The sequence below is a fragment of the Amphiura filiformis genome, chromosome 5 (genome assembly GCF_039555335.1).
Source record: "Amphiura filiformis chromosome 5, Afil_fr2py, whole genome shotgun sequence".
Taxonomy (NCBI): Eukaryota; Metazoa; Echinodermata; class Ophiuroidea; order Amphilepidida; family Amphiuridae; genus Amphiura; species Amphiura filiformis.
In genome coordinates, this window is record NC_092632.1 from 46,704,288 (window position 1) to 46,814,275 (window position 109,988).

A 109,988-nucleotide genomic window follows, 5' to 3' on the forward strand; every position below is an offset into this window, starting at 1 on the left:
CAAAGGCTGCTGCATTGAGTAAAATTCATTTGAAGATACATGGATATCGGTAACCTTGCCAATCTAACATGTCTAATAACATCGTGCTTATCACTAACAAAAATAATTGCAAAAATTAACTTCCTCGTGCGAAGAAGTTAATAAATATAAAAGAAAATTATTTTTTGTTTGTTCCAAAATGAGCTAAATCCAATGGCAGCCATTTTAAAACTTTGCATTTTTACAAATGATGTTGAAAACAGTCAAAAAATATGTTAGATTCACAAACATCCATTGCAATCGTTACATGTCACTAAAACTTTAAAATGTTATAATAAACCAGAAAAATAATATGACACAGGGCAGTTATTGGATCCAGCGCAACTCTTCATATAAAACTTGTAAAACGTTTCATTGGTCGTTCTTATCAGTTTCTGACTTAGCACTTAAGTCGGTTTGTTCTGTGGCCGGCTCTGAGTTGGAACCATGTTTTCCATTTGCTTCTTTTTGGTTCGTGTTTGGTATATATTTCTGATCAGTATCCTCTTCGTGACTATCCATCGTCTCTGATTCTAACACGGTCATTGTCATTCCGTCGATTTTAGTAACCACCGTGTCGTTGTCTTCAGTATAACTTTCACCCGTAAGACGAGTATCATTAGATACTGACGTAGCTCCAGTGGCTGCTGGCTTCTTCATCTGCTTCACCTTGGGTTGAGAAGGTGGTTCAGAGAAGCACCTGGCACAGATGATTTTGCGTACATCTTTCTGACCGTAGCAGAAGAGGATAAATATCAAAACTCCTTGGAAAGAGTTGCAAATACAGAAAAGTAGTTGGAAGGCAAATCGAGCTTCTTCGATAGCAAGGAATCCAAATACCCATGTTATGCCGAGAGGTATGGATACAGCGAACGCGTTCAGTAGGCGCTGGGAAATCTCTTTAACTCCAGTCTTCTGGAAAAATTCCCCGTCACCACCTTCATTCTCACGATTTTCAAGATCGGACTTTTTAACATAGGCTCTAGAACTCAGAAGCTTTCTTGCAACCAAACCAAATGTGATTATGTTGTGTAAGATGACCAGCCCGATGGGAAGTAGAAGTCCGAAAAACAGGCCATAATTAGGTGCTACGAAACAACTGCAAAGATAATTAAATTGTTTAGGATATTTTTATTTTATTTTTATTGTTTATTTGAACGTACGCGTTTTAACTTTACCATAACTGCAACAATTGTAAACTGTTTGCCGGTCTAGAAGACTTAATCTTACAAATTAATACAACCTGTATCATAAACATATCCATGTACTTAAATCGTCTATGTGTGGGTGACCGTAGGTGACGATCTCCCCGGACGATGTCGAGTGGGAAAGGAGATACGGGACATAAACAAGAGGAAAGGCAAGAAATTTGCTGGTACAAACTACTTATTATTACGTATCTACTATTGTGAACGAAAACATGAATGGTACTTACTACAATAAAGGTTTAGCTAGGTATTCGCCTTGTTTTATACCCAGTACCACACCGACTGGTAGCAAACCAACACCTGTCAAATAATGCAAATGTAATGTTTTTTTGGTTTCTAATTTTGAGGAAGGGTAGTAATGAAAGTGAAAGTGAAAGAGGTCAAGATTTAATTATGATAAAATTATAATTTAAAAAAAGAAATCCATGAATGTATGTCATATATTGCTAATAATAATATTAAAATTTGTATATTGTTGTTGACGTATTCGTGTTGGTTGTGTATGCAATCTACTTGATTACAATGCTTATTATCATTGAATCCATATATCATCAATTCTAGAATTCCTTACCCCAAGCAAAAATACCAGCTTTAATTAGAAACTTCCTCCCCACTCTGTCTGATTTAGCCACCAAGGTGATATACATATGGCGAGCCTCAACCCCCATCCACAGTACTGTAGTCAAGACGAAGTAGTGTAGAAGAGCTGCTACAATGATGCACCCTATCTCGGAACCGGTGCTGTCAATGCCGAGCAAGAAGGCAAAGTATAAACCCAGCATTGAGATGCAGAACTGGATGAGGATCTTTCGTTGCAAACTAATGCGAAGTCCCCTGTAAAAGTGATTGAGCAATTGATTTTAGTTATACTAGCTTTGATCAAAGTTTGATCATATAACGGCTATAGAGACAGGATTAGCTGAGTGAATAAAAGATCTACAGAACTTAACAGATTAACAGGTGTTCTTCATATTAAGTGCTATGGTATTTTGAGCTCGAATCTGTCTCAAAAGTAGTATGTTTGTCTCAGTGCGTAACAAGGGTTTGTTTGTGCAGGGTGCGGGTACCGGATGTTGTTTCTGTTTCTTGTCTCAGGCCTCGTTCTGGCTTTGCCACTATTTTAACATTATATTACAATATCTAAAACAAGACAAAAGACATGCCTGCAACAAAGGAATATCATCAAGGTCAAACACAGTCCAACTATTGAGGCAGCACATCCGACTTTGCTAATAACATCCAAAACAAAATTCATAGTCCCTCCTGAGAAATCCTATAGTAAAACAAAATTATGAAGTTGCGTTTACATTTGAGGGTTTACAGGTAACAAATTACCATAAAGATATTGTTGTTTCACTCAAATTCAAGACATGAAAATAGACCCAAAGGATACTTGGTGTTTGGCGCTTTGGTTATTTTCTTATTTTCGTAGCAGAGCGTTATGTAGATTTTCCTATTTTCTTAGTGTGTGAATTGATAAGAAACTCGTCAGTATCAGATACTTCATGGTTAAATGAATTTCTTCCAAATTTATATCGTCTACACTAGCAGTCTTCGTCCATATGAGTACCTTCTGAATAAAAGTGCACACCTGCAATGGCATGTTATTTTTCCTGACTCTAATGATTGAGGAGATGATTAGAAGGTTGTCTACTTATACCACAAGCACTGCAAAGTACGTGCAAAGCTTGTAAGATGGTTGCAATGTCAGGTTATTTTTCCTGATTCTAATAATTGAGGGCTTGTTATAAGGCTGTGTACTTACCACAAGCACTGCAAAGTTTGTAAGATGGTTGCAATGGCATGTTATTTTTCCTGACTCGGCACTCATCAGTTCACATCCGTCTTCTGCCCAATCGCCGATTCCATTACGCTTGCTAAAATCCCAATACACGCATGTGGACGTGTTCAATTGGGCTTCTGTTAAGGTTCCGCTATCCTGTATAAAAAAACAAATTCTCTCTGTTTACCCCAAGGCTCATTGGATTGCTCCGTCAGCTATGTCAGACATGTTTCACCGTTATTCCTATTTTCATTTTTGTGAGAGTATTTTGAGGACAAACATTTTTGGTAAGTATGCTATTTTAATAGTTCATCATTAGTATAGCAAATTAGTGAATGAATCGATCCCGAGATAATACAAGCAAAAGAACCATCATATACAATCCTTGTGGGTCACTTAATATTAGGAAACAATCTGTTGGCCAGTTTTAGCCAATGTGCAATTCATGAACTCCGTGGTCAAAATTTGTACAGGGGTCAATATTCAAAGTTACCCAAATTATTGTTATGAGCAAAAAGGTCGGCTCCTATAAACTTTGACCACGGAATTTAGGGATTGCACAAAAAGCTAACGATGGATAACGTATTTTTCCTAATAGGTCCAAGTGACGACTCACAACGCACAAGGAATGTATGTGCCAATTATGTTGCTTGTATCACCATGTAGTCAATTGTGTGTCCTACGAATTTATTAATCTGCTGTACTACATGACTTGTCTCAATATTATCTGATGATAGTATATTGTCTGTAAAATGAAAACCATTCAGGATTTTTCAGAGGGAGCAATGGGTGTGGGACAAGGCGACATTCAAAGAGGCGAAATTTGACGAGAATCTAGTAAATATCACGGCGGCTTACATTCCAGAGGGGGGGGGGGGGCAAATGTCAATAACAGGGATGGTTGGCCGGACCGTGCCCTCTCTTAGGCTACACCACTGATTTGGGCCACGAACAGACATTCGCATTCAAGTTTTGCCTCACTTACCTGGTTCGGTATAATCTGTATAATAACTGGCTTCGTCAGGTTGAAAACATCTTTCCCAAGCACAACAGCTGAGATTATTGGACCCACAGCCACGGAAGTTTTGCGTTCCAGTGACTGGAAAAGTTTGTTGTCATTGTACGCAATGAAACTTACTTTGGTACCTTTACATGCAAATGAAAATTGGATTTAGTGTATTATTAGGCCTATTCATTTAAAATCTTTAACCCTGGAAAAGATTATGGTTTTCCATAGATATCTTACGAGCCAAGTTGCAAGCATTTGAATGCGTGAAGGTAACATTTTAGGAATGTCCAATCGCGATTAGGAATTTTCAAATCGCGTTGGAAAATTAAGTATGGTGGAATCGAATCTGTTGTCTGCCGAGCAGTATTTTGAGATTGAAAGATTGAAATATATCAATCGGTCGATTTACGAGAGTACTAGTATATGAGGGAAGATGGTGTGTAAGAGGGTACAGGGGTGTGTGCGTGGTTGGGGGTGGGTCTATATAGAGGTTATCCACTGCACTCATGTGTGACTTCTAACAAAAGGCACTGGTTCCCGTAGTATTCCTCATTCAAGCCAATTCAATGCACGACCTCGGAGTTACCTGTATGACTTTGGCGGGCTAATTTGAAACATTCATGGTTGCACGTACAGGTGCTTCTTTTGAAAGTCCTAAACAAGGTATAGCAGTCGCTGATAGGATATGCAGCTTATAGAACACGGATAACCTGTGGGTTGTTGAGATGGTTGGGTGTAGGTTGTAGGGCTTTCTGCTTGGGCGCGCTGGGTCGGTCAGTCGGTTGGCAACGGTTTACGGTATTTTTCACAACAAACCGACCCAGCTACACACTCCCATACACAAGAAATTCACAAATGGCAAATCCTTGAACATTTTAAAGATTTCATGTAAAGAGAGGGTTGCGTCGATCCTCCAGCGTGGAAACCCATAATACTATCTTTTCATCTTGCTTATGTATATGATCTATTTGATATAAAAATATAATTATTATTACTGTCCTTTATGGAAGACGCTCCAGTGAATATTTACCCTGTATAGATCATTGTTGTGGTTTGAGTTACGGGTCAAAAATTACTTTCACAAAACATTGGCCTCGTTCCCATACAAACGTATTCACTTCTATTGACGTCATCTTTTGATACACTTCGTAGTTTCAATTAATATGACATATGTGAAGTTTTGTTATGCTCACCATTGCTATTACCGTTCTCAAACACGTCCTTTGGCAATTGAATAGAACTTCCATCTATTTGCTCGTTTTCCTCCGCATCTGGATCAAAACTCGCTGCATCAGTTTGACTGATTCCAAACCCAATACCACGTGTCTCATTAATAGTCACACCCTCTACAGCAATGTTAGGCTTAAAAGAGCTGAACTGTCCATGCTTCTCTATTGTGTATGATACTTGTTTCTCAACTGATTTTAAGATTTCGGACGATGCGTTTGCAGAATCCTGGTCACCTGATGGTATGTTGGCAGACAGAATAGAGTCGATGGTTTTGATGACACTCTCAGTGACCTTCGTATGGAAAAATATATTTAACGAACATCAAATCATATCAAATCAAATCAAATCAAATCTACTTTATTTCCAACTTCGTAACATGCAGAAAATAGTTTTTAAAAGGTAAAACAATACCGTATTTATACATAATGAGGTTTCATATTTGACACAAAATGAACTAGTTCTTACGTAAGTGCAAGACTGCGTCGAATCTATATACCATTTCTTCCACCTTTAAGTTTAACATTGTTCATTGTATGTTTCTTTGAAAGCGCTGGATAACTTATTAGTGTACCAACAGCTGACAATGTATGAACTTGAAAATTCTTAAAGAACTTTTTTTCAATTGTCGAGGAACTATCAACATGAGGAATTTTCATATATTTGAAAGTTGACTGAGTACACACTTAAAATTACGGGGTCAAACTATCAACCCTTTTAGGTTAAATACCACTAATTATGTATTACACGTGTTTCAATGGGAAAATGCCTAATTTCGGGTGAAATTTTCTCATATTCAGAACTCTCACAGTTCAATGCCACCAATATCAGGTGAAACTATATGATTTAGATGCCAAATGATCAAAAATTCAACATAGGTTGACCTGAGACTTTTCTTGTTTTAACGCACTGAACCGTAAACACATTAAAATGACAGTGCGCCCTCGAAGCTGAAAGTTACAATATGATAAGGCGACTATTTACTAAAAACCGAAGCCGTGCGTATGAATTTTGGTACTATTACATCAAAAATGTCATATTATAAAAGAAAATGTACCATTTTGAAGCATCAAACTCTATTTACACGCATAGGCCTATGTACGTTATTTAGGGCAAGGAAATCACCAACAAAATGTGCATGTGGGTCTAATTAACAAAGTGGCATGTCTATATGATCATCAACATTGATTTTTCATCATCATTATGCTTTCTATATGTATATACAGGCAATCGAAGGTTGTTGAATTTAGAAGCCCTGAAATCACAGAAACCAGCCGTAAACCCAATACTAATGCCACAAGTCCCCCCCCCCCCCTCAACCCGTTACTACCGGTACCTCAACGGGTTCTAATAACATACCTTAGTAGTCGAAGAAGATGCACGTTTTCTTGCCAGGGCAAATACAGTTAAATATTGAGAAATGTAAGCAAAGAATAGCTAGAAAAGTCTCCATGACGAATATCAGATCCATAGAATTCAGTGTTTCTATAGGTTAAATACCACTAATTATGTATTACACGTGTTTCAATGGGAAAATGCCTAATTTCGGGTGAAATTTTCTCATTCAGAACTCTCACAGTTCAATGCCACCAATACCAGGTGAAACTATATGATTTAGATGCCAAATGATCAAAAATTCAACATAGGTTGACCTGAGACTATTCTTGTTTTAACGCACTGAACCGTAAACACATTAAAATGACAGTGCGCCCTCGAAGCTGAAAGTTACAATATGATAAGGCGACTATTTACTAAAACCGAAGCCGTGCGTATGAATTTTGGTACTATTACATCAAAAATGTCATATTATAAAAGAAAATGTACCATTTTGAAGCATCAAACTCTAAAAGGTACTTTTTGGCTATATAACTTGATCAATTTCAGCGATTTTAATGCAGTTTTTTCGAATGCCATGAAAACAAATAGTTCCTCGTCGTATTTCAATGTATCGCCCAGGCCTATTTAGTGGTCTTTAACCTTTACGGGGTCAGTTTATTTAACTAAATCAACTACGGTCGGGGTCATTTTCTGTTGTTTGGCATCATTTTAAATTGACCCTTAAAAGGGTCACATTTAAATGGCCCCAAATATAACCATTTTCTAATCGGGACCCCTGAATGAAGTCATTTCAACCACGTTAGGGGTCATTTTCTAATTGTGACCCCTGAATATAGTCATTTTTTGACACTGAGGGTTATTTTTCAACTGACTATATTAGGGGTCAAATAACTTTTTACCCTAAATATAGACATTTTTAACCATAATTTGGGTCAAATTTTTCACTAGATCACCGGGGTCAAATTTGACCCTTTGGTGCATAGTTGACTTGTAAAGCGGGATCAAAAATGACCCTTTCGGGGTCAAATTTTGACGCTGTAGTTGTGTGTGTATAGTACACCTAAAGCGTGATACTTACATTGGGTGACGGCGAGCGAGCATTAACGATGTTGTTTAAGACTGTCCGTGCATCTGTAATCTTAACATTGTCTGAGGTTGAATTTTCTAGAATCCTTGCAAGTGTGTCTGTAACTTCTTGAACATTATCTTCTGTTACTGGAGTCTTTAAATAACAACAAATTGTGATGATTGGTATTCTACAATATTTGCAATTGCTTACGATCCTCTACAAGTTAATGCAAATTGATAGACAATTCCACAAGGCACAAATATGAAAAATACGCAAGACAAATATGGGTGAAGCATGGATAACTGTGAATTCAATCACAGTAGTCACAAATGCACGTCTCAATTCGAGCTATTTGAATTTTACATAGTTATAATAACATTTTAAAACTTTCAGGACATATACACGCTAATTATGCATGATTTAATATGCTGATTTTGGTATGATTATGGAGGTAAAGTGATAACTCCATGATTAGGTGCTTTTTTCGATCTCCTCTGCCTAAACCAGCTTCACATACTTGTTGGTGTCTGCTTTCACTAGGTCATGAATCTCCTAAATGCGTATCGTTTTAATAAATTATAATTACCTTTGACAAATGTTCTATTCCAGGCCTCTCGTAACTTCCGCAATCTTGGAAACTGATATTATGCCATTGACCTCCCAATGATTCATTATAGAAGCAAATTCTCCTGGCAATTCCGTGTTCTCCTGTTTGAATAAAATAGATATTTATAATAATGAGATCTGCTATTCTACGAAACAATGACAACAATGCATGGATATCGATTGGTATTGGCATTTCTTACCCAGGGCCGGATTTACGCTGGCCCCTGGGCACAGCAAGATGATTTGCAACTTGGCACTTCGAATGGTACAAAATTGAGCAAAAAAAGCGGTCATTGGTCAAATATGGTTGAAATTTTAACAAGTAACCCGTACCTTAACCATAAAGGTCAGGTGTATTACAGCCCATTATGGTTGCAGAAATCTGCAACCATTATAGTTGCCGATTTAGGTGATTCGTTAATGTGTTGTTTTATTGAGGATTTAAAAAATCCCAGTGCTGATATCTGGCGGTTGTTTCTTAATTTGACAAAACTACATGTTGCTTCCTCTTTTCCGTACAGACAAATTGGGAATTACTATACTTCGGCTGCATTTTATCGTGACATAGGTGAAAATTCACACCTTCTTATAGCTCCTTTCATTGACCAAGATTAATATTACTGTATATGCTTCTTATGGTTGTTATTAAATCATCTTGTGAAGTCTGGTTGCTAAACTTCACTTTTACGTAGAAGCTTGTTTTGGCGTCTTTGCCTTATTTTGATGGATATCTTGCTTTTAAAGACAACCAATTTCAAAATTGTGTTAACTGGACCTCATTCAGCATGGGGCAATTTGAATATCGGTTGCTGACTGTCCATCAAGTACACAAGACGCCAAAAAATGTATATATATATGGCCGGCGGCCAGACTTGTGTTTACTTACGGTTTTCCGTGTTCACGGGACACCTTTCAATTGATTCCACTACTATTTCATCATCTGTACTTGTAACCACAGTTTCAGGCCAAGAGACCCGATCTCTGCCAGTGGCAACATTATCCTCATTGATTCTGGGGCAACTTGCTGTTAAATGAAAAGACAAATATGACGTCTGTTTTACAAGCAAAAGTTAAATAGAGTAAATTACTATACCTCATAAATATTTATTAGGTAATCCAGACATCTTATTGGTTAATAACGCCAGCGTCCGAGTACGGTATTTTGACTACTTCCCCGCGCCTGTGCAATTACGCGAACGCGGGGAAGTAGTAAAAACTTCCGCACCCCTACTACCACGCGGTATATCGACCCCGCGCGTCACCGTTCCTTCAGACGTAGCACTATGTTAGACAACGGCAATTCTGCAGATGCGAATTCGTTAAAATGGCGTCTGCTGCAGTTATTTTGCCGAGATTACCGATGGATAATAACTCGCGAATTTGACGTTTTATGAAACAAAATGTTATTTATGGAAAGTTAAAAAGAAAATTTGAATAATGATAGGTCAAAATGTAAATATTGATTGAACAGAAATCCTGCAATAAAATCAGGTAAGCAAAATATTAAGCTTTTACCATGCCGACCGGCACGTTGACATGTGTGTTTTGACTTTTGTTTACGATTTTACCGTGATAGTGAAAATATTTATGAGGTATAGTAAAACAAATACAACATGTTTCATTTCGGGACGCGTCGGGAAGTAGTCAAATCATCCAACACCTCGGGACCAGTAGTTTTGACTACTTCCCCTCAAAACATGTTGTATTTGTATACTATCGAATGATTCTCAAAGGTCATACAGGCATGAAATTGAACAATTGTTCAAATCTTATTTAGAACAAACACATATTCCTCCAGTCGTAAAAAGATTTGAAAAATGTGACTGGACACTACGAATCAGCCGTAACCTCGGCCCCCGGTCAATTTTGTTTTATTTCGTGTTTAGAAATATATATCATAAGCTTTAAAATAGCATATCATTTGACTTCAAACGATATCCAGAAGCGGGGTTGTGGTTTGTTGAACTCTTTTTCGGTTTTATATGAGTCTCTTTTCCACTTTGCTGGTAATAAAGTCATAATTGGCGGTCATTTCAAATCATCCCCGAGTCAACGAGGTACAGGAATGTCCTCTCATTGTTAATTGTTGGTTATACATATACAATGCAATTGTAACGCACCACTTGAACATGATTTAGCCAAAGCAAACAAAGACTAGAGCTATTTAATAATTTTATATGTAGGTTCAATATTATCCTCTTTAGCAATAAGATTATTGATTGGTTTAAACGCTATCAAATGAGAAACATGTCTCGCCTAATTGAGACACCTATGAATACGACATGCGGCACATTTTGTACTGTATCTCAGAATACAATGTGCCGAGTTTACGGCTCATTGGTAGTGTCCACTCAGAAATATATAGTTTAATCTATCTGTAACACACCGGTTTACTTTTAAGCAAAATGCTCAGAGGTCATATTAGCATTACGTGGTTTAAAATTAACATATGCTCAGATTTTCATTAATACAGGGTGTCCCAAAAAAGAGGCCCCTCATTGCGCCCTCTTTTTCTCCTATTTTAGAAAAGTTGATCAAGTATATGTTAGTATGAAAAGAAACCTTTACTCGTTAGCTTTAATAAATCGGCTCATAACTTTTGAAGATATACCCTTTTAAAGAAATGTATCCGTTTTTCACTCTGTCCACGGAGGAGGTTTGGTAACTTCAAAGATTGAAAAGTGCATATACCATGCATGAATATAAAACATTCTCGATGATAACTTTATTTTAGGGAATGTGCTTTACCGGTGGGCTTATGGGCTATGGATTTGGTTAAGTGTCATTAATTTGGGCGAAATTGATGTGGGATGGGACTATACTTGCAATTACTTATGTTTTTCTCGGTTGTTTTATGCTTTTTGTTTTATTATGTTTCTTACTTTCTTATTTTATTTTTTCTTGCTTTCTTTTTATTGACAACGTAAGTCATTTCTCTTTTTGGAAAAAAAGGTAGCCCTGAAAAGGGCTGTTTCGTTTGTCTTTGGTTCTTTTGAAGTGAGTTTACTGTGCTGTTATGCCCTCTACATTTGTACCTGGTTGCCTTCTTGACGAATACAGGTTTCAGCCCTAGTCATCATTGCATCAATTGCGTTGCGTACCAACCTTGTGCGCCGGATACTTGCGAATATAGCAGTAATACGTTTGCAAAGGTCTTGGATTTTTCCACCAATGAAGAAATCAAGTGGTGTGAGGTCTGGTGATCTTGCAGGCCACTCCACAGCATGACCCATCCCAGCCACTCTGTTTGCTATCCGTGGACAGAGTGAAAAACGGGTATTTGTCTTTAAAATGGCATATGTTCAAAAGTTGTGAGCCGATTGAAATAATTGATTTGGTTTATTAATGCTAACAATTATAGGTTTCTTTACATACCACCATATATTTGATCAACTCTTCAGAAATAGGCGAAAAAGAGGGCGCAATGAGGGGCCTCTTTTTTTTTGGGACACCCTGTATATTAAAATGATTAAATTGCTATATATTTGATCAAATAAGTTTTCACTTATAAGTTAGTACAGTTTTAATGGGTATCGTGTCTTTTGCATAACACAACCGATAGGCCTACATGTTCAGAATAGGCTTCATATTGACCCTTTTCCATAGGTTGTTGACTTCGATCGGGTGAGCACTTGTTTGTTCAAGACGTATTAATTGGCTCATAAGTTCAAATCAAATAAGTCGTATGCACATATTTTGTATTTTGTAAGTTTATACAAGGTTATTAACAAACTTAATTTTGCTTTGAAGGAGCTCAAGTAGTAACAAAATATTAATCCTAAGTAAGCAGTTGGACAACCGTATATAAAAACATTTTTATAGATAATATCGAAAGCTACAATGTGATGTATCAAATCTGTGTTCGCTTTAACTAACACATCTTCAACCAAAAATCACATTTTCATCAAATAACTTTATTTTTATAGCCAAGATTTAAGAGTAAAATCATGGGTAATTTCCATATCCTGACACGCAAGATATTCAGAGATGTGACGATGGAGGTAGAAATTTTTGAATGACCCTTGTTGATAATATAACAGAAGAAGTGACACCCATCGAACTCTATTGACCATAAAATATTTTAGACTGCTGAAGACGGGGCACACTATTGTTTTCGAGCATTTTGACATCAGAGTTACTACAATTTACACCACATGCTTCATTAACACATGTATTAATTTGTTCATTCATGTTGTTTTGACATTAAAGCATTCCAGGCAACGGTGCATTTATTTGTGTAGCAAGGTGTTACCAGAACAAAGAAGATTTGGAATACTCCAAAAGTGTACATTTTTCCCAAAAAGGGGGTTTGTTTGGTCTTCTACACGTAAAATTAAGTCTAATTTATGAAAGGACACATCTTTCAATGTCTCTTGATATTTTAAAACATTTTGAAAATGGAACATACCGAGGAAACTGTTCACAGTGAAGAAAGGAGTAAATGGGGCCACAAAAAATGTCAGTTTTAAATTTAGCCTATTAAGAACATCATTAGCTATCATTAATGGTACAAAAACCCTTCCATGCTTTTTCGCCAGCTAATAAGAGCTGGCTATCTAATTCGGAGATCGTCTTTGTTTGCTAAAGAGATTACGGGGTACTAGCATTGGTTTGAATTACTTAGCGGAACTTTTTATGGTGAAAATATATGTAAGACCTGTTATTCGATTTGTAAGAAAAAGAAAGTATGTTTTGCCGTTTCAACGAATGAAAACGAGTGAGAATTTCAAAAGTTATGGTTTGAAGAAAATATAACATTAAAAATTATATGCCACATAATGCCAGGCCTATAATAGTTTCCACAGCATATCAACGAAAGAAAATGATAGTATCCTTGTTATCAGGCGTTCTTAGATTTACATTTGCAGACCTCCTGGAGATCAGCACAGCATGAGATGTGAGTGTATTGATAACATGATTAAATTAAAACCTTTATGGACCTAAAAGTCAAAGTAAAAATATCCTATATCCTGTATCGTTTTATGGATAAAAATGACTCAAAATGTCATTTATGAAATAATTGGTATCTTAAACATCAGTTTTGTCTTTTCAACAGGAAAAATTCAGGGCCTATTTTTGATATGGGTACAATTGATATACATGTAGGCCTATTGAACAATATCAGTCTTTATACATTTTATAATGTGCTATGTATAAATTGCGAATTAATATATAAATTAATATAAAATTAATGTGCATGTATAAGGCAAGTAGGATGGCAGTTTTTAGCCAATTAACTAAAAACTGCAGTGTATTTCTTTATATTAATAATGAGATAAGGGTAGCCTAAAAGGAAGAAAAGACAAAAAGACAGAACAATTTGGAGTAATTAATTAAAGAGTTGACAGGAAGTTATAGGAGTTAGTGTTTGGTTATTCTGTGTGCATGTACTTATCATTGATGGTTTGGCGCAGGCGGCGAATGGCATGATCAAAGTAATACTTTGGCATGATAGAGCCGGCAGCTTGTGAAACCGCCCGGCCGTATGGCATTTTCCAAATACTCGGTTAGTTTTGTGGGGTTCATTATCGAACCCCCATGGTTTTAGCTTGTATTTATATTATTTACATATAGGCCTATTTGTTTGTGAAATTTCAAGCGTTTTAAATTGTCAAAATAATCCCATTCAATTACACGGTTGACGATGAAAATGCAATGCGACCACCACCTGGTTTGGTGCATGATGGATCATTAAAAAGAGTGATCCTAAAAATGCCTTCCACCCAAACTAATTACAAGACCTCTTCTGCATTGAAGCTGGCTTCCCCTTTTAAAGGGAATTTTTATTCATTCAGGGCCATATTTACCATGAACCAATGCTAATGCTAACTAAGACATAGAACGTGGTCATAAATTATTATTATTGAAATTCTTTTGTTGATTACAAATGATAATGTTTTGGATTCTCTGCATTTTCCGGTCAACTTACGACGCAGAGATTTCTTGTCATATCGTATATTATTCGTTTGATGTCTTACGTAAAGGAGGATGGAAGTAACAGATTTCTGGTTCGAGTCCCATTGAAGCCGTGAAAACTTATTTTCTTTACATAATGCGTGATTGCATTCCTAATCTTGAAATTTTGAGCAGCAAGATCGCATGGTGTACCCTTAATGTATCGTTATATGTGTTTGTTTCAGCAATACTTCATGGGATTGGACTCATGATTTCTATCTGAACGAGTCTTCAAATTTGGGCTTCATGTCATCCATTGCGAAATATGCCTGGTTTGTTCGGTGAATTCATGAAATCATGTTGAAACATATTGATGGGGGTGGGGAGGGCTAAGCTAATAACCATCAATAATCTATAGATACCATCCAAAATATACGGGCATGTGCGTTGCCAAGTTGCCAAACCATTTTGACCATTGGCTGTCCCATAGAAACTTATGGTTACGAAAAAATTGGATACTTCTTGATTATTTGACCAGTGATTCTACCTGAAAAGATTTTTTACACTGATATTGGAAAGGAGTATGCTGTGTGTAGGAGCAAACTTGGATCGCTCCCCTGATCGATTATGCTGAAACTGGGTATTCTTTTGACTCGCATCCAACAACCAATAGTAGTAACTTCAAATGACAAATCAGTGCACAAAAGGATACACTTAAGATGAAATGTATCTTGTTTATTATCTGCACTTGCTTTTCTTCTACACATCGAAGTCTTTCATTATGTTAGACAAGGTAAAATATTGTTTCTCTCCTATAGCATCAGCAACTATACACTATCAAATTCCCAAGATGGCAGCCTCCAGTACAAAACATGTGGAGTGCAAAGATTAAGGGCGCACAACACTTAAACAAACATGCCACAGGAGTGCAAAGATCAAGGGCGCACAACACTTAAACAAAACTTTGATTTAGGTAAATGGCATTAACACTGTGATCAATTCAAAAAATGGTTATTATATTACATTATTGTGTTTTATTGATGACAGTCGCATGAGACGACATACCTTTGTGACATTTATCTCCGGTAAATCCGTCTGGACATCTACATCTCTGACCCATTCCTGGTCCCATTCCTTGTCCCATTCCTGGTCCCATTCCTTGTCCTATGCATGTTCCACCATGCATACACATGCAACCTGCAGCTTTAGGGGAAAATATATTGACAACAGAATATACTTTTGTTATTGTATGTTATAGTAATAACTAATATATTATAACAATTTTAATTCTCCTAATCATAACATCAATGATCTCTCCATTACCGGCATAGATGCCTCCCACAAACTTTCAGACCCTTCCTCTCGCCTTACCAAAGAGAGTTTTTGGATCCAGCAACTCCGCTGTCTCACACCCCTTGGGCTTAACATTGAGGAGTAACACCTCTTTCTGATCAATATTTATTGATATATTGATTTGCTTTTTTCTTTCATCATTGTGTAGTAGCTGTAGTAGTTGTGTAAGTTTAAATATTGCAGTCATTTCTGTGATTGCTGTTGTAGAGAGTAGATCAGTTGTAGTATTTACACACTGAAGATGATAGTGAATCGAAAGCTTTGTGGATAACTTTAAACCTGTGGCCTGTTTATTTTGTTGGAACTTCTATATATTTTACTTGTATCTCACACGAGATCCAGGCCCCCTCTCTGGCTTGTTGTTGTTTGCAGTGCATCTGTTGTTTGCCTAATATATTATAACAGTTATATAACTTGCTATATTCAATCGACATCAAGAACCTCATTCTGCACAAGCAAAGAGTAGGAACAGTTTGAAATTGAAATTGAAAATACATGCTTTTTCAAGTACAACCGCAACAAATGCTCGTCCCCCTCCCCATGTTATAATAATTCCCCCCTCCCCGGTCGTTACGTTTCTGCCTAGAGACATTCTCCACAGCAACTTTCGATCTTCTGCTGAAATTTTCGATTCTCGGTTTTGATTTTCCGCTCAGGTGATGTTAATAGCTATGTCATGACTTTGCTGTCCTTCTCGGCATTTTTCTGCCACGGAACAAGCTGTTGCTTATTTCGCTGTGGAAAATTAGCCGTTCCATCTGGGCGCAATATACTTAATAATCACCGCTTTTCAGTGGTTTACCAAGTTTACTGGTTACTATTTTAGTCACGTAGTAGTCTTCCACTCAGTATTGTTTGATACATACGAATAACACAGAACTTGGTTTGAAATTGTGCAAGACAGTAACCAAGTTAGATCACACACAAATTTCGTTTAATAACGACTTTATGTGCAACGGAGAATTTTTGTCAGAACTCTACAAAGATACGACCTGTGTGGCAAACCTTATATCAATTGAGGGGCTTTACCTGAAGCGATATTGTAATACGACATGCCACGATAGTGCTGGTGAGCTTTAGAGGTTGGCGCTGCACGAGGTGGGTAAAGTCTGTTGAATTTGCCGGGTTTTACCAACTACTGCCCTAATTTTTTGTAAACCATGCATCGAAAAGGCTAATTGGATGATATTCATGCCATGTTTAAAGGATCTCTCCGGCAATCACAACAGTATGCCTTATATGATAGAAAAGTAATTATCAAGCACGAATCACGTTTTATTTGAAACAAACTCATATTGACCATAAAAACGAATTAAGGGCAGAGTAATGGGAGAGAACATGGACCTTTTCGAGCTTCATTATTTCTGAATTGTATGTCCAAAGTATATAAAACTATACATTTTTGAAAAGGAAATGAGTCAAGGAATCCCATGGTGATGTCAGATTTGTTCAAAAATCTCAAGTTTTTGAAAAAATCACAAAAATTCACTTTTTTGGCCCAATTTTTTTGTGACAACTTAGAAAAAAATCCGTTCGGAGTAAAAAAATTCAGTTAGCTTTTCATGAAGAAGAGACATGAACTTAGGGAAGGTTTTTTATTTTTTGAAATTCGTCTCTTTTTCGAAATATTGAAAAAAACATGTGAAAAAAGACATTTTGTCACTCTATTAAGCTAAAATTGCACATAATGGTGTATATTTTTGTTTAAAACAAATATTTTGAAAAATGAAAAAACCTTCCCTAGACTTTGATGTACTCCAAAGGATAGTGCAAAAAGTTTACCCTTTGCTTGCATATTTTTCGAGTTATCTTGTCACAAAAATCGCGCAATATTGTCAAAAGTGAACTCAGAGAAATCGACGTTTTAGTAACAAAAATGTCAAAATTATGCACAAAACGTCCTTAAATTTTAAAACGGTAAGACTTTCACACTTGTAAAAGCTGTATCTGGTGCATGGTCTAAATATGCATCTTTTTGCACCAATTAATCTATAATGTCTGATTTCAGTACGCCAAAATTCATAATAATTCAAAATCTAAGTGGCATTTTGACTGCAAATTTTTGTTTTGTTTACACCACATTTGCTGGCGTGAACAACATACCGAATGCGCCTTGACTGCGTTGGACATACGCGCAGAGTTGCGCCGCGTCACGCGCCGCGAATCACGATCGTAATCACAATATTTCGCATTCGCGCATTTCTGACTCATTATTTCCCGCCAATTTACTAAGCTGTCTTGAGCCATGTGACTTTTTAGAGTTGAAAAGAGTGAAATAAATCAAGCAAAAATACGAATAAATATTAGCAAGTTGTATTTTATCAGTTTCAAGTGAAAGAATACATCTTAGTGTTGATAAATATCAAAAAATCTCAAATTCGGTCGTGGACGAATGTGTCTTCCATTACTCTGGCCTTAATACAGCCGTCTCTCAACACGCGATATTCAAAATTGTCCAGTGCAATGACGTCCCAGTAATACAATGAAGGCTGATAACACTTGAGCACAAGTAACCATTACGTCATTGCACTAGACAAATTCGGCACGGGAATTTTGAATATTACGTGTTGAACGCCGGCTGTTTTTATTCGTTTTCATGGTGAATATGAGTTTGTTTTAAATCAAATCATGTGATTCGTGCTTGATAATTATTTTTCTAACATATAAGGTATAATTTTGTTTATTGCCGGAGACATCCTTTAAGCCCTTTGCTAGGCCTGCATACATTATAGCCTATGATGGAATGTTTAACAGACAGCATTAGGCCTACATGCTGCCCTAATCATGAGGCCATCAGCCTTTAGCTTAATTTTTGTATTTGAATTAAATTCAGTGGTGGCGCTATGGGGATCTTATTCAGGTAAGATCAGGCATTCTGTCTTGAAATCCCCCATAGCGTTCTTGCTCCCCCCCCGTTTGCTCCCCACCCTTTTGAGGCAAAAAACCCAATGACCCCCCGAAAACAAATCCTGGTGCCACCACTGAGCTATCTATATATCCGAAAAAATATAGAAATGATAACAATAATAATAATGTTTACATACCAGATTCGCACGTATTGTCCCTGCGACACTTAGCTAGAGGATCTGTGATCGTAGACATCATTGGCATGATAGAACTAGGCATCATTGGCATGTTTGTACTAGGTATATTTGGCATGTCAGTACTAGTCATCATTGGCATGATAGCAGGCATTTCTCCTTAAAGAGGGAAAGAGAGAAGAAAGCTGGTATTTAATATTAATATTTGATATTTTTCGCCGACAAAGATATTTAATATCCAGTTAGATTTTCGTCAATGTACCTGGTATTTGTGAGTGATGCAAATTTGATGGCACTTGTCCCAGATTTTGTTCGGGGGTCGCCAATAAATAATTATACTCATTGACACAAATTTGAAAAATTGTGACGATAATGCGCTAAATTGTACGTTGTATACAAGAGCTCGCTTGGCGCTCGCTTATGACTGGGATCATGAGTGTATGTTAAGTGTATTATTGCAAAGAACTATGATTTCAAGACAGAATGCCTGATCTTACCCGAGTTAGCTTCATCTCTACATTCCTCAATATTCATGAACCAAAAACAATCGTCATCTGTTGGCCCACAGTATTCACATTCATCATATTTTCTAAATCAATGAAAAAGTTCAGTGTAGTATTGCGTCAGTTGCAACAAATACATATATTTTTAATGGTGTGAAACATATGCTATATACATGTACAAGGTTTGTCTGAAAGAACTGTACCGTCAGATTCTTTTTGTTTGCTAATTTGCTTTGTTTATGCCACAACAAAACAAAACGGAATGGTGTGTTATTCCGTGATAAAGCAGCTACCATATGTATATATATTTTTAAATTTTATCTACCCCTCCGTTCTGGAATTATTTCAACCTCACACCTCATTGTATCCAGTCCACGAGTCATCAATGTGCGCTTGATACTTCAGGTACTACTCGCGTTGATATGCTGTGTAGAATCCGGGGACAGGATTCAAAATGAATTGTCCGACGGTACAGTTCTTTCAGAGACATCGTGTACTCTAGCTGAAATATATCTAGGCCAATTTGTTTATGTATTAAAATATTCCCAGAGCTAATGAAAGAAATTACAATTCTACGTAAGAGGGTCTAAAGCTACTCGAATTTGTGTCTAGCGTTGTGTGCTGCTAAATAATTATGTAACATTTCAATATTTTCATCACACAAATTGTCATGAATATAAGTAAAATACGTTCTACACGGCAGAGTAGCTCATTTAAATGTATGACTAGTTTTAGTCCCTTTTGGGAATATAAAAATCTTACAAGCATATTATACATCCTCCGCAAGTTGTGTCTGGTTGGACGCCGGCGTTACACGGCATGTCCACTGCAAAATAAGAATATACAGAAATATTTATGTCTGTGTATAGTTGTATTGCTTTGTAATGTGTACAAAAAAATATAATGGCAATCTTGACACCTAAATTTTATACAGGGGTAACAATTCATAGCTTAAAAAAGTTTCATCCAAATCCAAATTTGGCCGTATTCGTCGAGTCATAAGTTAAGTATAGAGTTTGACGTATTCAATATTTTTAGCTGAAATTGAAAGATAATCAAAATAATTACCTAAACAATAAAAAGTCAAACATGTTTCTAGTGCATATACTTTTGAAGTCACAGACAAAAATATGTCACCAAATTGCCCAAAATTTTATGTGTGAAGTTGTGACAGCAGGCACATGTACCATGTACATGACTGTATGAACCCCCGATTGCCTCCTATTCTTTACTGTAAGAAATCTGTTTTGGATGGTCTTGATTTACGCAAAAATTACTTTTGCGCTTTAAAGCGCTTCGACTTGGTGGAACATAGATTGCACTATGTGATAGTTTATGAATCCATTATGCCAGTACCAACATAAGTCAACATCACTTAGGTTTTGGTCCAAAATATTCAGTGAGTGTTGGTTCTATGTAAAAGCATATAACAATAATATTGGTAATTTAAACTTATGATCTCAACACAAAATTAAGACGTACCTCAAATAATGACCTTCATTATCGTAAAAAGTAAGCACTTATTCCTTTGTCTTACCTGACCTAGAGGATTGACCAGAAACTGGCATCAGTAATGCGTACCAGGTCAACAATATGCAACAGATCCTGAACATCATTTTTTTAAATCCAGGCTCTATCTAGTAAAAGTGAAAAAAAACCATCCAAGAAGTTACTTATTTTTATATCTGATTACACATATATACGAATTTGTTTTATTCAATAATGAACCAATACATTTGGGCCACCAAAGCGGCATTATAAACCATTACATGAATATAATACAAACAACATGATAATGAACATGAAGAATTAATTAACTGACTTTAGTGGGCCTGTTTCGCAGTCTCCAAATGATGTTGTTTCCAATCATGGAACTAACAGAGGCATACTTGGCAACAGCCTTGGTAACACGTTTGGGGAAGACAAGTTTCTTCAATCCACTTCGGAAACGGTGATGAACATGACCGAATTAACAGAATGTTCTTCTTGCCAAAACCAAATATATTTTACTGACCTGACAGTTTCGGTCATCTTGGTTGAAGGCCGTCATAGGAGTGATGGTACTTGATCATTCCTTCTGGTTGATTGGTCACCAACAGAGGGCGCACTAGCGCCCAGAAGTGGATCGTATTCGTGACTGAGAAAATGGGCCCCTCATCTCTGTTCATGGTGTTTGGAGCTCTCTCTCTTATCCACATAAATTCTTTGATGCGGCGAGCCCCCAGTTCACATTTCTTGTCAAGAACTTTTGCGCCGTCCCAATAATATGTTGAACTGCGTGGTCTGCGATTGCTGATTTGGATTGTTCACTTTCCGACTGTTTCCTGGTTTGTCTAGTAAAGATTTCTTTACTTTTTGCTACTTTGTCCGATTCCTTCTTATGTTCACCCAATCTAGTTTCAAAACGACGACCTGTTTCACCCACATAAGTAGTATCACAATTGGCGCAAGGTATTACATACACACAATCGGTCGTACAGAGGGGATCTCTTTTGTCCTTGGGGTGAACGAACAGTTTCCTCAGGGTAGTATGAGTGCGTAGAAATGTTATGCTAAAATTATCAACCTGATTTTCGTTGACAATCTCTAAAATGTCATAGACATACCGTTTCCAGAGCCGCGGTTTACAGTCTAATGGGGCTGTCGCAATGGCTTGTTGTTCTAAATAAAAATTCGGCATATATAAATTCGCGACCACCGGAGACACCGGGCTCCCCATCGCTGCACCAAATCTTTGTAGATTTTCCCTCGAAACAAGAAATAGGTGGTGGTGAGCACAAACCGTAGGAGATCGATAACATCGTCTACCACGAGCAAAGTCCTGTTTTTGAGAGTCTTATCTTGTTGTAATCTGATCTTAATGACATTTAACGATTCATCAATCGGCGTGTTGGTAAACAGCGAGACAACATCGTGAAAATTAAAAATCTCACCCTCCTCTATGATCACTTCCGCTAAGCCCTCGGCTAGATGTTTAGAGTTCTTAACATGATGATCCGTTCCTCCTACTAAAGGCGATAATATGTCGGCTAAAGCTCAAGACGTTTGGTAAGCAATTGACCCTGTGTAACAATTGGCCTCACTTTATTACCTGGTCTGTGAATTTTGGGAGTGTCATAAATTCTAGGAATGTTTTCTGCTGTATGAATACCCTTGAGGGTAGGACTGGGAGAGTTCATATAGATGTTGTTTTTTCTGACGATAAAAACCTCATTTATGGGGTCCCCCAGGGCTCAGTCATCGGCCCCCAGGCTTTTACGTACTACACCCGGAGAGTTGGTCAAATCATTGAGAGTCATCACCTACTCTACCACATTTATGCTGATGACGTTCAGATTTATACGATCTTTGATCCGAATTGTCACGGTGATGCTGCTTGCGCATTATTTAAGTTGAGCCAGTGTGTTAATGATCTCAGGATGCTTGGATTGGCTTGGATGCTCAGAAATAGATTGAAACTCAATCAATCTAAGACTGAGTTTTTTATTGCTTCATCTGCTCACCACTATAAGACCCTGCAATATCTCACCCTTCATCTTGGTAATCAGGAAATTCCATCTTCCCCTAGCATCCGTAACCTGGGTGTTATTTTTGATTACTCCATGACAATGGCCGATCACACTATCAATTTGTCTCGTACCATTAACTGGCAGCTGCGAAATCTCAATCGTATCCGTAAATACTTAGATACCGACACTTGTCATAACATATTTCACTACATATTTCTCAAACCATGCAAATATTACTAAAACCACGCAGAATGGTATTGTACAAATATCTATATTTTGGAGGATCATTTATTTCAAAAGTAATACCAATGCTTATCATTGTCTTTGAATGAAATTGTCATTCTTTCTCAATTTCCAGTATTTCATAACCAAAATTAGGAATTCTGTGCAAATCAAATATCGAGCGCGATGGACACAACCTTTCAATTTCTTCATATTTTATCGATTAACTGAGAAGAAAATTTAAGGGTATTTTTAAGCAACCTTAGACAATCTTACAAATTTTGTTGGTCCTTGACGAATCTCTGAAAGTCCCTTTAAGATGGGTGACCGTTGACATCCTCATATCCCGGTCTCATACCCACTTTACCCTATAATATTTGAGATTTGGGCTCTGAACATGTACATCACTCTCTTTAAAATAATGACTACAAAGACTATGCTTGTTGATTGGCGATTATCTTTATATCTAAATATTAATTACCTTTGTCTTTTTCTTTCTCATGATAACTTAATATGTTAAGCTGACTCGGGCATTTGAACAATTTAATACTCAAATGCAGAAAAGGTCTCACATTGCAATCAAAATGTCTACCAGGTATCGTTTTATTAAGTTCAATATTAGTAATGAACAACACAATAGGTACGTATTATGTACGTAGCTTTGCAACAGGAAGTATTATGATTGGAACTTAACCATACGAACTAATGGGCAAAATCTGTGTACAATCATATACAATTATTCAATGCCGTGTCTAGCTAACCATGGTATTCATTGATATGCAGGTAATGCAGTGAAAAATATTTGATCGTTTTTAACCAAACGATATTTTTAACTACGCAGAATACCAATAAAGTCTTACTTTTCACAAAATGGATCCGAATTTAAACTATAATTGAAACAACTTACCTCGAGCTTCAAATAAAAACATGGACCATCGATTGTGATTAAATATATATACTGGATGAATAATCGACACCAAGATAAAATTACGGAACTTGCTGGAGAAAAACTTACGTGGGTTGATACGTGTTATATCTTTGATCGGTCAATTGTATCCCAACAGGTATAAGTGTTTTCTTAATTTTCAAAGAAAATACCGGTATACTAGTTCCTTTTATCGTTGAATGTGTGAAAAGGGTATCAGAACTTGACATATATAACTCGACTCTTAACAATTCGACTTCCCTGCATATCACTTCGACTAATCAAAAAGAGTGACAGCTTATTGTCTGATAGTGAAGTATTTTTAAATAATCAATTTGTTTATACGTATTATACAAGGTGTCCCATAAAAAGGTTACATGTAGAAAATGAACCACATTTTGTAATGGTACAACAAAACAATGTCATTTTTTCAGATATTATTTATTCATCCTTCTTGTAACTGTTTGCTAAGTTTCAATTCCGTATCTTAAAAGCGACTTAACTTATGAGCGCAAGATGACATGGGTGTTAAGGGTACCTAACCATCAAAATATCGCACAACGAAAATTGACCACAATCACAGTTTTGTTTTCAGACTTTTTCTTTATTACTTTTTATATTTTTCTTATTTTTTTTTGTTGAACTTATTGCACAAAAGAAACATATTGAAAACTTAAATATTGTACACTGAAAATAAATCTTGACTCTTGGTGGTAAACAAATAAAGGAAATAGGTAATGGTTATTTGATAAGAACACGTTTTTGGTGAAAGCAGTTTTGCACGCTGTATCTCCTGTTATCAACATAGTAAAATGAAAAACAATCTTTTGTATAGGGCATGCTTGGATTTTGTTGACTTGAAATCGCTGCTATTTGTTTTTTACATTTCTGACTGAACTCTTGAAATAAAATTGAACAAGTTTTATTCGTTGTTTATTAGAATAAAATACTGTATCTGCCATGCTATGTCTGTGTCTTCTCAAATGCCCCGCCAAATGTACGGTGGCTGTGACGGTGGTATAATGAACATCATGTTGCATTATGTCGCGTAAAGCGCTTGGTCAGGAATGCCTGGAATGCGGGCTTAGTACGTAGATTGTAAGCTTGACATTCACAGGGGTACTAGTAGAGGGTACATAGATTATGTCATAAAAAGGATATTTATATTTGTTAACATTAACTTAGATTATTTTCAAAAATCTACATGTAACCTTTTTTGGGACACCCGGTATTTCTTATTTATACGCAGAAAAGCAAGAAACATCAGAAATTACACACAATTAATGCGCTATATGCGTTTTCTCTGCAGAGAAATGTATTTTTAGGCAAATTGTTAATTAAGATTTCTTGCAAATGAGGTAACCGGAAAATCTTTAAATGAAATTGGCTCTTTCGCTAAAATAGCTAAATGTTGCAATCACAAATGGTTAGAAAAGTTGCCAGAAAACATTTAAATGTCGGGTATATAAAGGGCATAACATGTTTTCATAACATTCAAAAACATTTTGTTAATAACTTCCCGCAAATATGATAACATAAAGTTGTTTAAGTGACAAAATATTTGGCAAAAAATGTTTGCAAACAAATATTTTTACAATAACATTTTTAAAACATTTTAAAAATATTGTCGTTGTGTGTTTTCATACAAAAACGTTTTCTTGACCTTTATATATGACCCGAAATTTAATGTTATTAAAACGTTTTTATCTAAACCAAAACCCAAAATATAACCTGTTTAAAACGTTTTAAAAACGTTTTGTACTTGCTGGGTCATTATGCTTTTTGTGCACACCCTGTATGTAAAGTATTATTTACATTCCGTAATGTACTGCTTTCTTATTATTTAAACTTTGTTCACACTCATAATATACATCCGTTCTAAATTACTACCCTATCCTATCAGAAACTTATATTGCATAAAAACTTACATTGCGTTATTGTATATAATATTAAACAATTTGTTAAATTGTAGAATGGTAGAAATCAATCCGATCGCATAACGAATCCATATTATTGGTGCATTGTGGACTCTTAATTTGCTGGTACAAGATATTTAACCCTAGAACTACGAGGGGTTGTACCACCCCCCCCCCCCAGATTTTTTGTTTTTATCCTTCCCAAAGAAATCTATACGTTTACGCCCAAACGCCCTAAGCTAATCGTAGATCCATCCTTTGCGCTCATATTTGTGATAAATGTTTACCCAACACTTTACCCGGTGGTAGGGCCGGCCGTCAATGACCATAGAGGAGGATTGGTGAGGCCCATCGTTGGTTTCTACTAGTAAAATCAATGATTTTCATTTCACTCTAGTCAAATTATTCCAAGAGCTACTGACTTGTTACTAGTCAGTTAGGTTAAAATGGTCATTTACTTTGATATTGAGGAGAAAATTCGGTGAAAATCGCATTTTTGTAGAATTTTTAGGCGAAAATCAATTTTGCCTATATACTTTTGTACATAGCCAGAATTTTCCAAATATGCATGGACGCCCTCACATTATGGCGTTATAGCGACATTATGTGGGTAATGTTTGTACTTATTTTGGTATCACTGAAAAGAGGAAACCCATAGTTATACATTGGTACCAAATTTAGCGATATGTGACGTTTATAATTCAAAATTAGGGGGTTGCAACAACCCCCCCCCCCTTCGTAGTCCGTGTTACAAAATATGGCTCAGTAGTTGTAGGGTTAAACGAACAATTATCTTAAAATAAGAATGTCACTTACTATAACAAATGTTTGCAAACAAATATTTTACAATTACATTTTTAAAATATTGCCGTAGTGTGTTTTCATATAGAACGTTTTAAAACATTTTCTTGACCTTTATATAACCCGACATTTAATGTTATTGAAACGTTTTTATCTAAACCAAAACCCAAAATATAACCTGTTTAAAACGTTTGTACTTGCTGGGTCATTATGCTTTTTGTGCACACCCTGTATGTAAAGTATTACTTACATTCCGTATGTCCTGCTTTCTTATTATTTAAACTTTGTTCACACTCATAATATACGTCCGTTCTAAATTAGAAGGCATTTCAATTAAAAACCATGACTGTATATTAAATCATCGGCACATCGGCGATCTTTAAACACTGTATGATGATCATTTTACATGTTTTAGGAAATAGTCGATAACGATTGCTAGGAGCTCCTACATTTGGTGTGTTTTGCATTTCAGTTTTACTCTTTGCATGAGCATATTTGTATTATAATCTTGTCATTTATTTTAGAAAAAATGAACATAGATATTCAATACAGCTATCTTATGCTCTTCATACAAGCAATTAATTCGTCGGTCGCAACACATAGTGGCGTACGTGCAGGACAAACGCAAAATAAATTTCCGAGAAAAACGCGTTTGAAGGATATGCTACTAATAACATAGTCAGTACTCCTCCAATATTATCTCTCAGTGGACCGATTACATTTGAAATTGAAGTTAAAGGATTAAACTATTAAACTGTAACTTAAATAAAAAAGGAATAACTTTTACATGATATATCTAGCTCTAAACTTATACGCCACTATGTGAAACGGAAGATTTGGGGATTTCGGCTGATTTTTGAAGCGTAAGTCGCACGTACGCCACTATGTGAAACGGAAGATTTGGAGGTTTCAGCAGGTTTTTGAAGCGTAAGTCGCACGTACGCCACTATGTGAAACGGAAGATTTGGGGTTTTTGGCTGGTTTCTGAAGCGTACGCCACATTATTGACGGATGATGTGCCTAAATGTCATCAAATTCAATTTTCGCCGTTTCACATAATGGCGTATGATGATCGTACGTCAGTTTGTGAAACGGAAGATATTGGATTCATACGGGATTGTTAACATAAGTCAATTAATTTATTAACGTCATTTATTAATTAAATATAGTTGAGCTTTCTAACTTGGTATACTTGAAGAACTTGATATATAAAACCGTTGGGCCAAATTTCATAAAATTGACCAAAATCACCGTACGCCACTATGTGTTGCGACCGACGAATTCTAATTACCTGGTTATCCTTATCTTATCTTATCATGGTACGTCTAGAGTAGACGTTATATTTCAGCTTTACTATATGTAACAAGTTCCATCTGCGTAGTTATCCGTTTCTGACTAAGAACTAACGTCGGTTTGCTCTGTAACCGGGTTTGAGTTAGAACCATGTTTTTCACCCGGACTAGCTGGTTCCTTTTTATCCTTTTTATCCGAAGTGACTTCTTCTTTTTTATTCGAGGTGGCTACTTCCTTTCCATTCGACATAGCTTCTGCCCTTTTATCTGATTTATCCGAAGTGTCCGGTTCTTTTAGATCCATTCCGTTTGGTTCCTGCTTCTGATCGTCTTCGCGACTATCCGTCGTCTCAGATTCTAATACGGTCATTGTCATTCCATCAATTTTAGTAATCAGCGTATCATTGTCTTCAGTATAACTTTCACCCGTAAGGCGAGTATCACTAGATACTGACGTAGCTCCAGTAGCGGCTGGCTTCTTGATATGCTTCACCTTAGGTTGAGAGGGTGTTACAGTAATGCATCTGGCACAGATGATTTTGCGTACATCTTTTTGACCGTAACAGAAGAGAATGAATATCAAAACACCTTGGAAAGAGTTGCAGATACAGAAAAGTAGTTGAAAGGCAAATCGCGCCTCTTCGATAGCAAGGAATCCAAATACCCATGTTATGCCGAAAAGTATGGATACGGCGAACGCGTTCAGCAGGCGCTGAGAAATCTCTTTCACTCCAGACTTCTGGAAAACTTGCCCGTCACCAGCTTCGCTCTCGCGGTTTTCAAGATCGGATTTCATAACATAGGTTCTAGAGCTTAGAAGCTTTCTTGCAACCAAACCGAATGTGATTATGTTGTGTAAGATGACTAGCCCGATAGGAAGTAGAAGACCGAAAAACAGACCGTTATCAGGTGCTATGAAACAACTGCAAATTCAACGAGGACAAATCGGACAAAATAAGCGTAAATAATTATAAAATCATTTACTGTAACTTGTTAATGATAATTTAGCTATAGCTGTTTAATTCATCTATGGTCAGATAGCTGAGTGGCCGTGGGTGACAACAGTAGCGTAGTCAGGGGGGCAGGGGCACAGTGCCCCCCCCCCCGACAAAAAATGAAAGAAAAAGTGCCCCTCTGACAATTAATGAAATAAAATATCTGGAGGGCAAAGGAAAAGAAAAGGGGGCAATGAGCCCCTTTTCCACCAAAATTTACACCGACCATGGGCCAAAATAATGTAAAATACAATATTTTTGCGCGCGCACATTGTCACAATAAACCTTTTTCATAGCGATCATGGGCAAAAATAGGGTAAAATACAAAAATTTTGCTCGCACATCGGCTCAATAAAGCCTTTTAGGAAAAAAGAAGACATGTAGCCTATAGTCTCTCTAAAAACAAAACCAGTATTATGTATTGTATGCAACTTGAATGTTTTTGTCTGTGCCCCGAATTTTAATTTTGCCTGCCCCCCCCCCCCCGACCAAGAAAGCTGGCTACGTCCCTGGGTGACAATGTCGAGTGGGAAAGGCCACACGTGATAGAGAAAAAACCAGAGGAGAGTAAGGAGAGATACATTGTAGTGTATTTATACTAACGGGGATGCAATTTAAAGGTGGTTGCTTTGAGTTAAATAAGTTGCACTAGCGATTTTAACATTAGAAGTATCAAGGTGTTTTAATTTACATTTTTTGCTCAAAACATCTATATGTCAGGCTTACAATTACACTGGGATTATGAATCTCCATTTTTGACAGGATGAAGTGGGGCTGGGCTATAGATCTGGCTACGGTCAAAGTTCCTTATTTTCATAGATTGAGAGCGAGTCTACCGGGCCTATTCTATTTTAATTTACCTGCTATTTACTAATTAAAATATTGGTGATTTAGCTAATGATCCAAAATTAAATTACATTAAATCATGATTTTTGACCATTCCAGATGATGATGTGTATTGTTGCCAAGTTTACGTACATGTAAATCAAACCATGATGACACATGTTTGATGAAACCTGACAGAGGCTCGTTCACTCTTTATTCTGTATAGAATACACGTTATATACAATATTGCCATGATTACTGACTTCAGGATCCATGTCCATCAAGTCCGTGACCAATGACACCATTCAATCGGTCAGCAATGGTAAAGGAAGTTCCCAAGATTTCCAGTTTCAAGAAATACTATGCTATCCTATCTAAATCAATCCGATCGCATAACGAATCCATATTATTGGGACAAAATGGCCTGCATTGTGGACTCCTAATTTGCTGGTACAAGAGATTTAACCCTAAAAAACTACGAAGGGGAGGAGTTGTACCCCCCCCCCCCAAGATTTTTCATCCTTCCGATAAAACGCGTACATTTACGGCCAAACGACCTAAGCTAATCGTAGATCCAGATCCATCCTTTGCGCTTATTTTAGTGATAATTACCCCAGCACCTTACCCGGGGGTAAGACCGACCGTCAAATATGACCATAGAGGGGGGTTGGTGAGGCCCACCATTGGTTTCTACAGTAAAATCAATGATATTCATTTACCTCTAGTCAAATTAGTCCAAGAGTTACTGACTTTTAGTTTTTTTAACTTGTCATTTAGGTTGAAATATTAATTTCCTTTGATATTGAGGAGAAAATTCGGTGAAAATCGCATTTTTGTAGAATTTCTAGCCGAAAATCAATTTTGTCTATAGTTTTGTACTATAATTTCCCAATTTTCCCAAATTTGCCTGGGCGCCCTCACATTATGACGTCATAGCGACATTATGTGGGGAATGTTTGTACTCATTTTAGAAGAGAAAAGAAAACATGTCATGACATGAAAAGAAGAGACCCATACCTATACACTGGTACCAATTTAGCGGTATATGACGTTGTAAAAACCACCCACCCCCTTCGTAGTCCGTGTTACAAAATATGGCTCAGTAGTTCTAGGGTTATATTAAACAATTATTTTAAAAATGAGAATGATTGTCACTTACTATAACAAAGGTTTAGCTATGTAATCGCGTTGTTTTATAGCAAGTACCACACCGACTGGTATCAAACCAATACCTGTCAAATAATCCAAACATAATGTATTTACCACTCGGTTTATCAAAATAACGATTTTGAGGGAGGATAGTGATGAAGGTGAGAGAGGGGAAAGGATATGACAAGGAAAAATCCAAAAAGGAACAAGTGCGTTTGTACGGGTCCTGTTGTGTCGTAAAAGTTATTGTTAATCTGGAATAGCATTAAAAGGCATGAAGTAAAAACCATCAAACTGTGCATTATTATGAATGTTTATGAATTTGTATATTGTATTGTATTCGCGTGGGTTGTGTATACCACGGCCGTTTTTAACGTCCACTTTTATCGAAAACAACGAAAACTGAGGGGGTAATTTATTAGTGCGACGATGATATCGGAACATACCGATACACTATTTCAGCATCGCAAAGAACTACGGGCAACATGGAAATCTAGAATTTATCAAGATTTTAGGCCCCGCAGAAAATGTTGTAACGTGGCTGGTAAAAACAAGCGAAAACTCTTTGCGTATTGTTACGTAACTTACGCATGTGACAAAACCAATATTGGTCTTTCGTAAGAACTTGATGTTGAAATCGGAATATACCGGTATGCTATTTTAGCATTACTACGGAACCCGGTAAAATACTACGGAACCCGTAAATTGCTACGGAACCCGTAAATTGCTACGGAACCCGTAAATTGCTACGGAACCCGTAAATTGCTACGGAAACCGTAAATTGCTACGGAACCCGTAAACTGCTACGGAACCCGTAAACTGCTACGGAACCCGTAAACTGCTACGGAACACGTAAACTGCTACGGAACACGTAAACTGCTACGGAACCCGTAAACTGCTACGGAACCCGTAAACTGCTACGAAACCCGTAAACTGCTACGGAACCCGTAAACTGCTACGGAACCCGTAAACTGCTACGGAACCCGTAAACTGCTACGGAACCCGTAAATTGCTACGGAACCCGTAAACTGCTACGGAACCCGTAAACTGCTACGGAACCCGTAAACTGCTACGGAACCCGTAAACTGCTACGGAACCCGTAAACTGCTACGGAACCCGTAAATTGCTACGGAACCCGTAAATTGCTACGGAACCCGTAAATTGCTACGGAACCCGTAAATTACTACGGAACCCGTAAATTACTACGGAACCCGGTACATAAAATTATATGTAATGTAGAATTTTATCGGAAATTTTGGCCCGTAGAGCATTTAGTTACGTAGCTGGTTGCAACAAGCTAAAACTCATCGCGTAGCGTTACATTTGTAAATCGGACCAAATTGGTTCTTCGGAAGAGTGCGACGATAATATCAGAACATACCGATACATTATTACGGCATCGTAAAGAACTACGGAAGGACAAAATATAAAAAATGGAGAATTTATCGAGATTGGTAAAAACAAGCGAAAAGTCATAGCGTATCGTTACGTATCTCACACGAACCAAATTAATGCTTCGTAAGGGTTTGACAACAAAATCGCAACTCACAATGATTTCAGTCGGCGCACACACACTACATGTTATACTTTTGGGTTTCTATGTAGAGTTTACATTGTTAGATGTACCAGAAATATGACTTCTGATGCTTTACTCAATCTTTACAAATCTCTTATTTTGCCTCACATTGTTTATTGCGTTTGTGTCTGGTCTCCATTTCAAAGGAATCATATTGATAGGTTAGAAAAAATCCAGAGGAAAATCACTCGTACTTTGTTCTACAAAGATTTTCCTGAACTTGATTTTGAAGATCGTCCATCTTATTCTGAGAGGCTTGTAGACCTTAAATTGATTAAGCTTGAGGATGTTTACAAGTGTCAAAGATTAGTCTTTGGATTTAAAATAATCAATGAATTTGGGCCTGCTTCTTTTAGTTCCCTGGTTCAAAGAAGTATTTTGGATAATTCTAGGCTATTGCACCAAACTGCCAAATCTTCTTCTTTCTTTAATTCTATGTTTGTTTCACTTCCACGTCTTTGGAATGGAATTCCATCCGAATTACATCATGTTAACAGCCTTGTCGTATTTAAGTCTGAATGTAAATCGTTTTACTTGAATCTGCTTAAATGATTTTGTGGTGTAACATGTTTTGGCCTATATATTTTTAAATGCCTGTATTTTACATATTTATAATATTGTTTCAAGATTTCATAATGGTTTTATTTTCGAAAATGTTGCTTTTCTCTATTTTATGTACTTTTGATTTTAAATTATTCTTTTATGTGCATGATGAGTGGGCACTTCTGTGTTTGGACTTTTCAGCCCATTCACTCATCCTGAATTTACTTGCTTTTATCATGTGTAAGAAATGTAGAGTGTGTATTAATCTACTGTTATTTTGTTACTTTTGTAGTTTGCAAGTAATTCAAATAAATATTATTACATGTACATGTACTGTACTGTAGTACAGTATAGTGGCTATAGTGTGTGTATTATCAGTACATGTCATATCATTTCTGCAAAGTATATGGACTGTGACACTGTTATGCTCGCACAAATTATTATCATTAGCATCTGTTTTACTTGTAAATAAAGCGAGGATGATTATTAACTGTTTTTATGTTCCAATATTCTGACTAAAATACGCTATACCGTACGGTATGATTCGCATTTTGTGCAGTGAATTTAGTGATGGTGTACGGACATAAGTTGTCTATTATCAAGCATCTAAGGAGTGTGAACGGTAAATCTTGGATAGCATTTTTATCTAAAGCTTCTGGTTTACTTGAAAAAATTAATAAAATATAATTGGGAGTGTTTTTGTGGGTCTATTCTAGTGATCAAAATGGGCTATTTTCAACTTCGAAAGGACATTTCGTCGCCATTATCGGCGACCGATTACATTCGGTAACTATGTAGGGTTGTGCGGTATGGGAATTTTGAGTCAACAGTACCGCTATACTTTTGTGTGCTAATTGGTACCGGTAGTTTAAAATTATAACTCTTTGTATCGCCCAACACCACTTAAACCAAATAAGACTCCTTAAGTCAAAACTGAGGGCGCTCTAGATAAAAGTGGACATCACGCATAGGCGGCGAACGGCCGTGATACATGTGTACTAGTTGATTACAATGTCTAATATCATCAATTTAAGAATTTCTCACCCCAAGCAAAGAAACTGGCTTTAATCAGAAATTTCCTCCCGACTCTGTCTGATTCAGTAACCATGGTGATATACATATGGCGAGCCTCCACCCCCATCCATAGTACTGTAGTCAAGACGAAGTAGTGTAGAAGTGCTGCTACAATGATGCACCCTATCTCAGAATTGGTCCTGTCGATGCCGAGCAAGAAGGCAAAGTATAAACCCAGCATTGAAATGCAGAACTGGATGAGAATCTTACGTTGCAGACTGATGCGAAGTCCTCTGTAAAGGTGATTAAAGAAACTGATTTAGTTAAGATTAGTCAGACTCTTTGTTCGTGCAGGCTTTGGCCTTAATGGGAAGCTTACATAAGTTAAGAGAGAAACACTTTAAACTTTGGTGGGTTTTTTTATGTATTATGTTATTGTTTGTCATTATTTTGTTTTTGTTGTTGTTGTTTTGTAGTTGTTTTGTTTTGTTTTTTAACTGCTAGGTTTTCTGCTAAGCTATATTGTGTGAACAAATTGGTATCAAAATATTACTTTTGTCTCAGTATGTAACAACAAGGGTTTATGGGTCGCGAGAATGTGTGTAATGCGGGTATCTCTCTCTCTCTAGGTGCCATATCCTAAGACGTTGGCGATCATGTCGTGCCACAATTCTCTGTTATAAGCCATCTCCAGAAGCTCTGTCGCTTTATGTTCAGCTCCCCTTTCTTTTAGCCAGTCTTTCAGATTTGATAACCACATCACTCTCTTCCTGCCTCTGCTCCTTGTTCCTTCTATTCTTCCTGTCAATACTAGGTTCTCGAAACCATCCTTTCTGAGGATATGACCAAGGAATTTGAGCTGCTTAACTCTGATTTTAAGTAACAGCTTCCTGTTCACATTTGCTCTACTTAGGACATCGTCATTAGACACTTTATCAGTCCACGGGATCTTCATCATTCTTCTAAGGAACCACATCTCGCAGCTCTCCAATCTTCTTTTAATGTCTGTTGTTATTGACCATGCTTCACTTCCATACATTAATACAGGGACGACATAGCAGTTGAGTACCCGAATTCTAGTCTCTATACTGAGGGCACTGTTTTTTAGGATCTTGTCTAATTTTGAGAACGCAGACTTAGCCAGTGCAATCCTTCTCTTAATCTCCTTAATACATCTGGCATCTTCTGTGATTAGACTGCTAAGGTAGTTGAAGGAGGAAACTTGCTTAATTCTTTGATCTTTCACCTTCAATATGCATGTTGGGCTTTCAGTCTTTGATACCACCATACATTCTGTCTTCTTGCAATTTAACGATAAACCTTTCCTCTCACTTTCCTGAACCACCACATCAAGAAGCCTTTGCAGATCCTCCTCAGACTCAGCTAATAGGACAGTGTCATCTGCATATCTTATGTTCGTGATGTTATGTCCACCTATACTGAGACCATTTTCCTTTTCTAGCTCCCTTAGAATCAGCTCACTGTAATAATTAAAGAGATCTGGTGACATCACACATCCCTGTCTGACTCCTCTCTTAATGCTTGTATATTCACTACAATCTCCATCCACCCTTATGCACGCTGTTTGGTTCCAATAAAGGTTCTGCAACAGTCGTAGACCCTTTCCATGCAGGTCTAGCCTGCCAAGATCTTCAAAAAGCTGATCATGTCTCACCTTGTCAAAGGCTTTTGAGTAGTCAATGAAACACATGAAAACATCCTTCTGCATCTCTACCTCTCTCTCTCTGTTATCATTCTCAAGACATAAATCGCATTCCTGGTACCAGCATCTTCTACAAAGCCGAACTGCTCTTTACCAATCTCAGGTTTTATTCTACTTCTTGCACGCAGTAACAGGATTCTTAGAATTATCTTTGTAACATGGCTCATAAGGCTAATTGTACGGTGTTGTTCACAATCCACAGCGCCAGGTTTCTTGGGAAGAGCAATAAAGAGTGATTTGCTCAGGTCTTCCGGAAATATCCCATCATCATACATTCTGTTGATGACTCCTGCCAGTTTCTCAATTCCATAATCCTCTAATGCTTCAATCATTTCAACAACTATTCCATCTGGCCCAGCAGCCTTATTTCTGCTCATCATTTTTATAGCTGATCGAACCTCTGACTGCAATATCTTTGGACCCTCAATAGAATCGGGAAAGCTTGGCAAACCATCCCTTACATCGTGAAATAACTCCCCAACATATTCAATCCATCTTTTCATTACATCATCTTTCCCTACCAGCATATTACCATTCTTTGCCTTGATGCACCCAGAGCTTGAACAGCCTGATTTCCTGCCTGAGATCTCATTTATCCTCTGGTACACATTCCGATTCTCTCCAAATTGACTCTCAATTTTGGCACATTCACTATTCAGCCAGGTCTCTTTGGCCTCCTTGCAACGTTTCTTTATTTGCCTGTCCAACTCTCTATATTCTTTCGAATCCCTGTCCATGATCTTTTGCCTGTCTCTCATCATTGATAGAATTTCTTCTGTCATCCACTTGCTTTTACTTTCTCTCTTCTTCTTTGGCAGGCATTCCTCTGCTGTTTCAACCAAGATATCCCTCATTGATTCCCATGTCATCTCTTCTCCTTCGTCTGTAAGTTGCTCAAACCTGTTCTCCACTTTGATGGAATACTCCATTCGGATCCCTGGTTTCTTCAGCTGTTCAAAATCTACCTTCTTCGTGATCTTCGCTCTCTTCAACTTTCTCAGCTTACAACGAAGTGTGCATACTACTGGAATATGATCACTTCCGCAGTCTGCCCCTGGATATGTCTTCGCATGTTTCACTGCTCTTCTAAATCTATCATTAATGGTTATGAAATCTATCTGGTTCCTTGTGCGATCCCCAGGGCTCTTCCATGTATATATTCTTGCGGGTATATATAAGGGGTTTTTTTTACTTAGGCTTTGCCACTAATTTTTAATCCAGACTAATAACATGACAACATATATATACTTGCCTGCAACAAAGGAATATCATTAATGTCAAACACAGTCCAACTATTGAGAAGGCACAGCCCACTTTGCTGATGATATCCAAAACGAAATTCAAAGTTCCTGGCTCCGAACCTTGACCTTGCTGACCTGAGAAATCCTACAGTAAAATAAAATGGGGAAACTGTGTTTATGTGGTTTAGATGTTACAGCGGCAAAACATTACCATAAAAACGAAATTTATGTTCCATGACTGTGCTTGATCTAATTGGGACTCTTTCAGTTTGTTACATTAACGCAAAGACCTGAAAGTACAAAGTACACATAGAACCCAATATGATATTGCGCTTTGAGCGCATTGATGGTTGATTTCTTATTTTCTTAACATATGGATTGAATCGAAACTCAGCTCAGATACTTAATGGTTTCTCGTGTTTTTATTGTTTTAGAGCATACTGTATTCTGATAGATACTCTATAAAGTAGAGAAGGCATCAAGTAGAGAAGTACTTACAACAAGCACTGTAAGGTTGTGTACTCACCACAAGTATTGTCAAATTTGTAAGATGGTTGCAATGACAGGTTATTTTTCCTGACTCATATATTATTTGAGTGGTTGGTTAGTGTACGTTCCACAAGAACTGCAAAGTTCGTGACTTTTCCTGACTCTAATAATTGAGTGGTTGGTTACAAGAATGTGCGCTTACAACAAGCACTGCAAAGTTTTTATATAAGATGGTTGCAATGACATGTTATTTTTCCTAAGAGGCTGGTTATAAGGCTGTGTACTTACCACACGCACGGCAAAGTTTGTAAGATGGTTGCGATGACAGGTTATTGCCAAGGACCCCATCAGTGGCGTAGATTTCTTTTTGACATGGGGGTGGGGGTGGTGTTGGAAAAAATTGAAATAGCACCTTTTGGCGACATAATAAATTTATTGTACAAATGCGCGCGAAAATCTTTGGCATATTAAAGCTTAACTGGTGAAACATGATGCAGAGTGGAATAAATTCGCGCGAAGCGCGAAATGGCAAAATACGAGGTTACTTAGGTCAGCAACCCACATACAGGCGTCAACATGGGCATGATGAGGAAGGGATGATTGTATGAAATTCAATCAATCAATCAATCAATCTTATTCATGTTACTTTTCCTGACTCTAATAATTGAGTGTCTGGTTATAGGGCTGTGTACTTACCACAAGCACTGCAAAGTTTGTGAGATGGTTGCAATGGCAGGTTATTTTTCCTGACTCAACACTCATCAGTTCACATCCGTCTTCTGCCCAATCACCGATTCCATTACGCTTGCTAAAATCCCAATACACGCACGTGGATGTGTTCAACACGGCTTCTGGTAAGGCGTCGCTATCCTGTTAAGAAAAAACCGAAATATATTCTCAACGAACATTGGATCGCTCCGTCAACTGTGTCAGTCATGGTTCATCCACAGTTGTTCAATTGCTAATATTAATTGCTAATGTGCTAATATTGTGAGGACAAACTTCTTTTGATAATATTATTAATGCCATCGTGTCTTTCCTTTGCTTTGGTCAAATTTAAAACTATTTCCTGTAAATAAGTGCATGAAAACATTTGCAACAGAATTAAAATTTAATACGAACGAACATATTTTGTTCGAGTTTTACCGGGATATTTGCGGTGTTTTGGGGCTAAAACAGGCAAGATGTAAGGGGCAATAATTGCTCTTTTCCCTTCTATTATAATATTTAATGGGAATTCCCCAATGGTAAAATTTAGGGAAGAAGTCTCCATCCCTCCGCCTATACATGAAAAGCATCTTTACAATAATTGTGCTATTTGTACGAAGAGTCCAGTTAGTGGGCAAGGGGGCAACTTGCAAGGGTTGTCAACATTTGACAAAAACGGGCTAAGGGACAAAAGAAAAAGGCTAAAAATCAAAATCATTGAACAGCATCCCACAGGGGGCAATAGTTGGAAATATATCTTATACAGTTATAGGAAGAAATGCCCCGGCTACTGATGATTGAACTTTCTCGTTTATGTTTTTACATTCTGCATTGCGTCACTTACCTGGCGTGACTGTATAATCTCTACAATAACTGGCATTGTCAAGTTGACAACATCTTTACCAAGGACAACGGCTGAGAGTATTGGACCAACAATCATGGAAGCGTTGAGTTCTTCTATTTTTTGTGACTGGAACAGTTTATTATTGTTGTATCCAATGAAAATTACTTTGGTGCCTGAAATGAAAAATGGCTTTATTGTAATACGGCTATAAAATACTACAAAAGTATCTTTACACATGGAAAAGGCCCAATAATTTTAAAACTAAGCAATAATTGGTTAATGATAGGTTTTCCATATATATCTTAATCTGCACATATTGATACCTTTTTGATTCTGCTACGAAGCAAAGTTACAAGCATTTGAATGGTCGAACGTTGCATTTGAATAACATGCACAAAGAGAAAAGGTTCCAACACAACCTTTATTGAACCAACACGTTTTGTGTCAGTTTTTCTTCTTAATCAATGAAAATGGTAATACCGATTTCATTGTTTTCAGAGGCGGAGTTACAGCTCAGGTTACATCAATGACATTTTTCAACAAGTTTTTGTCGCATACGCTGCTACCTTTGCAGATGTGTTTTCTTTTAATGAACAACAACGACACACCACACAAAAGGAGCCATCATAAACAACTTCGCGGATCAAACGATCATAGAGAGACATTTTGGTTCTCAAGGAGCTCAAATCTCAATACATAGGAGAACTTATGAGACATCCTAAATTGGGAGGTCAGTAAGTGAACAAAGCCCGATACCACCTTGGTAAGTTTTACATTGCATTCTTTGAGGGTGGTGGGGTACAGATATTACTTCTTACTGTTCTACAACCACTATAGAGGTGCGCCAGTTCGGAGTTACGGGTTAAAAGTTACTTCCACAAAACATTGCCATCATTCCTATCACAAACTTACGCTTCCTTTGATATGACTTCCCAGCAAACACAAAATGTTTTTAAAACGTTTTAAAGAACTTATATTTTGGGTTTTGGTTTAGGTAAAAACGTTTTTAATAACATTAAATGTCGGGTTATATAAAGGTCATGAAAACGTTTTGTAAGGTCATGAAAACGTTTTGTATGAAACACACTACAACAATATTTTTATAATGTTTTCAAAATGTTATTGTAAACTATTTTTTGCAAACATTATTTTGCAAAATATTTTGTCAAAACTTAAATAACATTATGTTAAAATATTTGCAGTAGGTTATCAAAATATGTTTTTTAATGTTATGAAAACGTTTTATACCCTTTTTATAACCCGACATTTAACCGTTTTCTGACAACCTTTGTCGAAAACATTTTGTGTTTGCTGGGTATTAAAATAATATGAAATGTGTAAAATTTAGTTTTGCTCACCATTGTTATTTTCGTCCTCGAACGCGTCTTTTGGCAATTGAATTGAACTTCCAACGATTTTCTCGTTTGCCTCCGCATCTGGATCAAAACTCGGATCGCTATTCTCTTCAAATCTATCATCAGTTTGACTAATTCCAAACCCAATACCACGTGTCTCATTAATAGTGACACCTTCTACTGCAATGTTAGGCTTAAAAGAGCTGAACTGTCCATGCTTCTCTATAGTGTATGATACTTGTTTCTCAGTAGATTTTAAAATTTGAGATGATGCGTTTGCAGAATCCTGGTCACCTGATGGTATATTGGCAGACAGAATAGAGTCGATGGTCTTGGTGACACTCTCTGTGACCTTTGTGTAACAAATATATTCGATACATACCAAATCAAATCAGATCAAATCAAATCAAATAAACTTTATTTATTTCCAAAATCACAACGAAAATCCCCGAATAAAGGCGGTTAGAAGAAGACCAAGGAGACCTGAAATACCTCACTCTCTTTGAGGTAAACTGCATGTATATATGAAGGACTTATATTTCGGATCGACTGCAAACAAAGAGCTTATTTTTGAGCATCTTTGTGTATATTGACAGCAACATTCCCCATATCATGATATACCATAATTAAACTGTTGCAAAGTGTATGAAGCATTTTTACTAGCTACAAGATAGAGCTATATAAACCAAAATGTACTGCAACCGTTTCCAATCCACTGTTTGCGGGACTGTTTGATTCTGAAAGATACCAATAATAACATTTATATAGTTAAAACTCGATTGCTTGACTGGGTGAAATGAACTCCTTTTGGTTGAGTGCACCCAGAACGTGTTACTTACATCTGGTGACGGTGACCGGACATTGACGATGTTTTCCAAGACTCTCTGTACATCGTTAATCTTAACATTGTCTGAGGCTGAATGCTCAAAAATCCTTGCTAGCGCTTCTGCAACTTCTTGAACATTATCTGGAGTCACTGGAGTCTTTAAACAAAATGTGTTGTCACTATAAGTGAATAATATTAACATAAATACAGCCAAATTAAAAAGTCGCCACTAGTTCCATCCCCATTTAATCAGAGTCTGATGAGTTTATGGCAAAATAATTTATATAATAATTTTCTATACACTTTCCTTCGAAGGTTGATTCCAAATTTGATATCAAAAGTACGCGTGAGCATAGGAACCGTTGTTTGGAAATTCGTGCAATTTTAAAAATGACATAGGGAGGGCAGGAATTACGTCGCCTGAATAGGCCGGCAAGTTAATCAACATCTAAACATCTACACGCATCTGAGAGGTCTAGTTTCATTGTCATTAAATGTTTACCCATGCATGTAAAAATGCAAATCAAATACCCCGCTATTTTTATTGTGCGCAGGCAAGTGTACAATGATTCCTGTATGGTAGGCAGTAGCGTAGCCAGTGGGGGGGGGGGCAGGGGGCAGAGTGCCCCTGACAAAAAAAAATGAAAGAGAAAATCAGGAGGGCAAAGGAAAAGAAAAGGGCAAGGAGCCCTTTTCTAGCAAAATTCAGGGCCAAAATAGTGTAAAATACAAAATTTTCGCGCTACGCGCGCACATTGTAACAATAAAGCCCTTTTTAGCCGGATAATGGGCGAAAATAGTGTAAAATACCATTTTTGCGCATCATCACAATAAGGCCCTTTTCGGGAAGCTCGAAGACATACAGTCTCTATGTATTGTATGATGCAACTGCAATTTTTTTCGTCTGTGCCCCCAAAATTTTATTTTGCCCCCCCCCCCTGACCAAGAAAGCTGGCTACGCCCCTGATAGTAGGGGTTGCTTCGGGCCACATAATAAGCTGATACCATGTATATGCATTGGCTTTTGCGTGGTCAATTCGTAATTTGTCATTTTAAAAATTGCACGAATTTCCAAACAACTGTTCCTATGCTCACGATGATTAAACCTTTTATATCAAATTTGGTATCAACCTTCGAAGGAAAGTGTATATAAAATTATTATATGAATTATTTTGCCATAAACTCATCAGACTCTGATTAAATGGGGTGGAACTAGTGGCGACTTTTTAATTTGGCTGTGTTTAGTTTATTAACGTAAATTATTGGATCCCACTTGTCGCTTTTTATCTTCTTCTTCTGGAGTGGGTAAATTTTAATGCAACTTTGAACAACCTGACAAAATCAATAATTGTACCTTGTTCCCGATCTTGGTATGATCATGGAGTTGCAACAATACCTCCTTGATCATGACGATGACGTGTTTCCTTCGAGCTGTATGTCAAATTATTTAAAAGTTAGCTAGCCCAAACGAGTTGGGTAACTTATCTGATGGCGGTGTCTGCTTCCACTATGGTGTAAAATGAATGATACCAACCTTTGACAAATGTTCTATTCCTGGTCTCTCTACACTTCCGCACATTATGCCTTCATGGTCATCAGACCATTGACCTCCTGATTCAGTATAGTTGCAAGTTCTTTTGGCAATTCCGTGAGCTCCTGTTTGCATAAGATAAATAGTGAAGAAAATGTGGCAGAATCTCTACATAGAATCTACAATTCTTCAACACAATCTGACAATGCATGAAATTCAAAGTTTTTCTTCATGCCTGTAGAGTCATTTGTCTACAAGTTTGTTCCTTTCACCTCCCTCCACCAGTTCGAAGCATAGGGAATAAAAAAGGGTTGTTCCTTTCACATACCTACATTAAGAGATTGACATTGCCTACTGTAACATTTTGCGGTCTATAAGCCTAAGATGTGACTTGTAAACTAGTTGTAAAACCTCATATCTGCGTCTTCCTTGTAGCTCGTACTATAATCTTTAATCGTGAATGAATGGAATTGAAATATAAACCAAGAAATCGGTAGCCCGAGAACTCTGGGTCTAGTAATATTCTTACTTTTACTTAGGGTCAACAGTATTTTACATTGAAAACAAAACTGGCAGGAAATGCTAGGAACGAGACAATATAAAAGGATGGCATTTTCATGTAAGGTCATTTGTGATTCGCGGATAATCAATGTAAAAGAACACAACACGGCTGCACTCCGTAAGGTTAAGAACGGGCGTAGTTCAGAATCTCGTCATACATCCCTATTGGTGTGGCCCCCTGAATAATCTAATTTGATTATACATTTTGTTTTAGAATTCGAATTTCCATTTCGTGTAATCAGAAAAAAAATCCCATTGTTATACAAAAGACATCATCAGACAAGACTATTATTTGCTTTTCAAATGTGTAGGAATAAATGCAATCGTAAAAAGTTCTGTATGCAGATTATGAAGGGACTCAACATTTGGTCTCAAAAGATGCACTAGGCCTCACATTTTGTTCTTAAAGAGGCACTATGTCACGTTTTGATCTTAAAGGGGCATTCGGTTTTTATTGTTATTTTCTTTTAAATTGTAGCCAAAGGGTTCCGCTTTGCTCATCGAGATCCGTGCCTCTAGTTCCTTTCATTTACATTTCGCCAGGTTTTCTGTTTAAATTTCTGATACATTTCTTCTATGCCATTGGCGCAAAATTATAGATATTTACAATTTTACATGGAACTATGTGCAAAAAGAAAAAGAATACCGTATTACTGCTATTCAATGGGAAAGGATTATTTACACTTTATGTGGCATCTAATTTCTGAAGTAGGTGGTTTGAGCCGCTTTCATATATCCCAAACCGTCGGGCGGTTTCAAACCATCTGTTCTCCATAGAGTGGACGGTTTGGCTCAGCTCCGGCCGCGTGGCTGTTTTTGTATTTCCGTGGTTAATATTTATTTATTAGCAACAAGTTTGTGTTTACTTACTGTTTATTGTGTTCACAGGACACCTTTCAATTGATTCTATTTCTACTGCTGCATCATGTGTAACCATGGTTTCCGGCCAGGAGACTTGATCTCTGCCAAAGGCATCATGTATAACGATACTTGGACAGCTCGCTGTCAATTGAACATAACATTTTATTAAGTGCACTTTATAGTGTAGCAACACTTAAGGTGAGTAGGATGGCAGAAGCCATATGTTTCCAGATTTAGCCAGGTAACCAAAAAACTACAAAGTACTTCTTAATATTAGTACATTGATCTAAGAGTCAAGGAAGCCAGTAATGACATTATATGTCCATAGGTCTTTGCGTTCTTGAGTTAAGGCCAATAAATTATATTAAAAAAATATCATGCTAACACAATGACACCACTCATATCAAGCCTTGGGACCTACTTGTGTTATTTCTCTACTTATGTTATTCCTCCTTAAGTCGCAAGAGAAAATAATAAAGTTTATGACTTAAGTTCGGATAACCAAATTATGCAAAAAGAGTAAAGTAAAAGAAATTTCCCTCTTAAGACCCAAAAAAGACTCCAACGTCCACGCCCCCCCCCCCGCGGAAATATTGAACGGTCCCTTATGCTCCTAAAATTCACTTTTTAATAAATATGTCAAATCTAGTAAAACAAACCCTCAGCACTTAAAATTAAATCCCAGAGGGGTGCAATGCGGGCCCTGTTAGATCCCAACTATAGTATCATTAGACCTGCAATTGCTCAATATCGCGTAATGTATCATTTTCAGACACCAAAAAAGCAAATGATTATCGTTAAAACGTACCTCTTCCAGTAGGTATTTCTGGCAACTCATCGTCAATAAAAGGCGTCAAACAAACAAGATCTTTGCTAGACGTTTCTGCCACAGAAGTAAAGGAATGGGAGTCTCCATAATCAAAGACACACTCATAGGATTGGTTTGATGCTAGATCGGGAAGCTGTGCGACCGTCACATTTATCTATTTTAAATCATTAAAATCCAACTTATTAAGCTTTTATGTGCTTTTTTGCGTTTTTTAGATTATTTGTTTTAGATCATTCGTTTATGATGGTGGATATACAAGGAATTCAACGTCAATTTGAAATATTTTTGAATTTACATTTTGAACTACAATGGCTCAGATAACGGCAAATACCATGAAGTAAAAACACCCTATGAAAAGGATTAGTTGTGTAAGAATAAGTGTTCGAAAAGTGATTCTGAAGGTGTTGATTAATGCTGATTAGTTTGGTGGCGTTATGCTCCTGCGAGGCGTCGTTGGGTTTTATTAATAGGTAAGCATTGTGTGATTTGAATGAAGCGTTTAATACAATAATTAAATATTGTAAGATCGAACGCAGAGTCTTGGAAAGGTATGTGGCATGTTGTTTGCCCGGTTTGGCCACATTAGACATAATGTTGTTCCGTCTACCATGTCTACATGATTAGTCTAATTGCTCAGATCTTGCTTTAAATTCACGTTTGGTACGTCAGGAATTTGCCTTGACTTGGGTGAAAATATACAAGTCGGTCATGTCATTAGTTCAATTTCAAAATTAAGAAATGTTAAGCTTGTGAAACAGATGAGCATACTAACCTCTTGCTGACTGCCATACATGTATGGTGTAACCGAACTAATTGCCAAACACTCTGTTTCATTGTATGGTAACCATCGAGTAGATACATTTGGCATGTCACAGTCACTTTTACGGGTACATCTACAAGAAACGACAACAAAGGAATAAAGCTTATAAAACACTTGAACAAAATTGTAATAATTACTATGCCAGTAATGCACTAACCCAGTAGTGCCCCTACTCCACCTATCCCGGGACACTGGTGGAGATTGTAATCTAGGATTACAATGTTCCCCAACCGTTGGCAGCGGTGGGGGCGTTTTGGAACATTGTGTAATTGTCCGACCCTACAATCCGTGTGATTGGTCATAATAGTAGAAACAACAGGATAGTGGAGCAATGTCCAAAGGTTCGGGTAATATAGGGGGAGTACTTGAATGCAAAATATATTAAGGCGACAAAAACAATCCTGTTTTACCGACCCGACCGACCCAGATTTTGCGTTTTTGGAGAATTTTCATGTAAAATCAGCCGCTTGGGGGCTAAAATTTGTTGATTTTGACTGAAAATTGACATTTTCAAAATATGTTTGCAAAAACACTTTTGGGTCATTTTAGCCTCCAGAAAAAAAACTAATGACATTAAAATAACTCAGTTTCTATGCAAAATTAATTGTTCTTACGTTCTAGTAAGACTACACCATCCGCAATATGGATCACCATCTTCCTCTGTAATACCGATACAGTCTTCACAGGTTGTATAATAAGCGCAGTTTTCAACGCGTAGTTTGAATATCTTATATCAGTACAAAAGAAACACAATAATTTTAATTAAAAGCACACTGGTGATAATACAAATATGATGTACGTACATTATGACAGGAAGGGTAACTTTTTTCTGCAGATTATTTTTAATATAATTTATATACACTGTATATACCTTTTTTATACCATGTATATTATACAATTAAAATTGTGTCATACTGCAAAGGTACACACTGAAATAACAACGTTTGATAAAGGAATTTTTATTGAGACACACTATTTCAAAATGTTTGATGCTACCTTTTGTTCAGTTAGTACCGTCAGATGTTGTTGACCGTCTTTTGTTGTTTGCAGATGATCATCCCTCAGTACAGGGCTACCTAAGCTAAGTGTCTCGTACATCCTGTTGGAGTTGCCACCTCTAAGATGATACTTTTTAGTAAAAGCAAAGGATGCAAATGATATTTAAATCAATTCATATCTAAAAGTTGACATCTTTTGGTAAACACATCTATACGGCGAATAGACACAGAAGACAAGACAAACGCATACATAATCACAACCCCTATCAACACAACCCACCCACCCCACTCACGAATGCACCCCACACCACTAGGTTAGAATTCCACACAAGCAAATCGGTAAGGTTAGGTTTCCTGTACAGTGGGTTTCGTGCATGCAGTTCAAAATTCCCTGGTTATAACACACTATTTTTCAATGCTTTAGGTGTTATTCTATGTAGCATGATGTATTGATCTATCTATGCTATTGCTCATTGGATATGAAACAATTATTGTGACTTATACCACGCAACACTATCATGACTATGTTGGACAACCCCAGGGGGTCACTCCCATTGCGGCCTGGTACACCATACGCGATAATAAAAACGCGTAAAAAGGGTAGTTTATCGTGGGTAGGCACGATACGCGCATATCGTGTTTAGGGTGTCAAAAAACATAAAAAAAAAAAAAAAAGGGTAGCAAAATTGCAATTGCTAATACGCGGAAATGAAATTTAGGGTATGGAATTTGATGCAAGGAATAAAATCCCTGTTTAGGGTGTGAAAACAGGCGCGTGTTACCTGTTTAGGGTATCGTATTATCCAGGGGTTAAATCCTTGTTTAGGGTGCTTTTCAAAAGTTGATTATCGCGGATGGTGTACAGGCCACAATAGGACTGACCCCCCCGGTGGACAACCAATAAAAACAAATTAAGATTAATTTACGTTGATTTTAAAAGGAAGTACCTTCATAAGTTGTCCTGTTGAGGTTCCAATTAAAGCAATGGTGTGTTCCTCTTCAATGGTAGTAATGATTGATGACACAAGCGTGGATGACCATTCTATGATTGCAGTGGATTGTATAGGTTCAGTCAGTTTCCCTCGAGGAAGAGCGTAATCCGCAGCATTGCATTTTTGCTGATCAGCAAATTGCATCGTGTTGTACTGGTTTGGATCTAATGTCTAAAGCAAGGTGAAACACAAAGACGGTCTTTACACGGTTATAATTCAAAACTGTTATCTCATCAAGTTATTCCTCTCATCATAAAGAGCTGTAATTATTCTGGAACCAAATAGTTTTGGTTAATTTATGACTTGGCATTCCTGAGAGTCAAGCAAACAGGTCAAGGGTTAAATTATTGGGTTCAACAGGGCTCAAACCAGAAAAAATGCCGATTTCCTTGCAGTTTTATACAATATTATAATATAAATTAAGTTATACTAAAATAATGAGCAGTCTCTGTTTGTGTGTCAGTGTGTCTATTTATCTGTCCGGCTATGCGTTTTGCCGCACTTCGACATATCGATCTGATATTTAGTAACCTGTACCGGATGTGCGATGTTTAAAAAGAATCGTCGATATGAGAGGAGCATGAAAAGTAAAGAATCAAACATTGGTCATCCTAGGTCAGAGGTCATCTAGGGGTCAAATGTTAAAGAATGTCTGATAGGGCTTAAACTTGGTAAAGATAATCTTCAATATGAGGGGAACATGCCAAAATCAATCCGTTTTCAACCGAGGGCAAAGGTCATAATGGGGGTCAAATGTTTAAGTTTGCCCGATTGGGCTTACACTTTTGGTAAAGAAATCCTCAATATAAGGAGAACATGTCCTAAATTCAATAGTTCTCAAATATGAGAACTTCCTTTTGGCTTATGATGCATGCTATTGTGTATTTTTAAAGCCATCTGATTGTTTCAAATCCCAATTATCTGGTTGAAATAAGAAATATATGTGACCCCTCGGCACAACTGAGCCCGGATGTCGCCAGTGCCACTATTGAGATATGCTCCATCGAACTTAACAAAAAATAATAGGAAACAAAGGATTTATTGACTGTTTTATTGATTTTCACTACTTAAATGTCAAGTACTATAGACATGATATACATCATTTTAAAGCTAATTTCAAGCAGAATATTTTGGTTGAATATCTCAAAAATGATGATTGGCGACTTCGGGGCTCAGTTGTGCTGAGTGGTCACATATGTTAAGTTATCACATGATCAGTTTTAGATTTATGACGAATAAGAGGAGTGAGAACTTTCTTTTTATAGTAAATTTGTGTTTATAGTAAATATCAGAGCATTGACACCCTAGAATGCTAGATAACATCACTGAACAACACAAAATAATAATGTCCTTTAATTTCAAACTCATCCGAAAAAAAACGACGAAAAGCTAACAAAGAATGCTACTTACATTTCTGCAATACCCATTGATGTATGATGTACCATCTCTGTTATTTGCACTCTCTAAACACGCGGCAATCGCCCTCAGGAACTTGAACTCAATGTCGTTTAATCTAAAAATACACAATGCGGATCGACTATCTGCAATGAAGTCTGTTAATTCCACACTTTTGGCAAATAATCCGATGAGTACCTGTTCGTTTGTAGGGAGTCCTAACGAATCGGCAAGATCTGAACCAACTGTTGTGAGGTGAACAGCCTGGATCAAGTTGTAATTTGTACCGTTATATTTGCATTCAATTACAACCTCGGTCTTAGAGTCAAGGTCTGTACTTTCATGGCATACGCGGTGAACTTTTGACAAAACCTTTCGATAGCCGCTACCTCTATCAAAACGTTGATTTGTTACGAAGTATGTGAATCCATTAAAATCAAACACGTCTTTGAAATCAACTTGGAAATTAGTGGCAGCAAGGTTTAATCCATTATCTCTAGGTATACTCAGTAACGACTCTTCGGAAAGTCTTCGCCGACTAAACAATCTGATAGTTCGAACATTTGGATCTGTAGCTCCGACATACAGCATCTCTCGAACCCCATTATTAATGCTCTCAGGTGCAGGTGCAATTGTGTATACTGTGGTAAGGTTGCCTGGTGCTGCCACTTGTTGATCAACTTGCATGGATATCTCTATATCGTTTGGATCTCGGATCTGGCATATCCCTCCGTCATAATTCCCACATGTAATCAGTTTTTCTTTGTCAGTGCCATAATGAAGAGTGAGAAGTTTGTTATGATTAATGCAATCTTCTCTATCTATATCCTCTGGACATTCGACGAAAGTTGATACGGTTTTGATTACATGATAAGAATGATTTAAATCTTATTCGAGACACCCAAGTATACATCTCCTGTCGTATTGTGGATGACGAAATGGTTGAATTTCGGATCACAATTCGAGTCACAATCAGGTGGTACTGAGTATGAAGAGAGTTCATATGCTGATAGTCCGGCGTCTAGACTGAGGGTTGTTTGAAAAATAACGAAAAGAAGATTATTGGAATTGGAATTAAGTTCAGTAGTCATGGTAGTAGTGTTGAAGTCTGGGTTATGAAACGACACGACAGTCAAAAAAATGGAACAGACCGGATAATGAGTGGGTGAATTATGAAAGTGATATCAGTTTCATTAAGTTAATTTAATAAGTTCTGAAAGTTGTCATTAGGTATTTTTAAATGAAAAATTTGGCAAAAAATGACGAAACAGCAATATTAACATAGTTGAGGTCCCATTCAAATACATGTAGCTAAATTCTACTTAGGTAGAGAAATTGCAGATTCATGTAAAATGTCTTATACGGCTTTCGGCTTAACCACTACTGGCTATGTTAGCACATCTATGACACTAAGGTGCTAAAATCTGCATTTTGATATTTATTACAATGCTGCTGATGAGCAAATCACTGATTGGCCCTTTAATTATTGAAACTGAGCAGCAACAAGAAAAGACGGTCAGATAAGTCATGTAAGTAGAATATCTGAATACGGTATTTGTAGAAAGATTCTAAATTTAGTGACTACTTGTGATTAAATGTGGAGGCATTGTCCAATAATAATGTACTTATCAATAAATAATTATGTTATAGTCTGTATACCTTCTTCTTTTTTTTATCTCTAAATGTAATGATGATAAATATATAAAAGTATACATTTTCAGAAAGGAAATGATGCAAAGAATCCAACTAGCATAAGAGATTCCTGCAAAAATTAACAGTCTTTGAGAAAATCTCAAAATTAGATTTTACTTGTACTTTTTACTGAGTCGAGGAAGGTATACGAACTATAGTTAACAGTGTGTTGTATCTTTGCGTGAACTTTGAAGAAGTGAATACGGCTTTCAGGTTGTCTATTGTAATACGAACACCCAAAAATGCATGTATGCTGTTAAATTTAACACAAATAGCAATACATATTTACAGATTTAATTGACAGCATGTACATACCTACAAACAATAAATATATCATAAATGTATCGTGAGGAATCATGTGGAAAACATTGAATTCAAGAATCCACCGCTTATTTCGATTTTGTACTACTAGACAACAAAAAATGGTCCCGATAAAGTCAATTTGGAGCCTGTGAGCGGGAAGACTTTATTCAGTTCCTCTAAACTATGCCAGGTAACGTAACTCAGCATTCCGGGTCAAAATGATTTTACATCCCCCCTCGCCACGACCATTGACCCCTATTGTGTCGCTGCTCTAGTTTTTTTGTGAAATTTGTTATCATACCAAGGCTGCGATCACATAGAAGTATACTGTATACGTATACGGTATTCTCTATACGAAATACGCTCATTCGATCAGGCTGAGTTCACATAGTATACTCCCGTGTGAACTCAGCCTGATCGAATGAGCGTATATCGTATAGCGAATACCGTATACAGTAATAGCTTATGGGTAGACGAGATATTGTTGGTCGAAGCAACCTAAAAATCGATTTTCATTATCTAGATTGATATATTATTGAAAAATAACACCTTCATGTTTTGCAAAAGTTCATTCTACAAATCGTATACTTTGCAAACTTGCTTAATTTATTGTTGTTAATGAGTTATATACGTTTTGTTGTTTCAGCCCTCTTTACAACGTAACTCAAGAACCGCAGCACCTATAAAAGTATATCTGTGATATTTGAATTCTTCTACACGCTCGCTATGAATTGAGCAATGCAGTTTTTGCCAAAGCTCACTACCATTCGTAAGATACTGTGAACTACCAAACCACAACAGTTTAAAATAATTAATAACCTTAAAACTATGCCATACCTTTTATTAGTCTCACATCCAAATGACGTATGATTTGTGTCCACAAACTTAATACCAGTTTCAGTCGAACGAATAGACAAGAGCGTCGTGCTGTGATCTGGAAACAAAGTGATAATCGTGTGCGGTTAACATTGTTAGTCGAAGCAACCAAAAAATTATCTAAATCAATATATTATTGCAAAATAACACTTTGACGTTTTGCAAAAGTTCATTATACAAATCATACACTTTGAAAACTTGCTTGATTTATTGTTGTTAATGAGTTATGTTTTGCAAAAGTGTTCAGCCCTCTTTACAAGATAACTCTAGAACCGTGTGACCTACAAAAGTATATCTGTGATATTTGAATAATTTCAGTCACTATGAAATGATTAATGCAATTTTTTCCAAAGCTCACTACCATTCGCAAGACTATACCAAATCACAACAGTTGAAACTTAGCCTCTCTCTCTCTCTATGCAGTTAGGACGCGGGACTACCAATTCTTTAGAAATGCATAGTCGCGCTAAAAGTCGATCGATACATGTTAAAATCAGCACAATTCAGAGATACACCTTTTTGCTATGAAATTTATTTTCTCGGTCAAATATAAAGCAATATTTTTTTTTCTTCAGTAATGTCAGTTAAAGACATAGTGCTTGGATATACATTTTTTTTTAATCCTGGTGTTAAAATTCAAGCATCATATTTTGTCTTTTATTGTGATATTTTTGATTTTTATAGGCCTTTAGTTCGCCCGTGAGCTTTTTACGGAATTCATTTTTAGCGTCTCAAACTAATATAGTTTGCTAAAGAAAGATATTTCCCACCTCTGTAAAGCACATCGTGTGGGTCTATATATTATAGTTTTGTCAGAATTTCCGTTTTTATTTTACCCTTTTTCCCTTCATCACGAGAACAACCAGCAGAAATAATCGATATTTCAATTGTTGTCAACCAGGTCCCTTTTCCATTGAAAACCAGGATTGCCTGACCAGCGATTTGGTAGCCTAAATCCCCAATTCTGGTAAATGAGGTGAATTTTGGAAATTTGCTCCCGTGATAGCCTGCAATTTCAATTTATAGGGGCTATGGATTCCATGATTATGAAAACCATTTTGTCTGTTTGTTTGTTTGTTTATTTACCTAGGATGAGGTCCTTGGGAAAATCCACTGTCCAAACCTAGAAAAATTCGCGTGTCATTAGAGGGGATTTTAATTTTCTGTCCCTCCTATCTCCAGGTGAATTTTGAATGACCCCCCCCATCGCGGGTTGGCATTTTCATTACACCCTTCAGACTTGCGTTCGGGTTTGTGTAGGCCTATTTGTCATAATTTAGCGCTATAGGACCTACTTTCTAAATGTAGGCTATAGCTATAGCCGTGCTATATAAATATTATAAGGTACCGGTATGTAATATTATGTAGGCCTATGGGGGTGGGGTGGGTACTCAACACATTTTAACCATGACTTACAATGCAAGGCTCATTGTTGCCATAAATGATTTTTCCTTTAGGTCATTATAATAGGTTGTTATAAACTTCCATGTTTAACCTTGTATTGTTTTGGCTGCTTCATTATGACTTTCGGTGGGTTTAAGCAATTTCAAACAAACACAAACAAAAGGCACTATACCCAGTCACCTTTGATGACAATTGAAACACTAGGTAATTTCTTTGCTATATTGAAGTTCTGGCAACACTGTATCCAGGCCGGGCACCCAGAGATATCGATCCACAATGCTAGTATTAGCCTAAGATAACACGCGTGGATTTGAAAATTTTTCAGCTGGTAGTCAAAAATTATGGAATCAAAACGGAAATTCTGACAAAACTATGATATATCGCTCACGGTGATGTGCGTTAGAAAGTTGGGAAAAATCCTTCTTTAGCGAACTATATTACTTTGAAAAGCTAAAAGGTTGATCAAAAAAAGGCTCGCGGGCAGAGTTGAAGCCTATCAAAATCGAAAATCTTACACTAAATGACTGAATTTCACGACTAAGTTTAACACTAAGATTTGAAAAAAAAATACAGTATCAAACATTACAGTTTTTCCTGACATTTACTGAAAAATGAAAATTATTGCTTTTCATTTGGCCGAGAAAAAATTTTTACACTGAAAAGGTGTAACTCAAAATTTTGTTCATTTGAATACCAAATTCGATCGTTTGTATTGCCTTATTAAATGACTGAGTGAGCCTTGCAGAACAATAACAATCGGTAGTCCAGCGTCCTAACTGTATGTGCCCTATATATATATATATAGCTCCATATCCAGTGACGTTGGCGACCATAGAATGCCAATCCATCCTGTTCTTTGCCAGTTTCAACAGTTTGATGTTAATAGTCACACCCATCTAGGCTGCAATTCTTTGAAGATATGTTTGTCGTCTGGCGCCCTCTGACTTTCCTTTCATTAATTTCCCCGTAAGATCTTTTTCAGGGGCAGCATCTGTTGACTACCAGCTCTATGTAATACTATCTCATTCGTGGTGTGACATGTTCAACATGTTCAATTGGTTCCTCATGCCTAAGATAGCTGGCTAGTATGCAACACTAGCATTTGCTCATTTGATAAATTTGTTTTGAACATATTAACTGAGATGTAAAAATGGGTGCAGTCGCACCAGAAACCGGTATCGTTGCGACGGTAAACTATTTGAAACTGGCACCATATTTGTGTTTCCCACCTTGTATTGCGGTAACCTCGAACACGCTGCGGTCAACCATCTGTGTCGGAATCGGAGCCAGAATAGCGCTATTGGTCGCCACTATAAACAGCCGAGATAACGGATAAGTGACATTCCAACCTAATCCCATATGCGTATATCTATAAGGATACCGTATAAATACCGTACATCACTATAAAAACGCTCATGGAGTATCAGTTAATTATAACTGGGATCTTGATCGATTGAGAACAAAAGCTATACAACAAGATATAATATTGCCAACGTCGCGGTATAAGCCGCTAAATTGTTATATTCCTCCGTTGGCTAAACGTTACATTTTCTAAACCCAAATGAGATCATCTGTTGCGGACTGTGAGATCCATTGTTGGTTCGCCACGCCTTTGTGCTTTCAATGCTTGTATATAGGACATCGGCAACACTGTCTGACATAAAGATGGGTTCAAATGAGGTTTTATTGAGAGGTCAAACAGACGTGTACAACACAACACAATATAAGGTTGATTTTTAAGCGGTTTTAATCCACCCAATTGGGCAGTTACAGCACCAGTTTATTGCGGATGGGACCCAGTAATGGCCGAGTGGATTCTGACCATCACTTTGTTCGTTGGATGCGTCTATAGTCAATTATTGTGTGATTTCCTTAGCCAAGAAGCACAAGTGCAGTTAGTACTTGACCACAGACGCAAGTTTGCAGTTTATATTTGTGTGAGTATCTATACGCTTTCCTATGTCTTACCTGGCCAGCATAGACCAGAAACTGACATCAGTAATGCGTACCAGGTCAACAATATGCAACAGATCCTGAACATCATTTTCAGAATTTAGGATCAATCTAGTAAAATTGAGAAAAAAGTCATTAAAGAAGTGAATTACATGTATAACCAAAACATATCTTCAAGCAAACATATCTTCAAACATATCTTCGTGGCTTGCAGATGTGGAAAATATTTAGAAACTATTAATCAAAAATTATCTTTATTATTATTATTATTATTATTATTATTATTATTATTATTATTATTATTATTATTATTATTATTATTATTATTATTATTATTATTATTATTATTATCATCACCATCATCATCATTATTATCATTATCATCATCATTAGCAACCAAATTGAGCCTAAACTGATAAAGGCAAAAGAGTTTGCACATACACTCCTTGTGGGGCACTTATTAAAAGAAGGACAAAATTGACTCAAAATTGGCCGTCAATAAATGATAAATATTAATGTTAACAACGGATCACGTGGTCGCAGGGATATAGTAGGGATAGTATGCCATTGATTGACTGGTAGATTTCCCATTTTAGACGGAAACATTACCATATATGCTAATTAGGGTTAGAGGTTAGGGTTAAGGGTTAAAGTTAGGGTCAGGATTAGGGTTAGGGGTTAGGTTTAGGGGTCGTTTGTCTTTAATGACAGGTAACTCACAAATGGTAAACATCCATGAAAATGTGAAATTTCCAGTTGGTACCTGTTATACATTGTCCATCCCTAATTGAGTTATCAACATTATGTTTCAGGGACGCACCAAGACAAATGTTGCGTCCCTAATATACAAAAACCACATTGTGTTTCCTGTTGTATTATTCATGTATATATTTAGCGGTATCAACATTAATACAGTAGGCATACCTATGTTTTGTTGGAGACAGACTTGTACAATCTGTTCTGAAGTATTTAACAGAAGCTTCCGGGTTCGGCGATAGGTCGTGGCTTGCAGATGTGGAAAATATTTAGAAACTATTCATACTGCAGAGGTGCAAACAAAGAAAAACCCGTGAGCATTTTATAAATTACACCAAAGTTTTGCTCAGATCATATTGATTCAGAAAAAGAGATGTATGGTTCTCGAGTTATAAGCAAAAAGGTCAAAGGTCGCATTTATGCTCCACATTGGTCAAAACGTATAAAACGCTTCAATTTTCATACAAAATAGTCTCTATTTGTAGGAATTGTGATACCAATTCAAATGACTAATAGTTTGAACCATCTACGACGTATCGTTGACCTTTTTGCTTTTAACTCTAGAACTATTATACATGTACGACAATGTATCGCAGGCTTTACTAATTTTATGAAAAATCCAAATATTATCGTCCGTAACCCTATTATCCTAGTCAAATTACACTCCAAGCAAATGTAATATACATGACTGTATAGGACTCGTTCTAATAAGGGATAAAGTGAAGTTTATTATAATGCTAGCAATGTGTGTCCCGTCCAAAACTTTAGAATTTTATATAATCAAACTTGAACATAGGCCTTTATATGAAACATTGAAGAAATAAAAAAGAATTAATATATTTATGGTTGGTCATTGCAGATCATTATCTATATATTAATCATTATAAATTATTTTACTCTATTATATATCATTCCAATATATTAGTTAATACATGCTCATCTGAAATAAAATGTCTACCTGGTATAGTTTTATTACTTCAATATTAGTAATAGGTATTGAACAAAATAAGTACGTATATTTGTATGCAACTTCGCAACAGGAAATATTGTCATTTATTTTAACCATACGAAATAATATGGGTCAAATGTGTTAATGTGATCATATACAATGAGTCAATGCCGTGTCTAGCTAACAGTTGTATTCATTGGTATGCAGTGAAAAATATTATAGTTATAATCATTTCGATCGTTTTAAACCAAACGATATTTTCAACTTTACAGAATGCCAATAATGTCTTGCTTTTTACAACATACGTCGTACAACTGGATTTTAAACTATTATTTAGAAACTTTTAACGAAACGGAAACAACTTACCTCGCTCTCCAAACTTACTCCGTCAAGTGAGACTACGGAACATAAATTGTGACTAAATCAAATCTACGAACTTGCAGGAGTGAAACTTGCGTGGGCGTGATATGTGTAATGTGTTTGATCGGTCCATTGTATTTCCATAGGGCCAATATGTTTTCTTAAATGTCACAGAAATATCGGTTTATCAGTTCCTTTTTTATAGTTGACACCTTTATTTCGTAACCACTTACATGACTAAGGTATAGGACTTTTTTTTTTTTTTTTTTTGGCTATAGCCACTGTTCAGGAGTATTTTATTAAATTCTTACTTGCTCAAGTAGCATTCGATGTGAATTTTGTTACACAGGTGAATGACCGTCTTTTTATGCACCTTTAGGTATGGGGTATGAGCGTTTGGACAGTATTTTTGTGGGCTTATGGAGAGGGCATAATTTACACATGTATAATAGTACCCTATTGCATTCTGAATAAGAAGAATTATGTCCTTCTGATATCAAATAATTTTGATATTTTTGAAATTCGCAATATGATACACATTTTATGGCAAATTATTAAAAATTGATATTACTTTTTAAATCTGATGATATTTACTTAAAGTGTATGTATAATGCAGCTGGGATGAAAAGCCGACGATTAATTCAAAATTTTGACCTTTCGTATTGAAGATATACTTTTTTTTTTCAAACTTTTGTGTGTGTGTGTTTTGGAAAAAAATGTATATCTTCAATATAACAGGTCAAAATTTTCAATTGATCGTCGGCGGATTTTTCTATTTTTTCCCGCGCAATTTACCATTTTCCCCCGCAAATCATTTGTCCCTGCTTATGAGCTCAAGAGCCTGTGTTTTGAATGCATTGCTAACAGCCTCCAATATTGAAGATTCATGTTTATCATTTTAATTCTATTCCACTTTTTTTTTAAACCATTCAAATAGGGTATGGGGTAATTTGAAGATAATAACCTTATCCTGTATTTTTTATGAACGGGAAAAATCCGATGGAAAATTAAGTTATTAGGGCCTATGATGAGGGCATAAATTATTTACACATGTATAATAGTACCCTATTAAATGTACCCTACTAAATTTGATCTGCAGTGATTAATAGGTAAGAAAATATGGAAGCTATTTTATTACTTTATTTATTAATCATAAGTAAAATAACACATAATAATATAAAAGTTATGATTCCACTTTATTCTTTATTTGATCTTATTTTTTATTTGATCATGTCAAGCATTATTAAATCATTATTATGACATTCAACAAAATGATTGAAGAGGAAACACGCAGTCATAATAGGATAGAGCAGGTAAAATTGTGAATTAAGAATTAGAAAGAAGAAGTATATAGTAAATATATACTGTTTTATATTAGCGGTGTGCTATATAATGGTGATGTTTCAGATCCCTTTGGGCTTCAGCTTACTTGAAGATACTCGTGAGCATTTTGACACCTTTTTTAATCCAAATCTGCCAAAAAATTAGGTGCCGGCCCAAAAAATATATTTAGACGTGGTAGCCTGTACGGGGGTCTGTAAATTTTGCATCAAAAATTATTATTCCCTGCCTTATTCTATCGATATTGGTGCTGTGTTATAAGATTCTTGGAAACGGTCATTTTATGTCATTATCATGTTTTGATGGATCCAAGTTGTGATAATATTGGATCCAAAACATAATAATGATAAAATTGATGCTTTACGCCCAATATTTATTGGTCTCGCTATGAGTTGTAAAATATTGGACTCGACTACGTCTCGTCCATTATTTTAAAACTCATAGCTCGACCAATAAATATGGGCTCAACCTATCCAATTTTATATCAAAATTGGGTTATTTTATGACGGTGCTTTCTAATGATTTCATGCTCCAATTCTTATGACACTTTCACAAAATAGAATATTTGGCAATAATAACATATAAAATAACACCAATATAATAGACCAAGGCATATGTTTATGCAGAATGACAATTTTTAGACCCTCACGATTACCTTGTCAAGTTTTTTTTTTTGCCAACACCACGTACTCATTTTTTGCCGATTTCGATGAAAAAAGGGTTTCAAAATGCTTGGGAGTCTCTATAATCCGAAGGTTCTGTAATCCGAAAGTCCTTTAGTCCGAAGGTTCGCTAGTCCGAACACGTGTTCATAGTATTTGTTATTCCGAATTTTAAAAGAGGTTCTCTAAAAAAAAAAAAATTGAAAAGAGGTTCTTTATTCCGACGATTCTTTATTTCGAAGGTTCTATAGTCCGAATTTTAAAACGGTTCTCTAGTCCGAATATGAAAATAGTCTCTATAGTCCGAATTTAAAAAAGCGTTCTATAGTCCGAATATAGAAATAGGCTCTATAGTCCGAATTTTAAAAAGGGTTCTATAGTCCGAATACAGAAAGAGGCTCTATAATCCGAATTCAAAAAAGGGTTCTCTAGTCCGAAATTGCAAAACGGTTCTATGTTCCGAAACGGATACCGTGTTCTTTAGTCCGAATTAGTAAAAAGGTTCTATAGTCCGAATTTTTAAAACATTAACATAACCTCTTTAAATATGTCAGAGCCATAAGAAACCTAATACGTATATACCTAGCAAACACAAAACGTTTTACAAAAAAAACACGTTTTATTGACGGGTTATCCCTGGTTATATAAAGCGTTGTAATAAGTTTTGAAAACTTGATGAAAAACATTCTAATATGATATTTCAGAGTTGAAAAAATGGGTTTTTTTTTCATTTAAAACCTTTTAATTAAAAAGGTTTTCTTTTTCTTTTCCTTTATCATTTATATAACCCGATATTTAAATGCTATTAAAACGTTTGGAATAAAAACAACACTTTTTTACATGTTTATAACGTTTTAAGAAATTTTTTTGGAGTCTGCTCTATTTATATACATTATAGCTAGCTGTTTTCATATACACCAGGCACAAAAAGAAACTCGTCAGTTATATTCATCCTTGCTGTTCAATAACTTGATAATTTTGGATTATTCTGAAATATACATTTTGTTAATTGGACTTTTCTTTCTCATTTGACACCCTGTTCGTGAATATTGAGCAAGAATTGACCAATATATGCTCCATACTCTCAAACCCCAACATGAAAAGTTGCAATTTTAACGATTCAATTGTGCCTGTTACACTATGTGCTTTATTGATTGGCCCGTGGTGCTTGTGTGCAATACAACGATGCGTTCCCATTGAAAATCGTTGAAAATGCAATTTTGGGGGTTTGAGGCTTTGGAGGCGCATATCTTGGTCAATTCTTGTTCGTTTTTCACGAACAGGGTGTCAAATGAGAAAGCAAAGTCCAATTAACAAAATGTATATTTCAGAATAATCCCAAATTATCAAGTTATTGAACAGCAAGGATGAATATAACTGACGAGTTTCTTTTTATGCCTGGTGTAGATGATCATTTTCTGAAATAGTAATTGCTAAAACGAAGGGCTCCTAGATTTGGTATGTTTTACTTTTTGTTTTGCAAAATAAATACAGACGTGCACTAATATACAGTTTACTTATAGCCTACTCTTTATACAAGCAATTAATTATAATATCTAATTACCTACTTATATTTTTATAATATTCTTATTATAGACATTTGGTACGTCTATTTTTCCATATATTTCAGGTTCCTCATTCAGGCCTATTTCAGTCGGCGTCGTTATCTGTTTCGGACTTAGCACTTACGTCGGTTTGCTCTGTAACCGGGTCTGAGTTAAAACCATGTTTTTCATCCGGACTAGCAGGTTCCATTTCATCCGAGGTGACTGCCTCTTTTTGATGCGTGTTAGCTGCTTCTTTTTCTTTCGAGATGGTTTCTCCCTTTTTATCTGATTTTTCTGAAGTGTCTGGTTCTTTTGGACCCGTTCCATTTGGTTCTTTCTTCTCATCATCTTCGCGACTCTCTATCGTCTCTGATTCTAACACGGTCATTGTCATTCCGTCAATTTTAGTAATCACCGTATCGTTGTCTTCAGTATAACTTTCACCCGTAAGACGAGTATCACCAGATACTGACGTAGCTCCAGTGGCTGCAGGCTTCTTGATCTGCTTTACTTTGGGTTGAGAAGGTGGTTCAGAGAAGCACCTGGCAAAGATGATTTTGCGTACATCTTTTTGTGCGTAGCAGAATAGAATGAATATCAAAACTCCTTGGAACGAGTTGCAGATACAGAAAAGTAGTTGGAAGGCAAATCGCGCCTCTTCGATAGCAAGGAATCCAAATACCCATGTGATGCCGAGAAGTATAGATACAGCGAACGCGTTTAGTAGGCGTTGGGAAATCTCTCTCACTCCGGTCTTCTGAAACACTTCCTCATCGTCAGCTTCGCGATTTTCAAGATCGGACTTCATAACATAGGCCCTTGAGCTCAGAAGCTTTCTTGCAACCAAACCGAAGGTGATTATGTTGTGTAAGATGACCAGCCCGATAGGAAGTAGAAGACCAAAAAACAGACCGTAATCCGGTGCTATGAAACAACTGCAAAGATAAAGCACATAAAGATAAAGAATGCAAATACCTTTAAAAAGGATGTGTATTGACGGAATTGCGTGATATACAATAGCTTATCAATATATATATAGAATTTGGGTAAAAGTTGTTTTAGTAAATTATTTATGAATTGACTTTTATGTTCTTACGTTGAATTTTAGGGGAAGTAGAGTACTCGTATATAGTGGAAGCCTACATGCTTGGAACATGAGTTAACTGCTACCCAGAAGACGCTTTTAGATATTTCACCTAAAGACCCGATATAAAAACCCAAACCACTTACTATGAATTTGCACTATAATCGCCTTGTTTTATAGCTAGCACCACAACGACTGGTATCAAACCAGCACCTGTTAACACATCGAAACAAAACATTACCATATTATATGATTTTCTTTTACTTACTATTTCGGAGATATGGTGTATGTGTTTAAGTATCCTGTAAGTATATCTTTAAGTATCGTTAGGCGTCAGAAACAGATTTTTGATCTCTGGATCGACCGGCGATGCTGCTTCGATGCTTGTTATTAATTAATCAGAATTAACGCTAAATTCATATTGGACAATATCACTACAGGCATATATTATTATTTATTAATGATAATAGTAAATTAATAGATTTCATGAATAATAAGGATCGACCAAGCATCGACGGTCGATCAAAAGATCGTAATAATTTGATTCTATTGCCTTAGATTGGTACAAACGTGACGCAGTCAACCTGCATTGTAGGGAAAATACGTGTACGTGCCCGCGCGGATGTGTGGATGTATCAAAGAAATTATACCCAAAGATTCCCGACTCAAATGTGCACTATACGTAACGCTATGGCACATCCGCCATCTTGGTTTGTCGCTCACAGTAAAGTACCTCCGGTATTTGTCGGCACGATCCGAAAAGAAAGATTTTCATCTAGAGCGTCAAAGGTTTGTACATGCACGTTTTAGCACAACGCGTTACACGCTTAAAAAACCATGCACTTTGAATCGAAGTTTGCCGGGCGTATGTCGAACTAATCTGGAGGTACAAGTTGCCTCCATGAGCGACACTCTATCATGGTGGTGTCTGGACTCTTTGAGATGTATACATAGACTGTTAAAAATGATATATCGGTCTGTGATGTAGCCCTATGTGTGTGCTTATAGGTGGGTGTGGAGTGGGTGGGGTGTCGTGTAGGGATGCAATGGGGTGTTGCTTTATCAATTTTAAGACAAAAGAACCTGCACCAGGTCAATATATTTGATTTTCATTATATCTTACCCCAAACAAAAAATCCAGCTTTTAATAAAAACTTCCTTCCCACCCTATCCGAGTCTGTCACCAAAGTAATATACATATGGCGGGCCTCGACTCCCATCCAGAGTACCGTAGTCAAGACAAAGTAGTGCAGAAGTGCTGCTACAATGATGCACCCTATCTCGGAACCGGTGCTGTCAATGCCGAGTAAGAAGGCAAAGTATAAACCCAACATTGAGATGCAGAATTGGATGAGAATCTTACGTTGCAGACTGATGCGAAGTCCTCTGTATTAGTGATTAAGAAACATAATGTTGCTTTCATTAAAGAAATAATTATTTAATAGACCGTAGCAGCTTAAGGTAGTAACTCTCAATGTGTTAATACCAAAGGCTTCTTTTTATAATTATATCTATAATATCCAGTAGACGACGAGAAACCCATGGCGCAGAAGCTACAACGGTACACTGTTTCAAACGTGTGTGAATTCTCGTGTCGTTTATGATCATTCTTGCCTCGAAACTCCTTAGGGCAGAATCGGCACTTGAAATAGCCAAGTCCAGTTTGAATCTTCTCATGGAACTTCTTGTGCTCTTTTCTGGTGAATCACTTTTCGCAGTAATCACATTTATGAGGTTTCTCACCGCCATGGGTCATATCGTGCAAACCCAAACATATTATTATAATACTGAAACAGTAAAACCTTTAAATCTATCTCTATGACTCTCTACAACCTCCATGGTTTCACTAATAATGCTGTCTTTCTTTAGTTTTCTTTGCATTTTATATAGCCTACTTGTTCACAATTACAAATTTGTATTTTAGGGGTCATTGTGTGATTATTGTAAGGGTATAGCGCGAACTCTAATGCGGGAATACTTTCTGTTCATTCACTTCTTTCAAATCAAAATGGATTGTTTTGTAGCAAATGTCTGAATCTTTCATATATCGCTATTACGCGATTGAGAGCAACTTTGGAATAGTAATCGCCACCCAAACCATTATCCTAACCTAACCCTATTCATAGCTATCAATAACCATAACCCTTTAACATAATCCTGATCACTATCCTAATCACTATCCTAAACGACAACATGCTAGGCCTGATCATTGGGTGATGGCAGCTATTCTTAAGTTTTACCCACAAATGTCATACGGGCAAGTTCTTTGATATTTTTTGTCCAAGCATGACAATAGATACTTGCCTACAACACAGAAATATCATCAATGTCAAACACAATCCAAATATTGAGAAAGAACAACCAACTTTGCTTATGATGTCCAAAGCGAAGTTAAAAGTCCCTGGTTCCGAACCTTTACCTTGCAGACCTGAGATATCCTATAGTAAAACAAAATGACAAAAGATGCTTCTAAGTTGACAGGTAAAAGGCAAAACAGTTCGTGGATACCATAATGTTATCTCCAAAACGTTCTTCATTCAAAATCTGTGATGGTACGATGTCGTTCTCATGGTATTCTTTATTGTTGTTTACTTATGTAGTATACATAGAGATGTATCAAAAAGGTACATTGGCTACTACGACATGTATGATATCCCAAAGGGCAAGTTGGTTACATGTAATGGCTGTGCACTTATTATAAGCACCGCAATGGTTGCAATGGCAGGTTATTTTGCCTGACTCTCATAATTGATTGACTGGTAAGAAAGCTGTGTACTTACTACGAGCACTGCAAAGTATGTAAAATTGTTCCAATGGCAGTTTATTTTTCCTAACTCTTATAAATAAGGGACCGCTTAGAAGGCTGTGTACTTACCACAAGGACTGTAAAAGTTTGTAAGATGGTTACAATATCAAGATGTTTATGTTATTTTCCCTGACAATAACAATTGAGGGGCTGGTTAGAAGGTTGTGTACTTACTACAAGCTCTGCAAAGTTTGTAAGATGGTTGCAATGGCAGGTTATTTTCAAATTTCATGACTCTAATAATTGAGGGCTAGTTAGAAGGCTGTGTCAGTACTCACCACAAGTACTGCAAAGTTTTTAAGTTTGGTTAAATGGCAGGGTATTTTCCTAACTCTAGTAAATGAGGGACCGCTTTACTTAGAACGCTGTGTACTTATCACAGCACCGTAAAGGTCGGTAAGATACTTCAGGGACTGGTTTAAATAGAAGGCTGTGTACCTACCACAAGCACTGCAAAGTTTGTGAGATGGTTGCAATGGCATGTTATTTTTCCTGACTTAGCACTCATCAGTTCACATCCGTCTTCTGCCCAATCACCGATTCCATTACGCTTGCTAAAATCCCAATACACGCATTTGGACGTGTTCAGCACGACTTCTGGTAGAGCCTCATTACTCTGGAAACCATAAATATTTGTATTTTTGTTACTGCAATGGGCAATTGGATCATTGGAACATGTCATGTTCAGTCATAGACAGTAAATGATCGTTCCTTCTCTCCTCTTAACATACCTGTGTTGGCGCAATCTCTACAATTACTGGTTTCCTCAAGTTGAGAACCTTTTTTCCAAGGACAACAGCTGATATTATTGGACCCACAACCTTGGAAGCGTTTAGTTCATCCAGTTTTTGTGATTGGAAGAGTTTGTTATCGTTGTATGCAATGCAACTAACTTTAGTTCCTGTTTTGAAAAAACAAACAAAAAGGAGAGCATGTTTTAGGCGAGTTACAATATGGGCGAGTTAGGTAAAGGCGAGTTAAAAGGCGAGTTACCCCCACAGAGTCAGGCTATTTTAGATATTCCCATGGGTAACACTATGAAGTCCCAGTGGCGAGTTACAGTAACACTATGAAGTCCCGGTGGCGAGTTACAGCAACACTATGAAGTCCCAGTAGCGAGTTACAGTAACACTATGAAGTCCCGGTGGCGAGTTACAGCAACACTATGAAGTCCCAGTGGCGAGTTACAGTAACACTATGAAGTCCCGGTGGCGAGTTACAGCAACACTATGAAGTCCCAGTGGCGAGTTACAGTAACACTATGATGAAGTCCCAACAGTGAATTAAAAATGTCACAGTGTATTAAGTACTGGTTTTTTTTAAAGCTGCTAGTCCAAAATCAGCAAAATCAGTTTCCATTTATCATATATTTCTCTCGGGCTTGCAATGATATAGAGGCAGTGCTACTCTCGCCTGTGCATAGGCTGCCCTCTTCTTCTAGTATTTATCCGAAAAAGTTATACAAATAAAAGTCATATAACTTTTTTTAACACTTTAAAAAAAAAAACACAACACAAAGGGGCACAACACATAGTCAGTCAATTGATTGATTATTCAACTATTTTATGTACCATGAAAAATATAAATAAAATGTGATAAACAAGCAACCACTAATATAAAAGAAACCTAATCATATCTCACTACTCTTGAAATAAAAAATCATACAAATACATTTTCATCAACATCAGTGGTGGTCACTGTGCATTCTACTGATACTGAAATCCTTTTGTTTTTACCATCAAAAACTAGTTAGGACATACTGCACACACAGAAAAAAAAATCAAATTGTATATGTGCCAAAGTCAAAGCACATAATGCCTAGGCAAATTCGTATTAATGGTATGTGTAATAACTATTGATTGCAGTATTTAAAATCAAGGCTGATATCTATTTATATGATAAAGTATAATATGGAGCGGACATGAGTCAAAGAATACATTAATGGTATCAATTTGTTTAAATAATCATTTTTTGAATTTTGACCAAAACTGCATTTTTGGTTCAAAATCTTGGACTTTCCGGAAATTCACAACTCGCCACATGGACTTTCCGGAAATTCGCAACTCGCCACATGGACTTTCCGGAAATTCACAACTCGCCGCGTGGACTTTCCGGAAATACACAACTCGCCGCGTGGACTTTCCGGAAATTCACAACTCGCCACATGGACTTTCCGGAAATTCACAACTCGCCGCGTGGACTTTCCGGAAAACACTGCAGGGGTCAGGGGGTAACTCGCCATTTTAACTCGCCGCGTGGACTTTCCGGAAAACACTGCAGGGGGTAACTCGCCATTTTAACTCGCCTTTTTCTAACTCGCCTATTTTTTAACTCGCCAATAACCTGTTCTCAACAAAAAGATATTGTTACTGCGCTATATGCATTTGAGGTGATACAACATCCACAATAGTAGCACCAAAATGTGTATATGTCTGCGTTGCGAAGTGTGCTGGATGTGTATATTATAGGGTGTGGTGTGAGCGGGTGGGTGTGGTTCGTGACTGGTAGTGAAGGCAAGGGGGTGTGTTCATAATGTCTGTGTGTAGTTCGGATGCGTGTGTATTTAATTAATAGAATTAGCCAAGGTATTAAAAGGTTGATCAACCAAGAATTTAATATCAACATAACACCAGTCTAAAACACTGAAATAATAGATCTTTGCGCATATTGAACGATAATAAGTTATCAGTTTCCGTATAAAATACATATTTTACCATTCATGAGAGGAAATACAAAACGCGAGGCAAACACACAAACATGGTTAACAGTTGGTTTAAAATATATACATTATTTCAGTCCTCCACAGGCTACCTAAAAATCGAACGACCTGATCCAAACAATGTCAACTTCTTTGTTTATTGACGTATTCAGTTTACATGGTTTAGGCAACTATTACTTTCCTTTTTTCAGCTGCTGAAAAGTTGTCACATTAACCCAGCAAACACAAAACGTTTTTGACATCATTCGCAAAAGGATATATAAGGATGTTAGAAAACGTTTAAATGTCGGGGTATATAAAGAGTATATAAAGGGTAAAAAAAATTCATAACATTAAAACACATTTATTGCTAACATAATGCAACTAATTTAAAATAATGTTATTTAAGCGTTAAAAAAATGTTTGCAAAAATAGTTTACAATAATATTTTTAAAACATTTTTAAAATATTGTTGTAGTGTGTTTTCATACAAAACGTTTTAAAACATGTTCATGACCTTTAAATGACCCGACATTTAATATTATTAAAACGTTATTACATAAATCAAACCCAAAATATAACTTGTTTAATACGTTTTTAAAACATTTTTGAGTTTGCTGGGTAGTATGTTGCTTACCATTATTTTCTCCGTTTTCAAAGAGTGCATCCTTTGGCAACTGAATAGTAGTACTTCCAATGATTTGGTTCTCTGTGTTCACATCATTTGGATCAAAACTTTGACTGCTATCTTCGTCAAATCCTTCACCGGCTCGACTAATTGTAAATCCGATACCACCTCTAACTTGTGTCTCAATTAGGACGACACTCTCAACAGCAATGTTAGGCTTAACAGAGCTAAAATTCCCATACTTTTTTACAGTGTATTGTACTTGTTTTTCAAGCGAATTTAGGATTACAGATGATGCGTTGGCAGATTCCTTGTCATTTGATGATATGTTGGCAGAGAGAATCGAGTCGACGGTTTTGATGACACCTTGAGTAACCTGTTTTTAATGCAATTGAACGTTTCTGTTTATGTTATGTTAATGAACAAGAACATATTGATGCTTTGGATTAAATTAGTAGAACGATTTTGATTCTGCTGTTGTTTTGCTTCAGGGTTATTTCTTCAAATTTAAATCTTAGTCGTCATAGTAATGACATTAATGGTTCTAAGTTGAACATCGTTTTCATACACCAGAACAATGACGTTAATGGTTCTAAGTTGAACATCGTTTGCATACACCAGAACAATTTTAAATGATACTTACATTTGGAGACGGCGAACCAACATTAACAATGTTAACAAAGACGTGTTGTACATCTGCAATGTTAATTCCCTTTGAGTTCTGAACATAATCTTCAATGGCGTTTGAAAGTGCGTCTGCCACTTCCTCTGCATTATCTTCAGTCACTGGTGTCTTTAAGGATAAAATTCCGTTTATAATATTATTGACGTGCATAATAAATCTTTTTAATAATAGTATAATTTGTATCAAGTTGCTGTAAGGATCACAACCAGGTTAAATAATTACAAGCAAGATATTCAATTACAGGACATATAGGACGCACTCCTAGAAAAAAGGGTTCGACTTAGAACCTAATTTGTCCTGTATACGAAATCCACTCCCATAATTGAACTAGAAAGAACCCCAAAATGGTTCTAAAAGGAACTAAATGAAAATAGTTCAATCAGCTTTGTTGGTTCTATTAGAACCTTTTTATGGGTTTAACAACTTTTTTTGGATCTACAAAGAAATATGTGTTTGTCAAGGTACCAATATTTAAAGGGTTCTCTACAGAACCTTCAAAGCTGATAGAACTTTTTTGGTTCTATTAGAACCATTTTCGGGAAAATGATTTTTTTCTAGAACCATTTTGGGAAAGGGTTCCGTATACAGGTCAAAAATGTTCTTGGTAAACCTTTTTTTCTATGAATGTGTATTTCTTTTCTGTTTCTTGATGGCAACTAGCACGGTCAGAGTAACATTTTTCGAGGAAGTAGCTATTAATGTATATACCGAAAATAGTTTCAACTGAAGTTTAGGAATTAGATATTCTCGTGAACACAATATATAATGTCTCAGAATACAAATCAAAAGTGGCGCATTTTGATCGGTGTTGATCGGAGGCATCCAGTGATAAGTCGACAGCATGAGTTGAGTGCTGGGTCCACCTTCTTGGCATGATTTGATCTTCCCCACACTAGGCAGGCATATTCAGCACTAGAGTAGCATAAGGCCAAGGCTGTTGATCTGAGAGTGTCTGGTCGAGCTCCCCATCTGGATCCAGTGAGCTTGTTCAAAATGTTGTTTCGTGAACAAACTTTGCTCATTGTCTTCTCAATGTGGGTCTTGTATGAGAGTGTGCGGTCGAGAGTGACTTCCAGATAAACGGGTGTTTCACAGTGCTCTAGTGTGGTTCCAGACCAGGTCACGAGAGTGAGAGTTCACGGTTGCGGAGGTGGAAAGCACACACCTGTGTCTTGGATGGGTTGGCACGGAGGCAGTTTTCCTCAAAGTATGGCGTGAGCTCATCCAGGGTTTTGGAGAGTCTCTGTTCCACAACGGTGTGTTGTGCACTGATGCCAAGATCGTCTGCATATGAAGCGTTGGGTGTCTTCACTTCTCGGTTGATCATTGGTGTATATATTGAAAAGGAGAGGTGCGAGAACACTGCCTTGGGGTAGTCCGTTCCTGAGTCTTCGCCACTGGCTCTTCTTGTCTCCAAGCTCAACAAAGAACATCCTGTTGTCAAGCATGCATTCGATGAGCTCCGTCAGGTGGATATCTTTGGTTAGCTCCAGGATTTTGCTGAGGAGACATCTATGATTGACGGTATCGTAGGCTGCTGACAACTCCGGTTACCAATCCTTCCTCAAATCCATCCTCAATGTGCTGGGTAAGGTTGAGAACTTGGCTCGTTGTTGACTTGCCAGGACGGAAACCTGCTTGTTCTGGAATGAGTTGCTCGTCTACCACAGGTAGTGAAGCGAACCAATTAGACGAACGTTGATAACGTGACACATATTTTGGATCACACCACTAAATCAAGTTAATATTCTTTTGTGTGTTAAAAGGTACAAGAGAAATCGTAATTTTCTCATGGTTAAAATGTGGCTTCAAAACACCATTTTGCCAAAGGTTTATACTATATTCTACCCTAGAACCAGCATTGTGCATTGAACATGATGTAAAATTACCTAAGCCTACATCTCAGCGCCTCTATGTTGTGACGTCATTTGTTGCGTGGAACAAAAAAAAACCTTCCTAAAATGTCAGAATTGTAATATTTGTTCATCTTTTTATGCTAAGAAAAACATCCACAGAGCACAACTATCACCAAAATATGGGAACGTCAGCCTTCATTTCAAACTTTTTTCCATTAAAATGCACCAGATGTGGTTAGCGATTGAAAAACTGGTCGTTATTATTTATTCAGTTAGATAGGGTTGGACCTGATTTAGTGGTGTAATCTCATTTGAAGGCGTATGTGTGAATACATTGTTCTGAGACAGGAAACAAATATGTCCGTTCGCACAATCAAATTGTCACAAGAAAATAACAATTCTTTAAGGGATCTGGAATGAGCGTTTTGAGCGTTTCGACAGTATCTTTTGTGGGACATGAGAGCACATCAGACATATCGAATTGCATTCTGAATACAAAGAATGTCTTTCTGATATCAAATAATTTTCATTTTTTGAAATTCACGGTATAATGACAAATTATTAAAATTTGATATTTTTCACATTTTTGATATATAACAGTCATCGAAGTAAATTTTATAAATCTAATGATATATTCTTAAAGTTTATGTAGCTGGGAGGAGAAGCCGACGATCAATTGAAAATTTTGACCTTTCATATTGAAGATATGGATTTTTTTCCCAAAAAGACCTATTTTTTGGTGCTTTTCATCCCACCTACATACACTTTAAGTATAAATCATCAGATTTATAAAGTTTACTTCGAGTACTGTTAAATATCAAAAATATCAATTTTAATCATTTGCCATAAAATATGTATTACATTGCGACTTTCAAAAATTAGTTGATATCAGAAGGACATTCTTCGTATTCAGAATGCAATTCGATATGTCTGATGTACTCTAATGTCCCACAATAAATACTGTCCAAACGTTCATACCCCCATCCCTTAATATAATAGAAAAATATTGTTCAACTAACATTATATAAATCGTCTATTCCTGGTATTTGTAGACCTCCACAATCATTCTCCACTACGTCATCCCATATTCCACCATCGTCCGTGTTTGCATCAAATGTACAATTTCTGGAAAATTGTGCAATATTCCCTGTTTTGCACAAAAGTATGTTACACACTGTTAAAAAGCACCACTACATATTCATGCTATTTGGTTTGTTTTAATTATGATGCAGTAGCCACAGTTTTACAACGTTTTAATAACTTTAAATGTTGACCGGGTTCTTAAAATACCGTAGAATTGAGTCTAGAAGCATATATGCCTTTTAACGAGGGTTTTTTTTTTAACGAAAGATATGAAAGGCCAACACCCTTCTCAAAAACATTGCAATAGATTGGTCTTACAAATATACATGTTTGTACAGCCGCCTTTATCAGTGATATAGTTGTTCAAATAACGTTTTTGTTGAGAGTGTCTGCCTCTTGTCTCTTGTGTCAAAAAAACCTCGTTTAGAGGCATATATATGCTTGTAGACGGAATTTTACGGTATTAGAAAAACATCTATATCAAAAAGATTTAGGCGGACAAGTGGCCATTATAGACGGTTTCTGGGCGGGAGAAATGGTAAATGACTTTATTAAATGAAAGTGTATTTAAAGTAGCATTGGCTTAGATTTTAGATGATACTGCCCTTATTGCTCTTGACAAATATAGTTTAGTATTCTGGACAGTTCATTGGTTGAATACCGTTTATCATTTTTACTATAACCCTCTCCGTGTGATAGTCTTTACCATCATGTGCTCTGCCGTAGTGCGCCTGCGCCAAGCCGTGCGCTGACTCTTGGACTCGCCGATTTAGTTATGGGGTGAACCCCAAAATGTGAAGTATATCACGGCAAAACATGGTGTTATGTTGATGAGAAAAATATATTTCCTACCTTAAATAGTATTTTAGTAATAGAATTTATGCATGAGTGATATAAAACAAATATTGACTGTCTTAAATTCGTGTAATGGTCGAAATATAATCACTCGATGAAAGATGTATTGTTCCATTCCACTCGCCGTTCCGGCTCGTGGCTCCGGCTATTTCGACCATCACACTCATAGACAGTTAATATTTGTATAATGACTATTATTTCATTCAGAGAATTTTTACCATGGTACGCTCGTAGCGCCATCTTTCTAGTATTATTAACACTAATATCTCAATGTTTCCTGGAGAAGCCGGTTGGCAGGAGCGATGGTCTAGAGACCCAAAGATCGCGAGTTCAAATCCTGGTTACGGAAATTATTTTATTACTCATTCCTTGTCTAACTCGGGGAAAATAACTTGTGATCATGATAATCTATTACTTCCTGAAATATACATACTTCCAAAGGTATTGACTGGGCACCTCTCGATTGAATGAGCAACAGTTCCTGCGACGGTTCGAGGCCAGTTTACTGTATTAACTCTGTCCTTTGGGCACATACCTGAGTGATATATCAAAGCAAAAGATTAACATGTGTTTTTTCTTACATATTGCGAAGGACATGATCCATGTATGTATTCTATTTCAGTTGTCTTATATCATGAGAGTATCCAGAGGGTGCGGAGTGCTCACGCAACCTGGTGTTTTAGCAACAACAACAAAACCAACATGCAACACTAATAATAATAATAATAATAATAATAATAATAATAATAATAATAATAATAATAATAATAATAATAATAATAATAATAATAATAATAATAATTCAAAGGTTTACATTCGGGTGATAAATTGCACTTTTTAAACTCATCTGCGACTCGAAAGATACTTTTTGTACCTCGTGTAATATATATGCTTTATATCAACGCCATTTAATATTAGTTATCCTTTTGCTTTTGTTTACAGGCACCCTTCAATTTCGAGCATAGACGTCAAAATAAAATTACAACTTCAAGCGAGTTGACGTTATGACCCAGATCTGCAGAGGTAAGAGACATCTATACTAATAAAATAATGAGCTCTGTGTGTCTGTCTGTCTGTCTGTCTGTCCGGCTATGCGTTTCGCCGATCGGGCTCAAATTTGGTGGGTGGAACCCTTGATACAAAGGGAATATATGCCTGAAATAAAATTGAGGTCAACCGAGGTCAAAGGTCATTACCGAGGGGTCAAATTTCAAATTTTGTCCGATCGGGCTCAAACTTGGTGGGTGCAATCATTGCCACAAGGGGAATATATGCACGAAATATCATTAAGGTCAACGGAGGTCAAAGGTCATTACGGAGGGGTCAAATTTCAAACTTTGTCCGATCGGGCTCAAACTTGGTGGTGGAATACTTGATACGAGGGCAATATATGCACGAAATAAAATTGAGGTCAACCGAGGTCAAAGGTCATTACGGAGGGGGTCAAATTCCAAACTTTGTTCAATCAGGCTGAGGTCATCAAAGGTCATCAAGCGAAGGACATCTATGGTCAGATGTTATATGGGGTCATTGGGAGTCAATCTGTATCGCTATCATGCTGGTGGTCCTCTCACGTACAGCTGGGGTGCCCTCGCAGCTGCAGGTTCTCTAGTTATTTTATACTTTGATGTCAAAATTTGACCCTTCCGTTAATGATGAAGATAATTGCAACAAGATAAATAAGTGGATGCTGCAACATTTTGTTTTTCATTTCAAAACAAATAATTATTTCACTACTGTTTACCTTTCAAACGATATAATATCACGTACATACCTTGCGTTACGTTAATTTGAAACGTACAGTTATCGCTGTTTCCGCTGTCGTCACTCGCACTACAACTCACTTCTCTTAATCCAATTCGAAACTTGGAACCACTTGATCTGCTGCACTTGTACTTAATTCCAGTATCGGAGTTAGCAGTCGCGGTCAATAGCCAAGACACGGCGGCAGTTCCTTGATCCGAATGGACAAACTTCGTAATATTCGGCGGACAGCTCAGGCTTCGTGGCTCATTATCTATTAACATGATTGGTCAAACAATATTTAGAAATTAGCTAGCATGTGTTCATTTTATTTTGCACATAAAGCAGAGATAAACAAAATTATGAAATGTTACACAACATTATGAATTTGACTCGTTTGATTCTTTCTAATAAAGTTACTCTGATGCAAAATACACTTTTGGATATAATATTCTGGCCGAGACACTCAAATATCTTGCCTGTTTTCTTTTCGCCAGCGCATAGGGCGCTGGTACCTAATTCTGAGATGGGGTTTGTGTACACTAAAGATTAGCTAAGATTATAGCCTTCTTCTATTGGTATGAATTATTTTTTTACTTCTCGTGGTGGAAATGTTTTTGATGTCTGCTAATTCGATTTGCAAGGAAAAGAATGTATGTTTTGCCGTTTCAACGAACGAAAACGATTGAGTATTGCCAAAGTTATGTTTGAATTAATTATGACTTAAAAAGTTATCATAGGTTAGGCCTACACATATAAACATAAACTTGTTCAGCAATCAGCATATCAAAAAATGACATGGTCAAAGCGGGGAATGATCACGAGGTCATATCAGTGGACTACTGATAGCATGATGTTTGGTTGCCTGTGAGTGCATAATTGATATGTTGATAACAGATCTAATAATGTTGTGGAATCAAAATCTTCATTATATGGACCACATTGAAGTCAAAGTAATTATCTATCCTATCCTGTATCGTTTTATGGATAAAATTGACTCAAAATGTTATTGATGATATTATTGCTATCTTTAACATCAGTTTTGTCTTTTCAACGGAAAAATCCGATTGAAAATAAAGTTTTTAGGGCTAGCTATAATATTGAACAATATATCCCATATTTTGACATGCACTTATAGAAAATAAATAAATTATTGTCTTACTTTATAAATGATAAATACTGTAAAATGACACATATCTAAAGTGAGGCCAATTTCTATCTTTTTATTTGATTCATAAAATTACATTCAACAAAATGATTGAAGACTGAGAAAACACACAATGCAGACTACAGAATGGAGTAGGTAAGATGCCATGTCCATAGCTTTGCAGGAGTTTCGGACTAACAATCAACACATTCAAAAAATACAGTTTAAAAGTGAAGATTGTAGTGAATGATCAGTCCTTTATCATGTGCTTGCCACTATCTACTTTATAGTAAACTATACATTGCGAAATAATATAAAATTATTTTAAAATAAAATGTGCATGTAAGTTGAGTTAACATAGCGAATTAACTAACAACTGCAGTGTATTTCTTGATTTTTATAATAAGCATGGGTAAATAGCAGTAAAGACAAAAATACAGAACAATTTGGAGTAATGAATTAAAGAGTTGACAGGAGTTATAGGAGTTAATGTGTTTTGCTGTTTCAGTGTGCATGTTCTCACCATTGATGGTTTGGTGAACTGTCATGTAACATGGATGTAAGCGTGATCCTAAAAATGCCTTTCACGGTGACCCAAACTATTTACAAGACCTCTTCTGCATTGACGCTGGCCTTCCCTTTTAAAGGGAATTTTTATTTATAGCATTAGCAAAAGTTAGAGGACATCTCCCATTCACCCGTGTCTGATGAATTGACTACGTAATAATCACACACTCAAGGGTATAGGCCAACTGCCCGTATCCACTCCTTTCGAAAGCCGTATCTTGCTAAACAAATGTATTTAGGCCAAAGTATCACAATTAATATTGATTTAAATAATGTTATCTTAATATTTCATGCAAAATAAATATAAATAAATAAAAAACCCGACTCATGTAGCGAAGTAATTCCACTGTTTCGTTTTCGTCTTAAAATATGTGTCAAAAGAGATTAAGTTTGACCAAAATTTGTGGTATTTTAAGGTATAAAGATATCCAGTTTTATTGGTTTGGAAATTTAAGGTAAGTTGTTATGGTGAACGAAAAAGCTCTTTACCAACCACAGATGCTTTAGCTTCTTCGTATTCTTCTTTTGTCAAATGGCCCCATTTTAATACCAAGCTCATCTAAGATTAGTGTTATTTCTTCTTCTTCATCATCAATGTCAGGAAGACATCCATTAAGGCCTTTGAAGTGATTGTACCAATTGGTGACCCTTTCACTTTGCGTGTTTCCTTTCAACTGACCTGTACTGCATGCCTTTCTACCAGTGATGTCGTTGATTAGTTTCCAACTTTCACCATGTTTGGAGTTGACATATGCTCTTACAACCTCTTGCAACTTGCCATTTAGATCTGCCTCGATAACTTTGTTGTACGCAACGTCAAAGTTTTTCTTCGCCTTCTTGTATCCTCTCTTTTATACATACATACATACATACAAAATATTTTTATAACGCGCTTCTTACAGAGCGAAAAAAAAAAAAAAAACAAAAATAAAACAAAAAATATCAACATTCTGGATACAAATGACACTTAAGCATTTTTTGAAAGAGTGAAGTGATGAAGCCTCCCTGATGTTACGTGGGAGGCTGTTCCACAATGAAGGTGCCGCAACACAAAACGATTTGTCACCGATGCATTTTTTACCAACACGAGCTCTTAGTAATGTGGTGTCTTTGGAAGATCTTGTCCTACAACCAGTTGAAGGTATTTCTCTATGAGAGAGTAAAACACATAAATATTGGGGGCATTACCTTGTAAACATTTATAGACATACATGCAAATCTTGAACTTGATTCTATCACGGATAGGCAACCAATGGAGGTTATGCATTAGAGGCGATGGGCTTTCACGTCTACCAACTGAGTGAATCAGCTTGACAGCTTTATGCTGAAGTGATTGCAAGCGGTCAAGATCTCTAGCATTCGCACCATAGAGCAAGGCATTTCCATAGTCTAGCCGTGATAGAATCAGAGCTCGAACTACACTATGTTTGGTTTCTTTGTCCAGATATCTACTGATACGTCTTACGTTACGCAAATGAAAATTTAGTGAAGATATTAAACTGTTGATGTGTGGAGTCATGGACATATGCTTATCAAAAACAATTCCAAGATTGCGGACTGTATCTGAAGGAACAATGATGTTATTATCGACTTTGAGTGTCACTGGTGGTATTTTGTTCAGACTCTGATAAGTTCCAGCGATGAAAAATTCAGTTTTACCTGGGTTTAGTTTAAGTTTGTTGTTTCCCATCCAATCTTTCAGCTCACAGATGCATTTTTCAAGTTTTGAAAGAGCAGTTTTATATGAACCCGAAACATTTGGGTCAAATGACACATAAATTTGCGTGTCATCTGCATACACGTGATAGTTTAATTCATGCCTGCGGATGATTGAGCCAACAGGAGTAGTGTAAACAACAAAATCTAATGGGCCCTTAACAGAGCCTTGCGGCACTCCATAATCCAAAACGTGGGAATCTGAGTAAATACCATCAATGTGAACCTGGCTAGTTCTACATTTAAGATAAGAACTTATCCACTGCAATGCTTTACCACATATACCAAAGCCAAGTTTCATACGATGAATCAAAATGTCATGGTCGATAGTATCGAATGCTGCGGATAGGTCAAGTAATACAACAAAAACAATATTTTGTCTATCCACAGCATCCAATATATCACTACGAACTTTAAGCAATGCGGTCTCAGTGCTTTTGTTTTTACAATAAGCAGATTGATGTGAATCAATGAGATTATAATCATCAAAATATTGCTTAAGTTGATTTGTGGCAGCCTTTTCGATTAGTTTTGAAATGAAGTTTATGTTTGACACTGGCCTGAAATTTGACAGGACATTACTATCCAAAGATGGTTTTTTCAGAATTGGGGTAATAAGTGCATTGCCAAGAGACTTGGGGAACACTCCTGATGTAAGAGATGCATTGATTATATTGGTAATAACCGGGAGGAAAGTGTCTAAATGTTCCTTCATTAACCAGGTGGGTATGCTGTCAAGTTTGCACGTTTTTGAAGGAGATTTAGTAACCAACATGGAGACTTCAATCTCAGTAACCTGGGAGAACTCACTAAAACTACACACCGTATTTACATAATCGTTGTTAAATGCAACACTTTGATCAACTTGAGAACCATGATCAAGTTCTTCACGGATTTTGACAACTTTGTTGGTGAAGTAATCAGCAATATTTGTACACACAGTTTGTAGGGAATCGCCAGTTGGTAAACGTCTATCGTTTTTGGCATTTAGCAGGGAGTTAACTGTTTGGAAGACACCCTTGGTGTCACTATTTTCCAACTTATCCTTATAATAATCAACTTTCGCACTTTCGATAAGTTGGTTGACCAAGTTCTTCTGATCAATATACGCTTGTTTGTCTTCCAAGCAGTCACTCTTTCGCCATTTGCGTTCTAATTTTCTGCGAAGCTGTCGATGCTCATGAATACTACTATTATACCATGGATAATGTGGTCTAATTGTACGAGTTTTAATTGTTTCAGGTGCATGGTGATCTAATACAGCTTGCATTTTAGAGTTAAAATTTGCAATCAGCAAATCAGGTGAAAGCTCACTAGAGAGATTACCAAGTTCACTCTTTACATCTTTTATGTATTTCTCATGATCAATGCTCTTAAAATTACGGTACGTTACAGTCTTTTTTTTTTTTTTTGTTTCTTTTGGTTTATGAGGAAGTTTACCATAAAATGGTCCGAGCGAATATAGTTTTGAACACGGCAGGAGTGAATTAAATTGTCGTCGGGTCTTGATATTACAAGGTCCAAGATATGTCCGGATATATGTGTTGGCTCGGTGACATGTTGCAGAAAACCAGAAGTCTCGATGCCAGTTAAGAATCGTCTGACTTCAGACTTTGATGGAATGTTGTCATGTTGATACACCTCATACGTCTCCCTGATACGGTCTCTTGCCTTTATGACTCTTGGATCACGAGAAATGTTTGCCCTTTCTTTGATCGTTTCTTTACAGGGATGATCGTAGCAGCTGCTTTTTGTTGGCGGCGATAAATCTGCTATACATATCCGTGGCTGATTTCGCTATGTCTTCAAGGATTTCAAACCTGCTGCGCATTTCTATGGTGTACATCTTTTGAATTACTGAGTCTTACTCTTGCTAACACTATTCTGTGATCGGAGCACATACTAGCAAAGGTGTTGTGAATACTCTCAATCATCTGGGAATCGTAAACGAGAGATAAGATTAACTCATGTCAACCAGATAAACATACCTTGGAGCAACCAATGCAACCCGCATTGTTCCTAGTTGCTGATGTTGTAATCAGTGTCCTGCTCAGTATGTTTTCGTATCTAATATTGGTTGACCATGAATAGTACGATGCTCTTGCTGTGTATTTTCCCGGGGTATTTTTTCATAATTATACTAGTCCAAGTTAAACACACTTACGTGCAGACGTTTCGATAGCTACCAGCTATCTTCCTCAATGCTACTGTTGATGTGATGTTGATCGCTGCTTGGCAACGGAGCTTGGCAACGGAGTTGCCAGACGATTTCTCTATCAACAGGTCATCACTAATATTTTTCAGGTTTTGACTCCTGTGTAGGTCAAATCGTGACCTTTGACCTTTTTGCTTATAACTCCAGAAGGGTATGTCACAGATAGGTAAAAGTATACTTTTTCTGGATCGCCATGACAAGAGGAATAATTTGGGGACCTTTTCAACAACAAATTTTGAGCAGTTTGAATTTTGTCCTCTGTGTGAACTTTGACCCGCCACATCTCACAATGCTCAATGCTGCGCTGACAGAGGTCCAGTAAACTTATTTTTGAAGTTGGTGGTCTTGAGAAGCAATATCCATCAAAAACAAAACTATGGACAACAAGCTTCTGTGGCAAAAGTTTGGCAGCCGGACTATAGTATATGAAATATACAGTTTTATGGAACATTCCTGATGAATTTATTCAAGAGAACACAAATGTTCTTGTATTCCCAATACTTCCATATTGCACTCAATGAGATTTGAAACTAGCTCCTCTCAACACTGCTGTTCTCGAATTGTCCGCACATGTATGGTGGAGACTGAGATAACTTTCTTACAATTTACAATGTTTCTCCTTCATCAGACTTGTCTTTCCATGCGATCTTTTCAAATCGATGATACTGAATTAGAGACCCTCACCCTAACCCTAGTGTAGTTTGGGTTCGCCATCATAGTTTTTCGATTGCTGATATAACTGTGGCTGCAACTCCTACAGCTACAAGTTAAAACATCTTTTATACGTTTTTATACGTTTTATACGTTTCTTTTCGTAACCTTAAGCTGAATAATTTTAGAATATTCTTCACACTGTAGCATTCAAAAGTCGAGAGTCAGTGCGAGCGTGAACCGCTGAAGAAATGCCTCGTACCATGGTTTAGACCTTTGCCAAGAGTTCTTTCTAAAGGATTGTGGCGTTTGATGGAGTATATAGAATTAAAATAATCTCCACGCCCCATGGCCATTGTCGCAAACCTTACCCTTTTTACACAGCCGCGTCCTGCCTTCGTGTTCATTTAGGGTCAGTGTGGTGCTAGAGAAAAGGTTGGTAAAAGGGTTATGATTTTTTTTGGAAAACCCAATAAAGCCTGCAGAGACCGGCTCATTTTCATTAAGGGGTCCATAATAACAGAACAGGACAGTCGGGGGTTAACACCATACTCATGACCATGAGGTAAATGTAGGCATGCAGGACTCTCTGTACACAGGACCACACGATGAGTACTCCCTGGGTTATGAATTTTACCTAATTTTAAATACCTACTGATGTTGGCATTTATATTCAAATCGGCAATTAAATTCAAATTGAATCCACGACCTCCACGACGTGAGTCTCCTAACCATTAGATGTCGATGTTGAATGAAGACTTTAAAGCAAAATGTTATGGGTTCCAGATGAGTCATTGTATTGTGAAACATGATAAGAAGCCACCACACAGATGGGTATATTAAAAAATCACTCTTACCCAAAACAGTAACGATGAATGAGCAAGCAGCCGCTATTGTGGCATTTGATACTTCACATGTCACCACAGTAGAGCCAATTGGAAAGAAATAATCACTGGTGTGTGTACAGTTTGCCTTCTCTTTCACTGCCCAAGAAATAGTAGCACCACTATCCGAAGGAAAGCTTAAGGTAACATTAACAATTGGACAAACATCGGTCACTGTAAAACAAGCAATGGTTGGACTGAGATAAAAGCTTCGAATGGCTAGGTAAATAATGATAATAAATTCTCGCTGAGTTTATGTTCAACATGGTTTGAAAGACATTAATCCTGTTTTCAGTGGGACTTGCACTTGAGTCGGAATATTTCCCTCAAGTTAGGATGATCAACCGAATCAATATTAAATCTTAAGACGAGTCCTTCTGTAGGAGTTTCGACCACAGATGTTTATCAACAACATAAAAAGTATGACTACACTAGCGTTAGAGTCCCTACAAGTCAGCACGCCCTGGAGCGGATATTGATATTTAAAGTGGAAGCAAAAGGAGAAACTTATAAACTGCAGAAAAACTGTCACAATCGGCACCATTAATGTGAGAACACAAGAAAACATAGAAGGTTGGAGGTGAATTATTTCGCAGGAAGCTTTCATAGTCCAGCAAAATGGATGCAATAAGTTGACTTCTGCATATAGGCTATTAGAATAAACAACATTGTCGCCCTATTTAGGACGTACCGATAGCGAAAAACCACAATTTGAACTGAAAAATTAAAATGTTTTCGAATGGTTATTGTTTTTGGAAAAAGTGGTCCTTTGCCTTCACAAGGATAAAAACTTACCATATTCACACGTGGCTCCAGTCAATCCTTGTGGGCATATACAAGCATCCGATTCCGTACAGTATCCGCCATTTAAACACGGGCAGCTTTCTGAAGTTTGAAAAGAACAATAACTCGTCATTTAACGGTATAAAAAAGTAATAAGTAAAAGAAAAGTACATAAAATACTATGATAATGAGAAATCATTCACAATATCATAATAGATTCGACCTTTATTACCGAATCATTTTCTAAGTAGTACCTACTTAAGGAGGCTGTGTACTCTCAGACATGCATGTAGTTATTCGCGCAAGACATATAAAAGTATACATTTTTATGAAGGCAAGACATCAATAAATCTTAATATATCAGATTTGGGGTAAAAACAACAATTATGAAGAAAATCACAAAAAGTGAGTTTTTGGCAATATTTGTTAGGTACATCATAACAAAAAAATACTCTTTCCAAAATATTTTTATTTTGTTTTTAGCTCAATCTTGAGGCTCCATTCCAAAAACGTTTTTTCATTTTTTGATATTGGCCTTATTTTTTGAGATATTGACCATATAAGGCATCAAATTGAACTTTTTTAATTCACAAACGCCTATTTGCACAAAATGATGCCTAAAATCGGAAATAAACCAAAATATAAAAAAATGAGAAAACCGTTTCTTGAGTCGATCATGCTTTTTACGATGATCATATTTGCTTACCTATAGATGCTGTACTTATTGAGTTATCGTGTACCTAAATCGTCATTTTACCGAGAAAATGAACATTGAAATAATGGCCGTTGAAGTTTAAAGTGGTCAAATTTTGCACTTTCATCGAATCTCGCAGGAGAATGCGGCAGTTTTTATTTTTCTACCTTATATTACATGAACATCGGGTAAATCCACGGCCCCTTGAGAAGTTTGAGCGAAATCCATTCATAACTTGATATTTAAATCGGGGGAAAGAACTTGAAAAACCCCACATTTTATCAGCTAAAACGGAGCCATTTGACCACTAGGTTTTTGTGCTTCCGTGGTGTTTCCATAAGATGCGCCGCGCATGCAGATAAGCGTCGCGTATGCGTAGCGTATTTGTGCGTTAACAAATTGCGCGATACGCAACGCGATGCGTTGTTGCGCGCGTGTACCCTGCTGGTACAACAAAGATTTTCTTTCCTTTTCAATTTCAAACACGAGTGGAATAGTGAAATAAAATCCTTAAAATATTGCAGTTGGAGTTTACAAATCTGGATTTTCATTCCTTGTATTTATATAAAACATAACAAAGTACAAACATTAGCCGAACGGCTAATCAGGCTTGCAGCAAAATAGTCACAATAGCAAATCATAATTGTGTATCAATTTAAAACTTTAAAACAAACTAAAGATAAATCTTCACTCCATCTATTTTTAGAGTTTCATAACTAATTCTAACATCATGTATTCTTTGTTTTTTGAAAATTACGTAAAGTTTTCCATAATGTAATTTTTTTTGCCTACATGGAGTGTGCTATGGTTTCCAAAGTTGGGATGGTGTTAGCTCAATATCTAAATTCTCTCACCAGCATTTTTAGATAAAGTGTTACATTTTTTAGAAAAATATTTTTTTTAATTTCTCATTTTAGGGAAATTTAGAAACACCTATAATTTGACATAGAAACACTTAATTTAAAAAAAAAAGCTGGCGAGAGAATTTTCTAAATTTGATTACCTTTCATATGACATCTTGTTTGTTGAAATTGGACCTATAGTTAAAGTACTAAGTACTAAAATTACCATCAAATATCTCATTTGTTAAGACCAATATCTTGGAAACAATTCACTGTCCTTATTTAGTAGCATTTTTGCAATAAAATCAATCAAAAACCAGATTTATGCAGTGTGTATAAGGGAGAGAAAATCACATTTAAGCAAATTATTTGTTTTCATAGATTAAGCTGATTTGATGAACTTGGCAACATGCCAAAAACACTCCGTGTACAAAGTCTATGGCGTTTTCCAATCTCAAAAAATGATGTAAGTCAAAAATTGCCAGGTGAGTTTTTCTCAACCATCTACACATTCTGAATAATTTCCAAACAAATCTTTGCATGACACGATAGCCGTAAAAACCAAATGAAATTTAATTTTGTATTAAATATTAAACGATATTTGTTTACTCTTTAAGCACGGTTGATCCCATTTTAATTAGTGATGTGCAACCCAACTTTGACAAAATTAAATTAAAACTATTATTGCTATTTGAAGGGCCAATGCGCGAGAAGCTCGCAAAATTGTGCAATTTTACCATATTTTGGCCTATAAAATATGGTGTTTTTAGGGCAATTGTGGGGCCCCAAATTATGGGGGCCCTGGGCCCAGGCCCATCTGGCCTAGTGCTAAATCAGGCCCTGATTTTGAGCCCAAATTCGTTATTGAGATGTAAGGCAAAATAAAAAGGGGAAATTACTTTTTTTGAAGTGTTTACTTTCATCTTTCTGGAATGGAAATGATGTAAGAACAGGAGGGTGGGGATGTAGGGGCGATGTTGAGAACGTGGGGACAGGATGGAAATCGATAGTATACCACCAACCAGACACCGGCCTTTTACATATTCTTTGGAGCGGAAGACACCAAATTGGTGTTTTATGACCTTTGACATAAATCCTCCCCCAATATTTTTGACAGGGGGATGATCCATACAATCATCCCCCAATGTAGACACCTGTATGGTATGTGGCTTCGCTCGCATGTATTCCACTTTTGCACCGCATTCTACCGGTTTAGCTTCAATATGCCAAAATTGTTCGCCTGCTTCGCGAGTATTTGTACTATAAAATGATTCTGTCGTCAAAAGGTGCTGCAGTCAATGTACTTCACGATTTTTGTTCCAAACCTCATCCCCTCCCCATTTCTATAAGAAATCTACGCCACTGGTTATGTCGTATGTCTGGTGGAAATATATTATCGATTTTACTCATTAGAAATTAAACATTACCATACTTGAAAATGTTCACATAAGATCAATGTATTACAGTGCATATATAAACTGTATTAATTAAGCAAAATAATTGCCTAAATAGAACATTTAAAAATGTTATTACATTACATTGCTTATCTAAAATTTAGTTTACTGTACCTTCGCATGAGAAGTGGACCTCCAAACGAGATTTGAAATTAACTTGGCATGGATTTTCGAATTCTTCATCACTGACAGATATACTGCAAAAAGTCCGATTTGCTTTGCAATGTTCGTTGATTTTCTCTTTTACAGTAATATCTGAGCAGTTTTCTTTATGTATATTAATGAGGTTTATTTCACTACAGTGGTGAGCAGCACTTTCTTGACGGTACATGGCCGATTCCACGACAAAAACCTCTCCAGCATTGCACGAGATATGCATCATCGTATTTTCACAATTCTTCCTGTTCTGACTATATAAACCACCTGCGGGATTTAAAAAAGGCGAATTTAATAGAAAAGGGTGAGTTAAAAAGGCGGGTTACTCCTCCCCCAAGAAGATTGTCACTACCCCCACGAAGACTTGTCATCAAGTCCCTTAAGGCGGGAATAAAAAGACGAGTTAACCCCCACGTAAATATCGCCATCAATAGGCCATGGGCCGAGGGAGATATTGCTACCAGTCAGTGGGGCAAACTCTTGTGTCTTTAAAGATCTATTATACCTGGGGGTCATGAATTGCTATGAAAGCCATTCCAGTATGGCAGATTAGTGATAGAAATCCAAGATGGCGTCCAATATGGCCGCCGTTTTGACCTTCTGGTCTATTATGGATGCTACCGTACCATCGATACCCAATTTTAGGGTTTCTGTTCAAATTTGTGTCAAAAAAGTTGTAGGCTTTTTTGAAATTTTGAAAATCTTTACATCCACATATCTAACCCAGACTGTGATGAATGTGTTCAATAATTGTCTGAAATTTGGGCCTGATGTTATGTGAATACTTTATCAACAAATCTGGAACTCAAATTCGTTTTGGCATGTAATCATTGGTAATGAGTCAAAGTTCACTGATGTGTGACATTAAAGATAATAACATTGATACACGTTTTGAGGGGTTTCATTGCAAATTATTCCATTTCGGGTCAAAAAGTACATTTTTTACAAGATTATTTGATAAAAATTTTGATTTTGCCGAAATTGGGTGCTTTTAAAGGCATTTTTGTCCGAATTCGCCCAATTGTGCGCATTGGTCTCCACTGAAAAACCACCCATCGATATACCAAAATCGTTGAAAAGGTACCCCAAAACCGTGACACATCCCCGTACACCTTTCACTAAGATGACCCCCTCCCCGAGCATAAACTATGCAGGAGACATAAAGGGAATGCCCAAGGAATTGGGTATTCTTGCCCAGTCAGGTGAAGTTTTCCAGTAGGGCTTAGGTCGCCTGGTTACCATTACAACCAGAAAAAATCATGTTCTTTGTTTATGAATCCATTTTTATGTAATCTTTGCCCATTTGATATTGGGTATTTTTCTAGTTATCGGAGAGCTTGCGATTTCCAAACGCCGTAATCATAGCACGTCTATCTATTTATAATCACTCTCCTGTATCGATGCGAGGTCGTCGTATTTTAGCCAGTATTGTAAGATTTTGCACGTATGAAATGAACGTGGAGGCAACGTTGAAGGTGCAAAAATGTGTCCATAAATAGCAATTAAAGACAATCACGGATATGAACATGCAAAAAAAATTTGACTTCGTTCATACGCGCAGTTCATACGTGCAGATTGACAATTGAAATTCGTGCGAGATTGGCCGTAAAAAATAGATTGCAATTTGCCTTTTTGATACAAACGCATACAAACCTTAATACCCTAAATCGTACAGTTTACACGGATATACATACCTTGAGTTATTAAATTTGATAATTTATCTTTTTTTACAATTTAAAGCTACCTCACGAAAGTTCCTCTTTTTGCCATGTATTCAAGTCAGGACTATTTATGGATGGGGAATCCCCGAAAATATAAAGTGGAAAGGACATCATTTTGTAGATTCCCCAGGAATTGTTGTAATGTGAAAGGTTAAGGTTGATGACTAAGGGCTTGGGAATTTCCAGATTACATCATATGCTGTGCATGAAGTAATGAGCTATAATAAGGTTTTTTTTGTGCTTAGTATATAAGAAACTGTACATGCTTTTGTGTCACATATTATTACAGTGTTGTTGTGTGCTAGTTAATGTGCATTATTTTTAGTACAGTCTATATGCCTTCAAGGAAATGAATATTACTAACCAGACATGTTGTCTTATGTAGTTAATGAATTACTTTCCAGTATTAACGGAAAAGATCTAGAATACGTCAAAGTGCATACCTCTTCCAAGAAGGGAATATATTCTTCTGTTGACTTGCTGAAGTCTGGTTCATGAAACAACACATCATTCTGCCAATGTATAGTCCTCTTGGTCTATGAAAAAGGTTGTTTATCCAAGACCAATTGGATAAACACTGGTAAACCCAAAAGGGATATGACTCACATCTTGTAAATATAATCCCTATAATCTGAATCGTACCCCCCCCAAATACTATGGTTACCACCTTGTCGCCGGCACTGTATATCCGAAATATCGGATCGATACGTCGAGGCGCGGCGAACGCATAGCCGGACAGACATACAAAGATACACTGCGCATTATTTTAGTATAAAAGAAGGGTTATCCTTACTATTACATTTGTATTCGATGTCCAAATAGTTGAGTCCACGACAAGGATCTCCACCAAAGAAGTCATCAGTAACCGGTATATCGCAATCTGGGTTCTTATTGCAGAGTTTGCTAACTATGTCAGATGAGTTTATTGCTGTGCAATCTGTCTGTAGGTCACCATCACTATTGTTGCCACTGTTGTCGCTAGCTAATGTTTTATATGTAGCGGATATCACATTGATGACTTTGCCACCCCAGCAATTAATATAAAATGGTTCGTCTTCACACCCCTCTTCGAAAAATTCTCCTGAGTAGTACGTGTCACTGCTTTCACCTGGAATCAATATTATTCAAGATTTGAATTGAAAGGATTATCAAGCAGTTCACACTTTTACTTAGACTCCTTCAGCTTTCATGCTTAATAGAATTATAGTAGAGTTCCCTTAATTTACTGCCTGTTTTAATTCGCAGAAAAAAAAACCATTAATGGCATTAATTAAGCATTAAAATGAGCAGAAATATGCATGATATTGGCTACATTTGGATTGGTTATGATTAGGTGTGTAACGAAAATCCATCCCATTTTTGCATGGGATGATCTCATCCCAATCCCATGCAAAAGATGGGGTATGGGTATGTGTCAGTAGCCGATAACTCCAGCTGCCGGTTACGAAGGCCTTAATCCCCTGTTGTTAACGCGGCTGTGTACTCTAGACATCGTTTCTTTCGCGAAATTGAGTTTTTTAGATATGTTTGTACTTTGTTATGCTTTTTATAAATACAAGGAATGAAAATCCAGATTTGTAAACTCTAACTGCAATATTTTAAGGATTTTATTTCACTATTCCACTCGTGTTTGAAATTGAAAAGGAAAGAAAATCTTTGCTGTACCAGCAGGGTACACGCGCGTAACAATACATCGCGTTGCGTATCGCGCAATTTGTTAACGCACAAATACGCTACGCATACGCGACGCTTATCTGCATGCGCGGCGCATCTTATGGAAACACCACGAAAGCACTGATTTCACAAAACCCTAGTGTTCAAATGGCTCCGTTTTAGCTGATAAAATGTAGGTTTTTTCAAGTTCTTTCCCCCGATTTAAATATCAAGTTATGAATGGATTTCGCTCAAACTTCTCAAGGGGCCGTGGATTTACCCGATGTTCATGTAATGTAAGGTAGAAAAACGAAAACTGCCGCATTCTCCTGTGAGATTCGATGAAAGTGCAAAATGTGACCACTTTAAACTTCAACGGTCATTATTTCAATGTTCATTTTCTCGGTAAAATGACGATTTAGGTACACGATAACTCAATAAATACAGCATCTATAGGTAAGCAAATATAATCATCGTAAAAAGCATGATCGACTCAAGAAACGCTTTTCTCATTTTGTTATATTTTGGTCTATTTCCGATTTTAGGCATCAAATAGGCGTTTGTTAATTTGAAAAAGTTAATTTTGATGCCTTATATGATCAATATCTCAAAAAATAGGGCCAATATCAAAAAACTAAAAAAACCGTTTTTGGAATGGAGCCTCAAGATTGGGATAAAAACAAAATAAAATATTTTGGAAAGAGTGTTTTTTGTTATGATGTACCGAACAAATATTGCCAAAAACTCACTTTTTTATGATTTTCTTAATAAACTGTTGTTTCTACACCAAATCTATATTTATATTAAGATTCATTGATGTCTTGCCTTTATAAAAATGTATACTTTTATATGTATTGCGCGAATAATTACAAAGTTATTGCACTTTTACTACATGCATGTCTGAGAGTACACAGCTGCCTTAAGCACGTTTTAATTGGATTACGTCACTGACCTGCTCCGGTGACAGCACTGATGCTGAGCAGTGTTGGGGACTAAATTAAGATAAATAGCTATCAAATTATGATAAAAATTCCTTGAAAATTTGATAATCAACAACGTTAACTTGAACCCCGACTTTTAATCATCTCAATCGGCCACACGACGGCTGAGATGCAAGAGAATACGCTCCGTACACAAACCTGTTCAATTCGGCACAGAAACAGTGGCAAAAATCACTTTTTCTTTAATTGTGCCCCTCCAGAAAATTACAGAACAAGATTTTATTGCACACGAAACAGAAGCATGTTTTACCATCCATCACAACAAGTTGTTAAACAATTATAAACCCCCTATTTTTGGTCTCAAAATTCTATGACCCCCCCATTATATTCATGACCCCCCCCTTCCGAAGAAAATGATAGCCCCCTAAACAACAGTTGTCCGAGGATAGATCCCTGTGGCACGCCAAAGACGCATATCAGACTGCTCGTCATTTATTTTACAAATTTGGAAACGATCACTCAAGTAAGATTTGAACTGGGGGAATAAAGTCAAGCTCCGGCTTGTTAATAAGCATTTTGTGATGGACAGTATCAAACGCTTTGCAAAGGTCAAAAAAGATTGCGCCAGTAAACATGCCTTCATCCCAGTTTCGAAGTAGGTAGTCGGAAACATCTAACAAGCAAGTTTGATTTGAATGCTCTGGTCTGCAACCTGACTGGTCAGATAGCTATATAATTGATCATGAGTCAAACGCTCATACACTTTCTTTTAGCCTGTATTAGATGGGCGATAATTATTACTTGTTTCAAATCTAGCCCCTTCTTTAAAAATGGGTGTTACTCTGCATTGCTTCCACTTGGCTGGAACAACTCCACTCCTTATACTCATGTTCATAATGCATGCTTATGGCCCAGCTATGACGCGAGCACCTACTTTCAACAGCCTGGGACTTATGTCGTCAATCCCTGTGGTTTTGCCAGTGGACATCTTAGCCAGTTGTTTGTAAACCTCATCAGCCGTTACATCGGTGAACATGAACATGCTGCACCATCCACAGGATCGGCATAGTCATTATGGGTGTCAACAAAAGCTTCAGCAAGTTTTTGACCTATTGACATATGGGTTGAAACCAACGGGCTGCAACGTTCATTGTTCTATTGTGTCTTTATTAGAGCGCTGACATATTGGAAAATGTTGCCAATCAATATTCACGAGAGTGTACATTCAACGTCCAGTTTTCGAAATTGGGTGACTTGTGCTTGGCAGGTGCGAAATACATCTGACTTGGCTCTTTAATTACGTAACGCACAACGGCATTGATGTCATCGAATGGCTGCTTAGTGCTGTTATGTGTTAAGTTTCTTTAATAATTATTATTACATTTATTTTCCTTTCTTTTCTTTCTCTGTACTTATTCTCTTCCCCCTCTTTCTTAATTTCTTTTTGTCCTCCCTCACTCTCCCTGTTCATTATCCATATCCCTCCTATACCCTCTTCCTCCCTCATCCCCTCTCAAGACTTCTCACAGGGAGAAGCTGCCCCTCCCCCCACCCTCTTTGGGTACGCCGATATTTCTATGCCAATCTCATTCTTAAAATAAAATGAAATGGACATTTGAAAAAAAAACCTTTATAGGCCTATACTTATACTTACATGTATATGCAGCGATTACCATTATAGAATACTATAGAAATGTGGACCCGGCAGCCTTCCCATTCTGATGTGTAATCGATCAGCTTGAGTATTCAATTTATTTAAATAAAGCGCCTGAAGTCAGGTGGGTGATAAAAAGATTATATCGACAACTTAAGCCTCCTTTACAGACTTCAGGCCCGCACAAGCGTACATTTGGGATACGTGAGTACAATGGTACCACTTTACACATGACTGCCCTTACACATGACTGTATTGTGGTCACTTTATTTATACTCGCCTGTTGTGTAAAGCGTTAATATGATGCCGGATCAGTGACCAATTTAATGGCGGAACCCCTTTGTTAATGTTTGAAACAATGGTACCACTTTTATGAAAATTTGCCTGTCGCAATTTCTAATCGGCATCAAAGGAACAAAGCATTACATCATCTATTGCTACTCTACGACTATTGAAAGCTCTTTGGTTGAAACAGTTAGCAACATCTTTGTTGTTTGTTACAACATCACTATATTGAGACTTATTAGGGATAACCTTTTTGGAGTGTTCCAAAATTTGCTAGAGTCGTTACCTGGTTCAAGTTTATCATTAAAATTATCATTTTTGAGTTTAGTACCCAAGATGTTAACGGAGTTTCTCGCCTTTCTAAAATTGTCCCAGTCAGTTTGACACCTGGATTTGTCAGCTTTTTCCTTAGCTTTGGTGACCTTAGATCTGAGGTCAATATAGTCCCTGTTAATCCACGCTGGTGGATTATTAGGAATTTTCATATTTTTGAAGTGAGCATAACTATCGCAGATTGGATTGAATAACCCGGTAAAAGTGTAAATAATGAAGGTCAACCTATTATTTTTCCTAGTCAGAGGAATCAGGCAAGTGCTTATTTCAAACATCATAGCTGTACTCGCTAGGGGTCATCCATAATTTCCGCCATTTTAAGTTACGCACAAAGCGTGCATAAGAGGGGAAAGGAGGTAAAATTTCTGGTCATGTGTGCATAAGAAAAATGGCGATTTGTTTGAGTAATAAAAAAACATGAAAGTGAACAATTATGGGAGGTTCCAATAGTGTTTCCATAACTTAAAAACAAATCGACCTAAGAATATATCAATTGGAATGTTCAATTGTTTGTTCCGTAATCATAGCTATAGGATAACTGTGATTTTAAGTCTACTTATGCCTTTTGCTCAATTCATTTCATACCAGAATAGGTATACATAGAGAGCTGGAGAAATTGGCGGCAAATTTTGGATGCATTTTTATGAAAATATGGTTTACAAAAGGACATAAACAACATTTCTAAAACAAATCTGTACAAAAACTATTCCAGAATCACCATTATTATTACCGTGGACTTATATATATACGGCGTGATACCTTAATTTTCAACAGAACATTCCTGAAATTGGTATAAATTCGAGTCTCTCTTTCGTCAAACATGGTTCTGAGTAAGTTTCTAAGACCAGCCGCAGTGACCGCTCATCCGTACCTAAACAAAATTCGAGAACCCCAGCCCTTTCACCGGATTTGTGATGCAATGAATTAAGGATGCACACCTTGATTTCGGATATTTTGTTTAAGTAATATTATTTTTTATGTTTTATTATGGAAATCTCGTAGTCCAAGAAAAAACTGCCACTCATGCCTTTGGGAATGAATCAGAGGAGGCTTAAAGGCATTCCTACAATGCACTTTGATTGGGAAATGTGATCAATATAACCTAATTGTCTCCATTGCCACACAAACAGCATGGTAATTTTAAAGCTGCAGCCAACAAGCTAATAGTTGAGACTTATAACTTATATTTGACTTTCTTACAGGAAACATTCATATTGTCCCACTGCATTAATTTTATTCATAAGTCTCAATGTTTTGAATGTTAAATAAAAGGATGAAAACACCAGATATTTGCACACAATCCCAATGCAAGGTATGATCAACTGTACCACATGTGTACAAAAGCCAGACATACCAAGGTCAGAAACCCCATTGGGTTATCTCTGGGAATGAATAGTGCTTAATTCCAAGTACTTTGATAATAGGCCTACAGATATTACTAAATCTTAGGCGTCTAAGATTTCATTGGTCAATAATTGAGATGATTGGCTGTGTTTGGGATTTCTGATTGCCTAAGATTGCATCTTAGACGCCTAAGAATGCATCTTAGACGTCTAAGATTGCATCTTAAACGTCTAAGGTTAGGCGTATTATCTTAGGCGTATTATGAAGGTATCCGCCATCTATATTTATATTTACCAATGACTGTTGAATTACTTGGGTTTGCCAACAGTGGATGGCGAGATGGGGGAAATGTTTTTGTTCATCACGGGCTTGCTCCGTTTGCCATAAAGGACACGATTTCGGAAATATTTGCCTCAATTTTAACTTGAAGCTCCCTATCTGGCCTCATGCATTATCTAATGCTCCATCCAGGTTCGCTTCAAGAGTTCTTGTAAAAAATTGGTTTCCTTTAAAATTACTATACTGTTCTTACCGTCAGTAAACCGTACGGATTCACTCCAAACCACAAGTATGTACAAGATAAAAGCAAGTCCTATTGAAGTCATAATTCTATCTGAAAGTAATCACAAACAGAAATAAAGATATTATATAAATTATATTATAAAGGAGAACTTAACCTTCGTTCACAGAAGCATAACATGCGGGGATTTCCCCCTAACTAAAAAAGCAAAGAGAAAATCGGAACGGCGAAGAAAAACAAAAAGGGGAAAAAAGAAAAGGAAAAGGAAAGAGAAAGGGGAAGGAAGTGAAAGGAAGAGAAAGGGGAAGTACATTGCGCGGTACATCTGTTTTGCCCGTTTTACACCATTATTATGTCTTGATGAATCTAAGTGTGTTGGATGCTTTACGGCCAATATTTATTGATCGAGCTATTTTGGACGAGACGTAATCAAGTTCAATATTTTAAAGATCATTTTTAAGACCAATATTAATATGGGCGCAATCGATCCAATTTTATATCAAAATTCACCTTGATTATGGGCCAACATATAGCGTAAAATCTAAAATTTGTCCCCTTAAAGCGTTTTTAAACATGGCGACTTTACAGACTCTCTAAGCAATGGGCGTCAATCCCGAGCGGACATGTCCTCCCCCCCTCCCCCACTTTCGGCAAAATTTCAACTGCACAGTACGATATTACAGTAATTATGTCAATACCCTTTTGAATTTAGTCTAACCATGGCAATTGTGTTTACTTCCGGATATGTCGATACTGAAAAAGTATCCATGTGTGAATGCAATATTAAGCGAGTAAATTTACGTATGAGCTAAACAACAATGTTTTTGCTTGCTATTGACTCTAAACACTCTCCTGAACAACATATCCAAAAAGGGCAAGAAAGGGCACAGGAGAAAAATGTTAATTTGCATATTTCTAAAATGGCCGCTAATGCAGGCCTCAAATTTCAAAATTGGGGGAATATGGAACAATTTGAGACCACTTTGAGCGAAATCAGAGCATTTTTATTTTTTCATATACATCGGAGATAGTTCAAACCAGCGCACTGCATGGTTTATTGTTCTATTGTGTCCGATTTGAGCGCTGACAGTTCGTCTCACACACATATCAAATTCCTATACAATCAAATAGGTTCATTACAACATGAATGGATTGAGTTACTCTAAAATGAAACGATAAAAACAAAGAATCGTGAAAAAAGACACATACATAAAATTATATAAACAATGTTAAAGATAAAATCAAGAAAATAGAGAACAAAATTTCCTCAAATCAGAAAAAAAAAACATTGACAGACATCATAATCTGTCAGAAATTACTGCATGAGATTCGAACCATCAATCTTCTCCACAAGTTCTCTTTGTCCTCGCACTATAGTCTAATGCTCTGCTCACTGGTCCACAACGTATCAGGTGAATGATTACCGCATTATCATGAACAAGTTTGTTCGATCTTGTTCATAATTGTATGTGCCGATAGGTTTCACCATTTAACTACACGTACCCTTAATGATCAGTGATAATAGTCGGCTTTTACAGGGATGGCGCTCTCTCATTTCCATGAACTCCATAGCGCCATTAGGCGAACGTTTACGGTATTGTAAAATGTTGCCAATCAATATTCATGAGAGTGTACATTCAACGTCCAGTTTTCAAAATTGCGTGACTTGTGTTTGGCACGTGTGAAATACATCTGACTGGGCGTATTAATTACGTAACGCATAAAGGCATTGACATCATCGAATGGCTGCCTAGTGCTGTTATATGTTTAGTCTCTACACTCACTGCAAAAACAGTGTTTAGAAAATGAAGGCAAGAATGTGTTTATAAACGTTATGTTTAGAATATGGATGTCAGATGTTTAGAAATTGAATACCATCACTGACCAATGTTCAGAAATTTGACACATGATGTTTAGCTTCTAAACGTGTTTACAAAGTGAAGGCAAAATTGTGTTTAGAAAAGTGTTTAATTTCTAAACACTGTTTTTGAGTGTATAATAATTATTACATTTATTTATCATTCCTTTCTTTTCCTTTCTCTGTATATCCTTATTCTTTCCTAGGCCTACACTTTATTCTTTTCCTTTCTCTGTATATCCTTATTCTTTCCTAGGCCTACACTTTATCACTCACTATTCTTCTCTCTCTTCCCTTCTCCCTTTCTCTTCATTTCTTCCTCTTTCTCTCTTCCTCCAGGCTCCTCTCATTCTCCATATCCCCTCCTTCCCCTGCCTCCCTCATCCAATCCCAAGACTTCTCACAGAGAAAGCTGACACCCCCATACGCCCTGTTTCTATGCCAATCTCCTTCTTGAAATAAATCAGATGGAAATTTGTGAAATAAAAAACCATTTATAGGCCTATGCTATATATGTTACCATTATACAGTACTATAGACACATGGACCTGGCAGCCTTAATACATTCTGATGTGTAATCGAAGAGCATTCAATTTATTTAAATGAAGCGCCTAAAGTCAGGTGGGTGATAACGAACTGTACATCGACGGCTAAAGTGTGCCTTTTGTGCTTTCGGCAACTCAATCACACCCGTGGGCTTTATGAGAACAAAAAGTACCTTTTGCTCAAGTAGGCGCTTTCACGCGACGTTTGTTTGATCAACTATTGACAGTACTCTGCCTTGTAAAGCGTTAATACACTGTCATTTCAGTTACCGATTTAATGGCAGAACTCTTTTGCCATGAACAAAGGGTATCTTTCGATGAAACGCTTGTCGGAAAATCAAATCGGCACAAAGGAACGATGCGTTACGTAATCTATTTCAGGATCCAGGATTTACTAGCTCCATGGGTCAAACTAATTTTCTGAATCCTAATAATGAGAGGAATCCATATTCTCCCAATTTTGAAATTTGAGACCTACATTAGCGGCCATTTTGGAAATATGCAAATTAACATGTTTCCCCTGTGCCCATTTTTGCCCTTTTTGGATATGTTGTTCAGGAGGGTGTAGAGTCACAATCAAACAAAACTATTGGTGTTCCATTTTTGTCTAGGTGCGCCCATTTTGGTACTTAAATTGACTCGTATAAGACTACCTCATTCATTTATTCATGCGAATGTCACAAACAAGCTTAGCTTCACCATTTGTTTTGCTTATTGATAATGTAATTCAACTTCGAAATATTTTTTCGGTATTTAAACAATATAAAAACTGGTAGAAATTTGCCAATCCTTTTTCATTTTAAAAGGGAGTATTATTTTGGTGAATTTTATGTCTTTGGAAAATTGTTACAATTTCGGAGTACAATTACGGGCCTAACATTGACTGTTCCAGCTGAAATCCATGCACCCCCTATGGGAGACATGAAATTAACTGGGGAAATTAATCTTCCACACAGGGAGTGTGAATTTCAAATGGGGTTACCTGAATTGGTGTCTCAATTTGAATGCCCCAACCCTGTGATGGGGATTAAAGGTCATGTCTTTTAGTGGTGTTTGGAATTGAAATGAAATAGCCCAATAATGTACCCCTTCAAAAATATTATAGACTATATCTAAATATCACCTAAATATTTGCTTTTTTTAGATAAAAGGTCATAAAACTGCACCATATTGATCATTTTAAGATGATCAAATTTTGTACTAATTTCATAAAAGGCAGTCTTTTAGGAAATGTCACAAAAACTTGGTAGAATTGGCCCCATTCAAAAACCGCGACGCTCTTCTCGATTAGCGAGCGAAGCGAGCACCGAGCGCAGCGATGTAGAATATCTTAGCTCATTATAGGTATCAGAGTACAACACAGAGCCTGTGCTACAAATTGGTAACGATTATTTTGAAACAGCCTACGGAAAACACCATTATTATTATTTAAAGAACACTTGAGAACGTTCCAGCAAACTTATTTGTTCCTACCCGTGTCATATGACACGATATAGCACGGTTTAGCGAGTATGCATCGACGCGATACGCATACTCGCTATTAGAACCAATCGGAGGCGCATAACAAGAACAGGACTGATCGAATTTAAGCCCTAGGTAATTCCTTGTCAAATATAGGATTTAATTTGTAATACTTATGATATTTTTATTTGAATTGAAATTTTTAAGACTGAGAATAAATATATTGTTTTTAGCCGCTGTCGTGCATCTATCATCCCATGCAACACGGGCGACATCATTATTTTTGGTCAATATCTCTAATTATATTTATAATAAATACTTATCATCAGCCCATATTAATTGTCGTTAATTTATCACCGTACTGAGCAAAGAGCTTTTAAATAGAAATAGAGTCGCAATAGATTATATAATCTTTTGTTCGTTTGATGCCGATTAGAAGTTGCTACAGGCTATTCATAAAAGTGGTACCATTGTTTCGAATAAAGGGTTCCGCCATTAAATTGGTCACTGATCCGGCATCATATTAACGCTCTACACAACAGGCGAGTATCAATAAGTGACCACACTACAGTCATGTGTAAGGGCAGTCATGTGTAAAGTGGTACCATTGTACTCAATGTATCCCAAATGTGTGCTTGTGTGGGTCTGAAGACTATAAGGAGGCTTTAGATGTCGATGCAATCATCTTTACCACCCACCTGACGATAGGTGTTTCATTTAAATAAATTGAATGCTGTTGGTGATCGATTACACATTAGAATGTATGAAGGCTGCCATTTCCAGTCCATCTATATTACACTATAATGGTAATCGCTATACGTATACATGTAAGTGTAAGTATAGGCCTATAAAGGTTGTTTTTAAGAAATTTCCATTTAATGTTATTTTAAGAAGGAGATTGGTATAGAAATAGTGGCGTACCCAAAGAGGGGAGGGGGTTGGGGAGGGACAGATTCACCTCTGTGAGAAGTCTTGGGAGGGGGGAGAGGGGAGCAGGGGATATGGAGAATGAGAGAGGGCTGGAGGAAGGGATAATAAAGGCAAGTAGATAAATAGAAATATAAGGGAATGATGGAAATTATGGGAATGAGAGAGGGAGGGTGAGAGGGGACAATGAGAGCGAGGGAGTGATAAAATGTAGGCCTAGGAAAAAATAAGTACAAAGAAGGGAAAAGAAAGGAATGATGAATACATTTAATTATTAGGCCTATATAATAACTAAACACATAACAGCACTGGGCAGCCATTCGACGATGTCAATGCCTTTATTCGTTACGTAATTAAAACGCCCAGTCAGATGTATTTCACACCTACCAAACACAACTCACCCAATTTCGCAAACTGGACGTTGAATGTACACTCTCATGAATATTGATTGGCAACATTTTCCAATATGTCAGCGCTCTAATCGGAAACAATAGAACAATAGACCCTGCAGAGCGTTGGTACTGAGTACCAGCTCTTACACGTGACCAGTCATTATATTTTCATTTGTTTCATTTTGGAGATAATTAATGTCATTTGTAATAACTAATAACGGCTTTTTAATTTTCGACATTTTTGCAGAATAATGTTGCTTCCCATCAAGTCCTAAAGTTGTTGAAGTTCAAAGACATCCCGTTTTCACCAAAGTTTACAATTAGTTATTTTGTCCTAGGCAGTCTATCAATTACAATGTACATGTACTAACAAAACATACTAAATTCATACACAGTCAGCATGGTCATTTGATGCTGAAACATTTTTACTAGTACATTACATTTTATATTGTACAAGGTATCTTTTCTGTGAAGTTCCATGAGCTATACGCCGAAGAAGTGACGTAGTTAAACGGCTTACCTACCATAGCAACAGATGAATACAATTTTGACTATACCGCCCTGCACTACAACGTTCACGCGGTACCGATGTATTGAACCATAGATGTCAAAGAAAGGCTGATCACTCGCACCTGTAAGATAAGCATCTTTGAAAAGAGCGGTATTGTATTCAATCTATGTTTGCTGACATACACAGGTGATTAGTGCAATCTGCTTGTAGTGCAGGGCGGTCTATTCAAAAATTGTATTCATCTATTGCTATGGTAGTTAATCCGATTATGACGTCACTTCTACGGCGTATACCCGGGGAGCTATATATATTTGCTGTAGAAGTGACCTAATAAATCGGATCAACTACCATAGCAATAGATGAATACAATTTTGCCTATATCGCCCTGCACTACAAACAGGTTGCACTCATCATATGTGTATGTCTGCAATCATAGATTGAATACAATACCGCTCTTTTCAAAGTTACTAATCTTACAGGTGCCAGTGATGATATGGTTCAATGCATAGGTATCGCGTGAACGTTGGGCGATATATTCAAAAATTGTATTCATCTAATGCTATGGTAGTTAATCAGTTAATTATTACGTCAACTCATTTCTACAGCGAATTGTGATCAAATTGACAGATACATATCCGGGCATGTTTGCACATGGACACATGTGTATGCTAATCATTTCATGATATAGGCACTTTGACATCCCAACCTCTACACCATCAATCATCGTACATGTAGCAAACATGCAAAGATATTTCGGGGGATGATAGGCCTATATATAAGCAGGCATAGTGAAAAATGTTTTAACATTTCCATTTTTTTAGTATTAGTGCCTGCTTTGCTACAATATAAAAGATATATGAAATCATGAGAAATGTACCTAATCTGAATTAGATATTTTTACAAGTGGGGGAGTCCAGGAATAATAGACAAAGGGATAGGCATCCTAGTCTGCTGCCCTCTGTTGAAATATGTATCCTAGGTCTAGACAATAGGCGGATTAGCGGCCATTTTGTCTTCGACATGATTTTATTCACGTGTCCTTATACTTTAGTACACAAATATATAAGTATACAGGTTTACAATATTAAAATTATATTTTGAATATACAATATATTCTGTAGTAAATCGATCAAATGACGGTGATTGTTCAGGTATTATATGCTTGATAAAATTAAACTGTCTGACCAGCTTGTATTCTCCTCCGCCGTCAGTGTAATTCCAGACACTCCACGGTACCGTGTTGTGAAGGCGGAGGAGACTAAAGCTGTATTGACGAACACGCATGCGTTAAAAAATATGTAGCCTAGGTCGAACAATAGTTCCTATGCACTTTCACCCTCCTGGGGAGTCCAGTCAAATGGACGAGTCACAAGACTTAGAGTTGAGTCCGAGTCATCGGAGTCTCGAGTCGAGTCCGAGTCACCGGAGTCTCGAGTCGAGTTGAGTCATTTGGGGTTTGAGACTTGAGTCCATAGGGCCTGCACTTTGGCTCGACATTTGAAAGGGGCGTGAATTCATTTGTGGATACGCCCCTATTATAATTAGGTAATACTCAACTCACACACATTCCCTATATGTATATACATGTACCACATGTAGTCAATCTGTCTGCTTTATCTGTATTGTGCCGTTCTAAAGCGCTCCACAGACTCCGAGTATTGTACGTACAATATTGTATGCAACATATCTACGTTATTTTATCTATTGCCATTCTATTTCCAGTAATGTTTAAGTTCTAACGAATGTTTGATGACGAAAAATCGATAATATGTTACATGTAATATCTAGTAGAACTATGTTATCGATTTTACGTCATCAAACATTCGTTAGAACTTAAACATTACTGGAAATAGAATGGCAATAGATTAAACAACGTAGATATGTTGCATACAATATTGTACGTACAATAAAAAGTCTGAATACTGCTTTAAGCAAATACGGTAGTTAAACACGATTTCATCAAACATTATAACAATAGCTCTTTTACAGTGTGCAATCATCCCGGGCAATAATTGGGCAATAATAGAGGATGTGCGTGAAATTATTGATTGGCTCCATACAAAGGAATTGAACCGGTGTCCTTCACCGTAATCATGGCACAATGCAGTGCATTCAATCAAACGTTGTCGTCAACCTATTTGATCGTATTTGTGCATTTGTTATGTGTGTGAGACGAGCTGTCGCGGTAGATTGCAATAGCTTGTAATCATGCTTTTGTTGAATGAATTTGAGTACTCCGCCATATTTACGGTATGATACGTCATAATCTAGGTGATTATTTGCATTGGATGTCTTGAATACGCTGGCGAGGTTGTGTAATAATCGGATTAATGCTATAACAGTAGGTGAATACAAGATTTGAATATATATCGCGTTGCAAAGCCCCATTCAGTGATCCCAGCGAAAGTGAAAAAAAAAATCAAATTGTTACTTTTATAAAAAAGATTTAATGAACAAAATTGGCACAAAACCCAAGAAAACGGCAGTATTGACGAAGTTGAAGCCCCATTCAAATACATGTAGCTAATTTATATATACTGTCAGTATATAAATTACAGATTCACGTAAATGCATTATTTTTGTCTTAAATAGGCCTACACGGCTTAGGGCTGAACCACTAGCAGAAGACACCAAGTTGATGTTTTATGACCTTTGACATTCTTTTGTGGCGAGTGACATGGTCAGTTCAATTCACGCTGAGTGTCCTTGACAGGTTTAACTCGGTGGTCATGAAAGAATTCAAAAGATAACCTCTGCCCCAACAATACCAAGCAATTGTCTGAAACTGCTCTTCGGATGATGTATCATAAGAACTCAGTCGTCAAATGATGATAGTCATAATAATGACCAAAAGATTATTACTGACTATATCATTGAAGACTGAGTTCCGCAGTCTTGTACAAAATCTGAATTTTGATGATTTTTACGATCGTCCGGATGAAAAAAAATCACTGAATGGGCCGTTAGTTCCCTCCTCTCCTTACACTGGCAATATGGATCAAAGAAAAATAAAGAAAAAAATAAAGAAAACAAGAAAGAGAAAAAAGACAAAGAAAAGAAACAATAAAAGAAAAACAAATATGAAAAGTTCGAACAATATTTGGTTTATAAAATTAATGTGACCGTGATGAGGCTCGAACTCACCACCTTCCGATTTAAAGTTCGAAGCGCTAGTGTACCAAATTATGATGCCTTACCAAGTGAGCTGTGCTTCTGAGATACGAAATAAAAATAAAATAATACACTGTATACCTGCTTGTGTCGGTAATTGATTTGCTCAAATTCCATAATGGTACAGTGCAACAGAGCAAAATGCCCAAAATTTAAAAGCTATATCATTTATGACCACTATACACTACACATAAAAATACTAATACAAGGGAATTTCAACGTAAGAATCCAAACAATTAAGTACCAACATGCACAGCTTTGTCCTTATATCACATTTGGGTTTTTAACAAAATGTTATCAAACCTCTACTGTGATTGGCAGCTGCACAAGGCATCTCTTTGATAGCTGATCATGGCCATCCATTCAGCAAGTGGCTACTAACTGACCTTGACAGGCTTGAATGAGCACTGTCATCTGCTACAAAACCATCACACTCTAGGACTACACCACATTTCGCCATACTGCATTCTAGAAACGCTTGCTGTTAGAATAAGAAAAATTTTAATGCTAAATTATTGCACATTCTAGGGAAGCGTGGTTACCGTTTTGAAATAACCGAGTGAGAGGGTTTTCAAGAAAATATTTTTCCTGTCAAAACTGAAGCATCCTCTGTATAAAAGAAAATATGAATATTAACTGCACATCATATATAACGATTCGTGATACCCAATTGTGGCACATTTGAGGTCGTTTATGAGGCAGAGAATTTTATTTCAATTTTATATACGCCAAAATATTTTTCTAATTGAGCAAGAATAAGGATAGAAAAACGTTGAAAATTCTATGTATAAATAACATTAGACCCGGCAAAAGATTACTGTTTCGTTTTTATGGTAATCTAATCTTTTATTTCCTGAAGAAACATTTGGGGTCTAAAATTGATTTTTTATGTAATTGATAAAAACATCGAACGTGTATACAAGAAAACTGGTAGGTTCCTCTATAGTATTTTACTGACCATGGAAATGTACTGACACCGTGCGAGCACATGTCAAAATCGATATAATGTATTGTCCATATAGACGCGCATTTATCATGTTTATTGTCGGATTAACAACAATTGAGCGCTATTAATACACATTAATGTTTTTAGGCAAATAAAATTCCAAAATATGGTACGTTTTCTGCTTTTGCTTGTCACGTGGTAGGCCTATATTGAAGTTGCGATTATATCTTCAAATACGTTTCATAAAAGATTCCATCAAGACAAGTGGCCGAGTGGGCTAAGGCGCTAGGCTCATAGAGCATCTCCAAAGCGGCGTGGTGCGCCGTGAGTTCGAACCCCGCCTCTGCCAAACTTTAAAAGAAGTAAAATTAAAATTTAACTTTTTTTCAATTTCATATTGGGGAAATGTGACTGGGAGAATTTATGTATGGCGTGGAGTGGTGTGCTTTAGGACCTGGTCACTCCATAATGCTACAGGGAGCACAGTACTTTGACAATGGAGTGAAAGACTATTATTATTGATTAGGCGCGGATTTTAAAAGTACAGCTCCTATGCGTGTATAGCAAAAAATTGGAATAGAATGTTTGGAATCATGTAACTAAAGTACTAAATGCATTCTGCAAAATGCGCTCTGACCAATTTATAAAGGATTTCATTAGCTTTAATTTGACATATTGTTTGACATATTTGGAATTATGGTAAATCATTAAATAAAATATTTATTAATTAATCAATTATGTCGATTAATTAAAAATATAATGCAAATATGCATATTTTCTCTGACAGAATTGTAGGATTTGAAAAGAGCCATCTTTCTTGTAAGTTTGATTCTTATAACATACCGGTATCGTATTGCGTCCCGTTATAGTTGCAGAAAAAAATACGCGTGCAGGACACACATACGCACACACCCCCACACACCCAGAGGATCGTACCGTTTTACAATCGTATAACATTCATTGGCGCTAGTAGTAGTAAATTTCAATTTTCTTTGCTTTACCTCACTTGTTCTGCTCAAAATTAAAAGGGGACATATCTGACAGTAAAAGCTTACATTTTATGGAAATTATGTTTAACTATTTGCTTAAACAGCACAAAACAGATAAAGCAGACAAATTTACTATACATAGGCCTATGTATGGTATCTGTATGCCAGGGACTGTTTAAGAATATAACATTAGATTTATGATATTTACTTCGAGGACTGTTATTTATCAAAAATGTGAAAAATATCAAATTTTAATAATTTGTCATAAAATTTGTATTATATCGTGAATTTCAAACAATGAAATTTATTTGATATCAGAAAGACATTCTTCGTATTCAGAATGCAATTCGATATGTCTGATGTGCTCTCATGTCCCACAAAAAATACTATCGAAACGCTCAAAACAGATCCCTTAATTTGGTTAATTTTCTTTTCTTGTTTTCTTTATTTTTTCTTTATTTTTCTTTGATTTATATTGCCAGGGTAAGGAGAGGAGGAACTAAAGGCCCATTCAGTGATTTTTTTGACTTTTTTTTCATCCCGACGATCGTAAAAATCATCAAAATTCAGATTTTGGATACTAGACTGCGGAACTCAGTCTTCAATGATAGTCAGTAATTTTTATATTTTGGACATTATTATGACTTTCATTTGAGGACTGATCCGAGGAGCAGTTTCAGACAATTGCTTGGGATTATTGGGGCAGAGGTTATCTTTTGAATTCTTTCATGACCACTGAAGCATAGTCAAACCTGTCAAGGACACAGTATATAAATTAGCTACATGTATTTGAATGGGGCTTCAACTTCGTCAATACTGTTGTTTTCCTGTTTTGTTTTTTTGCCATTTGTTTTTCATTAAAAAAATTTATAAACGTAACAATTTGATTTTTTTTTCACTTTCGCTGGGATCACTGAATGGGACTTTATAGCTCGGATTATTCAAAACTTGTTTTTACCTACTGCTATATAGTATTAATCGGATTATTACATAACTTTGCCAGCGTATTCAAGACATAGGTTATGTAGGGATAAACTGTACATGGGTATAGAGGCCCTGCATGCTTTTATCGATTGGCTCCAAACAAAGGATTTGAACCGGTGTCCTTCACCGTAATCACGGCGCAGTAGCCTACAGACCATTCAATCAAATGTTGTCAGTGTGCGAGACGAACGATGTATAAATCTGGAGGTCACATCATCACTTATCATGCTTATTGTAAAAAGTTTGTCCAATGCATATACTGTGTGTATTGTTCCCGGGTATTGTCAATACAGTCAAGCAAACAGGTATTATATTTTGAAAAGGCCGCTATAGTATATTCACAGGGGTGTCTTGAATGGCCAATCATATGGGACATAATCAAATTGCAGTGACTGCTTCCTTTGTTACCACATGTCAGTCCTCTTGTGATTATTGGACAATGAAAACCAACAAAAAACGAGCCAAAGTGCAGGCCCTATGCCTAAAGCTCGAGTCCGAGTCAGTCAGGATTTGAAACTCGAGATGAGCCATGAATCCTAAAATATCGAGTCGAGTCGAGTCGAGCCAAATTATAAAAAATTACTTTCTAAAGCAAAAGCTTTAGGTACGGTATTATAAGCAAATTGTCCATAATAGTTTTAAACAAGAAATGTCTTTAAAAAGACAATGCCACGGCTGAAGATCAAGTTTCATAAGCATTGCTGGTAATTTATTTTGTGTGTAAATTAATTAACCGGATGGGACATATGGGTATTTATTGGTAAATACCACCAAGGATATACTAAGAAATACAAATGGTCATGTTTTTTGAGGTGGGACCCAATTGTGTCACATCTTGCAATTTGTCAAAAATCAACTCCTTTTTTTTTGTATTTCTGATTATAATTCAGAAAGTTTTCACCCAAACTATGTAAACATATACATTTTTAGACATCATATATTGTCAGGATTGCAAATCTGTAAAGTTTGAGTGGATATACAGGGTGTACCAAAAAATATACAGGGTGATTCCACTGAAAAATACCTATAAATTACATTTCTTTACCACTCCAATATTTCTACATAGTATATTAAATTGGAAAATGAACTTGATATTTGCAATGTACACAATTATTCCTTTCATTAAATATATAGTTTGTTCTTTATTTGTTAAGTCCGTTGTTTTATACAGCATGTGAAAAAGTTGTATTAAATTGATTAATTTAAGTTTTAAGTGCCATAAATTGTAGCCTTTGTTAGCAATTTAAATTTGGGAAATATATTCAAAATAGTTTAAAGAATTGCTATAATATCCAATTCCCATATGGTGTTCCAAAATCAATATACATTGAATAATAAAACACCGATACTGAGGCTGTAACTTGTAAACAGGAAGTATACATACAGCAAAACTTGTTAATCTGTTAGTCGACATTAAACTTGCTGCAATTATCTAAACTATTTGAAGTTTTGCTCAAAAATATCAGACTTACCTTCCACTCCGAACTCGAGCCGTCAGTCACAGAAAGGAAAAATGATGAGAGAACAATTAATCTTTTTGGAATGATTTATTTTGCGTCTCCGGGTATGCATTACTTATTTGTATTTTTCCAAACGTGTTGTCGTGTTTTACTTCCTCTTTTATACTCCATGTATAGTATGTATTAGAAAGTACAACGCAGGCAGTTCATGCACAAATTTTGGTTGGAATTTTGACCTCATCCACGTCCAAACTCAATTTCCGACACTACATCCTGAAGTGTTATTCTACTATTCATATTCAGTATCTGATTTGTAATATTTGAAAGTAGACGAAAATATAACTACAACGTTTTGAAGAAACTTTTAAATCAAAAGGACTTAAATACACGATGAAACGTGGTCTTCCGTCTATGGTGTACATCAATAAATAGCCTGTAACATGATACATGCGAAACTTTAATTGTCATGTTTGTTTCGTGGAAGGTATAAATTATTATTTCGAAATAGTTTCAGTAGGGTTTTTAAAATATCCGTCTCTGTGTTTATTTATGGGGAGCCCTTAAAGGGGCATTGCTATTTTGTATTAAATTAATTTAGACACGATGTTTAATTAGTTTCATTGAAAACTGTGTTTATTTTAAAGAGTCACGATTTTTTACAACCTTATAGCTCTCCTACGCACAGCTAGGACCATAGACTGCTAGGACTTAACCTGTTTTCCATCTACAGCATGCAGCAACAACCAATTGCGAAGCTTTTTTTGATGAATTTAAATTCAGAACTCTTCAAATAGAAAATCTACGCAGCGGTTCTAAAGTACTTTCCTTTCATGAGTTCTTTAAAATATGATCGCGTTTGTAGATAGATAATTCAAATTTTGGGTCCGAGTTAATTGAACACATAGTAATCGGGTACCGTACCAATCTACTATAATGAACGGTAAACTATTGAAATGGTAGTCTAATAATAATATTGTACTTAGTAAAGACAATAAGTTTGTTGTTGCTCTTCTTCTTTCTCTTATATTTGTTTAATTCTTTCCTTATATCTTCCAGTTGTTGACCTTAACACTCTTAGAACAACGAAAAACCAACAAACTGCAAAATTACATCATGCGTTTTGACACTGATCTGTAATTGCACTAATGAAAAATATATTATTGCTATTGCTTTACATTTACATCTACAGATCCTGAGTAAAATAAGGTGCATTATTTTAAATATTACTCTCAAATTATTAAAACATGCAATATAATACAATACAATACAATACAATACAATACAATACAATACAATACAATACAATACAATACAATAATACAATACACGCTCAGAACGCTACAGACCACAATCTAGTGTTATGCATAGTCGTGCTGGAAATTGATCGATACACCTTTTTGCTTTGAATTTAATTTTCTCGGTTAAATCAAAATCACATTAGGCCTATTGCTTTTCATTTGGCCAAGAAAATTAATTTTAAAGTGAAAACTGTGTAGCTCACAATTGTGTTCATTTCAACACCGAATTCGATAGCTTCCAGTGCCTAATTAAATGACTATAGTGATCCTTGAAATAACAATCGTTCTGAGTGTACAATACAATACAGGAAACACTAACAACCCAGATTGGGTTTCCATAAATTGGAATAACACAAGGAAACAAACACAACTAGAGCTGCTGTGGCTCGAGAGCCATGAATATCAAGCGTTGATCACAGATTCTCAACTGCGTTGGTGGTCTCTGCATGACCTTGGGCGTCAACCATTACATACAATTTATTACCCTCTATATTAGATGGTCTTGTGATCAATTACGGTAACCAAAGGGTAATTTGACCCGAAGACCTCTGCATGACCTTTGCCCTCAATGACCCTAGCTTGAGTTCCCCAATTCTGGCAACAATAAAATCAATGTAATTTAACAAAATGACTCTATTGATGTTTGTGTAACATTTTACACCATACTTTTTTACAACTTTACACAGACTTGGACTACTGGTTAAATTGACCAGGTTTGTTGTTCATAGCATGTATAATTGGGCATAGTAGTAGCATTTTGAAGATGTTCACAAAATGACCCCTAATAACCCAACATAACCTTTGACCCTTACCTATATACAAGTTATAACAAGCTTGGATTGGCGGTTCTTAGGGGTAAGTGCCACTAGTGACACAAGTAACATTTTAATATAGATTCCCACAAAAAGACCTCTAATAACCCCTACACGACCTTTCACCTGTATATTTGTTTACAACTATACCAAGTCCTTAGTTCTTGTCATAAAGCTTCTGGTACTAGTAGCATTTTAACAGAGTGTGAATGAGAATCAGAAGAAGCAGGTAATTAAAAACTTATATCAGTTGAATAAAAGGACATTTCGTGATCCACAGCCTCGTCCCCCCCCCCCACACTTTTCTCACAAAAAAGTTGAGATTTTTATATCACTGGAAACCTTTGGCTACATAATGTTTATGTACAAAACAATTTTTGCAGATTAATTCGTTTGGCAAAGACATCGCGAAATTTGAATTTCGTTCTGGTATACCAGAACGAAATTACAACACATTGTCTATGGAGTATACACATAATCATGCATAACTCGCAAACGCAAAATCAGAATCAACTGAAATTTTTGGAATAAGCTTTTTTCGTTAATATCTACTGAAAATGTCATAAGAAGAGGATGCTGGGGTCACGAAATACTCCTTTAAAAGTAGACCTGATATAAGTATGAATTCGTAGCTCGACGATATATAAAGTGTACAATGAATCGTTTTGAACAACCCTTGTTTGACACCAAGTATGTCCTACATTTTAAATGCTACAGCTTATTGATTGATTGATTGATTGATTGATTGATTGATTGTTTGATTAATTGATTGATTGATTTCAATGAGGATGGTTCAAAGACAA

The 109,988-nt window shown here is 36.6% G+C and overlaps 3 protein-coding genes and 2 long non-coding RNA genes across 5 annotated transcripts; all 5 read right to left on the reverse strand.

The window, feature by feature from the left end:
- Positions 1 to 230: 230 nt before the first annotated feature.
- On the reverse strand, positions 231 to 20,666 carry LOC140152241 (adhesion G-protein coupled receptor G7-like). Its single transcript, XM_072174544.1, has 15 exons — positions 20,588 to 20,666; positions 19,813 to 19,876; positions 19,045 to 19,136; positions 18,551 to 18,706; positions 15,219 to 15,356; positions 9,145 to 9,282; positions 8,239 to 8,360; positions 7,662 to 7,805; positions 5,212 to 5,539; positions 3,995 to 4,155; positions 2,992 to 3,165; positions 2,390 to 2,499; positions 1,798 to 2,060; positions 1,454 to 1,526; positions 231 to 1,117 (listed from the first exon to the last, which is right to left on the reverse strand). The coding sequence occupies exons 1-15, from the start codon at positions 20,664 to 20,666 to the stop codon at positions 391 to 393; spliced, it is 2,769 nt and encodes a 922-aa protein (XP_072030645.1). The 3' UTR covers positions 231 to 390.
- A 4,714-nt stretch (positions 20,667 to 25,380) lies between these two features.
- On the reverse strand, positions 25,381 to 45,679 carry LOC140153242 (adhesion G-protein coupled receptor G7-like). The gene is made up of 12 exons (XM_072175939.1): positions 45,558 to 45,679; positions 44,765 to 44,939; positions 43,966 to 44,097; positions 42,538 to 42,659; positions 41,017 to 41,160; positions 40,181 to 40,529; positions 38,823 to 38,995; positions 37,967 to 38,140; positions 36,793 to 36,926; positions 33,848 to 34,110; positions 30,695 to 30,767; positions 25,381 to 28,638 (listed from the first exon to the last, which is right to left on the reverse strand). Exons 1-12 carry the CDS (start codon positions 45,651 to 45,653, stop codon positions 27,819 to 27,821), a joined length of 2,655 nt encoding a protein of 884 aa, XP_072032040.1. The 5' UTR covers positions 45,654 to 45,679; the 3' UTR covers positions 25,381 to 27,818.
- A 540-nt stretch (positions 45,680 to 46,219) lies between these two features.
- On the reverse strand, positions 46,220 to 47,759 carry LOC140153245 (uncharacterized). The gene is made up of 3 exons (XR_011859081.1): positions 47,551 to 47,759; positions 46,602 to 46,733; positions 46,220 to 46,332 (listed from the first exon to the last, which is right to left on the reverse strand). It is a non-coding gene; the product is annotated as an uncharacterized lncRNA (long non-coding RNA).
- Positions 47,760 to 49,883: 2,124 nt separating this feature from the next.
- On the reverse strand, positions 49,884 to 56,255 carry LOC140153244 (uncharacterized). Its single transcript, XR_011859080.1, has 4 exons — positions 56,143 to 56,255; positions 55,234 to 55,329; positions 51,823 to 51,919; positions 49,884 to 50,016 (listed from the first exon to the last, which is right to left on the reverse strand). It is a non-coding gene; the product is annotated as an uncharacterized lncRNA (long non-coding RNA).
- Positions 56,256 to 60,739: 4,484 nt separating this feature from the next.
- LOC140152243 (uncharacterized) lies at positions 60,740 to 78,971 on the reverse strand. The gene is made up of 13 exons (XM_072174545.1): positions 77,115 to 78,971; positions 76,536 to 76,833; positions 74,303 to 74,545; positions 72,962 to 73,063; positions 71,610 to 71,737; positions 68,693 to 68,842; positions 68,059 to 68,425; positions 65,455 to 65,624; positions 65,166 to 65,339; positions 64,222 to 64,355; positions 63,041 to 63,303; positions 62,064 to 62,130; positions 60,740 to 61,768 (listed from the first exon to the last, which is right to left on the reverse strand). Exons 1-13 carry the CDS (start codon positions 78,969 to 78,971, stop codon positions 60,937 to 60,939), a joined length of 4,785 nt encoding a protein of 1,594 aa, XP_072030646.1. The 3' UTR covers positions 60,740 to 60,936.
- Between the last annotated feature and the right edge of the window lie 31,017 nt (positions 78,972 to 109,988).

Bases quoted from the DNA above. Each gene is read 5' to 3' on its own strand.
- LOC140152241 (XM_072174544.1), bottom strand. From the start codon at position 20,666: ATGATGTTCAGGATCTGTTGCATATTGTTGACCTGGTACGCATTACTG. The intron at 19,877-20,587 runs GTAAGACAAAGG...CTTATTTTGCAG, and splicing joins TGGTCAATCCTCTAGGTCAG to TGGACATGCCGTGTAACGCC. The intron at 2,500-2,991 runs GTAAGTACACAG...GTTTTACTATAG, and splicing joins CAAACTTTGCAGTGCTTGTG to GATTTCTCAGGAGGGACTAT.
- LOC140153242 (XM_072175939.1), bottom strand. From the start codon at position 45,653: ATGCCAAATGTATCTACTCGATGGTTACCATACAATGAAACAGAGTGT. The intron at 36,927-37,966 runs GTAAGTACACAG...ATTTTACTGTAG, and splicing joins CAAACTTTGCAGTGCTTGTG to GATTTCTCAGGTCAGCAAGG. The intron at 34,111-36,792 runs GCAAGTATATAT...TCACCTTTACAG, and splicing joins ATGATATTCCTTTGTTGCAG to AGGACTTCGCATCAGTCTGC.
- LOC140152243 (XM_072174545.1), bottom strand. From the start codon at position 78,971: ATGCAAGCTGTATTAGATCACCATGCACCTGAAACAATTAAAACTCGT. The intron at 74,546-76,535 runs GTATTAAAATGG...TCATGTTAATAG, and splicing joins ACTAATCTTAGATGAGCTTG to ATAATGAGCCACGAAGCCTG. The intron at 65,625-68,058 runs GTAAGCAACATA...TTTTCAAAACAG, and splicing joins TGAAAACGGAGAAAATAATG to GAACTAAAGTTAGTTGCATT.